Genomic DNA, 134,499 nt, shown 5'->3' with positions numbered 1-134,499 from the left:
CACACACACACACACACACACACACACACACACACACACACACACACCGAGTGGTTACAGTAGAATCAACCTTGGTTTGAGTAGTACCGTTGGACACATGCTTTTTGTGAATCTCACGTTCTTCCTTACACTCCAAGTCAAGGATGAGACCCGGTCTTGATGGTTCATGTAACTGGATGTCCTTGAACAGAAGCCACAGGACAAAGCGAGCTGAGGGCTCCAATCTGGTTTTTTTTCCTTCTCTGCTTGATAATTCTAGAACACCGGATTCCTCCTTGAAGTGTTTTCTCCTTTAGCATTCCCCTCAAAACCTGGGTTTCAGTGGCTCTGATGGGGACACTGTCTAATCCCTGAAGTGGGCCTTAGGGTCGAAGGATCACCGTGAAACTGATTACCTGGACCAGGTCTCAAGCTTTATCCCTGAGCTGGAGCTTGAAGAAACATTAGCACATTTTCGAAAGTGTGTATGGGGGGGTAGTTTTTCTGGGCTTGTATTAGTTAGTTTTCTCATCTCTGGGACAAAAAAGCTGATAAGTGACAGAAAAGAACAAGGTCAGGCATGGCAGGACAGAAAAACATTTACTCCCAAGGGCACACCCCCAGCAAGCTACTTCTTCCAGCGAGGCCCTGCCTCAACTTCCCAAATAGTACCACCAGCTGAGGATCGAGCCCCAAGCCCAAGAGCCCTCGGGGTACAATTCCAGCTGTAACAGGGTAAGTTTGGATGCATTACAGGTGCATTTGGCAGATGATTACTACCTAAGCCCTCAGTTTCTGCTTCTGTGAAATGGGTCTCCATAATGGTTTAGTTCTCTCTGGAGCTATGACAAAATGCTACAGTCTGAGTTACTCAAATAACAGTTGTCAGTTTCCTTACGGTTCTGGGGGTTGGAAGTCTGGGATCAGGCTCTAGATATGGAGAACTCTCTTCCTCGCTTGCAAGCCTTTGAATCCCCACATGGCCTGCATAAACAGTCTTCTCTACCGGTTTCTCCTCTGTGGGACAGTAACCTACCACAAGGGCCCCACCGTCACGACCTCATCTAATGCTAGTATCTCCCGGAGACCCGTGGCATCCAAGAAAAAAAGGACTACCACGTTTGAATTTTACAGGGACGCAATTCCCTCTGTAGCAGATGGCGCCTACCTCACTCAGTCAGTGTGAGCGCCGAGAGGTAATGCTGTGTGTGGAGTCTCCGCAGCCTTTGTCCCACGGTGAGCGCCAGCTAGCTAACAGTAGCATAGCAACTGCAGGCTCTACTCTTTGCTGTTCTCCTTCATCGATCGAATGGCGATGCAGTTGCCTGTTTCTCTGAAGAATGTGATGGCTGTGAGTGTGTAATTGGTGTGTTCTACATTCCACTCAAGATACACAGCATCTTCTTGCCCTGGGGTCCTCAGGCATGTCTGTAGCGGAGCCCCTCTCCAGCCCCGGCGGCCCCTTATTCTTTCCCTGCGGTTTTGCCTTCTGTAGAGGGCCTCACAGGCGGAATCCTCTTCCATCTTGTGCTTGAGTTCCTGCATCTTCATAATGTCTCTACAGCTTGCCTGCTGGTCCTTTACTTTGCTGCACGAGTGGGTCTGATTTGGTGCTTCTGGGGGCAGCCACAGGCATCGCCCTGCAGATCTAGGAGCCAAATACAGGGCCTTGTGCAAGGACTTGGCTATTGCCCTACATTCCTAGCCTTTGCTTTTTAAAGCCAGGGTCTCATCCTATGGCCCAGGCTGATCTTCAGTGTGTGATCTTTATCTCCCGGCCTCCCAAGTGCTGGGATTTCAGACATTTGCCAGAATGACTGGCACGGACTCTACTTGTTGTGTTATTGTTGTCCTGTGTGTTGACACAGAATCTCACTACCCCCAGCTCACCTGTGTAGTCCAGACTGACTTTGACTTTGCCATGCCCCTCTCATCCCAGCCTCTTGTGTGCTAGAGGGCAGGCACAGGCAGCCATGCCCAGCTTAGGCTTCCAGCTTTCCTCAATATCTTCTGTTCCTGGTTTACCTTGTGGTTTTAATCAAGTGTTCGAGGAGCCACCTACACACACACACACAACTAAGAACCACTGAGAGTGTGACTCCACTTACCCAAAATGGCCAGAGGAGCAGGCTAACCCACACAGGCAGAGCCCAGCTCGGGTGGCTCAGCTGGCAGTGGGGAGGGAAAGGAGAGTGGTGCTGTGAGTGGGATTCTGTCCAGGTACCAGAGCATCCAACATCCATGATGACTGGTGAGGGCCCCAGGGCTCCGAGAGTCCACTAAAAACCACTGCGTCGCGGGCTTTGAATGGGTGGGTTTTTATTCAAGAAATGATACGTGAATTATATTTTAATAAAGCTTTAAAATTATTTATTGCAATAATTAATGATAACATAACTGGGTGATCCTATGAGTGAGCCCACATTCCTGTTTAATCATACTGATAACCCTTGGTACTTATTTGTAGCTCAATTTAATTCAACACGTTTGTTGGCTACCTATTTAGTTCTGTGTACTGTGCTCAGGACATAGACAAAAGACAAGACATCCGCCCTCTCAGGAATCATTCTTCCAGGAAGGAAGCAGGCTAACACATGTGTCATACTTGCTAGCCACGGTAAGAATCATCTCCCTTTTAGTCACAAATGTGCATCTGTGTATACACATGTACTGATTTCAATGAGACTGTCCCTCTGGTCTCTGCTTTTGAACACTTGGCCCACGGTTAGGAGCCCTGTTTGGGGAGATACAGGAGGAAGTGTGTCACTTAGGGAGGGCTTTGAGATGAAAAGCCTCTCCTACTTCCAGTTCAAGCCGGGAGTTCTCAGCATCGTGGCCCTGCTGCCATGCCTGCAGCCTGCTGCCATGCTCTCGACACCAACCCTCTGGAACTATTAGCCAGAATAAACTCCTCTAAACACCACCTCAGTTGTGGTGTTTGTGACAGCAATGGAAAAGTAACTAATACCACGAACGCACAAAATACAAAAGGTATTTTGACTTAATCTTCACACCAACCCTTAAGGGAAACACTGACATGATTTTTATTCTTTAGATAGGAACCCTAATGCATAGAGAGGGTCAGTAACTCACCTGAGGTCACAAAGTGAGTAAGTAAATGGTTTTCTGGGACTTGGGGCTCAAAAAGTCTAGTTCCAGGGCCTGCAGCTTTGTGCTCTACTGATACCACATGTTCCAGTGGCTTGGGGTCCCAGTTACCATCAGGGGCAGGGGGATTGAAGGCTGTCCCCACTACAGTTCGAGCCCTCAGCTTCCATTTCCTCCCCTTCTCTCTCACCTCTCGTCATCTGACCAGCCTCTGGCTTTGGCCACATTTCAGATGCCCCAGGAGAGGACTGCAGCCTTGTCTTAAAAGCCAAGCAGAAATGCCATCACTCATCACGGACTCTAAACACATGCTCCAAAGCCCTCTCTGACTGTGCCCAGATTGAGAGCCAGGTCCTACGCAGGTGTGATTATGAAGTCGTGAGCATGGGGGCTTGATTGCATAGCAAACGTCCTTTTTGAAATGCAAGAGACACGGTGCCGGGGGGGGGGGGGGGACTTGTGCACTGAGAGGCCACCACATGAGGATGCAGTATCAAGAGCCACTGCTGGGGACACAGCCAAGGAAAGAGCGCTTGCCCAGCAGTGAAGCCTCAGTGCTCTAAGAGATAGCTCAGCGGTAAGGGCGCTTGCTGCATAGGCGTGAGGGCCCGAGTTCGGATCCAGCACCATGTAAAATGGCACATGTGGCCTTGTGTGTGTCTGTCCCTCCAGTGCCTGGGGTAGGAGACGGGAGGGTCCGAAGCCCAGCTCCAGAGAGACCTTGTCTCAAAGGAAGAAGGTGGAGAGTGACAGAGCAGGACCCCTGACCATCCTCTTCTGGCTGCTGCGTGTGTGCACACACATTCACAGAGAAGTATTTCTAAAGAAGAAAGAAGGAAGGGAGGGAAGGAAAGAGGGAAGTGGACAGTGTCAGGATAGACCACCCCAACTGAGAGATACATTTCTGTTATGTAAGCGAAAGCTGCTGGAACTGTGGGTCATGACCCCATGTGAGGCTATGCAACTAAATATGGGGATGGGGAAAACATGGCGGCAGTAAATGTTCCTGAAAGCTCAATGCAAAGAGCCCCGGATTGAGCACACAGTAACTCTGAGTTGTCCGGGCAGTGAGCACCCACACTGCATCGATTGACCTTTCAGCAGCTGTGGTTCTGGACCCACACCCCGAACTGTGCTGCACACTGTCACGTGCCATCTTGCCAGGTAAGGCCAAAGCTGCCTAGAAACACCTGAGCTTTGATCCTCAACCACTGAAGGCTCTGAGCTGCAGGGCTCTCGCTGCTCATAGCTGTCTGCTGTTTTAGAGAGGTAACAGGTTATTACGATGACAACTTCCTACCACCGTTCTTTGACATTCGAATACCAACTGGTACAGCTTTGGATTACAGTTAGACAAACAACCTGTCCCTTTGGCATGCAAATCTGCTTTCTCTTTATTAAATGATGCAATTCTATGCACACTCAAGAACTGTTGCAAAATACATTTCTTCATGATTTATGATCAATGCTTGCGTTGGATATCTCTTTCGTAGACCAGTGTACTCCAGTTTGTGTAAAGGTCTCTCGGGCCCAAGGGGAAGCCAAGCAGTTTGTAGCAGGCACTATGCTGGCAGCTACAACGGGGCTGGGGACTGAGCAGTTAGGAGCAATTATAGCTCCTACAGAGGACATGAGTTCACTGCAACTGCCTCTAACTCCAGTTCCAGGGGATCCAATGCCCTCTTCTGGACTCCATGGGCAACTGCATGAAATGTACACACACACACACACACCCCACACACACACACAAGCAAACACACATACATGTACATACACACACAATGAAATCATATCAATACACATCTTTTTAAAAGTTTTTGAGACGCATTCTCTTGCTGAAACCCACCTCAGTGGGCACCAGGCAGCATGAAGGTCCTCTCCAGGCTGCTGCTGTGCCTGGTACACACCTTCCTGAAGCTGCATGTCAGGAAGTCAGGAAGCTGGTTATGAAATATGGCTGTTGGCATAAACAAATCAGAAGCATTCCCTAAGCACAGCGCACCTGTCTCCCAAGTGTTCCTCTACATCTGCCCATCTTTTGAGGTTCACCGCACCCGCAGAGAATGGTTCACAACTGCCATCTCTCCCCAAATCCTACTCACTGACTTGACGCGGGCAGCCTTCTGCAGGTCATGTAGGGGTGTCTACACCACAGAGATCAGCACACACCACAACTGGAGCTTGATCAGGCTTTAACTGTCCAGTCTTAAGAAAAAAAAAGAGAAAATGCTACTATCGAGCTTACTGTGTTAGCACTCTGTTACTGTAACAGAACCTGAGACAAACCAACCTGCAGAGAGAAAGGCTTATTTGAGAAAGGTTATTTCTAGAGGCTTCCCTCTGTGGTTCGTTGGCTCTGTTGGTTTTGGACCCGTGGTGAACAGTACACATCAGGATGTCTGTGATAGAGTAAAACCACTCCGTGGCTTGAACTCAAAACACAGAAAGAGGAAGCAGCACACTCCACCAGCTAAAAACCTTCTGGTAGGCCCTGCACTTTAAAGGCGCTACCTCCAGCTCCCAGTTGCAGAAATCTGGGGACTCAGCCTTTAACAAACCTGGGGTGTGTGTGTGTGTGTGTGTGTGTGTGTGTGTGTGTGTGTGTGTATGCGTGCACGGGAGGGAGCAACCTTATCCAAACTGCAGCATGTCACTGTCATTGTCACAATGGAAAACTAGGGAACAATTAGAGGGCTCCTCTCTGTCACCCTAACCCCGTTTTTCCCACTCTCCAATTAGCATGTGCCATTTCTACACTTCTCCAAACTGACGATTTTTAAATTGATTGTCACGAACTTATAGGCACAAATGTTGGCTCCCCATCCGCTCTTTAAAGTGCTTTAAAGAGCGTCCCTGACACTTGACACAGTTGATGGGCCATCCTCCCCCCAACTCCACACACAGAGGCAGAGCCATTCCACTTTTATCAGAGCTGGGCCTCCTGGGGAGACCCGGGAGAAAAAGCAAGCTTTCTAAAACATTTTAATTGTAAGTGGAGTTCATTAGTTTAGATACCATTACAATAAATTGCTGGTCCGTAGCCACACATCTTAGCAAAATGGACAGCGTGGTGATTGGAGTCCCCACATTTAGAGGTGGACCCTATAATAAAGGCACACTGGATAACAGGGGCAGATTGGTCCTCCACCAAACTAGTTATTTTCCCCAAGAGGTAGAGCCTCAGTCTGGAGGTAAAAATAGGAGCCCGGGTCTCTCGGAAGAATATTAACACTGACGTCCATGGGCAAATTCAATTATGGCAGCTGCCTGCTGAAACCCCTCTGCACTTTTTCATCACATTTAGGAGAGAGCTCTGTCAGCTAACACCGAGAAGAGGAAAAATGACTCCTAAACTAATAGAGGATAAACATGTGTCAAGCGTTTATTTAACTGGCTAATGAGAGAAGCAGCCATGTGCTGGAGACGGTTCACGGAGCCTCTCATGATGGGCGTCTACGCCCCTCAGCAAGAGTTACCGAGGGACTTATGATTTATTTGTTGGTTTTTAAAATTAAAAACAAAAGGGGTTGTAGGATGGCTCAGTTGGCAAGGTGCTTGCCTTGTAAACAAAAAGCTCTGAGTTTGCTCCCCAGACCCCCATAAGAAAAGCTGGTTTGGGGGCAGTGAGATGGCCCCTCAGGTTAAGTGCTTGCTGTATGCGCCTGGAGACCCAAGTTTGACCCCCGGAGCCCAAATAAAGGTTGAAGAAGAGAACCAACTGTCCAGAGTCGTCCTCTGACCTCCACAAGTATGTTATGGTGCACGGACCAACAACCACACTCATTCACATAAAATGTTTTTTCTCTCTTTTTTAAAACTTTTTATTGCTTCTTTGTGAGTCTCACATCCTGTACCCCAATTCCACTCACCTTTGCATCCCTTCCTATCTACCTGCTACCCTTGCAATCTCCCCCCCCAAAAAAAGAAAATAGAAAACAAAATAAATGAATAAAAGAAACAAGACGTAGAAAACATCCCATCGTGGAAGCTGTAGTGTGTCACAGTGTGTCCTTCTGTCCACACATCTTCACTTGCAATGAGTCATTGGTCTGTTTCGAGGCCTCTGCAACACCACCAACACGGGACTCTCACCAGGACTCCTCCTCTTGGTTATTCTGTATTGCCCTCTGTTTGGCCCTTTCACACACTCCAGCAGTTCATAAATGAGATCTGGGAGTGGGCCAAGTCAAAGCCCTGGACGTAGGCCTGAGTGGCAGCTGAACTGGTCAGTCTGCTAGCTCTCCTGCGCCTGCCCCTGAGCCACCAGGGCAAACTCTCCAGCACTGCCCCGGCTAGCTCACCCAAAGCTGCGGCTGGTGAGAAGCAGGGACAGCCCTCCAACTCTCACACCATTAAGGCTGATTTACCTGTGCCTTTGTCATCAGGGCCAGCTCTATCAAGTGCTGCAGCTAGTAAGGGGCAGAAACAGCTCTTCTGCTCTCCTGATTCCAGGTCCGCTCTCCCAATTGCCATGGGTGGAGAGGGGTGAGGTGGCGGAGGGCATCACCCTGGTGCCTATGCCAGACCCAGACACGGCCCTTAGTGGCAGCATGGGCTGAGACATCACTGTGGCCTCAGGTGGTGGGTCAGCCTACTCACAGCAAGCTCTTGTCTCTGCCCTTCCAGTTCCACCTTTCTTCCTTACGCTCAAACTGTTCCACTTCTCTTCCTCTCCCATTGTCCACCACAAGCTCGCATGTTGTGATGTCACCCACTGCTGCTGGCAGGCATCTCAGCAAGTAGGCCTCTGGTTGTCCTCTGCCCTCCCTTGCTGTATGGCATGACTGTGGGTGGGCCTCTGTGTGTCTGCAGGGGCTCACCAGCGCTGTGTGGTGGTGGCCTGGCCTCTCGGTGTCCTGTGCTTACCCATGCTACTGAGCAGCATAAAGGCAGGTGGGTCTCTGGATGTCTTCCTCCTCCTTCACTGTATTGTGTAGCAGCAGGCAGGCCTTTTTTTTTTTTAAGGGGAGTAGTAAAATAGCCCTTGATCCCAGGACTGGGGAGGTGGAGTTAGGTGAATTCCTGGGGCTCAATGAAATAAGAGATGTAAAGTGAGGGCCTGACCTGAGAGGCAACACCTGAATCTGCCACTACAGTTACATGTGCATGTGTGTTTACACACACACACACACACACACACACACAGAGAGAGAGAGAGAGAGAGAGACAGAAGAGACAGATGGACAGAGAGAAATAGAGGCATCTATGTTTGCATGCCCAAAATATACATGTGTGCCCACAAAATGAAAAATAAAAGTGACTGGTGTCCTTGAGTAATAAAGCCGTGAGCTCTGAACATCTCCCCTGATGTCCAAGACCCTGCTGCCTCCCCCAGGACGGTGGCCTTGTAGCTTCCATCACACTCAGTAATGGACAGGTCCAACTAGTAAACAGTGACACCAGACAGGGTGTGATTCCACACAGAATGAAGGAATCTGGGGTGCCTGGAAACTGCTGCAACTCAGAGCTAACGAGCCTGGAGCCTGCTCCCAGACTATTTCTAGATTTCAAGAAGTCTTTCTGAACAGTATGGAATTTTTTGATATGGCTGACAAGCCCAGCCAGGGGCCTTCCCCTGCTCCCAGTGTCATCTTGGTAACTCTGGCAACATTGCAACTAGTGAAAATGTGGCAAATTCCCTCCCAACTCTGGGCCACAGCAGCTTCTCTCTTTTTGGAATCACAGCCTTCACCAGGCCTGATACCTTAAGTTCTCAGCTGAGGTCATTTTTCAAGTCCCCTGGGCCAGGTATATCCTTAGTGGAAACTCCCAGCTGGCAGTGGGAGTTTCCTCAATGTGCCTAGCTGTTCCAGCCTGCCTGGTATAGAATCTCCCTGGGGAAAATGGCTCGTGTCCCAGGCCAGACACAAAGCATGAAAAACAAAGCCTGGAAGCCAGAAGGAAGGCGATGGTGTTCTTGGCTTTAGAGCTCAATGGCTCTGTGAGACAAGGTCGTGGCACCGTGGGCTCTCTCTGCGCCAAAAGCCAACCTAGCACCTGGTTGAGCCCCTCTGAGTTGTTCAGGAGGCTGTGATGCCAAGCCAGGAGCCACTCACCCAGGGTAGGAAAGGACTATGCTCTCTCTTCTGTGAGTTTTGAGAAAGATTGTGAATAGTCTTAAATTAATGGTCACCACTCAAGGTTTTGTTTGGTTAGTCCTTTGTTTTGAGACCAGGGCACACTATGTAGTACAGTTCTGACTCATAGTGATCCACATACCTCTGCTCTCCCCACCCCCGCCCCCAAATGTGGGGCTCAGAGGCCTGTACCACCATGCCTGGCAAGCCCTCAGGGTTTACCACCCCAAGACACCAGTTTCTCATGGATATCCTTTAGGCCAAGAGGCAACACTCAAGGGGTGCTGTTCTGAGGGAGGCCCTGCTCTCTAGATTTGCGTCCTGTCCTTCCCCCCACCCCTGGCGCTCATCACCTTTCTCCTGCAGGTGAGATCAGAAGGAACCAAAGTGGGGCCTGGCTTTGGTTCCCCTGACAGTTGCCATCTCACAGGATAGTTTCTACCTTGGGAAACCTCAGTTCTCCAGAAATCTAAATAACATCGTTGCAGGATGGATTATCCATGGCATCTCCCAGTTTCCACTCCACAGAGGAGCTCTCCAGAATGTCCTCTTAGCTGTGATCTGTCTCATCTTGCTCTGTTAGCCAATGGCAGCTCTGACAGCCATGTTTCTTTTTGTGTTGTCTACTGGGAAACTGAGCTAAATGCCGAACTCTCATTTCTTCTTTCCTCCCATCCTTTCCTCCCTCCCCTTGAGACTTTTCCATGTGGGTTCAAGCACCTGTGTGTGCGAAGGCCAGAAGAGGACACCGTGTCCCACTCTGTCACTCTCACTCCTCTGAGAGAGGCTCTCTTTAGGAACCTGGGGTGAGGCTGGCAGCCAGCAACCCCCAGTGACCTTCCTGTCTGACCCCTGCCTGGTAGGACTGTTTACAGATATGCCATGCCTAACTTTTCACACGTGTGTTGGGATTCAAACTCAGATCCTTACACGAGAACAGGAAGTACTGTTACTCACTAAACCATCCCCTTACACCACCCTTCCCTTCTTATTTTACTGAGACAGAATTTCATTATGTTGCCTAAGCTGACTGGGAACTTGCCATCCTTCTTCCTCAGCTTCATAATTGATGGATCACAGGTGAGCACCACAAGCATAGGTACATTCTTTAGTCCCTGGTTTCCTGGTGACAGGACTCCCACCTCATTGCCTTTATCTCATTGAGAGTTACACCTTCCTTACCCGATAGCAATTGGATGTCTGGTGTGACCCTGCCCCACTCTATATGTAGCTAATTCATCCCAGAATGAGCTCCTGGCTCAAGGCTCCTTAGAGGGATTCATGGAAGACTCAACACCTTAAGATGCTGGACCACAGAAAATGTGAATCTCAGGTGTGGCTGCCATGCTCCTCGAGGCCCAGGATGCAGAGAGCATAGAAATCCTGGCTTCAATCATGGCCCTAAATGAAGCCTCCCAGACACACACACTACTGTCTTCTGGCAACATCCTTCCTTCAACCCTTGTGTCAGTTTCAGGTTATTCAGTTTCTAATGAAGAGCGGCCATGCTATTTGCCTTCTCAGATTCTCGGGCTCCAGGGCTTCTTCCTGCTCTCCCCTCCCCCCATTTGGTTACATCTACAGTATCATCTCACCTCTCTTCCAAATCTCCAAGTCCCCATGTGCCCCAGGGTCTTTGCTCTCACTGCTCCCTCTGCAGCAATTCCTCTTTCCTTTTCTGATCACCCTACAGGAAATCCCCCCCCTTTCCTCCCTTTCCTGTTGGTTCTCTTCCCCACATTTGTGGCTCTGGAGTTACTTGTGAATATACTCAAATGCAAGTGGTACTAGGTATATTCCTATAAGCACAGGATTGTGCACAGCCTGGTATACATCGATAATTGTTGAATGACTAAATGTTCCCTGCAACTCAGAAAGCCCTAACCTTACCTTCAGGCAGAAGCCCTTTATTTTCTTTACCCCCTCTTGAGTTCCTCCTTTATTGGCCTTTGGCTGTCCTTGCTGGCAGACACATACCCCAAGGCCTTTCTAGAGTGAGCAGAAAGCAAACACTATGCCTTGTGTCTGTGACTGGGAAGAGAGAGAGTGAGTGTGTGTGTGTCTGTCTATCTCAGTCTCAGAATTATGACAGCACAGACACCCTAGCAAAATGGAGGATGCAGTTGAGTGCTGGGGACCAGGACAGATCATGTGAGACTCTGGGAGACACAGGGTTTGGCATTCATCAGCAAATGGGAGTGTGTCTGCAGTGTGTCCATGTCTTATTGCATCCCCCATGTGAGCTGCAGCTCCAGGGTTCTGCTGTGCCCTCCTTACAGAGATGCTTGTGTTACAGACAGAAAAATGGGAGAGGGAGAGAAAGAGCATTTAATCAGAAGTACCCCAGGAGCAGTAGCAGGGACAGCTTCCAGGAAGAAGAAGCTCCAAAAGGAATAACTCAACTTTGTAGGTTATGACTGGAGCCAACACTACCCTCATGTTCCAGTGCAGACTTTGGATCTCAGTGAGGAAATTGGTTTCTATCCACAGCAGTGAAGGCAGAGACACAGGTGTTTCTAGGAGGGCAGCAGATGAGGGTTCCATTTTGAGGTTTGCAAGCTGATCCAGAGTTGGCAATTAGGCTTCGTTAGGGCAGAAGCGGAGGGTGGATTTCAGTTCTGGTAGTTTCTACTGGCTAGCCCCCACCCCTGCCATGCTCCTCCCCCTTCCCCCCCCTTTAGTAAGTGACAAGAAAAGCCTTCAAAACAAGGCTTGTGGCCTGGAGCTCTAGAGCCTGTCCCTCTCAGCTCAGCCACCTCTGCTCTGTCCAACAATGAAGGAAATGGCCCTGAGAGGCCTCTAAGATAAAAACAGGAAGGTAGGGAGCAAGGAAACAGGCTTTCTTTATGGGCTTCCCAAGTTGAAGGAGAGGTGGGGAAAAAGGCAGAAGATAGGCCAGGCCAAAGACTGTGGTCACAGGGAAGGGTGTGTGGGTCACCCTTCCCACAGGGAGACCTGCTGCCCCCGGAAACAGCAGTGGGAGGATGTGATCTCTGGAAGTGATCTAGGGCCAGGCATGGGTGGAGGCATTGTCAGCCAGGTGCTCAGCTCTTTTCCCCTCAGCCAGGGCTTAGAAAGGACCACACTGGACTGCCTTGAGTTCATGAGGAGCAGGACAGTGCTGTCATGGTGTCAGGTGGCTCCAAGGACCTCTGCTGAGAGCCCCTGGCATATGCCTTTGAGCCAGGCAGCCCATGGGACAGATATGATCCCATAGGAGGGTATTTTTGTGGCTCCAGGAGCCTGGGAGGCAGCTGTCACCTATGGCTGAAGGGGTGATTAGGGAACTATTCCCACTGTTCCCTAGAGGCATTGCCAAGGCGTTGTAAGGGAGCCTGACATCGTCCCTGAGTTTCTCTGGTTTCCTATCCTTCCTGAGAGCTCTTACTCTTGGACCTGCTCCTAGATGCAATCGGAGGGCCTTCAGCAACGCCAAGCAGATTAGCACTGTGCACTCTGAACTTCAAATGTGTCATCACTTCTGGCAAAGTACTCGGCCTCAGATATGGCAGCAGAAAACAGACAGCACACAGTCCTATTGGTGGTAGGCCACCTTTCCCTTGTCTGACAGAAGCTAACACTAGGCCACCAGCTGGCTTGTGACACAAGGCTGGACTTAAACCTCCACTCCCACACTTCTTCTGCATAGCATCTATGTCCTAGACAGAGGTCCTGGACAGTCAGACACACACTCACTTCTCCCTTAAGTGGAAGGAAGAGAGACTCTAGAATGAGGAAGGAGTCTATTTTTGAGGCTTGGCAGAAGATGACAGTGACATCCTCTAGAGTCTGACCCTTCCTCGGTGTGGAAGAGCACAGGGCAGGGATTGGGGTGTACCTGCTGAGTTAAGAACCCCTGCCTGGTTCTTCATGGACTCTGGGCAGATGGCTTTAGTTTTCTGGAATGTTGTCAGCTGGGAAGGGGACATGGTGGCTGAAGAGAAGACACAGTGCAGGTGCCTGCTGGGGTCACGGCAGGGTCAGGGCCTCCTGAGGCTGACTCCTTGACGCTGGCAACAGGCACACTGCTGCTGGCTGCTCACTACTGCTGAGAGCCAGTATATAAAATGATAATGCAAAAGGAAGCCAGCCAGCCACTGTGACAAAGCTCACATCCCATCTGTTCCTCCCTCCCTCTGCTTCAGGCTGGGCACCAGAACCACTCCCTGGCTACTTCTGGCTGAGTAAACTGATGCCTGAGTGCACAAACACACCCCCAGAGGCTGCAACGCTGCAGGAAGTAGCCATCCCGGTCTGTTTGCATTGAATTCCAGAGGGGAAGCTGTCCTGCTTGGCACTGACTGGAGCTGACCACGTTGGGCTCTCAGCCACATTACATTCTCCTCACCTAAGGAGCTGGTTTACACATGAGTCACAGGCCTCCTACACACAATCCCTGCCAGGCTCGTGACTTCAACCAGGGGAAAAGTATGACAGAGAGAAATGTGTCTCTCCGTGCTCTAAGCCACTGTTGTGCTGGCTCCAGGCTTCCACTGCCCAGCCTGGGAAAGGTGTTTATCTCTCAGCAGCGTGCGCGCGCGCGCACACACAAACACACACACACACACACACACACACAGCTAAACACACACAGACCTAAACACACAAATACATACATACCATAAACACACACACATATGTACACACACTCAGTAACATTTTCTAGGCTCACTAATGCACTACAGCTCAAGAGAGACATAAAATGCTAAAAGGATACTAAGATAACCGAAACGAATACTTCACTAGATGTCCACAGGACATGCCATCATTTTGTTCATTGTTATTATGGCAGGCTTGAGGGAACACACCTGGCACCCCAGCACTCTGGATGCTGAGGCAGGAGGATCTAGAGTTCCAGGCCAGCCTGGGCTAGCTGCATAAATCTATCCAGGCAAACCTCGGCAACATAGTGAGACTCTACCCCCAAGAAGTTACAGCTAAAAATAATCTGTGGGTCGGCTGCTTTGTTTGGCAGGAAGTCCTGGATGTGAGTGGAAACTGCTGAGAAAGTGGTGCCCGCCCACCACTTGCGGAGACACATACGTTCAAAAGCAAATTCTTAAAAGTTCTTTAGGAATGCATGTGCACTCACACATATGATGAGGCAGTGTGATGCCCAATACAGATGCCAGATGAGGCTTCCAGAAGCGGAGGAGAAGGTCCCCCTGCTGCACGCCAATGGTCACAATTGCTCTTGGTGCCAGGGAGCTTCATATCGAGGCGCTCGCCTCCATCAGTCCTGATCCTTTCCTCATCGTATAGGCAGTTGCCAATACAAAGTATCAGTCAACGGAGGAGAATGGCCACTCTGCTCCTTAGAAAGAGACACCCTGTCCTGTCCTGCATCAAAGTCTCCTCTAGCCTCTTGTCCTACAGATATGCTGACATAGCAGTATCGTCAGGATTTCAGAAGGCTGGCTTCATGGGCTACCTTTTTCTTTTCCTTTTGCATGCATGAACATGTATGTAGGTGTGTGTGTGCACGTGTGGAGGACACAAGTCAACTGTGGGTATCCATCAGGTACTATCCACCATTTTTTTTTTTAATAACTGAGTAGCCTGGACTGATTGGCCAGCATGTCCAAGGGACCCAGCTGTCCCTACCTCCCAGTTCTGGGGTTACAAGTGTGAGCTCCTATACTTGGTTTGCTTCACATGGGTTCAGTGGATTGAGCACGGAGCCTCATGCTTGCAAGATGAGCCATCTCCCCCGCTCCCTAACCTCCTTTTCAAGCCTCTGGCTTCTTTACAGGAGGACGGAAGCTCAGGGGCCCTCCCCAAATAGCCACCATGTGTGCGTCAGCACAGTGCATTTGTGTCATCACACCCGACCCCGGCTTCCAACCTGCTTCTCAAGCACCACAGGCCATTTGAAGGCTCTCCCCAAAGCCACTTCCTGCCTACAGTCCAGCTTGCAGCTTCTTCAGAGTGAGGGGTGGAAGGAGGCCATTCGACCTGCTTAACACACTTCAAGGAGCAAACTGATTCCAATCGTGGTGTTCCAACTCACCATGACCTCTCCAGTTGAGATGAGTGGCTGGAGGCAGCCATGTCTTCACATTGAAGAAGCTAGGCCAGGGCTGAAGGCACCCGGGGCAGCTTCAATGGCTGTGAAGAAGCCAAACAATACCAAAGAGTGGCCGATGGGTTTTGGGGTTGCTAATGGGTGATCCATACCTTAGGCAGCCTTGTGGATCTTTTCTAGATGTGCCACTGTGGGAACTGGGGTGACAGGAGGGAGATAAGGGTGGGCGTCACAGGACGCACACCTGCCATCCCTAGCTAGTCCTTAGTTGCTGTCCCTCACTGGGCCATGATCACCAAGGCAAGCTACATGGTTTGGATCCTGACCTGATGGTGGTAGAGATGAGGGTAGCTGTCTGACCTCTTCTTTGCAAAGATTGGTTTATGGGATCCTTTTTTTTTTGTTTGTTTGTTTTTTTCAGACAGGGTTTCCTTTGTATAGCCCTTGGCTATCCTGGACTGGCTTTGTAGACAGTTTGAGGCTGGCCTCAAACTCACAGATATCCGCCTGCCTCTGTCTCCTCGAGTGCTGGGATTACAGGCATGCACCACTGTGCCTGGCTCCTGGGATCGTTCTTTTTCTCTTTGGAAGCCAGTAGAAGTCACATCTCACAGAGTCAACAACTCACAGAAACCCAGGACTCAGGTCTAGGAAGACTGAGTGTCTGTGATGTGCCTGGTGGTTCTGGTTCAGGGGAAAACAGCATAAAGCAAATAACTAGACACCTGGTGTGCCAGAGCACATGTTCTGTTGGACTGCGTCCCTAGAAACAAACACAATATGGACAAATGGCAAAGCTCTGGCTTCCAGCACAGGCCAGACTGTGGTGAGACTGCTATATTTTGATTCAGTCCTGTCCCATCCACCTGGAGAGGTGAGACTATTGTCCTATGGTAGATATCTTTAAACTGAAAGCTCAGAGAAGTTTACTAAGTCCAGGGCTGGCAAGATGGCTCTGAACAAGCATTGAGGACCAGAGTTTGGCTCTTCAGAACTCCAGTTCAAGCCATCTGGGCAGAGAGTGGCCTGCTGTGATCTCAGCTGGAGGGTGAAGACAGATTCCCTGGAGCAAGCAAACTAGTTAGAAAGGCATTAGCCAGGTTTTAGTGAGAGATTCCGCCTCAACAACTAAGGTGAAGAGTGATCAAAGAAGACACACACCCATGCACTCACACACATGCAAACATGTACCCATACATATGAGCAAAAAGATCAGAAAAAAAGTCTGTGGTCCAAGGTCCAAGGACACAGAGCCAGCAGGCAGAAAATTCCAGTCCATTTTCAAGGTGTGTCCTTCATGAAGCCTTCCCATTTCCCCCACATCATTACTTTCTTTCAAAACAGAAACAACTGGACCACCTGTGAAGGCTCTGTGGGTAAGGCGCTTGCTACCAAGCCCGAGGACCTGGGTTTGATCCTTCTGTCCAACATACGGCAAAACGAGAACAGACAATTGTAAGTTATTCTTTTACTTTCACATGTGTGTATGTGCACGCTTAAATTCGTATGTGTGACTCTAAGTAAATGCAAATATGGCTGGAGAGATGGCTCAGCAGTTAAGGGCACAGTTTGCTCTTCAGGGGGTCTGGGGTTTGTTCCCAGCACCCAAATGGCAGCTCACAGTCATCTGTAACTCTAGTCTTAGGAGATCCAATGCTATATTAATGTATTAAACACCCATACATATGTAAGTTTTTTAAATTAACATAGAGACAACCTCATCTGCCCACGCAAACATCTAATACCGTGATGAACTTAGGCAAAGGATTCGGTTTTCTTATGTGCAGAAAGGGATCAAGACATCCCACCTCCTCATTTGAAGCGGCGACTGGAGGTCTCTGAACCCTTAGCACTGGTGTTGTTCACAATGTGATTTGTCGTCAGTGTCAGTGCCTTTAACATTTAACAGATCAACTCCATATAAGGAGAAAACAGTCAGTCACATCTAGTAAATGTTAAGGCTCCGAGATGCCAAGAGTAAGAAACAAAGGAAGGCTTTTTAACAATTACATTTTAAATATTTATAATTACTTCTCTGTGTGCATGTATGCCCCCTCTTCACACAAGCACAGGCCAGCATACACACAGAGAGAGAGAGAGAGAGAGAGAGAGAGAGAGAGAGAAAGAGAGAGAGAGAGAGATCAGAAAGCAACCTGCGGGAGTCAGTTCTCTACTTCCACCACGTGGGTCCCAGGTTGGGGCTGGAGAGTTGTGACTCAGGCCATGAGGCTTGGTGGCAAGCTGATGTTTCCCCCCAGACAGCAAGATTTGAAAATGCTCGCTGGGCCTTAATAATGAAGTATATCTTAAGCCACAATACATGTCCACGTTACTTTTCCATTTCCGTAGATCCTGAATTGATGGAGCTTCTCTTTCTCTCCCTGTAAGGCGATAATGTCTGGCTCCAAACGAGTGTGACTTTCTATGGGCTGTCCCCAACCCATTAGCTTTGCTTGCACCCCATTCCACTTTGAGCAATCTGGTTCTCTCTTCGTCATCCACTAGCCCAAAAGCCGCCAGCTCCCTCCACGCTTGCCATGCCTTTCCACTTCCGTTCACCTTCTCTTTGGGAGACCATCCACAGCTCCCACTGTGAGCCACATAGTGCTCACACCGACTCTGATCATCGGCCACTCCCATTGTACATGTGCCCACCCCAGCAGGGCCAAGCTTGCGCATCAGAACTAGAGGGCTTGCCCAGCATCCAGGAGGCCCTGAGCTCCAGACCCAGTATACTGGTTATCAGTATATTGTAAAGGGCCAGGGTGTAGGAGCTGCAACTGACATTTGACTCCAAGGCGAGCCTATTTTTGATAGTCTGGCTGGATTCCTGTCCGGGGTGGCTGTAATGGAAATAACGTTCCGGAATAGAAGGTGTTGTCAGTAGACCTAGAATCAATCTAGCCCAAAGGACGCTTTAATCTGCCTAAGGATGAGGTGCGCGGGCCCCGTGATTAGGGAAAGACTTCTTCCTAGTTTCCTAGCAGTCTCCTGCCCGCTGCGTACGCCAGCTCGGCTCGGAGCTTCGAGTTGCTCCACCCGTCACTCAGGAGTGAAACAGCCCCTGCGGTCGACTGTAATTAAGCATCCACTCAGCCGGGGCGAGCTTGGCACCTGCACCTGCCGCCCAGCTTCCCGCTCCCGAGGCACCTGCGCTCCCCACGGCCGGCCCGCCCGCGCACCTTGCGCGCACGCGCACTCCCCCGCCCCCGCCAGCGGTGCCTCGGTAACAGATGGAGCAATCATTCTCGTCTTTCCGCCAGAAGGCCCCCGCTGCTCCGGGGACCGCGCGGTGGTTGTAAGACACATAATTAGATACGTCAGCGGACAATGCGGTGGATTAGCCGGGGAGGACTGGCGACCCCGGCCTTCCCCGCTAACGCGCGCGCGCCGGTCACCAGCAAGGGCTCCCCCTTCCCCCCCCCCCCCCCCCCGGGGCTCCGATGATTGACAAACAGAGCCCTTCGCGGCGACAGGTCCCCCGCGGAGGTTCCGCGTTCAGTACAGAACCAAAGGCTATGGTCTTAGCCTTGAGACCCCTAGTCCCACATGGAAGTGACTCAGGACACCCACCGGAACGGGGTCTACCCTGATCTGTATGAGTGACTTCGGTCACCTCCCCTGGTGCTGCAGAACCCACGCTGTGGGGAGCTGCACATCCTGGCGGAAAGTGCAGAGTGATTTCGGGCCAGGCCCTAGACTTGCCGGCCCCTCTTCTGTGACAAGGATGCTTTCTGCGTGCGTCACAGAGGCGAGAGAGGCCAGCGCTGCAGCCAGCCTAGTCCGAAAAGCCCGCAGCCTCGATTCCGGGTATCTGGGAACCCCGAGCCATTTAGTTTGTCCCTGTGCGGAGCAGGGACCAAGGCAGATTAGAGGTGAGAGGAGAAGCTTGAGCGCCAGGGTGCAGCTACAAAGGCAGGAGCTAGAAAGGTAGGGGACTCAGATCCGGTCAGGGATAGCCATGCGCTGCTGTGCTGTCTGGGAAGAGCCTGGAGGGTGGGGTTGGCACGACGGGGCATCCAGAGCCCTCCTGCCTGGCAGAGGCGACACCCGGCTCTAGCGCCGCCCAGTGGCCGCCTCAGAACGCTCAGGAGGAAAGCCATGGAGGGACTGCAGGATTCTCTCTTTGCTCCCACCCTCCCCCCATTTCTGGGATGGAAACCTGGGGATTCGAACGTGCCAGAAATGGGCTCTACCACTAAAGGCCACAGGACTATCTCCAACAGCGGTTCTCAACTTGTGCGTCGAGACCCCTTTGGGGTCAAATGACTTTTTCATAGGGGTTGCATATCAGATATCCTGCATTTCAAAATATTTACATTCCGATTCAAAACGGAAGTAAAATTAGAGTTATGAAGTAGCAACGAAAATAATTTTATGGCGGGCTCGGTGGTGCATGCCTGGCATACCAGCGGAGGCAGAGGTAGGCCTCTGTGAGTTTGAGGCCGACCTGGTCTACAATGCAAGTCCCAGACAGCCAAGGGTACACAGAGAAATCCTGTCTTGAAAAACCAAAATAAGAAGTTGGGGTCATCACACATGGGGAACTGTATTAAAGAATCACAGCAATAGGAAGGTTGAGAGTCACTGCTCTACGTGGTGGAACTGAAAGGGATAGGTTTGATATTTGTAAGTTACCCTCCCATACTGTCCCCCGTACGAAGTTCCTGACTCTGCCCCAATGGCATCTCAACGGCCAGCCATGAAGGAACCTGTTCACCTGAGCTGGTTCAGTCGATGTCAGCTGAGGAGTTTGTTGGGCACTGGACAAATCAGCTCTTCTGCCAATCAGGGAAGAGGGAGCTTCCGGGGGGGGTGTGTGTGTGTGTGTGTGTGCTGGTGGCCGTGTTGGCCAAGGCATCTAAATGGAGTTGTAACTACACTGAGGATGTTGGAGTGGAGAGCATAGAACCCAGGAGCTTTGTCGCATGAGAGTAGCTTGGGCAAGCTGCTCCTGGGACCCATTCTACTGCTGAGCTTCTCAGACTGTACGCTGGTCATCTCTTGAAGTCGCCGTGTTAAGAGTTTCTGTCACAGCATTCTCTTCCCCGAGACTCATGCCTGAAACCACACACAGGCCCGAATCTGTAAATGTTTTCCCTACCCACACATACCTATGATTAAATTATTTTATAAATCAAGCACAAGAGGAACAACAGTAACAGAGACCAGCAATAGGCTCTACCACTAAAGGCCACAGGACTATCTCCTGTGTACTCTATTGTACTCTGTGTACTCTATTGCAGGTTCTGTGTTTCTTCTGCTCTCTTGTCCTGACATGCCACAGGTCTCAGAAACTTCATCACTGTTTGCTTTCTTCTGAGTTCTCTTTCTGTAAGGGAAGCGTACTGCAGCTTCTCAGTGGTACATCTGCAAGGCCAGCATCATTACTCTCATGTTTTGGGGCCATTATTAAATAAAATAAGGGTCACTTGAGACTCATCAAGGCAAGACAACAGCAGATGTGATAGCTACGGGGCTGCAGAGTGATGGACAGTGGGTAGCATATACAGCAGGACAAAGCAGACCCAGGGTTAGATTCTATCACAGACACAAGATTCTATCACAGACGCAGCAGCTTGCAACTTAGAACTCAGGGATTCTCTGTTTAATGTCGTCAGACCCTGGTTGGCTACAGGGAAACAAATCCTGGGGCAACTCAGGATAAAGGACTATTTTACTTACGAGAAAGGCCTTTGATTAGATCACAGATGAAGGAGGCAGACGTCGTGTGAACGCCCAACAGGCTCTGGGTTCACGGTGAAGGAGACACATACTGCTCTTCCTGATTAGAGTGTTGGCAGCAACATACACTAAACACAGAACCAAGGCTTCTGGAACGGACATGAACAGATGGCTCTGGCATGTGCAGAAATAACAGCCAGCCAGGGTTTGAGGCTAGAGCTCACAGAAGTCACCCAGGCTTCTAGATTTTTGGTTTCTCTTTCAACAAGTGTCATGAAAATATCCTATGGACAGGCACTGCGGAATTGCAGTGAGGGACCCAGAGTTGGAGAGACCGGAATTTTCTGTGTTACGGAATGAGCTGCATACAGCTCTCTGCTTTGAGACCCAGCCAAGAGCGCAAGTACAACAGAAACTGTTGTTCAGGGTCAAGGAGGGAAATTACTTCTAGCCTAGAGAAACAAGTAGCTAAGATTCTGTGGGAAGCGGTGTCTGAAGAAGTCTTGAAGCTGGGGTGAAATGGCAGTATGCACTCGGGGAGACGAGGTGAGACACAGAGCAGAAACAGAGCAACTGTTTAAGCATGATAAGCCAGTCTCCTAGGAGGCACCGGGCAGCAGGGGACTTGTTTTCAGAGGCCTTCTAAGGCTAGGAGCATCAGTACTTCAGGTCCCTGCCCAGGAGGCACTGGGCAGCAGGGGACTTGTTTTCAGAGGCCTTCTAAGGCTAGGAGCATCAGTACTTCAGGTCCCTGCCCTGGTTGGGAGGACCATAAGGATTATCATTTAGTGGTTCCCGTGGATACTGCCCCCATCCCCCACCTCTCCTCTCCGAAGGAGCACACCAAGAGCAGTGGGGAGTGTTCCCCAGGACCTGGCTTCAAAGACACAGTGTGACACAGATCCTTTCACAGTGTTTCCGGAGACAGCAATTTCCAGCGCCTGGCACAGCATGATTTTCCTAGGGAGGCGAACCCTTTCCCTTTCTTCTGCAGTTTTTGAAGGAAGTTTATGGGCATCTAATTCCACAGCCTCCTTTCCCTGGCTTATCTTTTTATGACTGGAGAGCAGTCTTCCTTATCTCAGAAACAAATGGTTTCCCCAGGAGCTGAAAGCAGCAATCATTTATCTGTCTGACACGTGTTTCCCTGTTTGTTTTCCAGCCTTGAGACAGGAGTTGTGTCAACGGTAGATGGCTGTGCCCCAGTCACTTGAGAGACATGAATCAATTTCCCAGCTGCATTTATCACTCACTGCTTTAAATCAAGTCTAATCAATGCTTCCTTCACTTGCCATGGGCTGAAGAACTATGGCGCATGCTCAGAAGACAGGCGGGACCGGATAGGATCGCATGCTTTCACCTGGGAGTGAGTTGTTAAATCCTGACCAAACACTCAGAGATGTGTTTGTGAGAAACTCAACGTTCAGAAACTATACCTGATAGGCAATGACATTACATGACAGGACATGTTATTTAGACAGAGTTCTACATCATAAAGTCTTTTGCAATTAACATTTCTGAAAATATGATGTATTTTTAGTTTTACTCCTATTTCTTTTAGTAGTGTCTGTTCTCATCATTATATAAGTTGATTTCCAGTTACTTCTTATAAAACTTAACAATATAAAAGGGTCCATGTTTTAAAACAATTTAGTAAATGTTTATAACTAGTAACTCCCTCAGGTATGCAGAAACAGAATCTGTTTCCCACAAAGAAAGTGTATTTTCCACTGGCAGGTGTGAAAACCGCCCAGCAGCTGCCAACCAATTCAGCATGTGGTAGGGAGCAGCCCTGTCTTGCTGGTAAATTAATCTTGTGGTAGTGAAAGATGATACTATCCTGGTTCCAGCAGCAGCACCCATCATGCCCACAGGAAGACTATGCATTACTCTTCAAGGATAATGGGACAGGCAGAACATGAGAAAGCCAGTCAGTGATGATGCAAAGCCAGAGGACGAGGTGTCACTGTGACTCAGCGATATAATTAATATTCTATGTTACCTGCTGAACTTGCAGACTTTGATCACCAGCCTGTTTCTGAATAATGATCAGAGCTGGGTCATTTCACAGTGCTGACTCCCCTAGCAACCTGTTGTTAGGTATTGAAATACAGCCTTGTTTGGCTTGGGGAAGTCAAGCAACAAGGACGAACCCTCATGCTGGTTAAACACTTCAACTTTATCATGTGTTTTGAACATAAAGTCTCACTATATAAAGATAAGCAATACAAATACAGACAAATTCTGCATGTTTTGTCAAAAACACCGTCTTGGGGTTTCCATTGCCGTGAAGAGACCTCATGACCAGAGCAACTCTTATAAAACATTTAACTGGGGTTGGCTTACAGTTTCAGAGGTTTAGTGCACTATCATCATGATGGGAAACATGGCGGCCTGCAGGCAGACAAGGGGCTGGTGAAGGAACTGAAAGTTCTACATCTTGATCCACAGACAGCAGAAGGAGAGACTGTGTTCCACACTGGACAAGGCTTGAACATAGAAAACCTCAAAGCCCCTCCACGGTGACATACTCCTTCCAACAAGACCACACCTCCTAATAGTGCCACTTTCTACGGATCAAGCACTCAAACACATGAGTCTGTGGAGGCCACACCTATTCAAACTACCACACACACATTGCATATGTGAAGGTGGCGGCCTAAGATTCTATCACCAGGCTGGGCCTGGTGGCACAAGCCTGGAATTCCTGCACTTGGGAGGCTGGCACAGGGAGATGCTAAGTTCCGGGCTAGCCTAGGCTTTACATTGACAGTAAGTCGTTGTTGCAAAACCCAAAAACCAAACCCGAAAGAATCTACTTGATTTCATCATAGTCACCATAGTTTCGGTAAGAAGACTCCATGATGTCCACACACTGAGTGACACAATAATTCAACACTGTACTTCTCAAAACACATTCCCCTTGATCCCTATAATTTCAGTCCTATTTCGAAGATGAAAGGAAAAGTTTGGAGTTATGACATCTCTCCCCTAGAGCAGGTCACCCCTGAGCCAAGGCTCTGGAACTCAAGTCCATGTCTTGTCAACTTCAACGAGTCAAGTCTCACTGTAACTAAGCCACCACTGTGGTCTCCTCTCTGTTCTTTCCCTAACGTGCCTTTTCTCCCATCATCAAGCATTCTTGGGAAACTCTTGTGGTTCTAGGAGACCCCTAAAGTTGTCTGGTGAGATGTTCAGCATAAAATCCCCGAAGGCAGCCCTTTGAGGGGTGTTCTGGGTCACAGGTGTGATGGAATAGTGTTCTTAGCCCTCTCAAACAAAGGCCAGGTGTCATGATTCATGAGCCTTAAACCCCATGGACAAATGGAGGGTAAAGGGAATGGCACAGACTGAATTCCGAGTCTGAAGCTTCGGCACTCACGCGTGTCATCTCTAATACTCATGAGGGAGCTCACAGGGCCCCATGGCTTTAACACTGGCAGAAGGATCATGTTTGCATATCTTTAGGGAAGGCAGTTTCTCCAAGACAATTCTCATGGAAGTAAATCCTGTCCAGACTCCTACGGACAGGAATTGATGAAAGGAAAAAACTGTCCACGGCTTTAAACATTTAGACAAGGGAGGATTTGCGTACTTGCAGTTAAACGGATCCAAAGCCTTTTCAAAGTGGCCTCAGGTAATGTGCTACTGAGGAGAACTGGATTCGAAATGGTCACAGAAATTCTGAAGCTTTCCAGGGAGCCTGAGAAAAGGCTCCAACACATCCAGACCAAGCTGTTAGAATGTTTAGGCATTAACACGCATGCCAAATGGCACAGTCACCCCAACTAACATGTTAATACAACTGGAATTTATATTAGCAATACAAATTCTTGCAGTCTTTCTAATCCAAAGAAAAGGGGACCATACAGTCTTAGAATAAAAAGTGCTGAGACAAACACGTATCAGGTTTCGTTTCATTTCCACCCAAAGCAAATCGATTTATTTTACTTGTTCATTCACTCGCCATGTGTCTCTGGAGCACTGAGAATATAGCAGTGGAGTTCATGAGTAACAAGACCTGATCCAGACCCACTGCCCCAGCAACTGACCTGCAAGCTGGGAAATGCACATAATACACTAACTCTGATACCATTTCCATTCAAGATGGAGGCATAGGGAGCAGCATTAGCAAAGAGAAAAATGGGAACATGTATGAAGCCATAATTTTTCAAGATAATGAACATCAGGTGATGGAAGACAGGAAGCAGAGCAGGTGAGCTCTACGAGTGTCCCACTGTGCAAGACAGAAAACTCAGGGTGAGCCCAGTAAAGTGTGGAGCTCAGGAGACAGGCCAAGGGCTTTCTGACCAAAGCAGCTGCTGTCTCCTATGGTGAGAAAGCCAAAGAGCAGGAAAGCATGGTGATTTGAATCAAAGGTTTCTAGTCTTATGCTCTGAACATTTCCTTCCCAGTTTGTGGCAGTGTTTTGACATCTGTGGAGCCTTTGCAGTGGGTCTGGCTGGAGAAAGCATGTCCCTAGGGACAGGTCTTTGCTTTTGGTGCTGATCTGTTTTCTCTGCTTGCCACCACATGAACAAGCTACCCTTGAAATTTCCAACCTTCACAGATGGAACCATTCCCACCCCATGCCTCTCCCACCAGAAAGGACTGAAATCTCTTTGAAATTATGAGTCAAAAATGAATGGCTCAGCAGTTAAGAGCACTAGGTGCTCTTCTAGGGAACCTGGGTTCAATTCCAAGCACCCACATGGCAGTTCACAACTGTCTGTAACTTCAGTTAAAGGGGATCCAACACCCTTACACAGACATACACGCAGTCAAAACACCAATACACATAAAATAAAATAAAAAGTTTTTAAAAAATGCATCTTTCTTTCCTAAGTTGTTTCTGCCAGTTGCAAAGCTGATTACAGCTATGCAAAAAGTAAGGGAGTGGGGTAGAAAGGCAGGGAGACACACATGGACAAGCATATGCAGACGGAGAAGCTACATCAGGAATACAAACACTGGGCAATAATGGATCCGAGAATGAACTGCCCTAGATGAACAAACACAGAAGACAGATCCAAACCAGCACAAGCCACTTAGTTGAATCCCCAAAGAAAGATAAAAAATATTTGTAGAAACGCAAACCCAACACCAAGCAAGATAAAATGCAGAGTGTGGCAGATGATCAAAGGGGATAAGGCATGAAACAAAGCAGGAGAACGTGACGAATAATGAGAACTCGTATCCAGACCTTATAAAGAACTCTCAAGCCAAAAACAAGAAAAATAAAGTACCTTTTAAAAATGCCAAAAGATTTGGGCACTTCAGAAAAATGGGAGTAATAAGCATGTGAAAAGAAGCTCAGCAGAGTAAATCTTAAGTCAGTGAACATGAATGAGAATCAGGCTTCAACTTCAACTCCATACCTGTTGGGATGATAAACACTAAGAGGGGTGACAAGATGGCCCAGGCGGTAAGAGTGCTTGACAGCGTGTCTGATAATCCAGTTCAGTCTCTGGAATCTACACTCCCTGGAAGGCAAGGACTGACCCCTGAAAGTTGTCCTCTGACCCCCCCCCCCATGTGTGCACATACAGTAACTAAATAAGCAAATGTAAAAAAGATGAAAATACCAAATAGCATTGAGCAATGAAGAGAATGGGAACACTGACACAGTGCTAGTGTAAACTGGTCCTTCCAACCTATGAGGGAAAACAATTGCACAACCTGGTAAAATGTTAAACATCTCCCCAACACACACTCAAGACATGTCACACTAACACCTAGAAAAGAGGAAAGCATGCGTGCACACAGAGACTTGTACTCAAAGGCTTACAATAATTTTATTAACAGTCAAAACAATGGCAGCAACTTCAAATGTCCATCACTGGGTGAATGCACAAAGCTACTCCAAGAAATGGTCTCCATACTCTGAAAACAACACAAAAGACTCGGCACACATTAGTGTACCCATCGATCTCACAATAGTTATGTGCAGTGGAATGAGCCTGACCAAAAGGGCATACTTCCTGCTTTAGTTTATGTGCAATGCAAGCCGCTGGCTTAAGACACAGAAGATTAGTGGTTGCTTAGGGGACACAGGTGGGTGGCATCTGGCTCAGAGAAAGGGGTGTCAAATGGTCCAAGGACAGCTGGAAATGATAGGGAAATTCATTACCCTGACTGCAGTGAGCATTTCACCTGGTATCTTCACTTGCTAGCATTTCTCAGTGTACACTCCAAATGTACTACCTGTCAGCTGCCCACAGCAGTGGTTTTCAACCTGTGGGTCATGGCCCCTTTGGGGTTGCACATCAGAGATCTTGCATATCAGATATTTATGATTCATAACAGTAACAAAATTACAGTTGTAACATAGCAACAAAATAATTTTACGGTTGGGGGAGTTACCACAAGGAACTGTATTAAAGGGTGACAGGATTAGGAAGGTTGAGAACCACTGCTCCAGAGCTCTACACAATACCTAATAGAATTATGGTCTTCAGTTTTAAATATTACTTACACCTTGGAAAGAATACTTCAGGACTTTATTTTTTCAAGTTGCAAAATAAAAAATTCAAAAATGTTAGCTCACTGAAAAGCAATATCCTATATCCACACAGAAAAAGTACACAATGAAAAGCAGAAATTCTACTTCTATATGAAAGTCTTGCTGACCTAGTTCCTCATAATGAGTCAGCCAATTGAGTCAATCACACGGCACCTGTCTCCTCTCCTCTCCACCCTGCATACTGCTGTGGCTTCCAGCACTTACACCATGGGGTGTGGAAACCCAAAGCACGGTCTTCAGCTTGTCTCCAACATTGTCTATCAGAGGGGCCTGGGAAGTAGCCATATTTGTGCGGAGTCCACCATCTCCAATCTCCTCTATCAGAGAGGCCCGGGAAGAGGCCAGTGGCTGCTCTTGACTGTCTTCACACCCCTGGGTGGTCATGTTTCTGCAGAGGCCACCATCTCCAATCTCCTCCAGCAGAGGAGCCTGAGAAGAGGCCATGTTTGTGCAGAGCCCACCATCTCCAATCTCCTCCAGCAGAGGAGCCTGGGAAGAGGCCATGTTTGTGCAGAGTCCACCATCTCCAATCTCCTCCAGCAGAGGAGCCCGGGAAATGGCCATGTTTCTGCAGAGCCCATCATCTCCAATCTCCTCTATCAGAGGAGCCCGGGAAGAGGCCAGTGGCCGCCCTTGACTGACTTCACATCCCTGGGTGGCCATGTTTGTGCAAAGCCCACTATTCCTGATGATCAGGGCACTGTCCTCTTCCAAAAGGGGGGCTTGCAGAGAAGTGAGCGTTGAGGGCTGAATCCCAACAAGCTCCTCTTCCTCTGAAGCTGAGTCTTCTGTGCCAGATGATGAGGTGCTGTCTGAGTCACTGGGCTCAGGACTGGGACCTGAAGCCTGCTGTGTGAGGCTACACTGGGGCGCTTTTCCGGCAGTTTCTTCCTCCTGCACCAGAAGTGCGGCGGCTTCCAGTTCCAGTAGCTCTAACCCCAGCTGGTCCTTACTGAGAGAGACTCCTTTCAAGGCTTCTGCGAGGGCAGCCAACTTTTTGGACCTTGAAAATTATATAAAGAAGAAAAATTAGGTCTGCTCATTAATCAGAGTGGTGACAAAAGGGTATAAAACATCACAAACCTGGCACCCTCACATGGTACCGGGGCAAGCCCAAGCAGGTCACAGATGTAAGTGTGAGAACATGAGAAGGCATGCAGCAGTGGAGGAAGTGTGGGCTCTCTCTATGACTTTAGAATGCGGAAAGCCTTTTTATCACTCACAGGATAGGAGCTAAGGGAGGAAAGTTTGATATTCAACTAAGGGAAACCCCACAACCCTCAAAACCAGATCAAAGCGCTAATGCTAAGTTGAGATTCTTCATCTTACTTCACAGACCAGAGCCTAATCCAGAAGAAATTTTGGAAACCAGAATTCTAAGACAGGAGAGTCCAACCGAAAAATGGGCAAATGACAGGGCAGATGGTGGAGCCTTAGTGTTGCTTACTGTTTTAATTTTTAAATCTACTAGGAATGCAATGTCTGCTCCTTAGAAGTGTTCAAATTTTGGGACTGGTGAGATGGCTCAGTGGATAAAGGCACCTGTTACCGAGAATTGCATCATCTAGACACACATGGCAGAGAACTGACTCCGGCAAGATGCCCTCTGACCTCTATGTGTGCTCACAATAAGCAAACTTTGTATAAAGCTTTGTTTTAATGGAGCTAGTGTGAACAAGATGGCACTTCCCATCGAGGAACCTGCCTATGTCTCAGGCCCTTCCTCACAACAGTCAGTATTCCTATGAGTTTTTACACTGACATGGTGGAACAATGTCCAAAGATGAGCAGAGTGAGAAGGGGACAAGGACAGTGGCATCACTGGCTAAAGAAAAGCCCCAGGCTTCAGTGGCACCTCCAGAGAGCTAGCTAAAGGAAAATGTCTGCCAAAGTAAAGATGACTCCAGACAGACCAGGGGAGTGAGCTAAGGACTCAGCAAGGGACAGCCTGCAGTTGGACTTTCACCACTATGAGGCTTCCCACAAAGAGCAGTTGTACATGAGCCATGCAATCCAAATGGCATCTGTGCCTACAACCACCCATGGGAATCTTTATTTTTCCAGAAAAAAAGATTTACTTAAAAAATCATGTTGATTTACTTTTGCCCTGTCACTAGGTGGCTTTTTTTTTTTTTTTTTTTTTTTTTTTTTTTTTTTTTTTTTTTTTTTTAAGGGAGAGAGGGAGAATTTCCTGGAAATTAAACCCATGGCCTTATGCATGCTAGATAAACACTTCACCAATGAGCTACAACTGCTGCCTTTGTTTTTTTGAGACTTGACAAGTGGATCATTAAGTCACACCCCAAACTAGATTTTCTTAGAAGTTGCTACAAATGTAACCCTACCATGTAACTGTACAGTCTTTGTACAGTTATAAGATGGTAACATCCCATCTGGAGGATTTTTAACAAAATTACAGATTGCTGACAAATTCTAGTAAATTTAACTACAGTGAAAGCGTAAAAGTAACAGCTATAAGTACACACCCCTGACATAGCTAAACTGGTATCATTCCTCCAACTACTTCACATTTGATGACTGAGTTTTGGGTTAGGAAGTGTTAAAAAGAACCTACAGCCCATGAAATAGTCAAAGTGCAAAAAGAGCCTCAAATGTATTAGGGGGTGGGACTCAGGCATAAATGAAAACATACATCCTGATTCTTGCTGTAGAACTGTGTCTTAAGTGATCAATCAACTTTTCACCACTTCCTGCCATGGCAGGTCTACTGTAAATCTCATAGTAAACCACTAGCTTTCATTTCCTCTGCACAAACCCAGGCCTGATGGGCAGGAAGCTGCTCTGAGACTGGAGCCAGCACCTGTGAATGCAGGCCAGGATTCCAGTGAGGCAATCTGAGCCAGTTCATACTGGATGACAGAGTCTACTGGCTAACTGTGCCAGGACACCTCACCTTCTATAGGATTCTGCCCCTCAGCCCCACTCAAAGTCTCAGGCTTAGTCTGGAGCCAAGCAACACTTTTACAGGACACTAATGACTGTGCACATCAGAATTCCTTTCTAATAAAAATTTAGAAACCTTCCTAAACTTCTGGGCCAGCTGTGCCCCACCCCTTACACACATACACACATTTTATTTTTAAAAATTAGATTTGCTTACTTAGTGTATGTGGTGGAGGTGTCTTGATGTGGGTACGGAGTTTAGAGGACAATTCAAGCTGGCTCTATCATTTCAGAGACAGAAAACAGGTGTCAGTACTGGGGCTAAGTGCCTATGCCTGCTGAGCCATCTCACTGGCCCCTGCCCCAAACCTATTTCTATAGCCTAATCTAAAAGGTAGTAGCAGGCTTTAGGTAGAAGTTACCAGAAAAAGTAGAAATGCCATAAAAGACAAATACCCATTGAGCTATGAACACAGACTTGACAGCCTTCAGAGTGGAAGCCATTTGTAGCCCCACCACAAATGCTGATGTCTACCCTGTGAATAAAAAGCTGCTTCTTTAACCCAGAGGGGAAACTAAGTACGAGCCGTTTAAGCCATGTCACCTTGAGCAAAGAAGTGACTTCCAGTTCAGTTTCCAACTTGATTTTAAGGCACTCTGACATGACTGTAATTCAAGGGGCTCTCAGGCTCTGCTCCCTGCATCTCATAACTAACGCGCCAGGTGGAGGAACATGTACCCAACTCTCCCTGGTATCCCCCACTTTACAAGTCTGCCAGCTACTTTACTGTGTTCCTCTGTCGGGCCTGATGCTGTCAGGCCATTTTGTAAGCTGTTTTTTTAAGGTGTCCCAAAAAGAACTGTAGGGGCTAATGTTGAGAGTCAGAATACTCTCAAAATAATGCTGACTAATGGAAGTCACTCACAAATGGCAGTTTCATTATTAATTACCTCAGTTACAGAAAGTGCAAAACCAGGCAAATTCTAGTGAGAAGCAACAATGGAGGTACAAGGTAGAGAGTGCTGGGTATTTCTGAGTCATTTCTTAGGACTGGGATAGTGGCTATATGTTTTACCCTATTAAAAAGCTTTTTCTGTTTACCAAGAGCCTGCACAGACTTCAATAAAAACTAACTTAAGATGCCCCCATGAACATCTTCCTATTGTAAGTCCTGAAAAGGAAGCCTCGGCTCTGGAATAAAGGGATAGAGCCAGAGTCCTAGACACAGCCCACAAGCACGGGCAAATAGCAAACAACAGACCTCTATGAACATGTTCCTTATCCCAAGCTTCTTTTTAAAAGACAAGGCATGTGCTCACAAACCCAACATGAACCTTCATACTCTGCCACCTGTGCAGAGTAGCAGACGGCTCCTTTCTCTGTACAAGTACACGGCTTGTGCATACCCAGCGTATCCCGAGTGTCAGTTACAGCACTGTCATAGTCCACTGTCCTTGTGTCTGAAGGCATCTGCCTCACAACTTCTGACCTATAAAGCCACATTAGTATTTTCTGAACTAAAACGTTTTTTAAACTTTAATACTATTTCAAATTCTCAAACTATTCTCTTAGCCAACAAAAATCAACTCTGGGTCATTAGAAATCATTCTTTCACATGTACAAATATTTAACAAAAGTGAACAGTATCATTAAATTTGTACACGAGAGAAAGAAAGCTTATTTTCCTAACACAGTGGCTTGTGGCTGCTTATACACACGTGTGTTCATATTTATGTACAGAGATCAGAAAACCCTGGTTGGCATTCCTCAGCTGTATGCATCTTGTTTTACTTAAAATAAACTTTTAAAGACTGATTTTATGTGCATGAGTGTTTTGTCTGTGCACCACATGAACATCGGTGTTCAGAAGTCAGATGAGTGTCAGATCCTCTGGTACTGGAGTTTGAATGGTTGTGTGCTACCATGTGGGTGCTGGGAACTGAATCCAGGTTTTCTACAAAAGCAACAGTCTCTTAGCTGCTGAGCCAGATTTCCAGCTCCTTGTGTTTTCTTTTTTGAGACAGAAGCTCTCATTGGCCTGGAACTTACCAAGTAGTCTAAGCTGGTTAGCTAACAAGCCCCAAGACTCCAGCCGTCTCTGCTGCCTCAGCATGGAATTACAAGCACATGCCATGGCACCCAGCTTTGATTATAAGGGTACCAGGGATCCAACTCAGGTCCTCATGCTTGCAAGGCAAGCATTTTACCTACAGGGCTATCTCCCCCGTTCAGACGGCCCCCCCAAGGATATAAACGTAAGTTATTTCAAAAAGCCCCCCCCCCCCAAAAAAAGACTACTCTATCAAATCCCCATGTCTTTGTGCCGCTGCTGTAAGGAGCAGGAGAAGACAAAAATCTATCTGGTCAACCTCAGCTCTGGGCTGCTCTTTTCCATTCAGCACATCTATGATGTTGCCCAGACAAGGGCCTGGTGTACTACACATGTCTTTGAGAAACAATAATTGCTATAGCCATTCAAGTTAGATTTATTTCCTTTTCAAATAAATTCTGAAATTCAAGGGATTACTTTGTCTAATACTATCTACAAGGGTACCTGCTGATGTACTCCTATCTAGATATACAGACTCAAACATATTTTTTCAGTATTTATAAAGAAGCACTTAATCAGACTGTTTGCTTTTTTTTTTTTTAAATGTTTGATTTTAATTTTATGCTTGTAAGTCTCTTGCCACTTGCAGGCCTGATGCCCACAGAGGCCAGAAGCGCTAACCCCTGAGCCTCCTCGTCAGCCCCTCTCCTCTGCATTCTTCCACTCTTGGCAGTCTGTCTGGAGCTACACCAGAGTGTATCCTGATTCTGCTCACACCAGCCAGACACTAGAATCAATGAGGCCTGTACCTTCCGAAACATCACCTCCTCAAGATAAAAATCTAACAGTAAGTCCCTAAATTTGACTACAAGTTGTCTACACATTATGTGAAAGCAGACATTGTGAGTTTCCAGATTCCAAGACTAGATAAAACTATTTTAGGGCACTGGAATGTATCATTCCACAACTAACTTATCTAAGAAATAAATATCTGAGCATAAAAAACAGCAAAGGAAGTCTTTATTCTCAGTCACCAAGATCCCTGGAGTCAAGAGTTCAGCATGTGCACAAGCAAAGCACTGGCAGAGCTCTGTGAGGGCCTCCAAAGCCAACTCCTTAAAAACTGATGCTACTGTTAAATGTGCACACACCCAGACCCTGTCAACAGAACATGCAAATTATCTAGAAGAGTTCTGAGATTTGGAGGAATCTCATGCTTTCTTATAGTGATCATGTGACCATCTAAGATTAAGACTGCACTAGTTGGCTGGACACTTCCTCAGAACCCCATGTTCACTTACTCTTCAAGACTTACAAAGGACTCTTCTATAATTTGAACTGGAGAGTTGTCAACATGTTCTTGTCAGACTCAAATTGGTATTTACAAAAATCACTGGCTGCTAAAATAAGAATGAGAGAGTGGCTACTCTTTCACTAAGCCAGGAATGCACAGTACAACACAGTACAGCAGTGAGATGCTTATAGCCAAACCCAATGGTGGCTTAGTAGTGTATGTTTCTACATACGCTAAAGCTGGTTATGGTTTGACTCAAATGACCGTGTCAAAATTCTTGCGGCTCAGAAGGAGGAGGGGTCCGAGTGTTGCTACCTTTTTATATCTTGTCTTAGAGTCCAGGTAGGTTTTCTCTTGGTGCCATCTCACTCCACAGAGAAAGCTAGGTCCACACAGAGCAGTTTACAAAAGAGCAGGGAATGTGGTCGGTTGGCAGGGAGTGCAGAGCTCGGCTTTGATCACAGCTGCAGGCCCCACCTGCTTCAAAAGGCAGCAACCACATAGCTCTTCCATTCCCTTGCTCAAAACCACAAGAAATCAGCTGTGATAAGCTGACAGGGAAAACATTATACAAACTGCTGACCCTGCTGCAGGCAGAGAAGAGCTGCCTCTACTTGGCTTTGATTTTCCTAAGCCTGAGCCTGAGGGAGAGGCAGTAGGACTTTCTTCTTGCCTAGTGCTCCCAATGGCAAGGTACATTCAGACAGTGCCTGGAGGAATACCAAGTGCAGAAGAAAGGGAAATAAATAAATAAACAAAATAAGAACATAGGCTAAATGCAGAGGCAAGCTGTCATCAGCAGCCAGGAAGAAATCATAGCACTACTCAAAGGCAACTAGGTTTAATGGGCTTTTGCTAAAACACACAGGGCTGGGAGTCCCGACAGTGATCTTTGTCATGTTGTTGTCCTGCTGTGTGAGGCAACTATGTATTATAAGCCTTGCTTGTGCCTTGTTGTTATTGTTGTTCTATTGTTTAGTGTGCATTCAGAGAATCAAACAGCAACAGAGCCTCTCCATGTTTGGCCTGGAAGCCGGGCACTGAGCAATGACAAACAGCAGTTGTTTTCTATACACACACACACATACACACACACATTCAGGTTGTTCCCTGAGCTGTATGCAGCCCAGCTGAGACTAATGGGCAGCCACACTGCACCTTTACAGCACAGCACAAAATGAACCACCAGCCTGGATGGTGTAACCTTGGTTTGGTTCCCCTAAGCCCACTGTGGCTTCCAGACCCATTCCACTCTAATGTGGTCACTGCTGCCAACCAGGTGCCACATGACTAAGTGTCCGGAATGTGCTAGGCCCTGACAAACCAGAAGTGCCAGAGGCTTGCCCAATCACAGGAAGCTGTGTCCAGTATCAGAGCTCTGACCCACCAAGCCAAGGCCACAAACCATGGCTCACAGAAACCAGACAGATGGAGTCTCGTGGGCAGGTGGGGTCTGGACAGCATGGAAAGCACTTGTACCACATAATAAAGACAGCTGGCTCCAGATCCAGCCAACTGCTACCATGTGAAGATGGGCCAGCAGCTGCCAGAACTCCTGACACAAGAGTTATAAATCCAGACTTTTACATAAAATCTTCCAATTTTTAAGTGTTAAAATCAATTTAAAGTTTCTAATAGCATAGGAAGAGCCACCAAATGTGACCCAAGGCAATTAGCTCACAACGTGTACATTTACTTAGCTTCATCTTTTCAATTCCCTGCTGTTTTCTGTGTGCCATGGCAGGAAAGGCACTTCAAAAAGGTTTTCACACCTTATACGACTGTCCTAACTTTCACAACATGCTGCAAGTGCTGGCCCTGCACAGCCCATCTTCCCTTTCCTTGCGGGGCTAGTTCACACCCCATCTATCTTCAGTTCTCTCTTCAAGGCCTTCTTCCACTAAGCCTGGTGGACTAGGCTGAGTGCTTGTGTTCACTATTTCCTATAATGGGCAATGAGCCCAGGTCACCCACAAGCTTTCTAGTTCTGCCCTCTGTATATCTTGTCTCTCCAACTAGAACGCATGCTCTGTAGCAGACACTGCTTTATATACTCCACCAACAGAATGCAGAATGCACAGCTAGGTAGATAAGACCTCAGGCCCTAACATCAAACAAGCCTGGGTTGCTTGATCTCTCTGAGCCTCAATTTCTATACTTGCAACCTAGGGCTATAATAAAATGGGACATAACCCAAATGCCTATGCATCCCATGAGAGGAAGCGAGAGAATGTATATAAAGCACTGAGCCCAATACTTGGCATGCAGTAAGTACCTGATATATTCCGGTTGTTATCATTATGGACTGATCCCACTGTTAAGCCAGCATGGCATCAGTACAGCACGGTTGTTAGCATGCATTTATTGACCACTTACACTGTATGCCTAACTCCCCTATTTTAGGGATGGCTGAAGAGCAGAGTGTAAGTGGTTTGTCTATGGAAACCACAGAGGTCTGAGGACTGACAAGCTGACTCAGAGCTCATCCTCTCATCCATGATGCTCATGGCTTTGCTATCAGTATCCACTGAGGCAGGGGTAACTCTGTGACCTCAGTCTTCCAAAACTGAAAGCAGGACTGGCTGTGTGGACCACGGCTTACATCAAAGGCTGCCGCAGGTTTGACTGTAGCTCAGAAGTCTCAGGAGGGAGAAGTCTGACTTGGGTTCTTGGTTTCATACCCAGAACAATAAGATTACAGTTATACGGGGGCAAAAGCTGTGATATGCATTAATTGACAACAGAGATGTCTTGCAGATTACATGAAACAACTGGAAAGGAATCTGAATGATATGCATCCCCAGTATCCACAAAAAAGACAGCAAAGAGCTGTGCCTTGTTTGGCTTTCAGAGAGGCAAAGAAAAGATGAGACAAGCAACAGTGATCCCCAGGAGCTGCTGAAAGTCACAGAGGAAAGGGCACCTGTTGGGCTAGGGCTAGCCTAAATCCAGGAACTCTGCATAGGACAATCTCCTACGGCCTCTTGATGGGCAAGACTGGAACATGGGTGTGTAATCATGAAGTTGACTAGACTCACATTTAACCTGGAGAGATTGAATTTAGTTTGGCAGAAGATAGCCCAGTTCCGATCTCAGCGTTCCTCATTCAACATTCCTTTCACATCTTAGGTAAAACAGAATGTTCATTCTAACTCCTTCAAACAAGAAACTCTTAATTCTTCAGTCTTCCACTGCCTGACCTTACATTTGACATTCTTTAGTGCTCTACACATGATTACTGGTAGATTTCTAGAGTTACATTTACAACAGGACCCACTTGGACAACAGAGTCCATTTCCAAAAAGACTAAATGGGTAGATATGCCAACCCAGATCCAACAAGGGAAACTTAACAGGGATGGAGGCAAAGCTCTCCAACAGCCAGGACAGCAGAAGTATTGTGTTTAAGAGCAGTATCTCACTTAGAGGGATATCAGAAGTTTCACGAACAGCAAAGAAAGGACAAACAGAATGTTAGGGTTCCCAATATAAACAGATGGACTCCTGAACTACACTAATACAGTGATGCTCACCATAATATTAGAGCAACTGCCTCTCTCTTCTCAGAGAAAGCTAAGACAAAGTGCAACCTTTCTGGAAGAGGAAATAGAAGATGCAAAGGCAATGAACAGCAGAAGCTGTGGCCAGTCTGAGGAATGCTGACTACATTTCCATAGCAGGAAAGAGGGTGCCCAGCAGAACCAAGAGTCTAAGCTTTGATATTGCAACATGATGCTATCATCTACAAAGTTCATAAAGTCAAGTTATATCAACAAACAATTTTTTAAAAAAGTAGCTTCATGAGTTTTTTGTTGTGCCATGTTCATAGATATCCTTGACCTCATACTGCTATAGGCAGTGGGATCAACACATGTAGCTGAGACCATGGGGTGGTAGACGTGGAAAAGTAACTCACTTAAATTTTTACCCTATGAACAAGAGAAATTGCAGATACCTAAAAAGCAAGACAGCTATGGTAAAAATGTCATTTCAAATGACCAGGTTGGCATTTCTATGTGAAAGACACAGGGAAGAAACTATGGAAGGAAGAAAAAGAGAAAGGACACTATGGCAGAAATGCAGGCCTGGATTAAAGGAGAGGCACTGAGACTTAAAGGAGGGGTTTACATGAAAGAGAGGATAGGAAGAATGGTAAGGGCCTAGTGATTGATTTAATATGGAGTTGGGAATCAAAGACAGGCACACATGACTGAGAGGAGCCAAACGCCACAACCTATGTACAAGGACCAAAGCCCAGAACACAAAAATATCCCAAGTTATTAATGGATTTCAGCTTTATGTCATATGTTCAAAGCATAATTTTCACATATAGAAAACGTAAGATTTTATAATGATATTTGAATTTACTACAAATCAGTTGTCTAAAGTTTACTGAAACAATGTTTATAAAAAGAAAAAGAAAAAAAGATCAAACAGTCATTAAAAGAACTGCAATGGGACATGATGCACATGCCTGGAATCCCAGCACCAGAGAGGCTAAGGCAGGAGTATCACAAGTTCAAAGCCAGCTTGGACTACATAGCAAGATTCAGCCTCAAAAATAAGAAGGAAAAAAATGATTGGAGTCAGCCACACTCCTAGCAGACAAAACAAATAGTAAGACAAAAGCTGCTAGTGATAGAAAGCTCACCCACCACGTGGATGAACTTATGTTCATCAGAGAGATGCAACAATTATAAACTATTATCACCAATAACATGTCTCTCCATAAAGTAAAGTTTGATGAGTAGAATGAAAACACCGACAAGACTGCCAACACAGTAGGGGGTTTCACATACCTTTTCCAGTTCCAACCTGACAGATAAAACAGCCAAATTGGTGAAGATAAAAGAAATCAAATCCTGCAACTGACAAGCTAGCTCATCTGTGTGGTAGACACACAGAGTATGGCAGCTAACAAGCAGAAAATAAACACTGCTTTGAATAAAGCTGAAAACTCACAAACACTGCCTATATGCTAGATATAACATTAATCTCAATTTCCAAAGAATAGCCTAATTCTTTGACAGGAACAGAACCATTCAAAGTCAACAGCAAACACACTATTCTAAAAATCAGTATGTTTGGAAAGGGGAAATCCCACACACTGTGAGTAAAACCAGAAAATATTTAGAATTGAATAATAATGAACATTTAGTGATTTCAAAACCTATGAGGTAACTAGAAAGCAGAGTTGGAAGGTAATATACAGCCTTAAATAAAGCAAGGCTCCCTGGGAAATGGTTAATAAGTGTTAATATTAGAAGCTAAGGAGAAAAAGAGAGCAAATGCTCAGAATGACATAGATAAAAGCACTCATAAGCAAGACAAACAACGCCCATCCCTTCTTCTCAAAGCTTATCTTACAAACAAGCAGAACAAAATGTGAGCAAGTACAGGCACCCTGAATGTAAAACCGGATAATTTCAGATATAGGGAAAAGACATATAATGGGTAGAATAATCTTATGCCAGAAAACTTGAAAATCAGGGGAAACAAATTTCTAGAGAAACAGAATCCATCAAGACTGAATGTAAAAAAAAAAAAAAAAAAAAAAGACTAAATGCATGATTATAAAGGGACTTCTGGTAAGATGGAAGGGCAAAGGCTGCCTCTGTGAGGGCAAGTGGAGAAGTCACAAATGGGAAGAAACTAACCCTATCCCAAAGAGAGAAAGAACAAAAGCTCAGAGCACCAAGGAGAGTCAGGCAAAGAACTAGGACGATGCTTCCAGAGGTCAGACATGAAACCCAGGCAGTGTGGCCTCAGGACAAGGCCACAGCTCCCCTGAGTGTCCTAGTTAGGGTTTCTATTGCTATGATGAAATACCATGACCAAAATCAAGTTGGGAGAAAAGAGTTAATTTGGTTTATATTTCTACATCATAGTCCATCATTGAAGGAAGTCAGGACAGAAATGCAAAGAGGGCAGGAACCTGAAGGCAGAAGCTGAAGCAGAGGCCATGGAGGAGTGCTGCTTACTGCCTTGCCCCTCATGGTTTGCTCAGTCTGACCTTTTTATAAAAGCCAGAACCACCCAGAGATGGCACCACCTACAACCCTCCTTCATCGATCACTAAGAAAATGCCCTATATCTGGATCTTACGGAGGCTTTTTTTCAATCGAGGTTCCCTCTTTTCAGATAATTCCAGCTTGTGTCAAGCTGACATAAAACTAGCCAGCACGTAAGTTTTGATGATAGCAATTCTTCAGTGGAACAGCAGGGAGAATCCCATTCTCTCATGCCTCTGAGGGCAGCAGCCAGGAACCACCATGAAAAAGAATGTGTTGTTAAAACTTGATCAGAGAACATTCACAGTTTCAGTCTGTCCCAGGAAAGCAGCTGTGAAGAACAAGCCAGCCAGACTCTTCCAGCTGAAAGATGCAGGCAGCATATTCAAGCTGAGGAATCAAAAAGAATGGTAATTCTGCCCCTGGTGGCTGGGAACAGATCTCATCAACTGAAAATTATACTGGAGCCTGGTGGCTCTGAGCCTGAGGCCAGTGGGAGATCACATTTAGGATACTGCACTTCACTGAAATGTGCAAGAACTCTAAAGTTCAAAACCTGATACCCATAGTGTCATTTCGCCGCTGCTGTACTGACCTCTGCCTTTAGTGATCTCAGTGCCATAGTTGCTTCTCGTGTTTTCAATGCACTTGTTTTGGGAGACACTCCTTAGCTGAAATATTAGGATATATGACCTGGGGAGTCTTGGAGGATGAGAGAATCTTCCCAGCCCACATAAAGCAAAGCTAAGACCAGCAGAGGCCCCAAAACACAAACAAGGTATATTAGTTACTTTTCTATTGCTGTTTCTATTATTGGTTTTTACACTGTGATCAAGCCAACTTACAAAAGTTTATTTTTGGCTTTTGATTCCAGAGGGGTGGGACCAGCATGGCAAGAGACAGGACAGGTGAAGTTGGAAGTTGGGAGCTGAGGCCTCACATCTCCAAATATAAGCAGAAAGCAGAAGGATTGAACTAGGAATGGAACATGGCTTTAATATCCCAAAGCCCATGCCCAGTGACATACTTCTTCCAGGCTACACCTCCTGTATCTACCTAAACAGCACCACCAAATGGGGATGGAGTGTTCAAAATCCTGAGCACATAAGGGCCATTCTTATTCAAACTAGCACATTAGGGAAATTTCAAGTGTGAAGACAACTGTGGTAGACAGAAGACACTGGTCCCACACAAACTCGGCAACAGCTAAACCAAAGGAAAGATGAGACCCCCCTGGGTTCAGCTGACCCCACCTACTTTGTGCACACATCCAGTAGGATCCAATTTTTTTTAACACTTTTAAAAAATACATTATCATTTATTACAATTTATTCAATCTGTATCCTGGCTGTTGCCCCCTTCTCCATCCCCTCCCAATCCCACCCTCCCTCCCTCTTCTCCCCCATGCCCCTCCCCCATCCACTGACAGTAGAGGTCCCCCTCCCCTCCCATCTAACCCTAGCCTATCAGGTCTCATCAGGGCTGGCTGCATTGTCTTCCTCCATGGCCTGGCAAGGCTGCACTCTGCAGGGGGAGGTGATCATGTGAAAGAGAGCCCCAGATCCCCTTACTAGGGACCCCACTTGGAGACTGAGTCCATGGGCTACATCCTACCACAGAAGGTCTCTGAAAGACTCTACTAATCAAGGTATTGAAGTAGAGGCTGAGACTCATAGCCAAACTTTGGGCAGAATGCATGGAATTTTATGAAAGAAGGGGGAGACAGAAAGACCTGGAGGGGATAGGAGCTCTAAAAGGACCAACAGAGCCAAAAAAACTGAGCCCTGGGGTCCTGAGAGAATGATGCCTCAACCAAGGACAATGCACAGAGAGGACCTAGAACCCTGGCTCAGATGTAGACTCCAAGTTTTGAGGGGACAGAAAGAAGCTGTACCACAGCACTTCCACTCTGATTTCTTTAATTTCTAATGTTCAGCAGGGTTTTTGCTATACTGTATTCTAAAAGATCCTGTGTGTTATTCCTCTTCATACACTCATCTAATCTTTTTTCCATTTAAGCAAATACTTTTCCTTTCTGCAGGTTTCTTTCCTACCCTCTTCTCTTTCTCTTTATATTTAGTAATATCTTCATCTTATCAGCTTTACAAAATTACTTTCTTGAAAAGTCTTTTTATCCCCGTTCTTATATTTACCTAATTTTGTTTCTGAAATTTTTCACTGTAAAATCTTTTTTTTTTTGTTACTACCCCACCCCCATCTTTTCCTCTCTATATCATCCCTCTTCATTCCCCTCTTTTCTTCTTTGACCTCTTTAACTTTAAATCTCCTTTTTCTCTTCCCTTTCCTAGTCTTCCTTCCCAAAGACATGGTCTCATTATATAGCCCTGGTGGGCTTGGAACTTGCTATGTAGACCAGGCAGGCATCAAGTTCATAAGAGATCCTCTTGTGTCTATTTCCCCAGTGCTGGAATTAAAGGTGTGTGCCACCACACTTAGCCTTCCTGGTCTACTTTCTCTATCTCATTCCATACTTAAGTAGTCCTTTATTTCACAGCACACACTATAACAGGTTTTGCCATTTTCAGTTTTATGGTCATTGGTGATGTATTTCAGGATTATAATTTATTTGAGCACATTTATCTTAGGTGGTTTGATGTTGCTGCTGCTACAGCAGCTTTTTTTCCTGTGCTGAGTGGTACTAGAGATTGAGCTTTCAAGGGCAGGCTGCTCAATAAGAATATCCTCTCCAAAAGTCTAGAAGAGAGACTGAAACCAAGAGATGTGCCAGTCACACACAATGCAGCAATGCAAGAAACAGAAAAGCAAGGCAATGTGATTCCTCTCAAAGACAGCTACACTCCCACCCCCAACTACCAACATCAAAGACATCAAACAGACAAAAGACTAGATGAAGATTTCAGAAGCTAAAGAGGATACAAACAACAGATGAATTGATCCAGGCCCCAGAGAGAAAAGCCAGTAACACAGAGGAAAAGTCAGCATAAAAGATTAGAAAACCAGCAATTCAGATAAAAATGTCAGCAATGGGGTAGGAAGCAGACTTAAAAAAAAAAAAAGTGTTAGGGATGAATTAAATAAAATGAACCAAAAACATACAGTATCTGAAAAGATCACCAACAGACTGGACCAAAAACGGGAAAAATAATGTTGGGGGTGGAAGACACAGGTGAGGAAATACTGCATTTCAACACTGATAAGAAGTAAGAAACAAGCATAACAATATCCAGGGACTCAGGGATGCAATCAAAGTTGAAACTTAAGACTCTACAGAATAGAAGGAGCTGAGCTAAAGACTATAGTCAATAGTTATAGTAGAAAAATTCCACAAATCTAGAAATAAACATTTGAACAGGAGGCAGTAAGAACCACATATGTGTGGCCAGAGAAGACCTCTTCCACAATATAGCCAGTTTGCCAAGAAATAAAAAGCACAAAACAATATTCAAAGCGCTAAGAGGAAAACGCCAACTCACCAACAAAGACAGGAACAGCAGATATCTGGTCAGCAACTCTTGAAGCCAGGACAGCAAGGAATGATATATTTTAAGAACTGAAAGTAAATAACCGTTGGCCAAGAGTACTATATCCAGAAAAGCTATTTTTTTTTAATTAAAGAAAAAATAAGGGCATTTCAAGGCAAGCACAACCTAAGGCAGTTCATGACTACCAAATCAGCATTGACAAAAAACAAAAAAACAAAAAACCTTACAGGAATACTATACACAGAAGAGGAAGAAAAATGGTCTCATTCATAAGATCAAAGGGAATAATAAATTTCAGGAAAGAAATGGCTGAACAAAGGAAAGGTAGGAAGGAATCTATTATATCCAGCATATCTGGCCAACAAACACCTGGTATTAATACGGGTGAAAGCACAGAGGAAACAATAATGTAACAAGAAAACCAAGAAATAAAGTTATAGGAATCATTAACATCTTTTAATAATAACCTTAAATGTAGATGACCTCAACTCACCAATAGAAAGAGACTTTCTAAATAGGTAAAAAAAAAACTGGGCACACCCTTCTATTGCCTTCTAGAAACAATCTCACAGGTATAGACATATACAAAGTAAGTGTCAAAGAACAAAAATCAACCTGTCAGGTGAGTGGAAATAATGTAGGAAGTTGGCATGGCTATTCTGGTATCAGGCAGAATAGACTTTAGACCAAAATTATTCAGAAGTCCTAACGAAGGCCTCTATACATTAACAAGGGGAACTATTCATAGAGAAAATATTGTGATATTAATGCTTATGCACTGAATGTTGGGGCTCCCAATTTCATAGAACAAACAGTAATGGACACAAAAGGTCAGATAGGTCCTAACAGAATAATAGCGGGTGATTCAATACCCAACTCTAATCTCTGAATAGGTCATCCAATTGAAAAAATCAATAAAGAAGCCTCAGAGTTCAACTGCAGCATAGGTCAAAGGAGCTTAACAGATATCTACAAAACATTTCAGCCACAGGAAGCAGAAAACCCATTCTTCTCAGAAGCCCAAGAGCTTTCTAACAACAGACCACATTCTAGGCAACAAATCAAGTCTTAAGAAATACAAAAGAATCAGGACAACTTCTTCTATCTTATCAGATCACAGTGCAGTAAAACAACAAACCAAATAGCAAGAAAATTCTCAGAAACTACACAAATACAAGGAGCCTGAACAATACAGTCCTGAATGACCAGTGGGTCACTGAAGAAATCAGGAAGGACATCAAAAAGTTCTAGAATCTCCTTCCTTCCTTCCTTCCTTCCTTCCTTCCTTCCTTCCTTCCTTCCTTCCTTCCTTCCTTCCTTCCTTCCTTTCTTCCTTCCTCTCTTAAATTTCTTTCCTCTCTATCTCTCTTTAGTTTTTAGAGACAGGGTTTCGCTGTGAAGACCTAGTGATAGACCTTATTGAAGCAGTGAATAGAAGCTAATGCAAGAAAGTTAAAGTATATTCATGCAGGCTTATTGGGAGCAGCTCTTGGCTGCCATGCAAAGGGAGAGAGAGGGAGGGAAAAGGAGGAGAGGGGGAGAAACACAGAAAGAAGGAAGCTAGAACGAGGGAGAGAGGAGACAGCTGAAGGGGAATCAAAGTGCCTGGATTATATGGTGAAGGGGAGAGGAAGCCCCAGCCCCTGGGCTGGAAAGTTCAGAGTAGAAGATAGATATGCCCTGCAGCAGGTAGGGATACTGGGAAAACCTGGAGGTCAGGTCCACCTGGGTTGGAAAGCACCCTAGCTGCTCATCAGGCTATGAAGCCTGTTGTCTGGCTGTCCTGGAACTCACTCTGCAGACCAAGAACTCAAAAATTGGCCTGCCTCGACCTTCCAAGTGCTGGGATTAAAGGTGTGCCCCACCAGACCTGCCCAGGCAGGACATTTTTAAAAAGAAAGTTTCTAGCTATGAAAGCTTATGTTCAAAAAAACAAAAACAACAAACCCAGAACGACCTCAAGTAGTTAATGATTCACCTCACCTCAAGGTCACAGAAAACAAGCTCAATTTAAATCCCAAAGCAGTAAATAGCAAGAAACAACAGAAATGAACAAAATGAAAGGTAAATAGATATATAGAATCAAACAAAGAATTGGTTCTTTGGGAAAAAACATAAATAAAACAAGTAAGCTTGATAACTCTCTAGCCAAATAATTGCCAAAAAAGAAAAGATTTGATAAAACTAGAAATGAAAAGAGGTGGTTACTACAGAGTCTAGTAAATCATAGAAAAGAGGTGGTTACTACAGAGTCTAGTAAATCATAGAAAATCATTAGAAAGTATTTTGAAAACATACGGCCCAAAAACTGGGAAGTTTAGAAAAAATGGGTGATTGCCTAGATATATGACCTACTAAAATGAAAAAGATACAAATGAACACATCCATAACACTCAACAAAACTGAAGCAGTAATAAAAAGAAGCTAAGTCCAGGACAGGGGATTCACTGGTAATGTTCATTCCGAACCTTTAAAAAAGAGCAACATCAAGTTCTCTAAACTGTTCCCTAAAATGGAAAAGGAAAGAATATTATTAAAAACCAATCTACAAAGCCAGGATTAGCACCAAAACTAGATGAGGACAAAAATAGAAAACAATAGACCAACTTACCTGATGAAAACAGATGCAAACATTCTCAGTAAAATCTATGCAAATTGAATTCAAGAACACATTAAAAAGATCACACCCCATGACCAGTTAGTTTCATTCCTGGGATGCAAAGTTGACTCAATATACACAGTTCAACACATAAAGAGATTTAAGAAAACAAACAAACAAACCTATATAATCATCTCAGGCAATGTACAAAAGACCTTCAACAAAATTCAACATCCCTTCATGATATAAAATCCCTGAACAAACTAGAAATAGATGGAACATAGTATAACAAAATAAAGGCTACATACAGCACACCTACAGCCAATGTTATGCTAAGTGAGAAAAAAAACACCAGAGCATTTTCTCCTAAATCTGGAACGAAATAGGGTGCCTACACTTACAACTCATACTCAATAGAGTGTTTGGAGTCTTAGCTACCACAGTGAGGTAAGAGAAAGAAAAAAAGGGGGGGCATACAACTAAGGAAGGATGGAGTTTATCTCTGAAGATACATGAGCATATAATTAAAAGAATCTATAGATTTCATAAAAAAAAAACTCTTACACCTTATAAACACTTTTATCAAAGTAGTAAGATACAAAATTGATAAAGAAATCAGTAGCTTTTCTTTATAGTGACATTGAACTTACCAAGAAATAAATTGGGGAGGGGGGTAAAATCTCATTCACAATAGTTTGAAAAACAAAACAAAACAAAACCCAAAACATTAAAGGCCTGTAAAAAAGCCACATGGAAATCTACAACTATAGAAGCTTCTTAAAATATGTAATTACACATATGTAAAATGAGTTTAGTGAAATTACCCTAAAACTGGGGAGTGGAGGGGCACAATACCCCTTTTAGATATCATAGGCTACAAAAACAAAAAACAAAAAACAAAAACAAAAACCAGGAATGATATGCTTGTTGGTTTTTGCCAACTTGAAACAAAACTACACATATTTGGAGGGACTCTCAATTGAGAAAAATGCATCCATTCAAATCACCTGTAGGCAACAGGTCTGTAGGGTATTTTTTTTTTTTTGATTAATAATTGATGTAGAAGGGTCCATACCATGGGGAGAAGGTGGGGTGCTACCCATGGACAGGTGGTCCTGACTTACATAAGAAATCAGGCTGAGCACCACCCAACATCATTACCTCCCAACATCATTACCACCTCCCAACATTACAGGCTACAATGTTGTCATAACTCTTGGTTACTGTACACAACTTGATGGTAAGATCCTATTGCTGAACACACCACATATCTGAGTCATAGAACATGAAGAAATCAAGTTGGAACCAACCTGGAAGTTTCATCCCTACTGGCTAGCTTCCATAGTGCTGGAAGGTACTTTGTATATTAGCAGGAGAGAGAAACAGCCATCAGCCTTACCAAGCTGTAATCCCATCACAGTGTTTTTCATGGAACTCTGACAGGTTGAGTCTAAGATACAAAGCTACAGTAATTAAGAAAGTATGTAATCAGCACATGATAGACATGTAAATCCATGGATTTGAACAGACAACCCAGAAGCAGATCCATACATATATGTAAACTTGACTTATGACAGAGGACAACAAAAGGCTAGACTATTTAACAAAGGAAGCTAGGTTAAGGTAATCCATATGGGAAAACAATGAAATGGGATCCCAATTTCACAACATATAAAAATCAACTCCAGATGGACTAAGAACCTACAATGCTAATCACAAAAGAATAAAAAGTTAGATGAGTGTCTTTATGACATTCAAATCATAAAGACTTTGTTAAATAAGAAACAAAAATAAGAGCCAAAATGGAGCATACCAGCAAACTCTACACTAAAATAAAAATCTGTTTATAAACACTCAACAACAAGACTGAAAGATACTACAAGCTGGGAGAAACACACAGCATATTTAACTAATAAAGGCAAAGCAACCAGCAGACCGGAGGAATCCGGCAAGTCAAAATGAAAGATGACCTTCTTGGGAAAATGAGGAATTATGAGACATGGGCATTCCACAGGACAAACAACACTAATGATTAGCTAAAGAATATACAGAAAGGTGCTTCATTTTTATTGATAACTGAGAAAATATAAACAAAAATAACAGAAGAAATAACATCACACTCCTTCAGACTGTCAAATCTTATTTATAGCCAGACCATCTTGAAAGTGCCTGATCTCATTTGTCAGATTCTAAGACCTTAAGTTTAATATAAGTATTAGCATGACATTAGAACCAGGGGAATTCTACACTGTTAGAATGGGATCTAAGTTTCCACAACCAGTTTGCCTAACAATTTGATTTACCCAGGGAAGTCTTTGCAACAATTACTCCTCAGATTCCAGCAATACCACTCCTAAGGAGAGGGCTTCCCCAGACATGGTGTGCTGAGGATACAGATCAGCAGTGGAGGGCTTACCTAAGTGGGCTGTATACTCAGCACCACTAAACAAAGCACAGGTTCACCAGAAACATGCAGTGATAATTAAGGCAGCTTTTCCAACAGCTCTCACAGCCCTGGAAATAGTGAGAACTTACAGCACTCAGACATGCAGGAAAACAAAGACGTGACCATAGCTCTGTGGGCATCATCTAATACCACTATTTAGGGGAGAAGTGGGGTAAGAGAAGGATGCATACAAGATGATTCTATGCATGCAAGATTTAAAACAAGTACATCTACACAGCAAATTGGGGACTAAAACCATTTATATGGTAAAAGCACAAAGAAAAGAAAAGTAATGATCAACAAGAGCGCATAGACCCTATAATTAGACGAGGGCTGGCCTCAATAGACAGCTTCTGAGAAACTGATAACATTCTGTCTCTTAGGGCTGGTGATAGCCACCTATGCTGAGTGATACCGTTCTTTAGCTACATGCATACACTATATAATTGTATTTTCTTATTTTAGTTCCTAAGAAAACAACCATACACTACAAATATACCCACAAAAAGGTACACAAATGCCAAATCCTAAATAAATGGTTCTGTATAAGGTCATTTAACTTATTTTTTAAGATACCATTTATTTATTTGGGTAGGGGTGCTGGCATGAGGTCAGAAGACAACTTTTGAGAGTCGGTTCTTTCTTTCTGGCCATGTAGGTTCAGGGGATGGAACTCAAGTCCTCAGGTTTGGCAGGAAGCACCTTTACCCCTTAAGCCATTGTGCCAGCCTTAATAGTTGTTTTAAATAAGGAAGGAAACAATAACAGAGGCAAAGGAGAAAAGTAGTTACTCCCTAGGACTAGGAATTCTAAGGAGGCTAAGTCCATAATCAGCACAATTTCCCTAATAAAAGCCAATATCCCAAGCGTAGAAATGTCATCACTGGTCCAGCTGCATAAACCACAAACCCGGGCACCATCTTCTGATCTTCCCAGAATTCATTTTAGTTCCTAAATCTTCCCTTCCTATAAAGGGACACTCATCCCTGAGGATACTGCCAGTTGCCCTCCCACCTGCCTAAAAAGCACACAAAGTCCTTCATGTACCATCAAATCCTTCACCCTGGAAGGTGCTGCAGTCTGACTCAGCCTGGCTCTCAGCTTCATCATGACCCTTTGCTCACATGCTCCTTTCCTCTACTACCCCTACCTCATGAAGTTTTTCATGTACTTGAGTATTTAAATGACACATTTTCTCTGAGTGCTCTCCTAATACATTTCCTCTTCTTCCAATGCCCTTCACTAGAGTAAGACTCTGTGTGTGTGTACTTTCCAAAGTTTTCACTTGCTCTGCACAAAGTTTTTACTTTGTGTGACTCCTGATGACTACCTCTCTTGTGATGACACTGTAAGCTCCAGGAGCACAGAGGCCATGATGCATTTTGTTTCCTACCACAGGCTCAGGACCTTAGCAGAGAACCTTGCCCATGGTAGCAACTCTTAGCTCTTGGTTGAATGAATAGGTGGATGAATGCATACTCACACCAAATACAATAGCAATTTCAAAAGCACGACTACCACTACTTAACATAATAGGACTTCAAAAGATATGAAACTAAGGATTCAGGAGAACTTACTAGCCATGCTCAAGAGCACTGGCAGAACTCTTGTGGAAACATGTTACACTAACATGAACACACAACGGGATGCTCTGGGTGGCTTTTCTTAAAAGACTAGAGCAATGCTCTTCTTGAACCACCCGGAGCAAGGCTGACCTTCCTGACAGAAAAATGAGATGAGTCTAGGCCTTACCAACAGAGTTGACAGAGGCTACGTGGGAAATCTGACTGAAGTGAAGCATCTACAACGCGAGGGCACACAGGTGGTACGCTCAGAAGGCTGCCCTGAAACCTGTGCTATGGAACGCTGGGTTCCAGGAGTCCAGTGGAGAGGCCCTGCCAGCAGTTTGCTTCACATTACTTTAGCTTACACAGCATAATCGAAGTCCTTTTAAACTGCCGTGGCTATCAAGACAAGTAGCAGGACATATGCTGACAACTAGAATTTTACACATCATGTTGAGAGGGAAGTCAATTTCTTCCAGTAAGAACTAAATGCCATTTATCTGAAGCACTGGGATATACTAAGGACAAAAATAAAATCTAAATTGGTTGGCACGCTTCCTTGAGTGGCACACAGGTACAAAAAAACTACATTTGAGAAGCTGCTGCATTCCTCACTCAGAGGTATGTCTTTGGGTGCTAAAAGAAAGAAAAAGAAATGGTATGTGCCCCGGACTCACAGTACAAGATGGAGTTAGAAGGATGAAGACTAGAAGGGGCATCACTTTTCCCATGCCTCTGTGTCAGGTAAAGCACACTATATACAGAGTATATAATGTATGTGTGTATGTGTGTAGCCTGTGACAGAGATACCTCATCCATCCAGTTTGTACTCAAGGTAGGCAACACAACAGACATCACAGGGGACATTCTCTCACCTGGTAACATTGGCACAAAATTCACAACTGAACATGTCAGATGGTGTGACCTCCTTCTCTACTATTTAATTTTGTTTAAATCATAAAACTGGTGCATCAAAACAATGAGAGAAACTTCGTGCACTGCCAAAGGACCAGCGGCTTCAGCATTTCCTTTGTAGCTAGGAAAACCCAGACAAGCCCTGAGGAACTATCTCATTGCTGTATCTAGTGTACTTCCTTTGGGGGATAAGAGCATTCTCTTTTCATTCTTTTGTTCATTTTGGGCTTATGTACACAGCACCACACTTTCTACCTTTACTTCTGTGCTACTCTGCAGTGTTGTACCACCCATTTAAGTTCTTAAAATGCTTATTTAAGAAAATATAAAGGCACAGCAAGGGAGGATATATATAAAACATACCAAAATCTATGCATGAAATAGTAAATTGTCCCACGAGTATACAAACTAGAGACACTTTTTATTGTTACCAACATGCATCTTTGTAGGATCCTGGTCTATGAATGTTCTCTACTATGGCTCAGTGAGCTCAGAATGTCCAGTTTTATGTATGCTGCTTTCTCCGTATATTTTCCAGTCATGACTTTCATGACAGTATAATTTCATTGCTTCCTAAACACCAACTTCCCTCTACGTGTCCTGGACAGTGCGTGTTGTGATGCAGAAACCATGACTTTCATACTCTATCCAGCATGAAGTGTGACTGCAGTAGCAGGTGCTCAGTACCTTTTGGGTTCAATTATAACCCAATTCATTTCAACAAATGAGGCCTAAGAACAGAAACATTCACAGGTTAAATATTTCAGACAAAGTGGGTGAGTTTGATTTAGGAAACTGTTGCTCACAGGACAAAAACAATAGTAACACATAATGCCTTTCAGTTACGTGCAAATCACTGTCTTCTGTTGAGGCACATCGTTTGGAGAGGATAAAGAAGTGGAGAACATTCTAGAATTGAAGCAGGGAGCACCCCTTTCCTCTGCAAATGTCTTCTATTCTGTCTTTGACAAGGTAAGAACACATGGCTCCAGGCCCTGAGGTGACAAATTACTGCGTTTGATTCCTTTGGGAAGCTGCTTGGCCAGCCTCAATGTAACACGCAGAGCTGCTACTGCTGGAAAGAGCAGGAAACATGACCCACACAACCCTAGCCATTTTCACTTTCACACACCCAGGCAGTGCTTCAAATTACTGCCGGGGGGGGGGGGGGGGGAGGGTGCAATTACCTAAACAAATAACAGCTATTATCTATCTATCTATCTATCTATCTATCTATCTATCTATCTATCTACCCACCCACCCATCCCTAAATTTCTCCACAGGCTAAAGTAAACCATTTCCTGCTTGTCCTAGGCTGATAGTTAGATCCTGATTCACTGTTAACTTGTTTGTAAATCGTTAAGAAAAAGAAAAAGGGGGAGAAAGTAAGCAAAAACCATTCACGTACACATGTCAAGGAAAAAAGTAGATGAAGAGATTTAACTTCAATGAATTCTCACAAGATTACACATGACGAAGATGTCGATTTTGCTAACGTCTCCTCTGCAGAAACTACAGCAAGTTTAGCCTGCTGGTTCCATAGTATCAGCCCATACTCACACATAGACAAACAATCAGACATATAGACCTATACATATTCATGCATACATTCAATGGATGGTATAAAAAGAACTCTTTACATACAGACAGACAATTGACATTCATTCATGTAACATATCAACAGAAAAACAGACAGATGTACATATTTTCATGTAAACACATATCTGTATACACATTTACAACTCATGGATGAAGCAAATTCTAGCCAGCTTTCATACAATGAGCTTCCACCACCAGGCTTCTGCCAAATTTTGTGTGTGTGTGTTGCCACAGTTTACTGGATAGCCTTTATACCTCTGGGAGAAAGCTCCCAGAAAAGGAATTACCTCATAGTCAAAAACGCAATTAATCACAAAACAGATGAATTCTAAAATACAACAAGTTACATGTTTTAAAACTAAACATTTCTTATCTATGTATCTACTGCATAAATTCACAGTGAATTCAGAGTGACAAAGCTTGACAGGGTCTAAAGGTTAACAGGGTCTAAAAGTTACAAGAATATATGTCTTTTCAATCAGGACTGACTTGGCTACACATTTTTCAGCTATCTTTGGGGTAATAATCTTATCTGTCTTTCATTCTAAGAAACAAAGTAAATTTAAAATGACAGTACATAATGCCATAAGGTGACAAGATATAAGGATTTACAACAGAACAGTTTGTACATAATGACATTAAGGTTTGTACTTAATTAGACATTGCTTGGTAGTCCCATTATAGTTTGGGTTCATGGAAAGTTTAAACCAACTTGCTTATATTTATGGTTTATACCAGGGTTAACAATGAAGGCTTATCTTGAAGACACAAATCTGTCTCAAGCCTGTCTCCTAGTGAGGCATCGGGAGGCCCACAAAGGTATTTATACAGCCATAAACTTTCTAACATTGTTTTAGAAGTTCTAAAAGAATTTAACTTTTAAAATTGTTTGAATCAAATCAGGAATTCATAATTGGGAATTAATTCATCTGAACAGCAGTACATCTTCATTAAGATCCCATAGGAAGTTTGTTTATTCAGAGTGTGTAAATACCCAGAAATATACCAGAGTATAGAAAGACACAGTAGTGTACAAAGAATGAGTGTCAGACACTAGAAGTAATTCTGGGGTATATCATGGTACATACGTTGCAAAATACTGGATCCCTTTCCAGAAGGGCCAGCTGCCTAATGAGAGCTCCTTTAACAGAATGGCTCCTGACATGACTGTCCTGGATTTGCTTTGGAGACCAGGCTGGCCTCGAACTCACAGAGATCCCGTGCCTCTGCCTCCCAAGTACTGGGAATACAGGCAAGTGCCACCATACCCAGCTGTTTTTTAATACAGCATCTCTCAATGAACCTGGAGTTTGCCTGTCTTAGTTACTTTTCTTTTGCTGTGATAAAATACTTTCTTTTTTCAAAATTTTATTTTTTTTATTATTAATTACACTTTATTCACTTTGTATCCCCTATAAGCTCCTCCCTCCTCCCCTCCCAGTCCCACCCTCCCTCCTCCTTCTTCATGCATGCCCTCCCCAAGTCTACTGATAGGAGAGGTCCTCCTCTCCTTCCTTCTGATCTTAGTCTATCAGATCTCATCAGGAATGGCTGCACTGTCATCTTCTGTGGCCTGATAAGGCTGCTCCCCCCTCAGGGGGAGGTGATCAAAGAGCAGGCCAATCAGATTATGTCAGAGGCAGTCCCTCTTCCCATTACTATGGAACCCACTTGGACACTAAACTGCCCTGGGCTACATCTGTGCAGGGGTTCTAGGTCATCTCCATGCATGGTACTTGGTTGGAGTATGAGTCTTTGGGAAGATCCCTGTGTTCAAATTTTCTGGTTCTGTTGCTCTCCTTGTGGAGTTCCTGTCCTCTCCAGATCTTACTATTTCCTAACTCATGTTTACATAAGATTCCATGCACTCTGCCCAACAGTTGGCCATAAGTCTCAGCATCTACTTTGATAGTCTGCAGGGCAGAGCCTTTCAGAGACCCTCTGTGGCGATAAAATACTTTCTATAAGCAACTTATAGAAAGAAGGGTTTTAGGAGGGCTTACACTTCCAGAGATGTAGAAGCCCCTTACCATCATGACCAGGAGCATGGCATCAGGCAGGTAGGCATAGAGCTGGAGCAGCCACTAAGAGTTCACATCCGCACTTATAAACAGAAATCAAAGAGCACCCTGGGAAGGGAGGAGGAGGCTTTTGAAACCATAAAGCCTTCCTCCACCCCCACCAGAGATATACCTCCAACAAGGCCACATCTCCTAATCCTTCCCTAATAGCTACCAACTGGGGACCAAGTATTCAAATACCAGAGACTTATAGGGACCATTTTATTCAAACTGCTACTTTGCTATTTGGGCGGACTGGCTGGCCAGGGAGTCTCAGGGTTACAGACATACAGCACCATGCATGGCTTTTTTTACACGGGTTCTGGTGCCAAACTCAGTATTCTTGAAATAAAAATTATCTCTGCAAAAAGTCTTAAAATGAAAACAGTAAAAGAACAATCAATGAGAGAATAATCTAAAATAAACATCACATAAACTTAAAATCTGGACACAGACTTAAAAATCTAGAAGCCGGCCTCAAAACGGTCCTTTCCCAATACCCATGGCCAGCGACATGCTTGGGAGCTCTTGTTCTCATTTTCTCAGCTTCTATTTATTCAAGAAGTAGTAAGAGCAGGAAATGGGACAAGTCAAACGACCACAATCAATCTCATCACCTTCACAACATGCTGTGAATGTAATTAATCCTCTATTTATTTAGGGGACTTCACACCCCTTACAATAAGGCAGCAACTCCCTGCTGGCTTCAGTTAAGATAATTATGTTATAACAAGGATTGGGTTTCAATCATAATAGGCAGAAGAAAAGGAAATTGTACTTGAGGTTGTCAGTTTTTTACAAAGCTTTTTTGTGACTTCATTCAGAGACTGCTCTTGACAAAGCTCTCCTTAAACAGCACTTTCTGAGCATGATAACTGCACACATGCCACATTAATCAATGTAAGCTTCTTTCCCTGAGTAAGCTATCAAGACAGTCAGGCACAGGGGAAACTCTCCACAAGGTACAGTATGTGGTATACAAAACTCATTTGATCCATCACCACTCTCACTCACCTGACCTAGAGTTTTCAGAAAATATAAAACAACAAGAGGTGAAATGAAGCACCATGTGTTCCCCCTGCAAATCACAGCTTCAGGAGTCTGAGGAGGGCAGAGCCACCCACAAGTGAGGAGCACAAGAAGAATCAGGGGCAAATGGAGCCCAGCTGAAGCTACAAGATGGGCTGGGAGCACACACTCCTTAGATTCAGGCCAGGCACCTGCATGCCCGCGCTGCTGAGAGCTGTTGTCGTTCTCCAAGGTTCCTATCCACACCTTCTCCGCTAACCTCCAGCATCTGAAGAAAACTGGAGGGCACACAGTCTTACCTAAGTCACTGTCACAGTGCTTTATTTTATCACTGCATCTACACACTGATGCCCACACTCTATGTGTACACGCAGGTGATATGAGAGTTACACTTTGAAGTCTCTGAAAATCCTCAACCACTCCTCTACAAAGCTCGGACCTGTGGTGATTCAGGCCACAGGTAAGTGGTATCGCCACAGTATTTCAATACCTTTCAAAGGCATAAGTCCCTGGATAATCAAATGCCCAAGGAATTGACTTGGGCTCTACTTCAGACTAAACAACAACAACAAAAAAGGTAGACATTAAATTGAAACTGAAAACAAACAACAACAAAAAAACACTTCAATCAATAATAATGTGTCAATGCTGTCTCGTTAACTGACACCACACCACTTAATTCGTGATTAAAGAGAAGTAACGGAGGTATCTGAGAATCTGTCCTATCTTTGCAAGTCTTCCATAAGTCTAATCTATATTAAAATAGAGCATCCACCTGGGAGCCGAGACAGCCCAGGTGGTAAAGCGCCTGCTGCACAAACATGCAGACCTGAGTTCAGATGGCCAACACCCACTTGAAAGGTCAGGCCCAGCAGGCCCGCATTTGGGACCTGGTGGTAATATATGGAGACAGTCAGGTCCCCAGCTTGCTCAACTGATGAGCAGCTAATTCCAGCCAGGTTTTCCAACTTACGATGATTTTGAGACAAGTCACCGCCATGTCACCGCCATCTCCCCCGACCCTCACCCCACATCATCTGCCTACATCGCCAAGGACTTCTGGCTAAATTAAGGCCTGCAGAGGGACAGGCAGGTCCTCTGGGTGGTTAACTTGATGTGGGAAGTTACTTCCCTGATAAACGGTGAAATGTTGAGTGTTACACTGTCTTCTAATAACAAACGTGTAGAAAGTTAAAAAAAAAAAACAAAACTGTGTATTAATTCAAGCATGTTAAACCTTGAACTGAAATCATTTCTGGTAAGATGCTTATTCTGGAATGCCAGGTTGCACTCTAGTTTTACTGTTTATTTTTAATTAAATCCACAAACTCATCCTGGATGGAAGTGGGATTTATCTCCACAAGAAAAGATTACTACACTGCCAATATCCACTCCCTTGTGTCCATCCAGCGCGAGTCACAGAGAAGGGATCTACTCAATAGGCCTTTCCTTTATCACCAGTAGTTCAGCAGTGAGCACTGGGAACTGCTGCTCTTCCTTAGATCTCTCTTACAAGCAAAGTGCCAATAAATCATAAGATTATAGATGCTCCTATGATCCAGGACTACTGCAACCCTTTGCAAAGAGACCAGTGCCCCTGGAACTGTGTACTCAGAAAAATTATGCACCAGAATGTTAAGGGTTCAGGAGAGGGCTTCAGTTCTCTCATACAATACTTCTCAGCTGCAGCCCTCCACCCCGTTCAGAACAGAGCACGCCTCCCAGGAGAAAGTTTTTTGTTGTTCTTTTTTCATTTGTACTTTTATCCTATTTCAAATAATCCTGTTTGTGCATGTATGTGTGCATTCGTGTTTACCTGCAGGTTTTTTTTTTTTTTTTTTTTTTTTTTTTTTTTTTTTTGCATGTGGGTATATATGCATACGAAGTCCTGAGGTCAGGTCTGGTATATTTGCCAACTTATTTCATTTTATTTATTCTGACATGAGGTCTCTCTGTGTAACCCTGGCTGTCTGGAACCTGCTATGTAGCCTAAGCTAGCCTCAAACTCAAAGAAACCTGCTTGCTTCTGCCTCCAAAGTACAGGCCTTAATTTAGCCAGAAGCCCTAGGCACTGTAGGCTCACCATAAACATCAGTGGCACGGAGACCCCGTCTCTCCCCACGTACTGCTCTGTCCTCATGAAGCGGTACATGTCTTTGGTACACTCTGGGCCATGGTAGTATATAAATCATTCCATGAGTACCTTTTCTTTATTTTATTAATAATTTATTTATTTGTATTTTACATACATTGGTGTTTTGCATGTATGTCTGTGGGAGGTTATCAGATTCCCTGGACCAGGCATTACAGACAGTTGTGAGCTGCTATTTGGGTATCGGGAGTTGAACTCAGGTCCCCTGAAAAGGCAGTCAGCATGCTTAACCACTGAGCCATCTCTCCAGCCCCTTTATTTTTTTAATTTTTAAAAATATATTTATTTTTAAATTAATTACAGTTTACTCACTTTGTATCCCAGCTGTAGCCCCTTCCCTCATCCCTTCCCAATCCCACCCTCCCTCCCTCATCTCCACCCATGCCCCTCCCCCAGTCCACTGATAGGAGAGGTCTTCCTTCCCTTCCTTCTGATCCTAGTCTATCAGGTCTCATCAGGACTGGCTGCATTGTCTTCTTCTGTGGCCTGGTAAGACTGCTCCCCCTCAGAAATTGGTGATCAAAGAGCCAGCCACTGAGTTCATGTCAGAGACAGCCCCTGTTCCCCTTACTAGGGTACCCATTTGGACACTGAGCTGCCATGGGCTACATGTGCAGGGGTTCTAGGTTCTCTCCATAAATGGTCCTTGGTTGGAGTATCAGTCTCAGAAAAGACCCCCTGGGCCCAGATTTTTTTGTTCTGTTGCTCTCCTTGTGTAGCTCCTGGACCCCATAATCAACCTGCCATGATCAAGGTTTCTAGACAGAAAAGAGCCACTGGGGCCAATCCCATTCTTCATCTCCTGGAATTACAAACCAATGGCTCTCCACTATTTCTGCTAAAGGAGAGGGCATGTGAAGTCAGGGTTGTGGAGTTTCTGGTTACTCTGCTTCTGGAACAGCCAGTGTAAATATGAAAAGCAGCAGCCTCAGGGGGCATGCCTACAGCATGCCACTGCCTGACTTCTGCACAGCTTGAGTCCCCCAGGCCCTACTACTTTTCAGCACATGGGATCAAGAGGGCAATCCACCATCTACTAAGAAACTGGTTTTCACTGCCAAAGTCCAAGTGAGTTTTTCCTCTACAATCTGACTCAAGCCAAGAGAACTAGCAACTTCAGGACACACCAGAGGGCTGAGAGTTTCTCATATGATCCCATAACTAAAACCAAGGCTGGTGGCTCAAAGACTCTCATACTGCACTAAAGGTGCAGTACAGGATAAACTGACCCAAAGCGTCAGTCCATTCTTGCTCTTCCACTAGCCACAGCTACAAACAGGCTACGTGCGCACCACAAGGCTCTCATGTTTTCCTTGTCTCCCTGCATGGTTATTTTTTTCAGCCAGCAACGACTGTTATTACATTCACATGAGTACCAGAGTCCCAGGCAAGCAGACAACAGTTTTACATTGCTGTTTAATTCATAACTCTTTTCCTTCCAAGTTCTTCTCTAGACATCTTGCCCAGCTGTGGTCCAAATGTTCTTGGCATGTTTTTCTGCATGTTCCTTAGAGGCTGAGGCAGCATCTCCAAGGCTGCCCTCTTTCTCTCTCCCAACCTAATCTCTCCAATATTATTCAGTCTTGTCCAAGACACCTTCAGTGGTTAGGTTCACTGGCCAAGTCACTACCTGGCTCTCAGCTTCACTCCTCCCCCTCTCGCTGAGCCTGTCCAAGTAGTTACTGCACTTGCCTCAGCACCTCTTGACTGAGCATGGGCCTGCCTCCCTTCTCACTGCAACCATTCAAGCTCCAGTCAGCGTTAGTTAGCCTTGATCAAGCTAGCCTTTCAGCTTTGAACAACCCCCTCCCTCAGTACGTTCCTACAATGTGATCTGATGGCGTCACTCATACTGGTACCACTTAGCTTCAGGCTCCTTGGCTGTGCCCCACTTCCAGGATGAAGTGGTCACAGCTTCCATGGGGCCTCCAGCCTCATCTCTCTCCTACCTATGCCCACACTGTGATCTATCCGTAAGTTTGGGAGACCTTAGGTATAGCGGGTACTTTTTCCTGTGTCTGATACTTTGCTTTCTTCCTCACCCCGATCTGTTTTTCTGACACAGGGTCTCACCACATAGCACCACATAGGCTGGCCTCATGCTCTCCACCCTTCTGCCTTGGCCCCCCAAGTGCTAGTATCATAGGCCAATCCACTATTTCTAACTGTGTGTGTGTGTGTGTGTGTGTGTGTGTGTGTGTGTGTGTGTGTTGCTATAAATTGAACACACAGGACACGGGAGCTCTACCACTGCATTACATCCCCAGTCCTTTGATTAACTGTCATCAATCCTTAACTAAATTTCTTTGTGTCTTAATCCATTTTCTGTTGCTTAATATAGCATACCCCAGACTGAGTAAGTTGAGGTTTATTTTGGCTCCCAGTTCAAGAAGTCTAAAAGCACAGCACTACAACTGCTTATCTTTTAGAGAGAACCACACATTGGCCTGTGAATGATGGAACACCAGAAGAAAATGGGCCTGGGTAGAGGAGTGGGAAGGCACCATAACTTCTCAGTACTGCCACACAACATGTTTTATTTGTTCACCAGCACATTTTCAACAGCTCTCTTAGCATCTGTCCTATCAATCCTAAAAATGTTGAAGGCTACACTATTCTTAAAGATATTCTGTACCAATGCTGCACCTCCAGGAGTCAACCTCACACCCTCTTGCTGCAGACATGCCAGGATTAAGAGTGGCAAAACAAAAGAAGCCTCAGCCTCCACAGCAGCAGGGACACACCTCACCCTGCTAAGCACATAGGCCAGGAAGCAGCAGAGCAGGTATCTTTGGGGGAAAAGTATGCTAAAATGAAGTGGGAATTTAAATGTACCAAGAGTATTATCAGCTCAAGGTAAATTGGTCCAGCATCTTAAGCACACATTTTAAAATCTTTTTCTGCACAACTATCTACCTTGAAAATAAAATGTTACACTAGGTGAACTAGAGAGTTAGCTGACAGGTAGAAGGCTTGCTTCACACATGATGGACAAAGGTTTGATTCCCTAGAACCCCCCCCCAAAAAAAAACAACAAAATCCCACCATATGAGAGAGAGAACACAACTCAATCAGTTACATGCTCAGATATTTATACTGAAGACAGTTATACTGAAGATAGTCAGGACTTTATTTAGATTTTAAAATACCAAAAATTTTATATGCTGAAGAACAACAACAATACCTTATCTGTTACCTTGTCATTTTAGAATGAACTATGAACTAAAGCCGAATAGTTTTAAGCCAGGTGTGTGGAGTATGCCTTCAATCTCTGTTCTAGGGAAGCTGAAGAAAAGGATCCTAGGGTTATATGAGATCCAGTTTCAAACCAGCAAAACCCAAACAAAGCAAACCCCATTCAGTTTACTGTCAATTCTCTACCTTGGGCACACATACCTCCTTTTACAGTGAGAAGTTTCATATACTTAATAGAACTACATTGTAAAAAAGAAAAGACTTACTGAATACTATTGTGTAAAACAGGTTACAAATGGGTATGTACAATGTATTTCCACTGGTTTAAGAATGAATAGAGAGGGCTGGAGAGATGGCTCAGAGGTCAAGAGCACTTCCAGAGTTCCTGAGTTCACTTCCTAGCAACCACATGGTGGCTCACAACCATCTATAATGAAATCTGTTGCCCTCTTCTGGTGTACAGGTGTACTTGCAAAACACAACATTGTATACATAATAAATAAATAAATCTTAAAAAAAAAAAGAATGAATAGAGAGACTTAGGAAGCAGAGGCAGGTGGATCTCTAAGTTACAGCCCAGGCTGGTTTAGACTGAGGTATAGGACAGCCAGGGGAAAGCTTAAGATGTGTGTAGTGATCTCTCAACCCAGTGTATGCGAGCATTTACCAACAAAACAAATGGTTCATTAAATCCCTTTCATCCAGGAAAAGTTCCCAAAGGGAGCGGCACTTTTTCTTTGAGTTCCCTTCTATAGCCCATGAGGGAAGACAACTAGTTGTGGCACGTGACCTATCTGGGGAAGTATCTCAACCCACAGGGCAGGAAACTGTGACAGAGCTGTCGATAATCATCATCACTGCAAGAAAAACCTCAGCAATCCTCACACCGACACTCAGGGAATGCTTGTTGAAGTAGGCACCATACTGGAAATTCCAGTGCCATGTACACTGAAGGAAACAAGGGATGCTTTTTTTGTTTTCCCCAGATAAATTAATTTGCAGACTTGTAACTCATAAGAATCCAAGGCTCCATGTTCTACAGGAAGCTGGATAGCACAGAAAAGCAAAGCACTCTCATGAGGCAAATCTTACATTGTTGCCACAGCTTCATTGATTCAATATAAGAATGACAACATTTCAATAAATTTTTGCCAAAGTAAATGTCTGACTAGAAAAATGGAATGCTGTTTTTTAGCAGGGCAGAATTTCATACTTGTCTAGTACTTCCAATAAAATGTTATACAGCTTCTATTATTACAATAAAAATATCAAGCATAGACTAAAGAAAATATAAACTATTGTGAAGCATTAAACTGTGGTAGTTTAACTATATAAAATAAGACAGCAAAAGATGAAGACAATAGTTAAGAGGCTGCCATATAGTTAATGTAGAAGTGAAAAGGTTCATAGGTAAAACACCAGAAAGCTCATCTAAGCTGTACTTACAAAACCAAGAATAAAATTAGAAAGTTTAATGGAAAATCAGATGCATAAAGAAGTGTGTTATTTCATAGGAGGAGAAAAAAAAGTAGCTAGGCTGTCAATAAGTTTATCATAGAAAGATAACATAGGCTATTTAGAGAAAGAAAAGTTATGCTCAAATTGGTGAAGTTGAAGAAGCAAAATAGTTTTCAAAACAGTTGAATCTTTTCAAGTCCACTCTTCTTTCCTACTCTGATAGTTTCAATTTAATTTGACTACGAAAACAAAAGTAACAACAGGAAATGGCAGCAGGGTGTCTGATAAGCTCAATTAACAGAAGGATCCAATAAAGGGATGACCTGCCATTATGATCTTAGGGTTACGGATTCAGTTTTCCTCCTGGCAAAATGTAGATTTCCAACACAGATGCAGATTCCACATGCTGCAAAGTCAGGTGTTATCTAGCAATCCCTAACACCCTGCAGACAACAGGTAGTCCGGAGGCCTTCACACTGCACTCCAATGTAATTGCTTCCTTGTGAACAAAAATGAGAAATAAACTCCGTGTCATGGCTCATTCAGAGAGGTATTAAAAGGCAATCACAGCAGTAACAGAAGCCTCGTGCTTCTTTCCCTTCTAGATCAGCACTGACACGACACTGTGCCACATCATCCTAAAGCACCAAGGAGTCGTTCCAATCAAGAGCTCTGTAAGTCCCAACAAACGACCCCTTGCTACTGAAGTGGATCACTAGCTGTGCCTGCTGAGAAGCAGATCTACTCAAGTCTTTCCTGACATATAAATGCACTGCCTTTTTAAGTTAACAGTCAACCAACTACACTTCCTTGACTGAGGCAACGGGAAACGCTTTTACAAATCAAGGAAATTTCACTCAGAAAGTGCTGAAGCCTACTTGTGAGTGTTCAGACTTCTCTACCTATGCTGCAAGACTGTAAAGTTTGCATTTTCTTCTACTTTGAAACATGAACTTAGTAAGTCAGGGGTCAGTCAATAAAGGCATAGCTCTTATTTGCATTAGATTTAAATCTTGTGACTTTTACACATACAAATATCAGTGCGCATGCATGCACACACAGCCCCACCATAGGTACAAGCCTAGCTCTTGAGGTTTCCTATCAGACAATTAGGAGGTTAGCAATTCTGGTTTAGATCCAGAAGGCTCCACAGCCTCATCTGTGAGCCCTTGTCATGATTAAGAGACTACTTGGGAACTGTGGAGCCTTTGCAAATGAGCTTTTAGACACACACCACTAAGAGCAGTCCTTTGAGGAGTACAGCCTGGCCCCACTTTCTCATGTGATAAGACACGAAAAGGGCACACTGCAGGTTCACACCACACTGGCTCCAGCCACCATGCCTTCCCTGCCACTTACCTTCTAAACCAGTGGCTCTGAACCTTCCTAATGCTGTGACCATTTAGTACAAGTGATCCCAACAGTAAAATTTTAATTGCTACTTCGTAACAGTAATTTTGCTACTGTTATAAACCGTAATGTAAATATCTGTGTTTTCTGATGGTCTTTGGCAAGCCCTATGAAAGCAAAGAGGTTATGACTCACAGGTTGAGAACCGCTGCTCTCAACTGTGACAGAATGAATCACTTCTCCCTTTAGTTGTTTCTGTCAGATATTCTGCTATAGCAACATACACACAAAATCATATTTTATATATATATATCAATTTCTTCTAATCAAAATTTGTCACCCACACCTATCTCCCCAAGCAATTCATCAAGCTGCCTGTCTTAATGAAATTTGCCTTCCCCTCTCTCCCTCTCCCCATGTGTATGTGTTCCCCATTCCCTCCCCTTCTTGCCCCCCACCCCAGAGAGTCTTTCTATGAGGATCAGATGAGTACCAAATAATAATGGCCCCTGCTTAGAATCTCACCATCTCTAAAGGGTTTAGTAGCTAAGGGTTTCTCTTACAGTAAGACTTACTCTCCAGGCATTTCATTTTCTTCCTACCAGGTGAGTGGTATTCACAAACGCAAGCATGTAGAAATTACTTTGGGACATAAAACTTACTTGGCCTTCTGAATCCATACACAGTAGTCTGAGATGTAGAGATCATTCAAAATGTATGCTGGGTCATTTTCCCGAAAGATTTTGTGAACATCCAGGAGACACTTTAAGACTGCACTCTTACCTAAAGAAAAATTTGAAAACATTCAGTTTGATTTCTTAGCTAAGAAATTAAGATCTTGAGAGGTAATGCATTTAAAACAGCTCAGAGTTTTAATGGTTTCTTAAGAACATTTTTAATTAATAAACCATCTCTCTAGACCCTTACTTTTTATTTTTGAAACAGTCTTCCTAAGTTACCCAGGCTGTCCTTCCACTTACGATCCACTGCTCCCTGCTGAGCCGCTGGGACCTGCACAATGATCACTCAGCTTCTTTCCTTGCAACCCCCTACTCCTCCACCCCAGCCAAATCTCCATTCTTTTCCCTTGGTAATGCCTCTAATTCCTGCCCTCTCTCCATGGCTGACAGGAGTCCACATCCTCTCACACACCCGTAATTTCATGTACAGAGTCAAGAATTCTTTCCCATCTCTGGTTCTAGACTCTCCAATTGATGGTGTGTTGTCTGCCTTCCTCCCTGTACAAGACTCTTTATAGAGTTCTCTCCAGGCCTTTACTCCACAGGTTCCTTTTCTCTTTTTCACTTGATACAGCCTGTTGTCAAAGTCTAACAAGTCTCACATCTTTTTACTAAACTCTGCAAAGTAAATAGGAAAAACAACAACAACAAAAGGCCAGGTGATCCTCCTATAACTTCCCTTGCTCAATTCACAGGAGAACCCCAGGCTCCAGGATGTAAGATACTGGGCAAGAGAGTAGAGGAACTAGGACCTAAGTTCCAACCTCAATGATGCCACAGACCAACCATTGTGCCACTCTTAGGTCATTTAGTCATATCACATTTTATTAATCAAGAGCTAAGTCCCTGAAAACACAGGTCAGGCCTTTTCAAAAAGTGTTCACTATGCAGCTTCCTCATATGCAGACAGAAAGAACAGGAATGAAAGCTCCATTGCAAGCCTACTAAGTGAGAGAAATGTATAACACTTGGCAAGCTGAGAACTACAAGGTGTAAGTTCATCTAATTAAGTCAAGGGCAGGACTTCGAGTGTATGCAAGTGGCCAGGTTAATTGTCAGGTGATTGGGATGAACAACTCCACTACCTGCCTACTGTAAATTAACAATAGGTAATATGGAAGGCAGAGTTTCAAGAAAAGTGTCACCCCAAAAGATCAAAGGTGAACTGAATCTGGAAGAACTGTTGGAACAGTTCCAACTGCCAAAAGGACAAAGTGTCATACTAGGCACAACTGACTCCTTCTCAATTTCTCTTATTGGAGAAGAGGATGCAGCAGGAAGGCGTTAAGATTTTTGATACTGATTGTGCTAGCTTTTTTTTTAATTGCTGTGATAAAGACCATGAGGGGCAGGGAGTGGGGAGGGTTTCTTTGGCTTACACTTCTACAATATAGACCATCATCAAAGTAAGCCAGGGCAGGGGCTCTAGGCAGGAACCTGGAGGCAGGAACTGAAGCAGAGGCATTTAAGGAACTCTGCTGATTTACTGGCTTGCCAGTCTGCTTTCTTATATTTCTTATATAACCCAGGACTAACTGCCCAGTGATGGCAGCACCCACAGTGGGCTGTGACTTCCCATTCATCATCAATCAAGAATATATTCCCACAGACTTACCTATAGGCCAATCTAAAAGAGACAATTCCTCAACTGCCCTTCCCTTTTCCCAGATTACTCTAGCATGTGTCAAATTGATTTTTTTAAAAAAGCCCTAATCAGCACCCTGGCTGACTAACAGACTGAGTGACTACAAAGAGCTTCAAATAGTAATCACAGGTCTTTGTCAGAAAAAGTATTCACTTGTAACTTAACTCTACTTTTCTACAGTGTGACAGCCCCAGAACATGCCCTCTCAAGGTCTTGTACCTTCCTAGTTTAACCAAATAAACAGAAAATGCAGGACTTAGGGTGGGAGGGAGAGTACTGGCCCATTCACTGAATCAGTAGAGCGAGCCCATTGTGTGCCTAGGACTGGTCTACATGGAGCACAGTTATTCATTCTTTACACCTGTTTTTCAAACTGTCCCCCAGAACATGTAATCTGTTTAGCAAAAGCCTAGACACATTCTATTACAGAGCCCTTAAATGCTGACAGAAGAATGTTAAAAATTTTGATTCATATGTATTTGAGCAATTAAGAAGTGATATTCAAAAAAAAAAAAAAAAAAAGAAGTGATATTCAGATGAGATTTTTAAATAAGCATGCCTTTCACATGTAAGGCAGAAAAGGGTATTATAAGCTCTCTTCAAAAGCTGTGTTTCCACAAGCCTTACCAAAACTATTTTCACGGAACTCTATGTCATAGCATGGTAGAAGATAACCAGATAATATAAAAGCACAGTAAAATCACCCTCCCTCCAACCCTCTATTGTCTTCTGATGCCATGTTTGGTCTCTCACGCTAGCAGCCAGCTTCCCCATGGTGAGCAGAGCATCAAAGCTAGGGCATTTACATGCAGGTGGATAGTTTTTGTTGTTGTTGTTGTTGTTTCAATTTCTCTTTTGTACCAAATGTCCTTCTGTCCTGTCCTAGGCTACTTATTTAGCAGCTACCCACAAACGAAAAGACTAGACCTCTTCTAGCCTGTCACATGACCAGAGACCAGAAGCTTACAGGGACTCCAGTCCCTGCCTCCTGTGGGGCTTTGCCCAGTTGTGGTCTTGTCATACATCCTATGAACATAAAAAAGCTGTTCAGGCCTAAAGCTAAGACAATTATTTTGCCTCAAAGGCACTGCAGGAAAGTGACCATTTTTCAAGCAGTTCAGTGCCCGCTCTGGAGTATAAAAAACAAAGGTACTTTGCACAGTAACCACGGTAACTATTTGCGCTGCAGGAAGGAGCTAGCAGCTGTCCCCAGGACGCCAAATTGCCCCAACTTCAGAAATTCTCTAGGTCTGACTAGCTAGATAAGCTACCCCTATCCACGAAATAATGTTCTCCCTGAATCTAGGATCTCCTACTCACCCATGAAGGCCCTCGAAACTAGTGTCCTGGGATTGTAAACGGCAAGAGCCATGAATGTTTTCCTTCACAGGAATGATTGTCTAATGACAGCAAGCAGAAACAGAATGACAACTTAAAAAAAAATAATTAGCATGTGGCCAGTAAACATGATTTAACATATTCTCTGGCTTTCTTTCCTATTTGCAGGCCAGGTTGGATAATAATCTCTCACTGACAGACCAATTTGTTGCTGAAGGCACTTAAGAAATTGTCCCCAACTCTAGAAAGATCAGAGTGGGAGAAGCTTTTGCTGGCTAAATGCCAGAATAGGAAAAATGATGTAAGCTGCTACCTATACCCAAGAAAATCTCAATGTCTTTACAGCAGTAGCTCTCTGAATACCTAGCTCTCATCTCTGCACATGCAGGGAGAGGTCAACCTCAGTTACTGTTCTCTGGAAGCCATCTTCCTTAGTCTTTGAAACAGTATCTCTCTCTGGACTAGAATGCAATGAGTAGCTAAGGCTGGCCAGGAGTGGAGGGCCAGGAGAGAACTGCTCTGACACTTTCTGTTATTCTCTTGAGACAGGCTCTGTCACTGAACCTGGCAGCTAAACCCCTGCTTTTTACATGTGTGCTGAACATTTAAACACAGGACCTCATATTTGGCTCAGCAAGGGCCTTTCCAACTAAGCCACCTTTTTAATGTTTTAAGTTACATAAGACAAGAAGCCAAAAAAAAAAAAAAAAGGAAAAAAGACTTAAAAGTCTTGATGGAAAGGGTGCTTTGTTGTTATTTATAAATTATCAGAATAAAAGTCAACAGTACTTATTATCTTTAATCATAAGTTAGCAGATACCAAGGTAAATTTCTTAGTGTTTTTGATAAGGCAATATTATCAAACGGGATATCTTAGCAACTTTTTAGCATTAATTTTCATAGCTCATTTGAGACTAAAAACAGAGATGACAGAAACACTGTGTCAAGTCAATCATAACTAAGAGAACCAAAATAGGGTGATTTGCTTTATTATCAAGCCTGTTTAAGATGCAGAATAAAGTCAAATCCCTAACAAAATGCTTTTTAGTCTGGGTAAGTCTTTCACATCCTTAAATTCCACTTAAGGTATTCGTTAAAAAACAAAACAAAACAAAAGGTATCCCAGCAGAGGCTCTTTTACACAGAGAAACCTTGCCTCAAAAATGCCAAAACAGGGGCTAGAGAGATGGCTCAGTGGTTTAAGAGCACTGTCTGCTCTTCCAAAGGTCATGAGTTCAATTCCCAGCAACCACATAGTGGCTCACAACCATCTATAATGTGAACTGACTCCCTCTTCTGGCAGGTGTAAATGCAGATAGAACACTCATATATATAAAATAAATAAATCTAAAAAAATACCGAAACAAACAATAAACAAAACAAAAACCTCAAAACTATCCTTTACTAATACAGTTATACACTGTGTCTATACATTCACAAACAGAATTAACAAGAGGCAAGAGTACACTTTATAAATGTTACTGCCTGATAATCAGCATCTAATTTACCATCCACATATCAATTCAGGCATTCCTTTTTCTGGGAACAGAGTCTTATCTCTCCCCCAGGCCCCTTTCGGGTACCCTCATAATGCCTGGGAAACTCTCTATTATGCAAATTAGAGCCAGCACCCATATCACATCACTAACCCTGAAAGTTACACACTTCCTTTTTTGTTTCACAAGTAGGAAATGAATGATTTAGGGGCTAGAGATATGGCACAGTGGTTAAGAGCACTGGCTGCTCTTCCAGAGGTCCTAAGTTCAATTCCCAGCAGCCATATAGTGGCTCACAACTATCTATAATGGGATCTGATGCCCTCTTCCACCATGTAGGCATACATGCAAATAGAGTGCCATATACATAAATAAATATAATTTAAAAATAAATTATTTGACCTGGGCTCAGCTAGGATTTGAAAATAAGTACATCTGACTCTTAGCCACTAAATATAACATCTGAATTCATCACCTTGAGTGGTCAACTTCTAGACAGCAGAGGATGAGTTTTCATCTTTCATTCTCTGGACAGGGGCAATGGCTAGAAAATTCTATGTTCCTGTTCAATAAAGGCTACACTGTGGAGTAGACAGAAGCTAACATTCACGTCCTTGCAGACTACTTGGTTAACATGTTCTAGTGGTAACACCTCTGCTCCTGTGGACTTAATGCAAGCCTACAGGCATGGTCCTCACAGCTGTAATTCTACCACACGAGCCTTACCGCCAGTGTAAGTTGAGCCTGTGTAACAGTGAGCCAATCTAGGATACAGAAAGAAATCTTGTCTCAAAACAACAAAAACAAACAAACAAACAAACAGCAAACATCTGGTCATAACAATCATGGAACATCCCCTCTAGGAGGGAAGGAGAAGGCCTGTAGGACTCAGAAAGCTCCTGAGTTACAACATTTACAAGTCTTCTAAAGGTTGTAAAAGGCAATAAGCAATTGCTAGGGAGAGAGACTTAAGGACCAGTCGAGCAGCCTGCAAGCTGTTTGGGAAGCTGTAGGATGCAGCTTTGTGAGTCATTACAAGCTTCTTGGAGGTGGAGCTGCCTTTTGAGGGATGGTATTCCTGTGAGTAAACCCTTACCTGTACTCCTGTAAATAACTCCCATAAACTCACTGGTTTACTAAGCTAGAAATGGAGGAAACTATTCCTCTGTTCTGTCGTCAGTGCCCTATCTAGGGTGAATAGAAGTTGTTCATGTCTTCCTAGGAAGAATCATAAAATTGCAACTGACAGGCAAACAGGACCAACAGAACTGAAGATGAGTGTGGGAGAAGGGGCTGCTGACTCCCTGAAACAGGTACGGAGATATGCAACTGAGGCTGATCTGTGTGGAGGCAGGGTGCTTCTCTATCAGCAATCCTGACAGAACCACTTTTCCCCATTGCTACGGGATGATGTGCCTCCTTGCTTTCTGGTGCCTACACACTACAGAAGACAGATGACAGGACGTGCAACCAGGGTCAAGCCATCAAAAAGAAGCATGCCTGGGGATAAGATCCAGGTGGTCTTCTTCTACTTGAAATCAGCAGCATGCTTCCTTTATGAATGGGATCTATCCTGTGAAATGGTAATGTCCCAAAACAGATGATAAAAGAACTTGGGAGGAATTCCAACAAGAAAAAGGCATGGAGATGCTACCCACTGAATGAGCCTCTGATTTGGCAGAAAAGTAGAAAAAGGAAAAGGTGAGATGGAGGTGCTGGCTTGCCATTTCTCACAGCTGGAAAGATGTAATGGAAAGAGCATACTTTAGATCTGTGCTGAAAAGCCCTCTCTTGGTTCCAAAAACTTAGAACTCTTGGGAAGAGTCAGTAAGGTAGGATAGATCAAGGTAGAAATGCTAGAAAATACTTTTCAAGGCCCACCTTTAATACAAAGGAAGGGAAAATCCATGATTCAGCATGCAGATGAGGACCTAAACAATGGTTCTCAGTGCAGGAGCCTGCATTTGAACTGATTAAATTGGGGAAAACTTTTAATTGAAGAATGAAGACCTGACTGATAGCCTGGCTTTGTGAAGCTGTGAACAAAGAGGGCAAGTGGGACCAGTCTGAGTACCATGGAGACAGAGAAACTAAGAGTGGTGGTTTGAATGAAAATGGCTCCCATAGGCCATTTGACTATTTGGTCCTCAGTTGACAGAACTTTTGCAGTGGGTGATAATATGTAGAGCCTTATAACTGGTGACTCTGCCAAGAATAAGTGACTGTTACTATCACATAGTGACCCAGATCTCACATATTAAAAAAAAAAAAAAAAAAGAAGAAGAAAATAAGTAGACCATCTATGCTACCTCCTCCAGAGAACATAAAGCAAGAAGAAGAAGAAAAAAAGTAAAAGCTGAAGGAAAATGTGGAAGATGCATAGCTAATTCCTCTAAAGTTTTCATCGCAACTTGGAAGGAAGATGGAGGCCCACAAGACCTTTCCTTAGGGTTATAAATAACTGATAAAGAGAAGGGACTCTAGGACCAGCCAAGCTGCTGGAAAGTTATGCAGGGGGCTCCAATAGCTTATGCTGGGTTGATTCTTGATGAGTGCACTGTCTTTATTCACCCATGCTCCAGTAAGTAGCCCCTCCCCAGGGATCCTCTAAGCACCTCCAGTAAGTTCATTGTGACACAACTAAAACTGTTTCTTTGGTCTGTTGTCTCCCTGGGAAAAGTCATCCAACAACATACAACTTGTTTTCAGCTTCTTCTCTTATTACATCTACTCTCTGGAACTCAGCTGTTCTTTCCTCTCTGCACTATTACAAAACTAAGGCTGCCTTTAGCCTTTTCAGTCTTGCAACTCTTAATCAGAGTCTGTCAATGTGTTTCAACCTCTAGGTAAACAGTCAGACGCCATCAAAATTACTTGTTGGTTGTATAGCTGATTCTCATTCACTCAGTTAAGAGTGAGACATTCAAATCCCAGGTAGAACTCTTTTTTTTTAATCCCACTTACATAGAAAGTAAAATATAGATAAGTTAAGAAGCTGAAGACACACAGCTTCTTGAAATAACTGCTATCTAAACCCACACGTAAAACGATATACTAAAAACTCAAATATATTTTAACATAATTTTGATTCAACAATTTCTAAGAATATGCCACACATTTCCAGGTCCAGCTAAAATTTAGCTGTTTGAATTATATTATTAGGCTTCACCTTTCCATCAGATACTGCTTAATAGCTAAAGTTCTGATACCTCTTTAGGAACTGTTTTAGTTTCAAATTGGGAAAGCAACTATATGAAGCCAGAGAGAAGAAATAGAGTGCACAGGAGAAAAAAGCTACTTCAAGTAGCCCTAAAACGAAAACAACTGAGCTCCAATACCTATGCATCTTTTGACGTAAAATATTGTGCCAAGGTGGTTTCCTTAAACGTCAACAGTTGGTATTATTACTTTCTGCTTCTTTTAGAGTCCTGCAGAGCAGCAAGTTTACATACAACACAGTGACAGCAGGCAACAAATGAGCCATGTGTCTGCCCAGTTCACCTAGGCCTCATCACTGTTCTCATACACCCTGCCTTATTTGTTTATTGCTTGTGCAACTGGGCATTCCAGTTTGCTTTTGTTAGCATGTGGGCTCTTACACTACTGTGAATCAAATATGTCAGTTCCATCTTGTTCTACAGGGAGGGAGAGCATGTTGCTGTTGGGGATGGGAGGCAGCCCGAGACCTCAGCTCACAGGAGAGGACTGTGTCCAACCCTTCATGATAAACTTGAGGCAAGGGTGGTAAATCTATTTTGTGAAGAGCTAGAAACTTGATATATTAGCTTTGTAGGCTGTATAATCTCCGCTGCAACTATTCGACCATGCTGTTAAATTATAAAAGCAGCCATAGAAAATACATAAGTGACTAGGCATGACAGTATTCTGATAAAACTTTATTTACAGGCACTAAAATATGAAGTGAATATAATTTCCATGTCACACTATTTTGTCTTTCTTTTGCAACAGTCTTCACATGGGCAGGAACTTGCAGTCTTCTGCACGGTCTCCTGTGTGCCAAGATTAAGGGTATGTGCCACCATGCTTGAATCAAAGTACTACTTTTTTTTTTTTCCACATTTTAGCATTTAAAAGTGTAAAAAGAGAGCCAGCCATAGTGTCATATGACTAAAATCCGGGTACTACAGTCCAAGACCGGTCACATCCACATGAAGAGCTTAAGATCAGCCTGGGTTACAGGACATAAGACCCTTTCTTAATAGCCCTCCCATATAAATAAATGAGATTAAAAAATTTTTATTGATTACACTTTATTCACTTTGTATCCCCCCATAAGCCCCTCACTCCTCCCCTCCCGATCCCACCATCCCTTCCCCTTCTTCACGCATGCGCCTCCCTAAGTCCACTGATAGGAGAGGTCCTCCTCTCCTTCTTTCTGATCCTAGTCTATCAGGTCTCATCAGGAGTGGCTGCATTGTCATCTTCTGTGGCCTGGTAAGGCTGCTCCCCCTTCAGGGGGAGGTGATCAAAGAGCAGGCCAATCAGATTATGTCAGAGGCAGTCCCTCTTCCCATTACTATGTAACCCACTTGGGCACTGAACTGCCATGTGCTACTTCTGTGCAGGGGTTCTAGGTTATCTCCATGAATAGTCCTTGGTTGGAATATGAGTCTCTGGGAAGTTCCCTGTGTTCAAGTTTTCTGATTCTGTTGTTCTCCTTGTGGGGTTCCCATCCTCTCCAGCTCTTACTATTTCCCACATCTTACATAAGATTCCATGCACTTTGCCCAACAGTTGGCCATAAGTCTCAGCATCTGCTTTGATAGTCTGCAGGGCAGAGCCTTTCAGAGGCCCTCTATGGCAGGTTCCTAGGTTGTTTCCTGTTTTCTTCTTCTTCTGATGTCCATCCTCTTTGCCTTTCAGGATGGAGATTGAGCGTTTTAGTCAGGGTCCTCTCTCTTGATTAGTTTCTTTAGATGTACAGATTTTTAGTAGGTTTATCCTATGTTATATGTCTATATGAGTGAGTATATACCGTCCAGGTAATCTCCACGAATAGTCCTTGGTTGGAGTATGATTTTCTGGGAAGTTCCCTGTGTTCAAATTATCTTGTTCTGTTGCTCTCCTTGTGGAGTTCCCGTCCCCTCCAGCTCTTACTATTTCCCACTTCTTACATAGAATTCCATTCACTCTGCCCATCAGTTGGCCATCAGGCTCAGCATCTGCTTTGACAGTCTATACTGCAGAGGCTTTCAGAGGCCCTCTGTGGCAGGTTTCAAGGTTGTTTCCTGTTTTCTTCTGGCTTTCAGAGGCCCTCTGTAGCAGGTTCCGAGGTTGTTTCCTATTTTCTTTTTCTTCTGATGTCCATCCTCTTTGCCTTTCAGGATGGGGATTGAACATTTTAGTTAGGGTCCTCTCTTTTGCTTAGTTTGTTTAGATGTACAGATTTTAGTGGGTTTACTCTATGTTGTATGTTTATATGAGTGAGTATATATCGTGTGTGTCTTTTTGCTTCTGGGACAACTCACTCAGGATGATCCTTTCCAGGTCCCACCATTTACCTGCAAATTTCATGTTTTCCTTATTTTTCATTGCTGAGTAATACTCCACTGTATAGATGTACCACAGTTTCTGCATCCATTCTTCAGTTGAGGGGCATCTGGGTTGTTTCCAGCTTCTGGCTATTACAAATAAAGCTGCTACAAACATGGTTGAGCAAATGTCCTTTTTGTGTATTTGCGCCTCTTTTGGGTATATGCCTAGGAGTGGTATGGCTGGATCTTGAGGAAGTGCTATTCCTAGTTGTCTGAGAAAGCGCCAGATTGATTTCCAGAGTGGTTGTACCAGGAAGAAAAACTTTCTTAAAATTGTAATAACAAATTACCATGAGAATAATCTACACATTTTTAACAGCTAACAATGATTAGTGAGGACTAGAAATATTGGAGAGGCTGAGATTCTGTGAAACATGGTTTTCTTACCTTTGAAGGTCATTTGTACATTAACATCCTTTTAGATTGGAATATGTAGAAACCTACAAATGCTGAGGCTAATGTGCATGGGAAAATAGAACCACTGAACAGATAGGAACATAAACTGGCACTCTAAAAAACAGATAAGAATTCAAGTTTCTATGCTTCAGTGGACAGAAATTAGAGAGTAGTTCAGGCTGGCTCAATCACAGTCCCTACACTTTCCAACATTCTTGGTTTCTACTCCAAAGCTTGCTCCTATAAGACTTTAATTAGTGCTTAAGTGAACTGTATCTAAAACTAGATGATGGAAAGTCAGTATACCATAACCTTGTAGCCCCCATGAGGACTTGTCTGGCTTCAAGTGAATCATCCCTTTTCCCTTTGTTGAACTCAATGTTTCTTTTAAAGAAGGTACCTGCTTAAGTGCTGTGTACCTGCTAGTACTGAGTCCTTACTTCAGTACTTAGTGGCATAAACACTAAGGCCTGTGTTCCCTCTTACTTTAGTTTTATTCATAATCATAAATTTAACTCTGCAATCCAGCTAGTCCCAAAGAGGAATAAGGAAAATACATAACCCAAATGTCTTAGTTATGGTTTCTATTGTATAAATCACCATGACCAAAGGCAATTTGGGGTGGGGGGGTAAAGGGTTCACTTCTAACTTTTACAGCTTATAATCTACCATGCAGGGAAATCAGGGTAGAAACTCAAGGCCAGAGCCTGGAGGCAAGAACTGAAGCAAAGACCAAGAAGAAAAGCTGCTTACTGGCTTGCTCTCCTTGGCTCACTTAATTTACATTCTTCTTGCTCATTTGTTTTTGAGATAAGGCTTCTCTGTGTAGCCCTGGCTGTCCTGAAACTCACTCTGTAGACCAGGTTGTCCTAGAACTCAGAGACCGGCATGCCTCTGACTCTCAGGTGCTGGGATTAAAGGCCAATGCTGCCACTACTCTTATGCACCTGTGCAGGAAAGACAGGCCCCCATAGTGGGCTACATTGTTCTACATCAATCGTCAATCAAGACAATACCCTATAGACTTGCCAACAGGAAATTTGACAGAGATGGTTTCTCAACTGAATTTACTCTTCCCCAAAAACTCTTTAAACACAGCAAACTGACAAAAACAAACAAAACAAACAACAAAAATCCAAAGAAACAAATAAACAAACACAAGCAGGACACCAATGAACCACAGGGAGAGCACTAAGATTCTAGGATATGCAGATGAGTGGGATGCGTTGGTCTATTGGTTAATATGTACACACATCAAAAGCATTATAACTGCCCTCAGTTGGCAATCTCTCCCCTGCTTCCATGATGCACATGCCTTCTTTTACCTTTGTGAAGACCACATAATAGCCACCTATCCACTCAGTGCACATGGAAACCTGGGAAGCATTTGTGCTTGGACCGACATTTGCCATGAATATATCAACAGGACCATACGCTTTGGGATGAAATTCTCACCTTAAAATTTCTTCCCACAGGTGAACTTGCCACCAGTGCCATTATGAAGTGTAAAGTTACCACCCCAGCACATGACTCCTGGAACAACCCTGTAAAAGGAGAAACCCTTCTAACCACGCCCCCTTTCCCCTAAAGCCCAGAATATGAAACTTTTCTGCTGTCTCTTGAACTTGTTGTACAAACAAGTGAAAGAGATACAGCCCATGGACTCACCATCATCAATCACTATGTCAAAGAACACTTATGGTGCTGACCATGGCTAAAAGCAAGCGACTACAGGGGCCAGCAATGTCTGCAAAGCTTCTAATTCCTATTTCTATTGCTTTAAAATTTTACTGGGTCCTTTGCACAGACGAGCTTTGAGTAGGTACTCATTTAAAATGTCTGTTGAATACATCAATTAATAAATAAACTCGTCAACCAATTAACAGATACTTGATAGTAGTGGGAGCTGAGACATGAAAGTCAGGGACTTCAATACACTCAGTACGGCAGGGACTCCCCTCTGCAGGAGGTAACATGCCTTAAGTGACTTAAGTCAGTTTCCCTGGTTTTACATTTCACCCCCTACATTTATCTTCTGAGCTTCTCATTATACACACAATTCAAATAATAAACCAAAAACCAAACCAAACAAAAACAAAAAACAAAAAAAAAACAACCCTTGGGAGTAGCACAGCATAATTTCCTAGCTCTAGGTTCAATCCTCAGCAATGGAAAATAAAATTTCTAAACATCTTTTGGAATACGTAATGTTGTAATCCCCTAACCAAACTACTGCATTTTCAGGAGCCTGACATAGCAGGCACTCAACAAACACTTGCTGAACTGATTGTAGAATAGTTGCTCAGAATTTATTTAAACAACAAAAATTGAAAGGTCTACGGAGACATGTTAATATTCATCAATCTAAATTAATTCATGTAGTATTATTCTAATTTGGGGGTGTACTGTATACACCGAACTTTTGAAAGCATTTTCTAGAGCTGGGAACACGGCTCAATGGATAAAGCACTCTTTGCACACATGTGAGGACTGGAGCTTTGATCTCCATGTAAAAAAGCCAGGGGTCCTGGAGGCCACCTGTAATCCCAACAACCTGAAGGCAAAGACAAAGTATCCTAGAGAAAGCTGGCTACCTAGACTAGCCAGAGTCAGTGAGCCGTGGGTTCAAGTGAGAGCTGTGGGTTCAACTGACTTAATAAAATTAAGTGTGTCCAAAAAGACAACCTAAATCAACTTCAGGCCTCCATATACACACATATATGCACATGCATGTGTCCAACACACGAAAGCATGCATCTGCATGCATGACACAAATAAACACACATACATATACTCTCGAATAAATAGAATTTAAGTATTAAAAAATTCACTTGTAAAGTTTCATCAGAATTCAGAGTTCATGTGCCTCAATATGTAATCATCTACTTTTCTTAAAAATGAAAATAATGTCAGCCCTAAGGCCTATGCGTGGTGCCCCGGCAACTGTTTTTTCTCCACAGATCATGTTATTGTACAAAAGAGGATTGTAAAGCAGCAATTTCTGAAAAGCCTGTTATTATTGAGGTCAGTTAGTAACTGGTATATATATAAGGGCTGCAACTCATCTCAAGTATAACTGGCCGTTAGCCTATGGAGAAGGTTTCTTGGGCTGCATACTGCCTGATATTCATGTGTTTACAGGATAGGTTTCTATTGGCCTTAAAAAAACAGACAGAACAAGCCATGTGTGGTGGCACAGGACTTTAATCCCAGCACTCAGGAAGGCAGAGGCCAGTCTGCTCTTCAAAGCGAGTCCAGGACAGCCAAGGGTACACAGAGAAACCCTGAATTGAAAACCAAACCCAAACCCAAAAAAAAGAAGAAAAAAGAAAAGAAAGAAAAAAGAGAATAAATTTCCCTTACCTCTTTTCTGGGTACACTATACAAATAATAGCCCCCCTACTGAGTTACACCCCAGCTCTTCTAAACCCTAGCTTTATATGTACCAACAGCCAAAAAACTCCTTTCATACAATTGCCCAAACAAAATGGTGATGGAATTTAAATGGAAAACATAGTATATCTTTTAAAAATCCAGACTTAACACACAAAGGAGGGCCACATCATGAACCCCACACATTCACTGCCCAATCAGCAATTACCAGCTCACTGCCAATGTGTTTCAGTAGCACCCCAATCCATAGCCTCTTACTGAAACAACACTGGGTTTCTCAGAATCAATGCAGGTTATTTTGAAACCAATGCCAGATCCCATTTATAACAATTTCAATAGGCACAAGGGCCCAGAGTTTGAACTGGACAGACCTACAGTCAAGTTAGGGCTGTGCTGTCTACACTGACTGTTCACTTAACTTTTTAAAGACTACCTTTCCTCTATAAACATGGGGGCAGTGTTTCCTGCTTTTCTAGATGGCACTAGAAGCCAACTGAAATAAGAATGCATCAAAAGAAAAGAGCCTGGAGTGCGACATTAGAATGTAGCAGTGACTACATGAATGCACGATGGCTAACGTGTGATTACCATTTCCACTGAAGCTAACATAGAATAAAATGGGCCAAAGCCTACTTCAGAGCTGGCCCCAGAGAGTTCAACAGCCTGTTTCTGAGAACTGTAACTGGTATCTGAATCCATCAGAAAGCAGGAAAGAGCAACTTGTGTTGGTTGAGCAGCAAGGGCTCTTCTGGAGGCAACTGGCACTTTCTATGACAGCAAAGTCAGGTAACTTAGTCATTAGAGATGTGATCTGCAAATTAAACTAATAAAGTGGCTCCTTCCTACAACAGCCATCGCACTCACTGTTGGCTCCATAACATGGGGCAGGTACAAGCCAGACAAGCCAAGGCTTCCTCTTTACAAGTGCAGAGTAAAAATTTTAAGTACTCTTGAAATTTGACCCCTCTTGCAGCTAGGACTAGGAAGAAAGCATGTATAGACTATAAAGTATCAGAAAAACCTATAGGGTATATATTATAGGAAGCATGTGTGCTTCTACCCAAGGCAGTGGAGATACAGAATAAGCTCAATAGTGAAACTGAGTTGCTGCCCTCCGAGTCAGTCATGCTCAGCCTTCTCACAGAGGTAGAGTGAGAAAAACCTTATAATGTTTATAAGCTATAGATACAATGTATTATCAATGTATAATCAAGTGTTGGGTGATTTGTCTTATAGTTTCCAGTAGAATAAAACTAAGGTGCACTGGAAACTGTGCTCTTTCAACTTCTCTCATTACCATCTGACTGAAAACAGCTAAAGGATGGCTCCAGGAAGACTTCTAGTCACTCTTTAAAGAAAAAAAAAAAAAAATCTAAAGAGCAAGAAGCAGTAACAGTTGCTCAGGAGTCAGTAAAAGAGAATACAAGGGGGAGTATTCTCCCCCAAAAAGGACTGAAGAGGGGAGAACAACCCTATGGGCAAGGTCCTTTGTTAAACACTGAAACAGTACTTACTAGGGTGAGGCGAGGCTTCCCACCCCAAGGAAGTTTGGATTTAATATATAACAAAAAGAGATAAATAAGCACAGCCTTCTACAAGATTAAAGGAGGGAAGGATGCAAGAAACTTAAAGATGCTCAAGGCCCAGAAAAGCATCCTTGTAAAGGCTGCTGTGAAATCAGATAAAGCAAATTCATGGCTCTTTGAACACTCCCATCTTAGTCAAATAGTGATCATGAAATACTCTCTGTAGTTTCTGAAGCATTCCCATGGTTCTGGAAACTTGCCAGGAGCCATTCTGTTAAAGGAGCTCATCTGGCAGGTGGGCTTTCTGGAAGGGATCCAGTATTTTGCAAGGTCTATACCATGATACACCCCAGAACTGCTTCCAGTCTCTGACACTCATTTTTTGTGCACTGCCGTATCTCTCTATAATCTGATATGGTGTGAATTATCACTTTCTGGGTATTTACACACTCTGATTAAACAAACTTCCTATGGGACCTTATTGAAGATGTACTGCTGTTCAGATGAATTAATTCCTGATTATGGATTTGATTGATTTGATTTGATTTGATTCAAGCAATTTTAAAGTTAAATTGTTTTAGAACTTCTTAAACATCTTTAGAAAGTTTATGGCTGTATAAATACCTTTGTGGGCCTCCAGATGCCTCACAAGGAGACAGGCTTGAGACAGATTTGTAGCTTTCACTTACAAATCCTGGTATACACTATAAATATAGGCAAGTTGGTTTGAACTTCCCATGAACCCAAATTATAATGGGACTACCAAGCAATGTCTAATTAAGTACAAACCTTGATGTCATTATATACAAACTATTCTGTTGTAATTCCTTATACCTTGTCACCTTATGGCATTATATACTGTCATTTTAAATTTACTTTGTTTCTTAAAATGAAAGACAGATAAGATTATTGCCCGAAAGATAGCTGAAAAATGTGTAACCAAGTCAGTCCTGATTGAAAAGACATATATTCTTGTAACTTTTAGACCCTGTTAACCTTTAGACCCTGTCAAGCTTTGTCACTCTGAGCTCACTGTGAACTTATGTAATGGATACACAGATAAAAAATGTTTAGTTTTAAAACATGTAACCTGTTGTATTTTAGAATTCATCTGTTTTGTGATTAATTGCGTTTTTGACTATGAGGTAATTCCTTTTCTGGGAGTTTTCTCCCAGAGGTATAAAGGCTATACAGTAAACTGTGGCAACACACACATACCATTGGCAGAAACCCAGTGGTGGAAACTCATTGAATGAAAGCTGGCTAGAATTTGCTTCATCCATGAGTTGTAAATGTGTATACAGATATGTGTTTACATGAAAATATGTACATCTGTCTGGTTTTTGTTCATATGTTACATGAGTGTATATCAATTGTCTGTATGTATGTAAGGAGCCCCTTTTTATACCATCCATTGAATGTATGCATGAATATGTATAGGTCTATATGTCTGATTGTTTGTCTATGTGTGAGTATGGAACCAGCAGGCTAAACTTGCTGTAGTTTCTGCAGAGGAGATGCTAGCAAAATCAACATCATTGTCATATATAAGCTTGTGAGAATTCGTTGAAGTTAAAGTTTTCAACATCATCCGCCTTTTTCTTGAGCATGTGTGTGTGAATGGCCTTTGCTTACTTTTCCCCTTTTCTTTTTCTTACCAATTTACAAACAAGTTAACAGTGATTCAGGATCTATCAGCCTAGGACAAGCAGAAAAAAGTTAATTTTTAGCCTGTGGAGGCCTCCGCAGCCTGCCCCTGCACAGGAGCTAATTTCCTATCAGAGGGCCCCTTTTTACAACCCCTTGGAATTTTGGCTAAAAGCCATTTTATAGTCCTGGCTACAGCAAAAAAGCGATAACCAGTTAAAGTTTTTCTTCTTAGTAGCAGTGCAGCCAGTCCCTAGACCTATAGAAGGAATTCTGGGCTCCCTACCCTATTTCTTTCTCTTTCAATCATCTTTTGTGATCAGTTGTTGATCGGTTGCCTGAGCCATCAGCTCAGTAACCCAAGAGATAAAGTGAACAGGGGAACAGCGCATCCTGTTCCTGATTCTACCCTGGACCCTGGAATCTTGCCAAAGCAGAGAGAGACTTTGGCAATCTGACCCTAGAAGACCTTAACAGAAAGTCATCCATTTCAGATCAGGATTTCTTTGGTGGAAAGAGTCATTCATTACTTTCTACTATGAAAGCACTATCTGACCTTTACAACAGAAATGTGACTGCTGGGGCTGTGTTCTGAATTTTAAGTAGATACAAATTCATTGTTGGGAAACACCAAATGCCAAGCTGGTACCATTCCCACTTAACTTATGGAATGTCCAAACAAATGAGATTCCTTAGTGATAATAATGGCATTCCTGTGCCATCCACCTGTGCAGACACAGGTCACAACCTTCATTCACAGCTTGTCACCCTCACATCCAATGGCTCAAGTTCAGGACAGTCCAGCACTGTGCTTCCACACTGAGCACACCCTATGCCATTTACAGAATCCAGCGCTGTGGCTTGGCCATCTCACATTCATTTTCAATGGAGGCTCTAGTGTGTTATTTCAAGTTTCCTGCTGTTAACAAAATACAGCTGATAAGACTATTTCTTGTAAGTGATAATGATGAAAAGTTAAGTCTCAATTTCAGCTCTAACCTACTAAAACTGTTTGACTAATTGATCAGATTTTACATCAAGGCAATCAAATTTATTTTGGGTTATGCAATCACAGAACTGATTACTTTTCAAATAAAAATACAGAGCACCAGATTAGTCCCCAAAATAAAAAGTAACAAGTAATAGTTCATATGAATGAAAGCCAGAATGGATATATGTGGAAACATGCATAGAAGAGCTTGCTACAGTTTTGCTGGCTTCCCCCTGGAAGCCACAACATAAGAGTCCCAAGCTTAAATCTATGAACAACACTCACAGAATCCTGCAAAACTACAAAAAGCAGGTAATTGTGATATGCAGCTCCAGCTCGGAATCATTCATTTAGAGGAGATTGATTTTTCAAGGTAATTTTAGAGCTTCAAGAAGTAACACGGATGGAAAGCAAGGAAGGAAAAAAAAAAAAGGCAGTTTGTTTCCCACAGTTAAAGGAGATAGATTTCTCAATGATATTCACTCATTTATCCTAAACAATTCTTCAAAGTAAAATACTGCTAGTCTAAACCTATCAGGTGAATGAAAAGGCATCTTTCAGTTAACTATGATTCATTTTCACAATTACAATCTACTTCAAGCATGCCTACCCAAAGCAAGAATAATACAAGTCACACTGAAGACAAAAAGCCAGATGCCCCTTGGGAAAAAACATTAGAAATGTGATTTTACCTAACAATCCAATCAAGTCACCTGGACATGAGGGATGAATTTCCCTTTGTGTGCATGTGCTTGTGTGTGGATGAGCTTTCCTTCCTATGAATATAGACAATAAGCTTCTCTTCTTATGCTGAAGCCTACTGTTCTATTCTAATTGTTCTAATGATGTTTTTATGAGTACTTTGGAATTTGTTTTGAAGCCTGGAATTTTCCATAGCCAGAAAGTACTTGGCCTTTCATGCTAAACTTAGCAGGAGTCAAGAATCTTCAGAATAGTGATGAAAGTCCTTCCTGTTTTCCCAAGTCTAACTGACAAGTTCCCTCCTAAACAGTCAGTACACCCCTCGGGCTGAGTACCTGTGCTTTGTATTGGAACTGCTGGTTTATTTATCATGTCTCTCTGACAAAGCTGTAAACTTCATTAGAGGACAGGATTTTCTATCCTCATTACTGGGCCCACAGCCTGACCCTAGTGCCTAGAAAGTTACAGCAATCTGGGATGTCGGTGCACCCCTTTACTCTCCCTTTCTCAGAAAAGGTAAGCATGACTGAGCATCTCTGCCGAGGAACCATTACTGTTATATCCTGGAATGTGAGGGGTGGAGCTGAGCAAAAAAATCATGATTACATCTTCACATACTAAAAATGTACAATTTCTCATGCACAGATTTGCAAGCCTACCTTACCTAGTTGCAGTATCTTTATAGTATCTCTGTAGGCTTTCATCACCAGCTTGAAATGACGATAAAGTGGATAGCACAAGACTCTCCTTCCAAAAGACACCAGGATTTCATGAACGTCTGTCCAAGTCTATAAAGAGTCATCTCAGTAAGAAATTTCCATAAACGACATTACACAACAAAAGCACACAATGAAACAACCCCAATTAAACCCTGTAAACCTGGCTCACTGACACAAGCAAGATTCTTCTTGTACACCTTACTTTATCACAGACTTTTAATTCTTCATGCCACATCAACAAACCATAAATGTGGGTTAAGAACCACATACAAAGAAGGAACATTTTAGAGTCTTAATGAAGACAGGCATTCAGACCAAAGGCTCAGGTTTGAATTTTATGGCAGAGGGAGAATGGGAACAGGCTTCCTGACTTTATAAGCAGCTCCCAGCTGAGGTGGCTGACAAGGCTGCTGGCCCATCTTAATCTTGGAAGAGTACGAGTCTCCCATTGTACCTGTCTCAGTGCTGATCTGAATCTTACCTCCTCACAGAAGGAAGTAATGCATGAAACAATCTCCACTTTACAATTCAAAGTATGCTTTATCTGAACTGACGGTACAATTTTGGTGTTGAACAATTTATTCTGAACTCAGAAGCTTCAAAGATACTATTCTTTAATAAATTTTATGAGAACTGCATAAAAAGGCTTAGATACAAAATCAATTGTCACTACACTAGAGATAGTCGGCAGGACCAGTGGCATGGCTCTATGGGTAAATGTGCTGGACCTAATGATGTAAACCTGAGTTTAATCACGGGAACCTACATAAAGGTGAAAGGCAAGAACTGATTCCACAAAACTGTGTTCTGACCTTCACATGTATACTATAAGTACCATGCAAAATAAGTATGACAAATAAAATTTAATTTAAAAAAAAAGAGGTTGACAACTCTAACCATTAAATGATAGGATGAAGGAAATTTTAGTTACGTGGTCTGACCTAAGTTTCTTCAACTGTGAATTCAGCAACACTCACCTTATTGAGTGACTTACTGAGGAACAAGATAAATAAAAGATATAAGATACCCCACATGACTCTGATGGTTCACTATCATCTAGCTTTATTTTCTATTTTTGAACTCTGAACCCCAATTTATTAACATACCTGCAGCTTCACCTACATTTTCCCAAACATACCAGAGTCCTTAGTGTTCCTACATACAGTATTTCCCTCCACAATTTTTAAGATGCTTACCTGGCTTGACTATCCCACAAAGTTTATTTTTAAAAAAGTATAATAAAGCCAACAATTTAAAGACATTAAAAAGTTTTTAAACAACAACAAAAAACTACCAAAATTATGAACAACAGAAAAACAACTTTCTGATCAACATAAGCCTAAACAAAAAAAGTAGAAATCGTACCTCAAACCAGCAGAGTGTTGGGCTGAGCTTTCTGATAGTCCATGCAGACTCAACCTTTGTTTGGGAGAAAGGAGTGTCACCTTCAGAAGTCATTTGAAAATGAAACAATATATCCAATGAAACTAGTACGTGAAAATGATGTGTTTATGAATGTCAAAAATTCATCATACTGATGGAGAGATTAATAGAATGATACCTTTTTTGTTTGCTTTATTTAGAATTTTACTAAAGTAAACACTTCACTGATGAGAGTATCAGAATTAACACATAAATAAGTAGGGGCATTCAAACAAAACCGAAGCAAAATGTTTGCTGTTTCTTTCCCTACTAAGGCACTAGCTGTTGAACTGCAGTCCTAACACCTGAACACCCTTTCAGAGAATGCATGCGAGATCAGCAGGAGTCCAGAGACTTTTGAAGTTGCAAGGCTTCATGATCTTAAACATGCAAAGGGAAGGCAAATTGGTAAATCTGATCAAGTATAACCCATTCACTCATCAAGATTTAGTATGTGAGAATAAAGAGATGGCTCAGTGGTCAAGAATAATACTAGTTGCTCTTGTCCAGTGCGTAGCTCTCATAGCCATACATAACTCCAGTTTCTGGAGACCTGATGCTTTCTCCTGACCTCTCCAGGTACAAACATGGTGCACATACATACACGCAGGCAAAACCTCATATACATGAAATTTAAAATCTTTTTTTTTAATTTAAAAGACCTAATAGTGGGCTGATGACATGGCTCAGCGGTTAAGAACACTGTCTGCTCTTCCAGAGGTCCTGAGTTCAATTCCTGATAACCACATGTGGCTCACAACAATCTGTAGTGTGATCTAATGACCTTCTCTAGCATGCAGGTGTACATGCAGATAGAGCATTCATATACATAAAAATAAATATTTTTTAAAAAAAGGAAAAAAAAAGACCTAATAGTATGAAATGAAGAGCTGGTGTTTTTCTGTCCAAGTAAACATTCTATCCATTTAGAGTGTCTTTAAAAAATGACTTGAGGGACTTGAGAGATGGCTCAGTGGTTAAGAGAACTGTCTGCTCTTCCAAAGGACCTGAGTTCGAGTCCCAGCACCCACAAGGCAGCTCACAACTGTCTGTAACCCCAATTCCAAGGGCTGTGACACTAATGCACATAAAATAAAATTGAAAGAAAGACTTGAAAACAAAGTATTTTCAGATATATTACATTCTTGATAACCCAAGATTATTCACTTAGATCATATGCAGACTGCAACAGTCACTTCAAAGATATTCACAATCGTGACAACCAAGAATTGGCATCTTAAACTCTACTATTGAACTAGTACTATGATGTTACATGAGATAAGTGGATTAAATCATAGTGCTTAATGCTGTAACCCAGAAAATATATACATACACGTACACACTCATGCACATGTGCACACACACTCACAGTGAAAACAAAAACACACAGAGACAAAATTCCGGTGTTATAAATCATTTTGTATAACCAGAAAGAAAAACAAAAGCATGGACAAGGCTGACTCTAAGCACAGGCAATTACCAACAGCAGGCCCTGATCCAGCGGTCTCCACCCCACGCCTGCACTCCCAGTACTCGAGGAAGCAGAGGCAGGCGAATTTCTGTGAGTTTGAGGCCAACCTGGTCTACAAAGCCAGTCCAGGACAGCCAAGGTTATACAGAGAAACCTTCCCCCAAAAAACAAACAAACAAACAAACAAAAAGTTAAAGGAAAAACTGGAAGGATTGAGGCCTTGATGATGGCACCCAGTCTTTAAAAACACATGACCCAACACATTTGTATGGCTTCTATAGCATACAAATGAACAAAAAGATGAAAGTAGGGTCTCCATTTACAGCACGGGCTGGCTTTCATCTCTCAATCCTATCTCAATCTGGAATGATTCTTTTGAGTAGCAAAAAGAAATATAATTCAAGTTTTGAAAAAATTGGGACTTCTATACAGGCTGTATAAGTATACATTCTGTATGTTTACATTCTTTTCTTCAAACGGCTTTACTTTGCATGTGATAATGAAAGCTCAGATAAAAAAAACACGAGGAGGTGTGGTAGCAGGCTCCTTGGCCACTCCCTACTGTCCACCCTTCCATCTCCTTGCTCTGCTACCTATTTCATAGACCCAATGCTAAGAGAGAAGAGACAAGGCAACCTATTAGCACTATGCTTCAGGATGCTCCCCACTACCAACCCCACCACAGGCACTTCAGGCTCTGCGCTGACAAGCGAGCGAGGGCGGAGCTCCCGTTAGCTAACAGTGATCTTCACTGGCAAACAAGGACTTACGTTGTACTCTCCTTCAGTGACGCGGACTTCATAGCAATAGGCCAGAAGAATGTCAACTAAACTGTAGTATACTTGACGGTGAGCTGTCCTGTCCAGCAGGTAAGACTTATTCACAAATTTCCGAAGCTGATATTTTTCCTCTTCTGAAAAAGACACTAGAAGAAAACACAGTTCTGAAAATTAAAATGCCAATTCAGGTTCCTAAAACTACCAGTGCAGAAGATTTGCTAAAATTGGAATTCTGAATATAGAAGGCAAAATCAAAGTTATTTATCCCTAGCTCTGCATATAAGGCAATTTCTTAAAGGAGGCTTCTCAACCTTTATTAAGAATCTGTTCAAACCTTCCAGACCTTTCCCTCCTATCATAGCAGTATGCTATACTTGGAACATTTCAACAGGAGTTTCTGATTTCACCAATCTTTTTCCTAAGGCTTATTCTATTTTAAATTATGCATACATATATATGTTTGTATGTGTGTGCATGTGTGTATGTAAGTGCAAGAAGCCAGAGGTGTCTTGACCCTAAGAACAGACATTAAAGATAGCTATGAGCTTCTGACACAGATGCTGACCAATCTGGTGGGGCCTTTTTGTCAAATGATGTTCCCTCTTCCAAAATGACTCTAGCTTGTGTCAAGCTGACATTAAATTACTGGTGTACCTTCATACACATACTTCCTATCCCGCCTGGAATAAACTTAACAGTGCTTTTCCCATTCCTTTTCAGTTTAATGGATTTAAGTGACCGTGGTGAGAAGAATTCTGAGATGACTTTCCAAACAGTGGCATCACTTCCTTTGTAGGATAGATCCTGTCACTCCATTCTGTCCAACAGAATATAACAAAGACACAGGACAGTTACAGTCATGCTTACGTTCTGTTACTGTTAGAGCAAAGCCAGGGTGCCCTAACTGGTATTGTCCTGTGGTGGGGTAGCCCATGAAAAGGCCATGTAGCGGGAACTCCCGGGACCTCTACAGTCTGAAGATTGACCCATGTAAGAGCAGCCAAAAAAAAAAAAAAAAAAAAAAAATGGGGCACCATCTTGTAGCTCGAGGGAAAAGAATTCTGTCAACAGGCGATATAAGCTTGCGGAAAAGAACGTAGCAACCAACACCCACTTTTTAAAAGAGGTGGGCATATTTGGCTAGTAAGCATGTCCAAACTCTTAGCATTCCAAATTGATGCTGTCATGTCATTATCACCACACCCAAGGAACAAAACAATCTAGCTACAAAAAGATCATAAAAAGGCCTCATGATGTTTTATGTAAATTTAGGATGTTGTGTTTGGCTATATTTATAGCTCTCATCCCACAGGCCACAGGCTGATCACATCTGAGCTACTACGGTCTTCCAAGGCTCTGAGCCCATCAGAGCCTGACCTGACCTGTAATGCATGGGGACTGTGAGAACACAAGCCTGGGGATAAGCTGTTGTACAGCAAGAAACTCTTAAAACTGTGTGAGACTCACCACTGGGGTCTTCAGTCAGTGCCACTCTGCGTAACAGAGGTCATTATTTCCTAGCTGTGTTGGCAAACTGGGTTTGCTCTTTCAACTGCCCATTGGATTGTGTTCTGTCCAATTTTTCCTATTAAGCAATTTGGCTTGTCAAATTTTTTGAACCTTTTGTATATTATAAATATAAATCCTTGGGCCAGCACCCAGCTTAGCAGGTGAAAACATTTGTCAATCATGGCCAAGGACAACTAAGTTTGATCCTAAGAACTCAATAAAGGGGAAGGAGAAAACCAACTCCACAAAGTTATTCTCTGACCCCGACCCAAGCATGGAATACATACAACCACACATATTACACACACAAGTAATAAGCTAAATATAAATCCCAAGCAAATTCTGAATCTGCTGACTTAGTTTTAAATACCTTTTGCCACAAACACTATTTTCAATTTAATTCCAAACAACCCTTTTTAAAAAACAAAACAAAAGCAACAAACAAGCAGACAAACAGATTCTGGATTTGCAGCCTTTTGGTTAATGTCTCCCCAACTCCTAAGTCTTAGAGGAAGTCTCTTTAAGATTGTTTCACTTGGGGCTGGAAAGATGGCTCAGTGGCTAAAAGCACTAGCTGCTGTTCCACAGGACTGGTTTGAGTTCCAGCATGTACATGATAGTTCAAAATCATCTGTAACTCCTGTTGTAGGGGATCTGACCCTCTCTTCTGACCTCTGCCTGCTAGCATCAGGCACAAAGGTGGTACAGATATGTGTGTAGGCAAAACACAAATACACATTTAAAAAAAAAATAGTAACAGTAAAAACAAGCAATGGACCAACCAAACAAACAAACAAACAAAAAACCCCAACTATCTGGAAGCCAGCTTTTAACCACCTGAGACTCCACTATATTCCAGATGAACAGTGAATCCTCAATATACTGAACTACTGCTTTGTCAGACAGATTTGCTACTTCTGTTACTAAAATTACTTCAAAGTATTTTTGCTTTTTTTCAACTGTTGCAAATACAGTATTTCCCCACTTCCATCATTACATACTTCATGATAAAAGAGAAAAATATTTCTTTTCATATATCAGCCACTCTACCAAATATTGAATACATATTCCAAAACAACACACTGAAATGCTTAAATGTTAATGATACAACAAAATGCTTTGTTTACAAGAAGACAAGCAGTAGGAGACTTCAGTTTCAAGTTTCCTTTAATGCCTACAATTTAGGCAATCAGCCATGCATCTCTCCTTTTTTTCTTTTTTAACTTTTTATTGATTCTTTGTGAGTTTCATATCATGTACCCGAATCTCACTCATCTCCCCATCCCTTCATAGCCTCCCTCCATCCTTGCAACTTACCTGGCAAAAGAAAATAAGATAGAATAAACATGTATACACACACACACACAAAACAAAAACAAACATGTCATGGGAGTTGTAGTGTGTAACAGTATATTCTTTACTTGCAAATGTTCATTCACTGCAATGAGTCACTGGTCTGGTTTGAGGTGTCTGGCTTCTGCTACACTATCAATACTGGATCCTCATGTAGACTCCTTTAGGATATCCTATCGCTGTCCTGTGTCATGAGAGCCTACAGCTTTGGATCTTCAGGACCAGCCTTTTCATTCGCTCCAGCAGATCATAGATGTGGTAGATGTTGGGCTGGGCCAACTCAAAGCCCTGGATCTAGGCCTGAGAGGTAGCTGAGTTGATTAGCCTGCCAGCTTTCTCACACACACATGCACCACCAGGGCGAGTTCTCTGGCACTGCTTCAGCTCACCCAATGCTGTAGTCGGCAAGGGGCAGGGGCAGCTCTCCTGCTCTCATACCATGCACCTCTTAATACTGTCTTTAAAAAAAAAAAGAAAAACAACTGTCTTCATGTTTTTATTTTATGATGTATAAATACATGTTTTATGTGTGGGTGTATTTGTGTGTGTGTGTGTGTGTGCATGTGGAGGCCTGCAGTTGGCATCAGCTATTTTTCTCCATGCTTTCCACCTATTAGTGAGCCTGGAGCTCACCAATTCAGCTAGTCTAGCTAGCCAGCTTGCTCTAGGATGTTCTGTCTCTTGTTTCTAGGATTGCAGGTGGGTTATCACATTCAGCCAGCACTGTATTTTGTGTGTGTGTGTGTGTGTGTGTGTGTGTGTGTGTGTGTGTGTGTGTGGTGGGAGATCCAAATTCAGTGCCTTCCACTTATATGGCAAGCACTTTACCTACTGAGCTAGCTCTCCAGGCCCACCATGAAATCATTTTGTAGTTACAGAAAGATCATGTAACATGCTTTTCAATTCAGTCTCATACTAACATTATTAGTTCTCAACACCATACAAAGTAAAAGACTTTATCTACAGAACAATCAGAAGGGGTAATTTAAAAACACAAACCGTTCAGTTTCTAGCTATTATATGCAAAACATGACTGGATTAGTTACTTTTCTGTTGCTATCATACAACACCATGACCAAAAGTAACTTAGAGAAGGAAGAGTCTATTTGGCTCACGGTTCTAAAAGGTAAGAGTCGATCATGGCAGGGAGCTGGGATGTATGGCAGCAAGCAGGGGCAAGCATGGCAACAGAACAAAAAGCTGAGCACTCACATTTCAACTACAAGCAGCAAGCAAAGAAAGACAACTAGAAGTGGGTGAGATTATAAAACTCTAAAAGCCTACCTCTAGGTTCTCCTAAATCTCCCCAGTTAACTCCACCAACTCGGAAACAAGTGTCCACACACCCCAGCCTACACAGGATATTTCTCATTCAAATCATCAGCACATACTCATGGCCATAAAAAATACATTTAGCCCAACTTCAAAAGCCCTCAAAGTCTTTCACAACATTGTTCAAAGATCCAAAGTTCAAGGGCTCTTCTGAGACAAGGCAATCTCTTAACTGTAACCCCTGTAAAATAAAAAAGCAAATGACATACTTCCAACATAAAATGGCAGAGATCATGCATTACTATCCCAAAAGGGAGGAATGTGGCCATGAGGAAATACCAAACCAAAGTAAGGCTGGAACCCAGCAGGATAACCTTCAAATCCTGTAGCTCCATGTCTAGTGTCAAAGCTCTGTTCCTCCAGCCTGGGGTGTGTCTTAGTTACTTTTCTATTGCTATGATAAAACACCATGACCAAGACAACTTATGAAAGAAAGCATTTAATTGGGCTTACTGTTTCAGAGGGTTAGAATCAAAGATGGCAAAGGCATGGCAGCAGGAACAGCTGGGCACTCACAACTTGATCACTAAGCAGGAAGCAGAGAGGGCTAACTGGGAATGAAATGAGTCTTTCAAAACCCCAAAGCCCATTCCTAATGACACACATCCTCTACCAAGGCCACATCTCCTAACCCTTTCCAAATGACTGTACCAACTGGGAACCAAGTATTCAAACATATGAGCCTACAAGGGTCATTCCCATTCAAACCAACACAGACTGGTTACAAGGGTCATTCCCATTCAAACCAACACAGACTGGTTTCACTCCCAGTATGCAGCTCTTCATAGCAGATATCCCAGGTTGGCACTCTTAACATCTTGAGGTCTCTAACACAACCCAGGCTTCAGTTTCACAACTTTACACAATGTCCTCTCACAGCCTTGCAGGGACTCCCCAGCCACATGTTGCCTGGCCTCAATGGCTCTCTAAAACCACAGGAGAAGAATCCATGATCCCCTTACCCTTCCATCCTTCATGCTGCCAAAACCAGCATGACGTGGGTGACACTGCCAATTTGGCTATCTCTAAAGTACACCTGATCTCTCCTCTTACAAACTAGTAATTTTTTCTATCTCTTATCAGTCACTTTTAAATTAACTTAAAAAGTTTTTCATTCTACTAGAAGAGTAGCCCTGCTTCCAATTCTGATGCTTCATATAAAAATAATGTCAGAATGACTTGCAATGCACAAGTAAAGACAGGATAAGCTGTTACAATGAAAAGCCCCTGAGAGCAGAAGAATAAGAGCTTAGGAAAAATCCAAGTTCCCCTCACTCTACTACCCTGGAAAAAGGATGGGGCCTAGTGGACACTGGCTCCCTGCATAGAATGTCTTTCTACACATATCCAAGATAGCTGCTCTAGGTTTATATCATCTTCTAAAGCAGAAAGTAGGAGGAGGATGGCAAGCACCTTTCTAAAAAAGGGATCCAGAAAGTCTACTTATCATTATGTCTCATCAGCCAGCACTCAAGCACACAGTTACACCCAGCTGCAAGGAAAGAAAGGAATCCCAGTCACTAGCAGATGTGATTTGCTCAGCTGTAAGTCAAGGAGGCTTCTTACTAAAAGAAGAGTCATAAAAAGATATATGGCTCTATGCTGCCTTATCCAGAGACTAAAAATTATCAGGCTGCCTTTTAATATTCCCAAACCATTCTCCTGACAGACATACAGCTGCCCAGTCTCTTTGTGTCTTAGCTCAACAAGACTGTCCTCCTATTCATCACATTGACAAAATTCAGAAGACTATAATCATATAAAATGATATCAGCTCTTGCATTAATTTGGGTAAGTGTTCCCCATAAGCCCATGATGTAAATAAAGGCTCTGTTATCCAGTCTATGGTTGGACTGTGATATAGTGGAATCTTTAGGGTGAAGCCAAATGGGAGGACACAGATCACTGGGGGTGACCTTGAAGAGTATAGTAAGAACCCAGACCTTTCTAATCTCTTTCACATCCTGGCTATAGATGAATGGCTTCCGTGAGCTTCTGCTATGATCTTTCTGACTCACCACAGGCCCAGAAATATAGGAATCATGGAATAAAGTCATGAACCAAAGCAAACCTTTCCTTCTTTGTGGTTGACTTTCTCAGATATTCTGTTACAGTAATAGAAGGCTGACTGCCATAGCCCTTTTTATACGTAAATTTCCAAACTCACTTCTGCCCTCTTGTATGAACTCAAGTTTAACATGACTGTTCCACTTGTTTAAAATTTTTCCAGCCTATCCTCTGGGGGTGGGGGACAAAACCTTAAACACACTGAAATTAGCAGAACAAGCACTCCTTTTACTCATGAAAATGCACTCATTGCCAAAAAAAAAAAAAGTTCTGAAATATATTTAGATAATTTTTCAACCATGTTAACCAATCTATACAAAAAGGGAAGAAATGCATGACTTCCACAAATGACAAATAATTTTGATAACTCATTTAATTTGTTGACCATGATGGTTAAGGAATATGTATTTTTAAAAATAAAACATAGGTATGTATCACATAAAGCATTCTTTAGAAAACAATATTTAAAAATAAAATAAGACAGATAACTGAGCATTGTTTGCCTCATTAGATGACTTCTCTAAAGATGCCTTTATTTAAATAAAATAGTGAATGATTCAACTTAAAGAAGCAGCTACATGAAGAAACAAACTCAATACATGAAGAAAATACACCTGACAAAGTATTTAAGACCTTGCATTTAGCAAGAAGATTTGAGCCAGGATTCCCTAAAGCGCAGTTTTCCAGACAGTCATTAATTTAGCTAATAGGAAAGTACCAGGTGTTCACAGTGATATTATCACTAGAGAAAAGCCTTTATACCCTGGTTGACTAATAAAGACCTCCGTGTCCACATAACTCTTGAATCAGAGTAAGCATGCCCAGAACTGTTTTTAAACACATCGGCTCTTATACAGTCATGTCTCTCTTCTTAAGTAATGATACCCATTTCACATACTGAAAAAAGTTACCCTCAGTATTGTAAGCTCCAAAGTTACAATCCACACATGGAAGAATATCTTCACATTATAGACCGCTTTTAGTGGTACAGCAGAGGAAAGCCTACCTGACTTTCCTCTTGAATTTACAGATGCTAGTCACCACTGGTCTTTTCTTAAAATACCATTGTTTTTCCTGAGAATTTCTAGGTTCCATCTTTGGCTTTTGTAGCATAAATACATTTTATATTTGATCAAGTCAAAAGAATCAGAGGATACACAACAAATGTCTAGAGGACATCACTAGAGAAAGCAAAAGTCTCAGCTCCCTAAAGCCCAATTAATCTAGGCTGTGAATCCCATCCTGAAGGGGAACTTGGGGGAATCTGCACACAATTAGGTTTAACCCAGCAGCAACACAGGAAATACCTATAGATGCAGTGCTAGCAACACCTGCGTGACTTAGCTCAGAGCTCACGACATTTTAGACAATTACACTCCTAAAAATAATCTTTAGTGAAACAAAAGCCAGCTCAAAAGGGTGGAAGGAGACACTAGTGCCCAAACATTAAAACAAATGGCCAAGGGCCATTAGCACCTCACAGCTATGTTTGAGATCTGTAAACGAGTCCCAGGAAGATGGAAAAATGTTGGTGCAATGCTTGCTTCCTTCTGATTTTGTTACTTTTAAACCTTCTTTTCCTCTTTAAATCCCCCTCCCAAACATCCCTGTCTTGTCCAGATCAGTGATTCAGTCATCCATAATCTGGCTCCCTGAGTAACACATCTCTGTCTATTACATCGTGCGTGCACTGGAAACAGATCAAGAAGCTGTGTTGCATTCAAGCCTTTAGCTAAGTGGGCAGCAGCCCTGCCATGCTACCACTTTTAAAGCTGACACTACCAGTTATCTCCTCAAACACTCAAGGGCTCACTGGAGCCAAACAGGATGGCCCTGCAAGGAAGTTCATAGACTGTAAATGTTATGTAGTGTCATAACAAGCAATTATGTGCCAAGACTCTTGGGCTGATTTTAACCACGGAAAGACAACTTGGGAAATATGGTGAGTCCATCCTCGTGAAACCGGAGCTCTGAGGGAGCACAGCATTTAGCACTGCCATTCATAAGTCTTTGGGGAGGAAAATCTGGATCTTCATAAAGCTGAAGATGTTAACAACAGTTTCCCTGCTATAATTCTGGGTTCCAATAAATAGGACCAAAGTCACTACCCAAGGAAACACAGCAGAAAAGTTTACCTCCTATAGCATATCTAGCACTCAAAACAAACAAAGCAGGCTACCATAGAATGATGAAGGATGACTCCAAGACGCACCCCTTCCAACTGCATTATCCTATCTAAATGGCAACATCTCACTGTGTAACACAAAGCAGGAAGGCCAGGCAGCAGAGAAGGGCAGAGATGCTTCTGGAGGACGCAAGAAACATGGCAGCAGCATGTTTACCAAGGTAAACAGAACTGTAAAGCCAGTTCTTGCTTTATTTCTTTTCTCCCTATTTTATCGTAGTTCAACACACTTCAGTTCCTTCCTCCAGTTCTGAGTGTCTCACATATTTAAATCAGAATAAAATAAAAGAAAAAGCTCATTAACAAGGAACTTTCCACTAAAGATTTGTAAAATACACCAAAATGGCAATTTGACAGAGAAGTCATTCCATTCCTGGCTCTCCCGCCATTCAGTTCAGTCACTAACAATAATCTCTAACACTCACAATGTAAGCTTTCCCCAATACCGCTCATTCAATCCTGATGGCAGCTCTGAGGGAAGCAGAGGATTTCCACAGCAACCCAAGGCTGCGCACTCGACTGGCAGAGAACAGAGAAGTTAAATGCAAGCCTCACGGTCAGCCATGTCCCGCCTGTACTTAACCTTACACCTGACATAATAGAAGAGGTCCTTTCTGCTAACACAGCTCAAGTTCTTCCACCTCACATCACATACCCTTCATGTTTTAAAAGGTGACTTTTAGAATGAATCACCATAATGGCTAAGCAGACTGACTGCCTGAACCACCAGCTTGGCTACAAGCCACGGGTCAGATAAAGGGTAAGAAGGCAGTGGTTAGAAGGACAGAGCACTGGCTCAATCTGCTAAATTACAGAAGACCTAACTCAAAGGACTGCTGACATGGAGAACTGGTCTCAGAACAGACTGCCATTTATTAAAGGAGAGCAAGCTACAACTGAGATCAAAGGGAAGGCCTTCTTCTGATTTTTTGGGCAACTAGCTCACTCTGGTGGCGAGAAAACTCAACTACGGAGCCAACAGCTTACCTTGCTAAAACACTGCTGAAATGGGAAAGCAGCTGACCTTTGTGAGCTGACCTTTGTGACCTTGAGGCCTACTTAACATATTATCGTTGACTGCCCAAATGGAGTCAGCAATGCTACATCTGAAAGTCTATTAGCTGGGGAAGGTGTCTAAAGGCTTCTTAAGCACATATCAAATACGACCACAGAATGCACTGAAAACAATGACACATGTATCCATGCTCATAACCAATAGTCTAGATTCGAGTTACAATGGCAATTTTCACTCTGGTAAAAATTAACTAAACTCTACAAAGCTTAACCATAAAAACACTAAATATTACTTAATAGCTATTATATAATAATCACTATAGCCCATGCTAAAAAGAGTGGACAGCAGGTAACTGGACCACTTGAAGACGATTTTTAGGAGTTGATGCAGAAGAGACAGTAGCTACTTCAGTCAGACTGAGTGTAAAAAAGGCTGCTGTACTACCAGTGAGAGCAGTAAACCAAACCCCAAATGACTTCCATTAGTAGAGCCCAAATGTTCTCCAATCATGAAGAAACACTGCCAAGGACAGTAGCCAGTGATTTCCATACACAAGAAAAGTTGAGTGATCTGTGAATGCTCACATGGAAGATTTCCAACTTACACTATAATCCAAAGCAAAAGATGGCAAGAACACAGACACAACACCTTTTCTGTACAGCATCTTAAAAAAAAAATATTTAGATGTGGTGTCTGTACTTTAAACAGATCCAGGCTAGAAATACAGCTCATGGGTAAAGTGGGGTTTGATGGTCAACACAAAAATAAATTAATTTGAAATTAATTTATATTTAATTTCATAATTAAGGAAGGAAAATGTATGTTCCATTTAATATTCTTCAGAATGTATCTTCTTACCTACATATTTCTTTCATTAAATGCTGAAATTTAATTTTAGTATGTAAGGAAAAGCCAAATCACCCTATCCGATAACGTGGAACTCCTGCTCTGATCTAACTGAAACCATCATGACTCTACTATACAGACTTAGAACAACCAGCTTGGGTTAGAGCCAATGATGAGAGCATATGCACCCAAGAAAGGACTCTGGGTAATGCTTTTGTTCACAGTCATCTCTTATGGCTTGAAAGATCCTCACCTCAGTGTTCTCTAGTACAAACTGTTTTACCATGCTCTGGAAGCTACAATGGGAAGACAGCCATGCTGGCTTCCCCATAGCACAACCTGTGAATAAACTGAGGCGGCCACATCCAACGTGCAGTAGAGTGACAGAATGAGCCTGGGTCTCCCTTCCTCAGACCCGTGTGTCCTCAGCAGAGAGGCTCACTTATACCTCTCAAGCAACTATAGATGTTGAATGTGTCAATATCCTAGATTTACTAAAAATAAATAATTAAGAACTTAAGAGGTTTTCACTAGTATAAGGTAAGAATTACTTCGTAAGAATTTCCCATACAAGCTAAATAACTTAGTGTGGAATTCTATGGTGCCTTACAGTTCAAATTTCCCAGCAGAGAAGAGTAAACATGAGGCAGAAGTGGGTCCAAAAATCCCATTTTCACAACGAAAGACAATGAAAATCATATGCCACACAACATGAAAGGCAGTGGTCTGGCACAATGACAAGAATTTTAACATCATAAATGATGTAATTCTGAGTTTCTTACCTAATGCAGCATCAGCTCCTTGCTCTTGGCTCTTTCCCAAAGAGGCCATCATTTCTGCGTGTACATCATTCCACCATGGATTGTACTTCAAAATCTGCTCGACCGCCTCATCTTCAAAGAAGTCAGCTCTGCTCAAAAACAAATGGGCTTGTTACATCAGATTACACTGGTTCTTATTCTTTCTTTCTCTTTCTTTCTTATAATCTTCATTTATCACATTTGCACAGAAATAGATTACATCAATTTAATATAATCTGAGAGAAGACTCAGTATTGTGCTGACTCTCTTTACGGTTACTAATCCCATAAGGCAAAAGGAACCATATCACTAAAGGAACATTAGTCATTTCTGATCTTTTACACAGACGGGTTCTCCAACACTGAGGTCTCATCCTACCTCAGTGGAGATGAAGTGAATCCGAACACTGACTGCACTAACTGATGCTGGGTTTGTGAGTAGCACAGATTTGAGTAATGTTATGGTAAAGGAAAGATCTTTCAGACCCAGTAGCAAAAAAGCAAACAGATGAGCAGGTACTTCAGAACACTACATTTCCATGCAGGACACAAAAAGGCTGAGAACGCACACATACATTCATACTTATACACTCTCACACTGAAACACACAGTTCAGTATGAATTCTTTCTACTAAAATGCTAGTTAGTTTATTTGACTATGCTAACCTTAACGGTTTCTTGATTTAAAATTATTGTAAAAGATGAAAACAACCTTTGTAGAAACCAGAAAACTCCATTCTTTGGGGGTTTTCTGTACTTTCTCAGTTTTAACAAGAAGGATAAAAGGTACATTCAAAATACACCTCTAACTCTTTCTAGTGGACACATTCAGAAATAACGTGATCTTGGCTTCGAATTTGAAGATTAGTATTCTTGGGGACAGTACACCAAAAGTCTAACTTCTTCTGAGGTTTCCATGTGTTTTTCAGTTGAGAGAAACTCAAGGACTCAGTTGCTTTGATAAACACTAATGGTTTAATGACCTCCCACACTTTATTTTTCATCTAAGAAACTGTGATCTTTTTAAAACCAGAAAGACTGCAGATGCCCGCAGAGCTGCTAGTATGCTGCAGGAACCACATCAAGGATTCTGCATTCATGATTCCCTCCACTCCTCCCCACATCACCACCTAAGAAAGATCCTACTAAAACTCTCACTTAACATGGGTGGAAGCTAAGGCCCAGAAGTGATATATCTTGGCCAACATTTAAAAAAACAAAACAGTAAGAAGGCTGGTCAGATGGCTCAGCAGATATATATGTCTGGCCCCAAACCTAAGTATCTGGGTTTAATTGCAGTACTCATATGGCAGAAGAAAAGAACTGACTCCCACAAGTTGTCCTGACTTCCAGATGCATGCTGTGACATGTACAAACCCTACACACCTACATACAGACAAAAAAAATAAGTAAATAAAATTTAATTTAAAAATCGCAAAGCCAGTCATAGCAGTGCATACCATCCAAGCACTTGGGAGCCAGAGGCAGATGAGTTCAAGGCTGGCCTGGTCTACACAGTGAGTTACTGGACAGCAAAATCTATGTAGAGAGACCCTGTTTAAAAAAAACTAATAAAAGTAAACATTTAAGAAACAAACAAAGAAAAGCAGTAAAGTCAGCTAGATGTGAAACATTACAAGTCCTACTCCAGAATCAAATTCCTTACTGAGCACAAGCATTTGAGCTGCAGAATTGGCTCAGTGGTTAAAACACACTCACTGCTTTTGCAGAGAATCAACGTCTGATTGCCAGCCCAATGGTGGCTCGCAAGCATGTATAAATCTATGAGATCCAACACCTTCTGACCTCTGTATACACCAGAAATGTATGCAGTATACATACATGAATACATGTGGTCGAAATAGTCATAAGGATAAAGTTAAATAAAACTTTAAAATTAAAAGTGAAACACAGTTTTTATATACTAGGAAATAAAATACATATTGGACAAAACTGAGTAGCTATATTCTTGAAGCAAAAATTGTCAGTATCCATTTCTGTCAGGTGCACAGGCATACAGGGCTAGGACAAAGCAGCAGCTCACTGAATTAGCCCTGCAGACCTGTTTTCTTATGAAGTGCCCTCTCCTCCTTAGGGAACAGAGACACTTGTTCTGAACAAAGGCTCTGCTATGGATTCACCCACCTATCAGAATGAGCTTATCCTAAGAAATGAGTCTCAAAAAAGTAAGCTGTAAGAGTAAATGTGTTATCCCCTTAAATAACTGACGCGTTAGAAAAAGTTATGGGGTTCACAAGCCCTCCTTGCCGGGTAGGTATAGCCCTTGCCTCCCCTCAAAGAAGCCTTTCTTTGTAGCAGATGGAGAGCATCACAGAAAATCACACCTGGCCAAGATACAGAGAACAATCAATGGTGGGGTGCCTATCCCCAAGGACACAATTATACCTAATAGTCAGGAACATGCTAAAGAGAAAGTAGAATGATTAAGAGTCTGTTGCGATTTGTGTCTCATAGAAATGGCAGGAAGCTACATTCATGACAATATAACAATATGGCTGCCTAAACAAGACCTAGACAATGACAACACTAAGAAACACACTAAAGTGAAAAAGGCAAATCTCAAGGGGTCCCACCCCTAGACAAGGAACTACAGGCAATTAATGACTCCTGGGAAAGGGAAAATTAGTCTTCCCCAGGGATGAGTTCCCTAATTGGCGATCCAATATAAAATGATCAGCCCTAAAATCACATACATAAAAGCAACACTAGACAAACTCAACAGGCTGTGAGCGTGTGTGTGCGCACGCGCATGTGTTTATGTACATAACAATAATAATCGAAGAAAAAAGAAAAAGAGGTCATAAATTGAGAGAGTAAGAGTAGGGGTATAGATGTTAAGAGAGAAAAGGCAAGGGAAGGGGTAGAGGAAGAAAAGGAAAGGAGGTAATGATATAATTATATTTTAGTTAAATTTTTTAAAATTACCAAGAAAAAATGTAATGACTTTGTGTCATAGTCTAACTTCCATGTTAGGCACTAGGTTTCCTCTGGTCACTGGACACAGACTACCCCTGGCCCTCGTGTAATATACAGTTCCACCAGAGACTCAAGTATGGCCGAAGGCTGTGACACAGCACCATAAAATCCTAAGGCAACACAAAACTGACGTGACATTCGAGGACCTTGAAAGAAATACTATTCAACCAGCAGCTGAAAGACAATTAAGAATTCACATGAAGAGGGTTGAGAGTTGCTGGGAAGATGGCTCCACGGTTAACAACAGGCACTGCCTGTACAAAGGACCTGACTTTGGTTCTCAGGCTCCACACTACACTGTTCACAACCAGCTAGATGGAACTCCAGCTCTCAGGATCCGGCTCCCTCCTCTGGCCTCCGCAGGTACTGCATTCCTCTGCATATTCCACACATCACATAGATGCATAATTTAAGCTGGAAAATAAAATCTTAAAAATAAGAGGCTTAGGAGAGAGTAGCCTCAGTTCAAAGAATAGCAAAACTAAAAAACAAGACCCACATTGAAGAAACAATTGCGAAGATAAATTAAAAATAAGATACTGGTAACAGCAGCCTGCTAGGCACATCTGACCCACGGCCTACAGGCTGCTTACACCCCAGACTAGCAATCAATCCAACCAAAAACAATGTAATGTAAATATACTTTATATACATATACATATAAATACACACACATGTGCATGCACACACACATACACACACGCCCCTCAATTGCCTGATTCTTGACTATGAACTTTGTAGATGACAAGATCAAGATAAAAGATTGGACACACCTGAAAGCCATACTAGAATTACCCTGAGGTCACTGAACAAAAGGCCACGCATCTTAGAGGATCGCTCCTAAACTGTGTCAGAATAGGATGGTGGCAGAGAAGAGGGAGCAAAGTAGGTTGATCTGACCTATAGTTAGAAGACAGCATCCTCAAGAAGTAGCAGCTCAGGAACTGTGAGCATTAATGGCCAGGACTATGGCTCAACAACAGGGTCATCGGTGCCCTCCACAGAGACAATGCTATAGGAGATGGAAAGACATGAGGAGAGGGAGAATAGTTTCTGCGTAAGACAGGTTAAGTTTGGTGTATCCAGTGACACAGCTATCCAAAGAGCAACTGGACACACAAATCTGATACTCAAGAGGCAAAGTCATAAGCGACCAAGGAAGAGGGGAAAATCATGCAGGAAGAACTGGTCCTGTGAGAGACTAGCACAGGAAAGCACTGAGGACAGACGCACAGGGCAAGAAACAACATGGAGAGGGGACTCATAACAGAAAAAGCAAAATAGCTTGGTAGAATGGCACCCCAACCATTTCCACTCCATCCTTCTGCTCAAAATAAAACTCTCCAAAATGATGAACTAATTTTTTAATATGAATTCTCAGATAACATTCCAATAATCTAACCTGTGATTGGGTTATTCTCTGTCTTCCATTTTTGTAGTGTACTGGAGATTGAATCTCATGTTTCACACATGTTGGGCAAGTGTTCTATCACTAAGCTACATCCCTAGCCTGCTTTTTATTTTTCTTTCTGAGACAATCTCACTAAGTTGCCTAGGCTGGCTTTGAACTCATGCAATAGCTTAGGCTGGCCTTGAACTTGTGATCTTCTCTAAACCTTAAACTTGCATCTTCATTGCCCTCACTAGCCTCCAGCATACCTAGGACTGTAAGCCTGCACCATCAGGCCCAGTTAATGGCTCATTCTTTACACTGTCTATGAATTAAAAGTTACAGGAACATGATTTGTGACTAGCCACCTGCTTTCCACAACCAATTATTTTCATGTTTTTAAAAGCTACTGCATTCACTGAATGTTCTCCACACACATAGCAACAGGACCAACAACCTGCCATGAGGGCTCCACAATTTAACCAGAACCATGGACACACTACAGAGGTTTAGAACACCACATAGTAAAGGGAGAGAGAGAAATGCTACAAAGTGAAGCACTAAGGAGGGCATCCCTACCCAGCCAAAGGTGGAAGGTCTGTGGAAGTGATGTCTGAGCACAGCCTCAAAGGTCAGCTATTCTTGAAATGAGACAGAGAAGAAAAAGCTAGAAAGCGCCAGCACGTGTGACAGAGCACATGAGAAGCAGAGGAAATGCAAGTGTCCGCTGCTGCCGCAGAATAGGGCATGAGCAAGGAGGGGCAAAAGTGAACTGCCAGAGGCAGCACAGAGAACACGTGTTGTCTCCAAGCACGGGTGGAGGCAGCTTTCACTTGAGAGCATCAGCCAGCATGCTGCTGGCCTCACAGCTGATGGGCCTGATGAAGTCCACACTGAAGGCTGTGAGGCCGCTTACATGGCTACAAGAAGTGTAAGAAGTGGGCCAGAGATACCTGAAATCACAGAGGTAAGTGGCACAGCTTTAGGACTGACTGACTGTGGGACAAAGAAGCCAAAGACAAACCGTAGCTTGCTTGCTTTCTCTCTCTTCTTTCTCTTTCTTTCTTTCCTTTCCTTCTTTCTTTCTCCTTCCTTCCTTCCTTCCTTCCTTCCTTCCTTCCTTCCTTCCTTCCTTCCTTCCTTCCTTCCTTCCTTCCTTCCTTCCTTCCTTCCTTCTTTTTTTAATTTTTTTTTCAAGACAGGGTCAGAACTACAGAACTACAGCCATGTAGCTCTGGCTGTCCTGGAACTCACTAGATAGACCAGGCTGGCCTTAAACTCAAAGAGATTCACCTGCCTCTGCCTCCCAAGTGCTAGCATTCAAGACATGTGCCAACCCATTCTAACCCAAGTGACAGTAGAGAAAATGAGGGCACTGGGCCATCTGAACATGTTGAAGCAGAGAAGTCACTAGGAGGCCCAGCCACTCTGTAAACCCTGAAATTGCTTCTTCATAGTCCTCCACCAGATATGCCACCTGCTTCCCCTGCTGGAATGAAAGTGACATGAGTGTGGATCTGTCACATTCACACGCTGGTCTTAAAATCTTCAGGATGGCAAAGAGGAAACTCAAACAAAAGAACAAGACTGATGTTTTATCAAATACTTCTTCCTATGCTTGGAGTTTTAAACAGAAAGCCATCCCTTCCAACCTCCCAAATCCTAGCTACAATCTAATTACAAAAAAAAAAAGAGAAAGAGATCCATGTATCAACCTCTTTAACAAACTCCTAATAATGAAAATCTACCACAACTTAAAATAGAATTCCAAAAAAGGCTTGATCATTTTTGTTTTTTTACTATCTCACAGATGTTTAAAATGTTGATTAAATCCTCCTGTTCTCACCAAAGAAATTTTATAAATTGGTTGTGATATATATTTTCCCCCAAGAATAAAAAACAAATGTAGGAAGAAAGAAAAGCGATTATCCTTAGGAAAAGAAATAAAACAACTTAGACATACATAAAGGTGAAAGATTACTATGGAATATTTCAAGATGCTGTCTACAGATTTTAGTGTAAAAATAACATACAAACCAGCAAATGACTCACAGGTAAAAGCACTAGGAGAGAGGACCATAACCTGAAAAAGTCATCTTATTTCCACACATGATGACATGGTACACAGCTTCACTCACACACACAAGTGATAATATAGAAACAATATTTTAGATTTCTAAAATGATATCCAAAAGAAACGAATGGACCAATAATAAGGACCAATGAGATTTACAGATCAGCATGTACAGTACTTCCTCAGGCTGTAAGACATACTAAAAGAATCAAACCACATCAGATCCCAAATTTACAACAGATTTCAAAACGGTCATAAACCCAAAGCAGCTAGATTTTACTTTGAAATGCATCAATTCCCCTTTATAGGCAGTTGGTTTTGCTCTGTCCTTTTAGGATAAAATCACGTTTGTTTTCTTCAAGTCCTTTCAAAAGGACATCACCACCCCTCTGAGAACCATTCCTCAAGAAATGGCATGAACATTCCATGCAGACTCTTAAAGGGCAGTGGGCAGAGGCACTTGCCAAGCCTGACAACTTCAGTCCAATCCCTGGAGCCCACAGGGAGGGAGATTCAAGCCCTGGAAGTCGCTCTCTGATCTTCACATGAGTTATGACACCTGTACACGCTCTCTCCCTCCCTCCCTCTCCACCTCTCAACTAATTAACGACTTTAGTTTAAAATGTTTTAAATAAAATAAGAAGTACACAGAGATGGAGGGAAACAGGGGCTGCTTAGACTATCTTGCTGCCAACTACAAATTTCAATATCCTCATCCTCTCAGGTCTGTGAGGCCAGAAAGCTGTGCAACCCGGGACACAGTCCCGAACAAGAGCAAAGTCGAGATGCGTGCAAACCCTGAAAATCCCAACCTGAGACCAACAGGAATAGGACTGCCTCCTCCACGTTTTGGGCCTTCACATCCTGGTGCAAGGTGGAGCAAGTAAGCCTTTATGAGCCCCGCCTCTGCTACCCTTGAGGTAGTCACGTTGCCTGGTGGCCAGGTTTCAGGTTAAACTTCCTCTCTCCGTATAGGAACAAATCCAGCTAGTAGCTGGAATTCTTCTTCACGAAAATGAAGCATCTCCAGCACCTTGGCCTCAGCCAATAATGTACATTCAGTCCTAAAAACCCACTCCCCAAGGTTTATACAGGCCTTATTCACGCCCAATAAGAGAGCTGTTTCACTGAAAACTGTCTACAGAGAAGGTTTTCTCCTACACTCATGCCTACTGAGATCATGACTAACCCATCCGCCCCAGCTCCACTCCCTACAGTCCAGTGTCCGGTGTCTGGAAACCCCAAGAGGAAAAGCAGACCCAGGCGACACAGGTCATAAACGTTCTGGACAGTTCTTCTAATTAAGCTCCCTCCCACTTGAAATTTCAGCCTTGGAAAGCTCATTCTGTTTTCATACTGGCTGAGAAATTTGCTGACAATGAAATTTCTACTTTAAATATTCAGCATGATTCTAAATGGGTTTCTTCAAATTACTCTTCAGTGGACCTTTAAAACCACCATTGAAGAGATAAAAGTAATTAGAAATGGCAGTCTAAATGGAGCTGAATCTCTCAGATGTCCTCCACAGTGCAACACAGCCCACTCTTCCCTGGCTTCCCTTAGGATGTTCAACAGTTCAGCCATTCATCCCCACACATCACTCATTCCATTTGCACATCACAAGACTCACTTCTGCTATTCCAATTAGTGTCCCACTGGGTCACAGGAGAGAGAGTGTTAATCACAAGAGCAATGGCAGTTAAAATGGAATAGTGTACATAAAAAGGAAATGCAGAGTGGAAAGTGGAGCTTCTTTTCAAGTCCTACCCAACCCATTTAACAGTGGTACAACCTTGAACAAGTCCCTTCACCTCTTTCCCTCCTTAGAAATGTGCCTAAGGGTGGGGGAGGGGGGACCTGATAAGCTGAAAACACTGTATACGGAAAGTGTGATTATGGCTATATTGGTAACACCTTGAAATCACTGGCCCAAAGCCTGGGAAAAAAATAATAAATGAGGGCTACATCAACATATGAATTATACCCATTCTCCACATACCCTCAAAGAGCCAGGTATTCAGAGGCCCAGTGAAAATGCAAAAAAAAAGTGCTGCTGTCTTGGCCAGTAAGAGACAGCACATCTCTGCTTTATTAAGTTGCTTACCCAAATATAGTTCTGATTACAGCAAAGGATACAACCGATGCAGGTGGGGAATACATAACAATTGTGAGTAGGTTCTACTGATCCTCTACCACAAAGGATAACTATCTACTCACTGCAACTGGTGGCAGACAAAAGTTCTAGGAAGGTCCTGGACTAGCAAGAAATACAGCATGTGTAGATCTGGATTCTTATGGAAATCAAGATATATTCACTTATATACACATATAACCACAACAGAAGTTCTACTTGAAAGAAGTACAAACAAATACTCTTCTGAGATTTTAAGCCTAGTGAGGAAGACACTAAAGCAGTGGTTCTCAACCTTCCTAATGCTGAGAGCATTTAATACAGTTCCTCCTGTTGTGGTATCCCTCAACCATAACATTATTTTCATTGCTACTTTATAACTGTAATTTTGTTACTGTTATGGATTGTAATATAAGTAATCTGATATGTAGCATACCTGATATGCAACCCCCAAAGGGATTGTGACTCACAGGATTTATTAAGAGTTCCCCATTGCTGAGCTGGGCGTGGTATCGAATGCCTATAATCCCAACACTCAGGGAGGCAGAGGCAGGTGGTCCGATGCCAGCCTGGTCAGCAAAGGGAGTCCAGGACAGCCAAGGCTACACAGAGAAACCCTGTCTCGAAAAAACAAAACAAAGAGTTCTCCATTGCTAGTATAAACTAAGTCGTGCATTTACAAAGGCCACATAAGTAAATCCATTACAGGCTAGGTGAAATGTCAATTAGGGTTAGTGCCTTCACTAATTCCAAGATCTAAAACATATGTCTAGTACATTGAGGGGCCTGGGAGATGGCTCACTCAGTAGAATGCCTGCCATGCAAACACGAGGACTTGAGTTCAGATCCCCAGCAACTACCCAGAAAGCCAGGCATGGCAGTTATGTCTGTAGCCCAGTACAGGGAAAATGGAGATAGGCAAAGTCTTCAGGCTCACTGGCAGCCTGGGCATCTGGCAGCTGGGCAGCCAGCCTAGCCGAGTGGGTGAGCTCTGGATTTAGTGAAAGACCCTTTCCAGGGAAATAAAGCAAGGAGTGATTGCAGAAGTCACCCACTGTGGAGGACTGGCCTCCACATGTACATGCAAACTTAACTATACAAACAAATACACATATACATATATCTATACTCAAAGATTCTGAAAAAAATTTACTATAAAGTAACTTATTTAATTAATAACTTATTGATTATTTAATTATTTAACTGTCACAAAAGTTCATACTCACAGATAATGATCTGGATCAAATTTAGCCAGCTCAGCAGCAAGGCGTTTCTGCCTTCGTTCAGTTGCAGGAGTGAAATCTGGATCCTTAATATCAATAACCTCATTCAGCTCATCCTGAAAACACCAGAACAAGAATGAACACTAGCTCCAAGTTTTAACATTTAAAAAACAGAAGGAAAGGAGGCGGACCAGCAGAGAGGGAAGAATATACCTGATCACTAACATGTGAGACCACTTGTAATGTATAAACTCAGATCTAACAAACATTTAAGATAGGTGAGGTGGAGCATGCCTTTGCTCCTAGTACTTGGGAAGCAGAGGTTGGTAGATCTCTCTGAGTTCAAGGCCTATCTGTTCTACACAGCAAGTTCTAAGGCAGCCTACACAGTGAGACCTTGTCTCAAAATAAAGCAAACAAACAAAAAACACAATCAAGCAAACAAATAAAAAAACCACAAATGTTTCAATCTACTCTTCAGTGGACTCTGCTCGAAATTTTCACATAAATCATTTCATTTAACCCATAAAATAAACTGACTGGTATATATTAAGGCTATTAACGATTAACCCAAAAGGTCATGGGTGCTTGCCACCAAGACTGGCTGTGTTCAATCTCTGGAACCTATACAGTAAAGGTAGAAACAACTCCCAGAAGTCATCATGATTCCACATACATGCTGTTTCAGGAACAGGTACACAGGTACACACACATACATATACATTTATCTTAAAAAAAGTTTTTTTGGGGGGATGCAACCTTGCCAGGCCACAGAGGAAGACAACCCAGCTAGTCCTGATGAGAACTGATAAGCTAGGGTCAGAGAGAAGGGGAAGAGGCCCTCCCCTATCAGTGGACTAGGGGAAGGAGCATAGGGGAGAAGAGGGAGGAAGGGTGGGATTGAGAGGGGCTGAGGGAGGGGGTTACAGCTGGAATACAAAGTGAATAAATTGTAATAAATGATAATAAAAAGAAAAAAACTTTTGACACACACACAAAAAAGAATTGAATAAACCTGAAAAGCATGAAGGAACATTTAATTTTCCATTCATTTCCCTGTTTAGCCCTAGAGATCTGAAAGTTCCTGAAGATGGGAGGGTCTGGGGCTGGAGAGACAGCTTAGAGGTTAAGAGCACTGTCTGCTCTTCCAGAGGTCCTGAGTTCAATTCCCAGCAACGACATGGTGGCTCATAACCACCTATAATGAGATCTGGTATCCTCTTCTGGCCTGAAGGCAAAACATTGCATACATAATAAATAAATCTTAAAAAGAAAGAAAATATAGGAGGATGTGAGTATCAGACATCTACAGAGAGACTTGCCTTTCTTCCTACTGTCTAGCTCAGCTGGTCTCAAAGAAAAATCACAACAGACTATGCAAATGAAGCTCTCTACTTTGTAAATGTGCTTGTCATGCAGGCTTAATGACCTGAGTTTAATTCCTGGAAGCCACATAAATAGATGAAGAAAACAATTCCACGAAGCTGTTTCACACAGGCACACATTAATTAAAAAAAAAAAATTAAAGAGTAATTCTGATGGCTATGACTTTCCATTTGATATTTTAAAAATCTTATCCTAAGAATCACCCTTACTGTTACTGTCTTAACCAAGATGTGCACACATAAACATGAAGCATGTTTCCCAAGCAGAATTCTACAGAACGAACATTCACAGAAATCATGAAGTGATGGAACCTCATACAGTCCAAAATATTCCCAAAACTGTGGCTTTCTTTTCTGTCTACTCCACATCTACTATCCACTCCAGGTCTGAGTCCAGAACTGGATTAAACACAAAGATCTAAGCGGGAAGAAACTAAGCAGTAACTTGGGGAGTGTTGTGCATTCACACTGTGAAGAAGGATTTGTAAATGGAATGGACAGCAGTAAACTGAAACAAACACGTGAAAAAAACAAGAGTAGCAAAGAAGAGTTGTTTTTGAAGTTAGTAGTCATAGGACCTTCAGCGAGCCCCTCCACTTCTTTCCTTGTGTCACAGAAAGAAAGAAGGAAAATTCATATGGGAGCACTTTAAGGCTGACAGATGCAAGACTATGAAAACTACAGTAAGTATGGGAGTCATAAGGGAACAGCCTCCCTACGTAACCAAAATTTCCAAATTTGAAAAAAAAAAAAAAAAAAAAAAGGTCTTGGCCCAGAGAAATGGCTCAGTGGGTAAACTGAGTTCAAGCCCCACAACCCACATAGTGGAGGGAGAGAACTGACACCCAATAGCTGACCTCTGACCTTTACCGGTACACGAAGGCATGCATGCACACAGGCACACGCTCACACAAAATAAACGAATATATGCAATTTTAAATTGAAATAAATTCTTTCTTTCTTACCACAAAGCATGTACGTCTTAACCTTAGTACATTTAAATATAACAAAGGGATCCACTGACCTTTTTGGAAGCCACTAGATCAACTAAAATATTAATATTTTCAAACACAAACATCTGAGGCAACAGCCAGACTAACGGCTGTCCACAAACATAAAATTTACATTCCAAAGTTCCTTTGCAATTTATTTTTTGGAGACTTGGAATGCATTTTCCTACAGAAATCCCATTATAAATAGTAGTTAAGAGTCTCAGGGCAGCCCTCAAGTTTATGCAACTCATAACAAATTGGAACAGAACATTCACGATGCAAAAAGCTTAACAAGCATGCAGCAATGTTTCCATGGGAAACGCTTGCTGTCTCTGGTATTGAATCCACCAGAACGTCTCCTCTCGAGCAGTGAGGCATCAGTGCTCCTGCTCTCTGTCTCCTCACTGACATTAACTCCAGCCACAGGCTAGGGCACAGGTGGGCAATGGCCTCAGGAGGGGACTCAGTCCAATGAATTCCAGGGCTTGCCTTGGTGGAATACTACCATAGAGCCACTTCCTTTCCTTGGACTGCAAATCCACAGAATGATGCCATCCCTCCCTCAGCTCCTCTCACCACATGGCCTTTTCTCCTCCCTGTGTGATTAGAGTGGGCCCACGTACAAAACCCGTATCGATACCATCTTTAATCACAGTTGCCAAGTACTTCTCCATGTGTGATGTAAAATCTTCACAGAACAGGCAGCCACATAGATGCCTTTATGTTTTCCTTTGGGAAAGGGGAAGCACTGGTGCCACAAGCTATTATAAGAATTAAGTGATACAATACAGGGCTAAATATACTTACTTCTTTTCCCCTCTGTCTCTGTTTCATGGCTGTTCCCTGTTATTGACTTCCTACTGAGAAGACAAATCCTCCTTCCACTCAGCTTCCCTATATGCTAACAGCAATTAAAGTATGAGTGTGTACTGGGGGTAAAGGGTGAGGGGTAAGCCGGACAATTAATTATTGCATGAGCACAGACTTAAGGTCATGAATGGGCTATACTCAGTGAGGACTGACAGAAAACTCTGGATTTCAGAGGGTAAGTGGACTCTGCATCGTGAAGCCAGGCTTGCCTTTCAAACTGATGTCAGCCTTTCCCTGTGACCCAAGTCCACTAGAGCCACATACTAGATTCCTTTCCATTTATGGAACATACCCCTCAGTTTCCGTCTCAGCATAACCCGATGTGTGTCACATCCTATAAGAGGCCACCTCTGGACACCCTAGTCTGAACAGTCCCCAGTCTCATATACCACCATCTTCTTCTAGCTGTTACTATCGCCATTAGCTTATTCATCTGCGGTCTACTTGATGACTGTCTGTCTGCCCACAGAATGTTTCATGAGGTGGGGGTCTGGACTGCCTTCTTTTTCACTGCACTCTCAGCATGTGTGCTGGTTAATTCCGTCAGAGGAGGGAACCTCAATAGAGAAAATGCCTCCACAAAACTGGGCTGTAGGCAAGCCTAGAGGGCATTTTCATAATTAGTGACTGAATGGAAGAGGACCTGGCCCTTTGTGGGCGGTGCTATCCCTGGGCTGTGGTCCTGAGTTCTCTTAAAAAAGGAGGCTGAGAAGCCATGAGGAACAAGCCAGTAACACATCTCCATGGCCTCGGCTCCTGACTCCAAGTCCCTACCTTGTTTGAGTTCCTGTCCTGACTTCCTTCAATGATGGACTAAGATGTGGAAGTATAAGACAAATAAACCATTTCCTCCCCAGCTTGCTTTTGGTCACGGTGTTTCATCACAGTAATAGTAACCCTAACTAGGGCAGAGAGCCTGGCAGTCAGAAGGAAATCATTACCGAGTGCGTAGTGCACAGAGGCCGGGGACTGGTCTGGTTGCTGGAATAGAGACCCAGTATTGAGCACACAGACAGTTCCCAATCTCATGGGATGAAATGGAAAAGAAGACAGCAACTCTTTTCAGCCCCGTTGACACTCCCCTCTAGTCTCCTGAATCAAGGCCACCACAGCAATGCAGCAGATAGGGCACACCACAGGACTATTCCCAGTTGGGCAAACTTCTTTTTCTGTACACATGCATACACTGCTAAAACTGGACCCTAGTTAAAAAAAAAAAAAAAAAAAAAAAGCCACAGCAACCTAAAAAGCAAAGGGCCTTCATGAGCTTTGCACATTTACTTGTTCCCCATCCAGCACCATGCTCTGGGGAGGTTCCAACCTTTAGGTGAGGCTTTGCTGCAGAAGTAGGTCACTGGGCCAGGTCTTCTGGGCTTCCTCTCCCTGTCTACTTCCTGTCTTACACAGCCTCCTGGCCCTCTGCGATGTGAGCAGCCTCTGCCACAGGTGCTCATCGCCATGAATGAGTTGCTGTGGCATGCCTTCCCTATCACGATGGACAGAAGACATGAAGCAAAGTCTTTCCTCATGGAAATTACTTCTGTAAGGTTCTGTAATAGGAGCAATGGAAAGCTAATGCACAAAGTTAGACGGGACTCTAATGTAAGACATGGATGGAGGCACTGCTCAGTGGTAGAATACTTTCTTAGCATGCACTTGGTCCTACATTCGCTCCTCAGCACCACAAAAGAAGAAAAAGTCCGAAGCATCAATCAACCAAAGGAAAGGAGGAAAAGAAAGTTCGGCAGGAAGAAAAGTATTCCTTTCTGTTTTAGAATAGCTGTGGTCACTAGTCCCCTCAGCAATCTGAAGATGAACACTGACAGGAAAAGGTCATGGAGGATTTAAGCCAAGCTTGGGTACATTTACATCACAGATCAAACAGGACCCAATCTGGAAAGAGAATGAACTGTATTCACATCTGGACAATGTGTCTCCCAGAGACAAAGGCCTCTGGTCCCTGAAGCAGCCAAAGGAAAGCAAGGGCCAGAAGGCTTGGCATCCTGTAACTGAGGCTGTCCCAGGAGCTGGCGGGGGTGGCGCCCAGAGACTCCAGGATTGTGGCTGCTGGCAGCCACTAGTGCCAACAGCTTGTTGTGCAGCCCTGACTCTGAGCTGCCAGGGCAGTTTTCCAAAGGCACCCTGGTGGCTGGCAGAGATTTCAAAAAAAAAGGAGAGAAAGCGGGTGTGTATGTGTCCATGGAAAGTGGGGAGGAGGGGAGGGGGAGGGGAGTGGTGGGTAGAGGAATCAGGGTTAATGAAAGAGAATTTGCTTCAGCAAAATATTTTCATTATCAGATAAAATACAGAAGTTTGCAAACAAATCTGTTTAAAGGGGAACAGGATTATGTTTTTATAGAGAGTTAAATTATTCATTGAAGACATTATCTGGGTGTGGGGAACACTATTTTTTATTTACTTTTTTTATGAGTACACTGCTTTTATCCTCAGAGAAAATAATACTATTTTTATTTAAAAAGAGTGGAGAAATACCGGCAAAATACTAGGGAATAAATGTTTTGGATGAGTCTTGATACAAAGGCAGAAACTTGAGAAACTAAAATTGTGAGAAAGCATAATACTAGAAAAGCCATTTTAAAAAAATTTATATGAGACAACTGTTCTGAATCCTCCTACTTGTAATAATAACCTCTTCTAGGAGCGTCTATAGCTTCTTCACTAGAAGAAAAAGGGTAACACTGCTAATATTACATGTCACTTTTTAGCCACTTGATGTGACTGTCGCAAACAGAAAAGCTGTCAACACAGAACACTGCAAGTATTAAATTCTGAGACAACATACCGCCCTTACTATCTTCTAAAAGTCTGACTAAGCCTAAATGTTACGGAGAACACCATAACCCTCAAGTCTAATTCATGTAAGAATACTCCGTTTCTTTAAAGCTTTTTATGGGTTTGTCTCCTGGTAAAAAGTGCTCACCCGATAGTAAAGAAGTCACGAGGAAGCAGTATTGTCAGGCTGACTCACACAGTGCTCACAACAGCTCCATGTTAATTCCCTGACTTGGGGGCTTCAGGCTTTGGACTGAAGGTATTCGAGAACACACACTGTTGTATTCACACTGTGTGTTAGAAGGCTGGGGCTGCACACTAGCCAAGCACAGTACTACTTCTACAGTAATAATTCAGACATACACACTAGGTATGTACTTTAAAACAGCTTGAAAAACGTGCTGGGGGCTGTGGAGATGGCTCAGTTGTTAAAGCGCTTGCCATGTGTGGTAGTTTGAATGGCAAATGTCCCCCCAGGCTTACATATGAACTCTTGGTCAACAACTGGTAGCGCTGTCTGGTTAGGTTCTGCACCTTAGGATGTGGAGGTAACTTTGAGAGTGTCCAGCTTCTTCCCACTCCTAGTTCCCTCTCTCTGCTTCCTGTTTGTGAATAAAAATGTAACCACGCAGCCTCCTGTTCCTGCCACCAGGCCATGCCTTCCCCATCATCAAAGACCCTCACTCTAGAACCATGAGTCCAAATAAACGCATTCTTTCCTAAGTTGCCTTTGGTCGTGGTATTTTTTCACAGCAACAGAAGCCATGATAGGCTGAAAACCTGAGTTTGATCCCTGAAACCCATGGTATAAGGAGAAAAATCAATCCAGAAAGTTATCTCCTGTCCTCTGCATACATGCTGTAGCACAAACACACTTACAGCTCACATGCATGGTCATACACATGTACACAAGCACAATGATAATACATTTTAAAATTAAATAATTTAAAACATATTGGGAGAGCCAGCCAATGATGACTCATTCCTGCCATCTAATCACTAAGAATACTGAGACAGGAGGATCACCAAAAGTTCAAGCCAGCCTGATTTACATACTGAGTTCCAGGCCAGCCTGGGCTATAAATAAGAACCTGTTTCCAAAAAATGAAAGAAAAACCAGAACAAAGACCTATGTTGTTTCAGATAAAGTTCTGGTGCCAAATTAAACGCAGTTGTAAACTGGGTGTGCACAGAGCATCTGGGACACCAGTGCTCTGTGCACAGGGTAGCAAGCCTCGACTGCTCACAGGACACAACTGAAACTATAAAACCCTTGGAATCCACTCACTTATGTGGTCTCTTCTTTCTAAATTGAGGGAATGGGGGCTCATTTTTTTTTTTTTTTTTTTTTTAGAAAAGCAATATTCATTCTATTAAAGTTTGAAAAAGGGTTTAGCAAGTTTAGATAACTGGGCTAAATAAACTAAGCATTTCTGACTGAGAAGGAGAAGATGTAATCATAAAGGGATAGACAGGGCATCCTAACTACGGTGGCATCTTATTTTCTAAGCTGAGTGCTTGGTATTTAGGTACCTGATGCCTTAGCCACACTATTCAGAAAGACACAGAGTGCTACCTACATGCATGCTCTGAAATAACCTGTTATTGCAAGAGTCTACATAACTTTTATGTTTCAAAGTACCACTTTTTACAATAAAAGTTAGGTGTAGCGTTATATATCTGTGCTTCTGAGACTTGAGAAGAGGAGGCAAGGGAATGAGGAGTTCAAGGCCAGCTGAAGCTACATAGTGAGTTCCAGTGCAGCCAGGATAAATTAAGATACTGTATCAAAAACCAAAAAGAGTATTCCATGACAATGTTGTTCTAAAAAGCAACATAAATTACTTATATAAGATTTTTCAATAAATACAAAACTTCTGAACGTAAAAGGACCTAGCCTTACCTGAACTATAGACTTCCAGCATCCTCTAAACAAGAAGCCCTTCAAAGTGGCCACACTTAGCACGTGTGGGAAGTGGAGGCAAGAAGATACTGAGTTCAAGGCCAACTACGTGGTAAGACTCTGTCTCCAGACTCCAAAGCAAGGAAGCAAGGCCTCAAAGGAACCTTCCCTAACAGCAATCTGGACAGGATGTTGTGGACATCTGGACACTTTTAACCTGAATGGAGATTCTGGACTTAGCCACTTTGACATTAATTACCCTTCATTCATAGCTCTGGATAGGCCAGCCCTAAATAAAGTGACCACTAACTAGTTCTTGGCCAAATAACAGAGACCCAGTAGCTGCAGTGTCTGCCACAGCTGCCACTGTTCTAAGCACCCCAGAGATGACCAGGAAAACAAGGGACAGGAGCAGAAGGAACACAGGCAGACCATGCTCTGTAGAAAAGTGCCTGAGCTTTTACATGGACATGTTCTACCACGTTATTTGCTGCTAAGTAAACGCCAATTTTGTACTTTTGCAGAAATCTTGAGAGTAATTTCAGTGTTTCATAGGCAGGAATCTTTATAGTGTCCTACACTTTTCAGAATTTTCTCTTAGGTTTGTAGTATCTCATGAAATTTTTCATGATAAATTTACAAAGTAGGTAAGCAAAAATCATTCCCACTTTACCAAGAGAGAGCTAGTTACATGTGGCCAGTGGTCACCACAGCATCACAAACATAAGCAGAGGCACAAGTATGCACAGAATGTCAACACTTGACTTTTTCTTGAGAAACTCAAGGTACATCTTACTATCTAAGCATTGCTCAAGGAAAATCTAAGATCCAAAACACTACAAAATCGGAAGCACTCAAATCAGATTAATTTGGCCTCCACCAAGAATAAGCAGAATACAGTATCTAATATGCACTAAGGACTGAATAATTTTATCAAAACACAGTTTAGGGGAGGCACATACCTACAATCCCAGGAGAGGCTGAAGCAGGGGAATCACAAATTCAAAGACAGCCTGAGATGGGCGTGTGTGTGTGTGTGTGTGTGTGTGTGTGTGTGTGTGTGTGTGTGCGTGCGCGCATGCCCCCAAGTCTAAAATAAGAACAAGCAAAACTAAACAAAAAGCTCATAGGCTCATCCTCATCAGAAAATTCTGCCATGTCCAAGTGAAACAGAAGCTGTACCCCACCCTAGTACTAAATCTTCATTCCTCTGGAGCGTCATACTTCCTTAAGGATGTCCAGAAGCAACAGGAGAGGGGTTCTGTTTGTATTCAGCTAGTGCCATCCCAGATGGGTCTTTCCCTAAGAACAGCATCAGCCTGGACATGGAAGGGACAGACAGCTGTGTGACCCTTATGTACAAGCAGCTCTGTCACCTTCTATAATCATCATTTAAAATGCCCCAGGTAAGCAGAAATGAAGTTGGAACATGCCGTGTGCCAGTCTTCCAAGACAGCATACCTGTAACCGCTGAACCACACCTGCTCGCAGGTTTCCAAATCCATAGTGACACTGTGATTGCAGGGTACTTTCTGAGACCTCTTCATAGGGAGTCTGCTCAATTTCCCAGTCAAAGTCTTCATCCTCATCTTCAGCTCCTTCCTCAGAAACCCCAGAAGCACCTAAATGAGTTAAAGAGTAATTTTTGCTTAAAGTCCTGAGGTGTCTAGGTACAATGAGAGGAACAGGTTGCTACAGAAAAAATGCCTACATTTGTGCACCAAAGGCCCAGACAAGAATATTCAGCTTCATTGCTTGTGATGGCCAAAAAGTGGAACCAGCCAAATTATTCACCAACAGCAGGAGGTATATATAAGCTCACGAAATCATCTACCATACAGTGAGGAAAGTATACGGACTTCTGTTTTAACACAGATACACCTCATAAGAACACTGCGTATAAGAAGCCAGATGGAAAGGAATAATTGTGGGTGCCACTGGTGATCTAGGAAAGAACAGGGTTCACCTGAGAAGGGCATGGGCAGAGTTCCCAGGGCACTGGAAATAAGTAAACAATACAGTTCATGACCTAGCAAAAAATGTTCATATTATGTAACTTTTCAACTATGCATTTGGACAAGACAATGTTTTAACTGTTAAAGAAAAAATGTGACCGGTCTACTGGTCCACTATTGGTTATGCCTTTTAGCTATGACACCAGATAAGCTATTTTCACAGGACACTTGAACTTTTCCTTTTTATTTTCTTTACTTGAACGTTTTTCCTCTGATTTTCTATCCCATATCTCTTCTCCTAGAAACATAAAATAATACATTCCTATTTATCTTCATTTCCTCCCAACTACAGCAAACATACCTATTTCTTCCACAAGCGGTTTGGCCGACCTGGATTTTCTTGGGGCCAGAAGAGCAGTTAACATGTTCAGCCCCTCAAAATATTGGCCAGGAGTTTCCTTGAGCAATCGAATGGTAAAAATTCCTTTAAAAGAGATGGTTTTATACTTAGATTAAAATATTCAAAGACTTCATAATTACATAGAGAAATGCAAGTACAGGAAATATATAATTCTATGAAGAGACGCCCTTGTTCACTATGTAAGTATTGCCGTTCTAAGGGGAAAGACTTCCCAATGCAAGTGTTACGGCTCTTCAGAGAAAGGTATGTTGGCAGTTGGGAGCCAAAGAACACCATAAAGTCACAGGTACAACAAAGCTCAGATAGGAGATTTATTGGGAGGAAGAAAACCCAGGAGGGTGGCAACAGAGAACTGAGCAGAAGACAGGATTTATATAGCGTTTCTTAGAGGCTGGGAACAGAGCTTTCCAGGATGGCCTGAGATTGGAGGGACTGTGATCGTGGGGCAAACTCAGGAATTAGTTAGTGGTATTTTTTGTTTGTTTGTTTGTTTGTTTTTGGGGGGGGGGGCTTTTTCCCCTGTAGGGCAAAGCCTAGCCACTCTACCTCATCACCAGGGGCTGAGAGAGCCACTAACAGCCATTAGGGCAGTCTGAGAGGGTAGGGAGAAACTGACCTTGGGGTTCCTCAGGCAGGGGGCTTGGTTGCTCCTCTACCCTAAGGGGTCAGACCCAGCAGCCAGGGCAGTCAAATAGGTTTCCAGAAGTGGGGCTTCTACTACCCACATCAGGGAACGCCGTCCTGCAGCTTGAATTGGCGTGAACAGCCAACAAACTATACATCTGAAGAGAATGGATACCCAGAGCATGGAAAGAACTCAAAACACAAAACGCTCAGGCTGGGCTGGGACAAGGCTCAGTTGGTGGTGTTTCTCACACAACCATATGGATCTAAGCTTGAATTTCTCTATTCTACATATACAATAAGCTGAATACAATGTCAAATATCTATAATCCCAGCGCTGAAGAAGCGGAACAGGAGAACCCCTGGGGTTTGCTGGCCAAGCGGAAGCAGCAAGCTCCAGGTTCAGTCAAAGACCTTGACTTAAAACTTAGGTAGACTATAATAGAGGAAGACACCCAAAAAGTCAACCCTCTGGTCTACATCCACATGCATGTACACACGCAAATACATACTAGGTACAAACCACATGTACATATACATACACACAAAAGACAACCAACCCAACCAAATGGCAAACCCATGAAAAAAATGTTCAGCGTCCTTAGCCAAAAAGGAAATGCAAAATAAAACTACACTGAGATTCCACCTCAGCTCAGTCAGAGGGTCTCTTACAAAGAAAACACAACAGCAAATGCTGGTAAGGATGCAGAAAAAAGTGAGCCCTTATAACACTGCTAGTGGGAATATAAACTCATCTTATCACCTTAGAAGTCAGTAAGGACACGCCCCGGAATACTAAAAGCACAAATGCCATATGATCTAGCTACCACTCCTAAGTGCGTATCTAAGGAGTCCAACTTGTCATACCACAGAGACACCTGCACATCTCTATTTCCTGCAGCACAGTCACAACAGCCAAGTTTATGGACTCAGTCTAGGTGTCTACCAACCGATAAGGAAAGCACGCACCTACACGATGGACTTTTACTCAGTCATAAAAACAATGATGTCATTTGCAAGAAAATGGATGTAACTGGAGATCATATTAAGCAACATAAGCCAGACTCAGAAGGACAAATACGCTTTGTCTCATTTGTGAAACGGAGTCTTTTTATAGGTGCATAGACAAAGAGATAGATAGATACACAGATAGATAGATGATAGTCACACATATCTCTGTGTGTATGTGTGTGTGTATGAATATGCCCTTGTGTATTAGACATGGAAGCATAGGAAAACTAGGAAAAAAGGGAGAAAAGAAAGAGTTCAGAGTAGTGAATATATGATAAAAAATTTTCATGAAACCTAACACCATCTGCAATGAATACACACCAACAAAACATTTTTAACTATTAAAAAAAAACATAATTCCTCATGGGGTTCCAAGATTTTGCCCTTACAATAGATTTAGTGACAGTAAATCAAGGCAGAAAAAGTTTTAAAAGGGGCTTTTCCCAAGTTGTCACTTCTATCAGAAAGTAATGTGTCCAAACCACAGAATGCTTTAAGTATTACCTAATACCATCTTACCTAGTCAAAATATCAAAACTCAGACAATTTTTAAAATCCAGCAGCCTGAGGAGGCATCAGCACTGACCAACAGTTATTTACAAATATATTTCTGGACCATGGAAGAAATCAGCTTAGCTACCAAAGAATAGATTTGAAACTACACTAAAGCAATTACAGTTTAATAATTTCCTTAAGAACTCAAGAGAGTTTTCTTTCTTTCTTTTTCTTTCTTTCTTTCTTTCTTTCTTTCTTTCTTTCTTTCTTTCTTTGTTTCTTTCTCTCTCTTTCTCTCTCTCTCTCTTCTTTTTTGAGACAGCTTTGCTATGTAGCCCTGGCTGGCCTCAAACTCACATGAAATCAAGTCACTGTCTTAAGCTCCACCAGGAATACTAGGATGTCCTCCCATTTCCAGCCCATTTAAACATTTTACCTCTTTCATCACACTGACATGCAACCCCATATATCAAAAACAACTCAACCCAGACATCCCCACATATACATCTCCTCAACTCTAAGTACTTTACAGTTTTATTTTTTTAAGGTTTATTTTTTGCCAGGTGATGGTGGCACACGCCTTTATCCCAGCACTCAAGAGGCAGAGGCACACATCTCTGAGTTTGAGGCCAGCCTGGTCTACAGAGTGAGTTCCAGGATAGCCAGGGCTACACAGAGAAACTTTGTCTTGAAAACAAACAAACAAATAAAAAAAGGTTTATTTTTTTAAATTATGTGCACATGAGTACAAGTGCCTGTGGAAGCCACAAGAGGGTGTCAGATTCCCTAGAACCTCTGTGTACTGCAAACAAAAACTTTGGTCCTCTGAAAAAGCAATACATGCTACAGGCTCTTAACAGCTGAGCTATCTCTCCAGCCATAAAGTGATTGAGAACTTAATGATGTTTCTTTAGTCTCATTCTTCCTCCTTTACCCTACTTCACTGGTCAATAGTTACTGAATAAATTACATAAGAGAACACAAGCTACTCTTTTTCTATTAAAAAAATTACTACTATGCAAGCATGGGGTGAGAGTGTGCTAAGGCTCATGCATGGCATTCAGAACATAGCTCTGTGGAGTCAGTTTTCTCCTTTACCTTCAAATGGGTTCTGGAAACCAAACTCAGGTTGCCAGGTTTGCTAGACAAGCACCTTTGCCCACTGAGCTACCTTGCTGACCCCCACAGCTACTCTTATTCCAAACGAACAGAGAAAAGACAGTAGCTTATAGAAGAGTGAAATACATGGGTTTTGTGGCTAGCTAAAATCGGAGCTTGTCAATCATGAAAAGAAAAATCCAGTTACTCTTTAAATTTTTCCCATGGATAACTTCTCATCTACCTGTTATTGAAATTCAAGTTTAAAAACTGTATAAGAAAAATCAATTCAAAAGCTTATAAATCATCCTACATTTTAAAAATCAATTATTTCATGTTGATGTTTACTTTTAAACATGTGCTAAAGGTAGAAACAATTCCAGAAATTGGAACTAGAACATTTGATTCAAATTTACTTTAAAGATTATTGCAAAATACTTTAAAAGACTAAGAAAACTGCTCCCTGCCAAAAACCCATAGATAACTGGCACTAAACATTAAAGAAAGAGTTATACACCATATGGCAATTGCTAGACATCTGAAAGTCCCTATGGTATCTTTATAGACTGCTACTACGTGGGTACCATAACATAAGGAATCCATAAAACCCCATCCAAGACTAGGCCTATGGCTCAGCCAGTAAAGCTTTTGTCTCACAGGCAGGAGGGCCTGAGTTTGACTCCCAGAACCCAGATAAAAACATAAAGTGTAATGGTGCATTTTTGTAATCCAAGAGCTGGGGAGGCAGAGACAAGAGTATTGTTAGGGCTCACTGCCCAGCCAGTCTAGCCACAAATGAAACACCCTGTCTCAAAAGCATTCCTCAAGATTGTCCTCTGGCCTCCATTTGCACAGGCACACACACATGAACCCCCCCCCACACACACACACACATACCACTCAACACAACTACATATGCAGTTGTACAATACTGTCCTTGGAATCAAGCTACCACCATCTTCAGCTCTACAGGGCCTGCTCACAAAAGGTCATCACAGAAAGAGCAGGTCTTGGGACCCTCACCTTATTATCCATCCACCACCACCCCCAATGACTGTGTAACACAATTCTGCCCCATGTGGTCTTGGAGGTAAAGGATGGCTACATACCGGCTAGGCTGAAGGGAGAGTTCAATCTATGCAGCCCTGGGGAAGCTACTTTAAGATCTCCTTTGCTCCTGCCCAGAATCCTTACGCACTACTCTGTGAACTAAATAAACTGTGGGAGAATCACATCTAGTTTGTCAGTGGGACCTAGAAGAGGTAGAATGTCCCTCCTAGGGAAAGAATTTTAGCAGCATCTGCATGCATACACACACACACACATAAACACACACACACACACACACACACACACACACACACACATTCAAAATCCCAAACTATACCTTTATCTGCATCGTAGGATCCCTGCTCAGTTCCAGTTTCTACAATCCTTCCAGGAAGTGTTAGTCTGCAGATTTAATAGAAGATAAGTTGCTCAGCAATCACAGTGTATTTTTAGCCATCAAAATGATCAACCATTGGAAATGCAATTTTTCAGTACTTCTTTCACATTTTACAAGCTAAATAACTTAGATCCCTCTTCTACTAAGAAAGTAAAAATCAATGATGACTCATCTTTCCATTTGAATGCTTTATCTACCAATAAAATAGACTGGAAAAGCAAAACTCACAATAAACCTTAGTTATCAAATGCCATTATGTTTGTTCTGTTTTATTTTTTAACTTTACAAATTAAATTTCATCTTAGGTTTATAGGTATAGGAAAAATAGTGTACAGAGAGTACATTACTATACATGATGAGATAGTTATCAGATGAGATATCAGAGATCCACTGAGGAATCTTGGAAATAGCTCCCATAAGTAGGGGTGACCTACTAGATTTTCGACTTGGCATGCTAATTAAGATCTTATGTGGTTCCCCCAGGAGCAATAAAGAAACCAGATTGACTGCAGGGAAAGGATCAGTTGAAAATGGGAGAGCAACTGGTAAGCAAATTTGGAAAAGGGCTCTCAGCGTCCAGCGCACAAGGGGCTAATAGTTCTGCCTAACTCCAAGTATGGCTATCAAAATTAAGATGACGCCCATGTGGTAGCAGCTTGCCTACCACACTGAAGGTGGCCAGTGTCAGCTGCCACTAGTGTTTTGGTTCAACACGGAGAAAAATCTAGACGGGTAAGTGCTCGCAGCCAGGCAGAACTGGCGACCTGAGAACCACAGGAAGCAGAGGGCATGCAGGCGAGAATCACAGAACCGAGCCACGCAGGGAAGTCGCCGCGTAAGGATGGCAGGTGCGAGCATGCTGCGAAAGAACAGCACAAGTCAGGAGGGATCAAGAGCGAGGGTGACAGACACCGGGTGGGTGGCCCCGCGCTCGGTGACGGGATCCACGGGCGCGGCAGGAGGCGATTCCGCCCAGGCAGCAGCGAGAGAGCGGTGTGCCCGCGAGGCGCGGATGAAATCGCGAGCGCGCAGGCAGCGGGAACTCGCCTCAGAAAGTACGGCTTGGCATAGAACTTGAAGTCCACCCCTTCGAAGTAAACGTCAAACTCGGAGATGCGCGCGTGGGGCACGCGGATGGCAATCGTGAGGGACTCGGGGTCCTGGCTCAGCTCGAACGCCGGAGTCAGCATCGTTCCTGCGCGCACCTGAGGCCACCACAGGCCCGCTACGTACACGCCAGGTCCCAACGCGCCAGACCCACGCTGTCGGCTTCAGCGCTTCCGGGACTAGGCGGAAATGGGTGCGGTGGGACCGGAAGTCCCGCCCCGCACCAGTCTCCTTGGAGACAGGACGCTTTGGCTGGCTAGATGAAGTTTTCAAACTTACGGGGGGGTGGGGGGGGGGGGAATGCCATGGAGCCAGGCTTGTTAGGAAATTTCAACTGAGGAAAATTTTTCGAAGAACTGGAACTCTAACCTGGAAATTTTCGGACTAACCGGAACACCAATTCACTTTAGACTCCTTAAGCATCTACGGAGAGGCTTAGAAATTATTTTAATTGCCTTATTTTCTTTTAAAAGTCAACAAAGTGTGTTTGAGTCTCGGTGCGAGTATTTTCCATACAAAGCTCCTCTATACTTTAGACGTCTCTACTGTTATAGGAGGGTAATATTAGTCCTGCTTTCTCAGATGCTATGATGATAGCATGGTATTATCCATTAGGACTGCTGTTCCCTTCAAGTTGTCAGCTCTCAGCAAATAGAAGCAGGTTCTGAAGTAGCCACAGCAAAGTCCCTCCAAGGTTTCCTTCAGTTCTCACCTGTAATGCCAAAACAAACGAACAACAAACACACAAACTGCCCCTAGTCTCCTCTCCTTCCCCCTCCCTCAGCTTCCTCTCCCCTTCTTAATTCCTTCTTTGAATAGTTTTGCCACTAGCAGAGCACAGATTCTCTAATCTAACCCACACCACGAATTCCAAGGAAAAGTGGGCTGAGAGAGGTTAAACAGGATCAGAATCCAGATACCTTGTCAGCGACCACTCTGAAAAATTGTGCTTCCTTTTTATCTCGTTTCATTTTTCCCTTTCTAATTTCTTGCTTTTATCTCCTTTTTCTTTACTTATCTTTTTATCCTTTTTAGTTCCTCTGCGATCCTCACTCTCCCAATGCCTTTCCCCCTAGTCTTCCTCTTTCCCTGCATATTCATTTAAACTCCCCCCCCCCCCCATTTCTTTTTACTTCCAGGAACTAGCACAGTCCAAGTCTAGTATTTTGGCTAGTTTTATGTTAACTTGATGTAGGCTAAAGTCATTTGAGAGGAGGAAAGCTCATTAAGAAAATGTCTCCATAAGACTGGGCTCTAGGCAGGCCTGTGGGCCTTTTCTTAATTAGTGGTTGATAGGTGAGAACTTAGCCCTTTGTGGGTAGCACCATCTCTGGCCCGGTGGTCCTGGGTTCTAGTAAAAAGCAGGCTGAGCAAGCCATGAGGAGCAAGCCAGTGAACAGCACTCCTCCACGGCCTCTGCATCAGCGCCTGCCTTCAGGTTCCTCCCTATTTGAGTTTCTGTCCTGATTTTCTTCGACGAAGAACAGTGATGTGAAAGTGTAAGCCAAATAAACCCTCTCCTTCACAAATTCCTTTAGTCATAGTGTGTCATCATAGCAGTAGTAACCCTAACTAAGACAAGTATGAGTTCCCTGTCAGTGCACTAGCTGGGCTCAAAGGCTTACACCTGTCATCTCAGCACACACAAGAGACAGAGGCAGGAGGATTGTGCACATTTTAGACTGGCCTCATCTATGCAATGAGTTCCAGGCCAGTCTAGATGTGGTAGTTTGCTTTCTATTGTAATAAAGACCATGGCCAGAAGTTACATGGGAAGGAAAGGGCTTATTTAGCTTACACTTCCAGGTCACAGTGCATCATCCAAGGCAGCCAAGGTAGAAGCTTGAGGTGGGAAATGAAGCAGGGACAGTGGAGAAACGCTGCTTTCTTGCTTGCTCACCTTGCTCTTTCATACAAGCCAGGAGCAATGCCCAGGAGTAGCACTACCCAAGTATGCTGGACCTTCCCTCCTGAATCAGTAATCAAGAAAAAGCCCCCCAAACAGGCCAATCTGATAGACATTTTCTTAATTGAGGTCCCCTCTTCCCATATGACCCCCAACTTGTACCAAGTTAGTAAAAGAAACAACCAGCACTCTGGGCTACATAGTGAATCCCTGTCTCAAGAGAACACTAATGAGAACGAAAACAAACAGTAAATATTAGTAGAAAGAGCTTAAAGCCATTTCCTATGACAGTAAAGATCCCCAGACAGCTACAAATGCCTTCTTGACATCCATGGTTCTAAGGAAACAATCTTGACATTTAATTGGGACTCAGAAAAAAAAAAAAAAAAAAGGTTAGCAATTCCTTCCCCCAACACACACACATTAGTCGGTTTCCAGACTATGTAGCAGAACTGCAGTGACCTTGTTCTGATTCTGCCTTTTCCTTCCTGGCAGCTCTATGAAGAAGCCATTTATATTCTGTTTACTTGCACAGGGTCATGCAATTTGTCAGTGGCTCAGTGGGAATTGGAACCAAGGTTATTCTCATTTCTAGGTCCAGGCTCCAAACCACTGAAGAGCTACAGCCTCGAATATTACCTGCTACATCTTAGTTTCACAGCCAAAGGCCTGCCTGCTTTACACCAAACGAATCCTTAAAGGTAATAGATAGTCAATTCTGACAATGAATTGATGCCAATCTGGAATTAGTAAAGCCCTTAAAAGATTCCCCTGAGATGGCCTCTGGCCAATTACTCCAAACTCACTTCCCTAGAAAGAATCTTTATATCTACCATGGGACCTCATTCCTGTAGGTCACAAGCATTAATATTTTTAATTATTAATGCCAGGGAATTAAATGAAACAAGCTATGCTATCCACAATGAAATTCTAACTTTAAACACCTGGCAGTTTGAGTTGTACTTTTCCTAGGTACTTGATTATATATACTTGGCAAATAGACACACACACACACACACACACACACACACACACACACCTCAGAGAGAGAGAGAGAGAGAACTGGAATACACACAGAAAAACAGGCTGTATGGTTCATTGCTGCTGTTCCTCAATAGGGATTTGCACTATATCTGCTGTCTCTCAAAAATGCTTATAGTTACAATTATATAATGGAGTTTGTCATGTGGGAAAGAAGAGGAGTTAGATTTTTTCCCTTTCTAAATAGTTGGCTTTATTTTTAATTTTAATTTTATTTTATGTATCTAGAATATGCTTTACCCGAATATCTCTCTGCACCACCTGCACGCCTGCTGCCTGTGGAAGCCAAAGGAGGGCACCAGGATCCTCTGGAGCTGGATTTACAGACAGTTGTAAGTCACCATGTGGGTGCTGGGAATTGAACCCAGTTCCTCTGGAAGAGCAGCGGGTGCTCTTAACTGCTGAGCTGTCTTTCCAGTTTCCAGTTCACTTTATTTTTGCATTTATTATTAGTGCTAAGTTACACAAATTATACATCTATTTCCCTTTTAAAGTGTAAAGTTCTGTTTTAGCTGACATACAGCTTTTACTCTCTCTCCTTCTCCAAAGGCGGTTCTTCTACCTACCTTTGCAGGCTCTTCCATATCTCTTCAGACTTTTCCTTGCATGCCATGAACTTGTGTTTAGATCTATTTCATAAGTTTCCCTTACTGAGGACAAGTTTCCCTATACTGGGGTATACAGCCTGTCCTCTTTGATTACATGAAATTTTTCCCTCTTGTAGTAAACAAAAAAAAAAAAAAAAAAGATTGGGACTCATGAGTTTCAAAATTAAACATTAAATTTAAAAGACAATTTTTTCTCCCAAATATGTTATTTATTTATCTCATTAATAGATAGTTTTCTCACATAATATGTCCTGATTACAGTTGTTTTCCCTTCCCACTCCTCCCAGTTCCTCCCCTTCTTTCCTCCTACCTGAATTCACATTCACTCCCTTTCTGTCTCTCATTAGAAAAGAACAGGCTTCTAAGAGACAGGAATAAAATATAGCAAAATAAAATAGAACAAGGTAGGGCAAAAACTGTTACACTGGAGTTGGACAAGACAAGCCAACAGAAGGGAAAGAGCCCAGGAGGAGAAACAATAATCTGAGACCCTCTGGTTTGCACACTCAGGAATCCCATTAAAACACTAAACTGGAAGCCATAGTGTATTTGAAGAGGGCTTGGCACAGATCGCACATCTTCCATGTATGCTGCTTCAGTCTCTGAGTTCATATGAGCTTTGCTCCTCTTGATTTAGAGAGCCTGGGTTTTTTTGGTGTCCTCCTTCCCCTCTGGCTCTTACAGTCTTTCTGCCTCCTCTTTCACGGGTTTCCTGAGCTTTGAGGGGAGGTATTTTATGGAGACCTCCCATTTAGGGCTGAGTATTCCAAAAAGACAAGTTTTTAAATACGCAACTCTGGCTGTGCGGTCTCTTAATGGTGAAGTACCGCTTGTCTCCAGAAGGTGGCGATCACCTAGGCTATTAAAACAACGCTAACTAAGAGCATGTTGCAACCTTTGAGTGAAAAGCAGACGAGGCTCGGGTCCTGTTCCCTGTCTTCTCCTGCTTCTGATCTTTGAAAGACTCTACTGATCGAGGTATTCAAGCAGAGCCAAACTTTGAGCAGAGTGCAGGGAATGTTATGTAAGAAGGGGGAGATAGAAAGACCTGGAGGGGACAGGAGCTCCAAAATGAGATCAACAGAGCCAAAAACAAAACAAAACAAAACAAAACAAAACACAAAAACCTGGGCCCTGGGGGCTCTGAAGAGAATGATACCGCAACCAAGTACAATGCATGGAGAGGACCTAAAACCCCAGCTCAGATGTAGCCCATAGACTCAGTCTCCAAGTGGGATCCCTAATAAGGGGAGCAGGGGCTTTATCTAGAGTAAACTCAGTGGCAGGCTCTCTGATCACTGCCCCTGCCCCCCGGGGTGTGGGGAACCTTGCCAGGCAACAAAGAAAGACAATGCAACGAGCCCTGATGAGACCTGATAGGCTAGGGTCAGGTAGAAGGGGAGAAGGTTCTCCCCTATCAGTGGACTGGGGGAGGGGTAAGAAGAGGGAGGGAGGGAGGGTAGGATTAGGAGGGGACGAGGATAAAAATTGAATAAATTGTAATAAATGATGATAATAAGAAGAAAAAAGAAAAGCAGATAAGGCTGCTATATACCTCTAGATCATTCTCTGAGTTATTTGGGGGAGGTAGTAGTCTCCTGCAATTTAAAGCTTAGTCACTGTCACTATGTTTCATTTATTTATTATTTAAAAATTGTTATTGCTTTTCCTTAAAGATAACATCTCATGCTATAGGCTAGGCTCCCCTTAAAACTCACTTTAAAGCCCAAGCTGACTTCAAACTCACAGCAATCCTCCTGCTTCACCCTTGAGTTCTGGGATTGCAAGAGTAAGCCACCACACCCAGCAGGCCCTGTTAATTTTTTAATAGAAACCTCTTAAACTTTTACTCTATTAGAGCAGTTTAGAAATAATTTTAAAAAATGGTACCATATTCTATACTTTTCTTTTCCACTTAATAATTATAGTATCTCCATTTTATTATATTTTTGCTAGGAATATATTTGTTTATTTTTTGTTTTTGTTTTTGTTTTGTTTTGTTTTGTTGTTTTTGAGATAGGGTTTCTGTGTGTACCTTTGGCTGTCCTGGAACTCTCTCAGACCACGCTGGCTTTGAACTCACAGCGATCCACCTGCCTCTGCCTCCTAAATGCTGCTATTAAAAGCGCTCACAGCCACAACCAGCTCTAGAAATATTTTAATACCTAACTGTACCCTTCTTAGTTGTTAGCTTTAGTGCTGGTGCTAAAAATGAAAAAAAAAAAAAACTGAATAAGGTAATGATTCATTTTGAAAGAAGGAAAAAAATGAATCTAATTCTAGAATCACAAGCATAGATTATAAAACTAGATTAAGAAGAAAATAGCTAAAATGCCAACTAAGTTATTCTTTTTCCTTGGGGTGCCATTTTTGTTTTTGTTTGAGACCAGGGCTCACTTTCTAGCTCAGGCTCTTCTCAGACTCACAGCATGCCTCTTGCCCTAGCCTCTGAGACAGTGGAACTAAAGGGCATGAACCACAGCACCCAACCTAGATTAAGTAAAGTTTGTGTAAATACACAGGTAACCAACAGATAAATTCAGTCTAGTTAAAGATGCTTAAGAACAGCAACAAAGGTGTTGTGGTTTGAATGAGAATGGCTCCTATTAGGACTGTGCAGCAAAGTTACACGGCGGGTTCCACTGGGAGGTTTATTAAGGGAAGGGGGTAGAGGTCACAGAGACTCTCTCTGGGTAGGGCAAAAGTGGGTGTACAATTCTCTTATAAAGTGACCCAGAGCTTGCTCAGGTGGTTTCAGGTGGTCTGTAGGTGGCCTCACAGGTGCCTGATGTCCCATTTGCCAGGTCCCTCGGAGCTGGCCATAGAGATGCCTGCTTACGGATCCCAACAGCCCCCATAGGCTCATATATTTGAATGTTTCAGTCACCAGTTGGTGGACCTGCTTAGGAAGGGTTAGAGGGTGTGGCCTTGTTAGAAGAGCTGTATCATTGTAAGGTTTCTAAAATCCCAGGTTAGGCCCAGTCTCTCTCTCTCTCCTTCTACCTTTCGCTTGTGGATGAGATGAAAGCTCTCACCTACTGCTCCAGCACTATGCTTGCCTGCCTGTCACCCCACTCCCCACCATAATGGTCATGGATGAACACTCTAAAATTGTGAATAAGACCCCAATTAAATGCTTTTATATATAAGTTGCCTTAGTCATGGTGTCTCTTCACAGCAATAGAATAGTAACTAAGACAAACACAGACAGTCATGCCCTGAGTGTGGCACTGGTCATGTCTGAAAAGGTTTTCAAAGCACCATTTAATCAAGGTATAGCAACGTTGACCCAATCCTTCAGCCCATCACAGTCACAGTTGTGAGCCCTGAGCTTGTTCAGGGGTACCAAGTTACTAGTGGATATTTCAGATGTGATGTACTTCAACTCTAATTTTGTAAAAGGTCAGTGAACCTCCGAGAAAGATCCACAATGGCTACATCTGACAGGAGACTATTTGACCTTAGTTCTTGATACACACACATCAAGAAGCGACCCTGCTCTGTCAGGAGGACAGAATCCTATAGGACTGCTAGAAGGATAACCTCAAGAATGTCTGTTGTCGCTTAGCGCCATGTTTCTAAAAGACATCTGTAGAAGGCGCCAGTGGAAGGCCTTGTCTAGTACTCCTAATGAACCTGGAGCCAGATGTTGTAAGTGATTTGTCCCCAGTCCCTTTTCCAAGAAATTACCCAAGATCTTGGGTTTTTCCACCTCAGTCTTGAGGCACTGTATTAGTTATTTCCCTGCACACAGCAATGAAATACCTGACAGATCCATTAAAGGAAGAAAGGTTTTATTTGGGCCTACAGTTCAAGGCTCCAGTCCATCACAGCAGGAATGTAAGAGCAGCAGTTGGACATAGTGTCTATAGTGAGGAAGCAAAGAGAGAAGAATGGTGATGCCCTGCTCACTTTCTCCTTCGTGTGCAGTCCAATACCCCAGGCCACTGAATAGTGCCATATTTACCGTGGTTTTTCCCACCTTAATTAGCATAGTCTAGAAAATACCTCACAGACATGAATAGAGGTATTGTAGTGATTCTTATTAAGTCAACACTTGAGATTAACCAGCACAGTCCGTGTGTGGTGGCTTCAGTGAGGAATGTCCCCCCTGGGCTCATTTATTGAACACTTGGTCCTCAGTTGCTGGTGCTGTTATGGGAAGTTATGGATCCTTTAGGAGTGCAACCGTTCTTGAGAAAGATGTTATTGGGGCAGGCTTCAGGAGTATGAAGTCTCACCTTACTACCTGTCCCCGGCCTCCTTCCTGAATATGGATGAAAATGTGATCAGCCAGCCTCCTGCCCCTGCCAACAAGCCGTGCTTCCCACACCATTACGAACACTCCCTGTGGAACCACAGACTAAAACAAACTCCTTCTTCCTTTAAGCTGCTTTTGGTCATGGTGATTTATCAGAGAAACAGAAAAGTAACTAATCCAGTTCCTTGGGGGAGGGGAATTGTTCATGTTTGAGAACAAATCCTGGAGATTGATGTGAGCCTCCGGAAGTAACTCCCCGCCCCCGACGACTCACAGCTGCCGTGACTGTGTTGGGTACAGAGAAGCCCTGCAGAGGAGGAGCTTCAGTGGTGTGCTGTTATGTCTAGTTCCTCATGGGATCTCAGGGTGGAGGTGAACTTTCCCTCTGACCACACATTGTGGCCTTTCTTCCCTTTTCCTTACTCTCCTTCACTTTCCCTCTTACGTTTTTTTTTTTTTTTCCCAGAGAAACCTTCCCTTGATAAATTACATCAACTTCCCTACCCCAAGTTCTGCTTCTAGGAAATCTAACCTATGACCAAGTCTCAGAAGGCTGCTTAACATTCACAACATTCATATGAAACTACTAGGAAAAAATATTTCCAGTGTTCAAAGGGACTACCTGATTCAAATGATTCTTAAAGCGATTTATTATTAATTTAATTGATCTTCTTCCTGATTCAGAGTGAACACAACTCCATGCAAAGATTATCTAAATGTGCCACTTCACGAATTATAGAGAAATTGAAAATTAACACAAATGCTTGAAAAAACATTTGGCCAAATCTATTCAATCTATATATTCACCTTAGCACCCTGTAGTTCTCTCTGACACATAATAAAAATCAGTGGTGTAATGGTTAGTGTTAGCTGTTGACTTGACAGAATCTAGAATTGCCTGGGAGGCGAGCCTCAGGGCATCAGGGAGTGGGGGATTATCTTAATGATGTTAATTGAGTTCCACAGAAAGACCCAGGCATTCCTGGTTGGCATTTTCCCCTGGCTGAGACCGTGGGCTGAGGATAAGCGAGCTGAATACAACATCCACCCCTGTTTCCTGATTGTGGCTCAGATGTAACCAGCTACTTCAAGCTCCTACTGCCTTGACTTCCCCCACCATGATGGTCCATACCCTTGAACTCTGAGTTACAGTAAACCTTTTCTCCCTTGGGTTGCTGTGGTCAGTATTTCATCCCAGCAACAGGGGGAGGGGGAGCAAGTGGTAGTTGTTCATCATGTGAAAGGATGCTTACTGAGTCATGAGTCATGATTCAGAATAGCTCAGTTGGAAAACAATTTAAATGAGTATCAAGAATAATATAGGACTAGGAAGATAGCCCTGTTGGTAAAAACACCAGGTTCTTAAGCATAATGACCTGAATTTGGATCCCAGCACCCGTGTGTGGAAAAAACCAAAACAAAAACAGCTAGATGTGGTAGCAGGTGCTTCACCCAGAACCACAGTGGGAAGGAGAGAAGGCAGGGAGGAGAGATAAATGCATCTCCAGAGCGTGCTGCCCAGCCAGTCTAGACAACTGGTGAGATCCAGGTTTAGTGAGAGATAACTAAAAATGTTTTCCCACACTTGGTTATGGAAACAACACTAGTTCTGTGTATAAGTGTAGGTAGGCTTTGTGTCCTGGTATCAAAAACACTATAAGCCATCTAGTCAACATTTCCAGCTATGAGACATAATGGTTTAAGCCAAGTTCTCTAATTATTTTGAAAAGATTATCTGTTTACTTACTTATTTAGAGACAGGGTCTCATTATGAATCCCTGGTTAGCATGAAGTTTGATACATAGACCAAACTGGCCTCAAACACACAGATACCCACCTGCCTCTGCCTCCTGAATGCTGGGATTAACGGTGTATACCACCAAATCTGGCTTAAAGATTTGTTTTTATTTTTATTCATAAGTAGGTGTGTGTGTTATTTGAGGGGGTGGGTCCTTGAAAGCCAGAAGAGGATGCCAAATCCCCTAGAGTTGGATTTGCAGGCTGTTGTGAGGTACCTGACGTGGATGCCAGGAACTGAACTCGGAGCCTCTGAAAGAGCAGCAAGTGCTTTTAATCAGGAAGCTACCTAGAGTCTTGAGACCCCCATCTTAAAAAACAATGGGAAGAGGAATAGCAAAAGACCCCTGACATTTGTCTCTAGCCTTTACACACACACACACACACACACACACACACACACCTTACAGGCTACTCATTAGGCTGAGGACACAGGACATTTAAGTTCAAGGCCTGCCTAGGCTACATAGTGAGACACTGTCTCAAAATTAAAAGAAGAAGAAGAAGAAGAAGAAGAAGAAGAAGAAGAAGAAGAAGAAGAAGAAGAAGAAGAAGA

General features: G+C 43.0%; 1 protein-coding gene across 2 annotated transcripts; it reads right to left on the bottom strand.

The window, feature by feature from the left end:
- Nucleotides 1-26,654: 26,654 nt before the first annotated feature.
- Shq1 (SHQ1, H/ACA ribonucleoprotein assembly factor) lies at nt 26,655-124,739 on the bottom strand. 2 transcript variants are annotated; one of them, XM_055628660.1, is made up of 11 exons: nt 124,700-124,739; nt 123,164-123,228; nt 118,489-118,611; nt 117,634-117,794; nt 108,233-108,345; nt 98,398-98,525; nt 87,300-87,454; nt 85,002-85,055; nt 83,582-83,705; nt 64,151-64,271; nt 26,655-28,400 (listed from the first exon to the last, which is right to left on the bottom strand). In XM_055628660.1, exons 3-11 carry the CDS (start codon nt 118,550-118,552, stop codon nt 27,536-27,538), a joined length of 1,785 nt encoding a protein of 594 aa, XP_055484635.1. In that variant the 5' UTR covers nt 118,553-118,611; nt 123,164-123,228; nt 124,700-124,739; the 3' UTR covers nt 26,655-27,535. The 2 variants fall into 2 exon arrangements, with proteins under 2 accessions (XP_055484635.1, XP_055484634.1); XM_055628659.1 differs by lacking the exon at nt 124,700-124,739 and adding an exon at nt 124,271-124,486.
- Between the last annotated feature and the right edge of the window lie 9,760 nt (nt 124,740-134,499).

This window comes from Psammomys obesus, unplaced genomic scaffold (assembly GCF_907164565.1).
Source record: "Psammomys obesus unplaced genomic scaffold, mPsaObe1.curated_primary_1811, whole genome shotgun sequence".
Classification (NCBI taxonomy): Eukaryota; Metazoa; Chordata; class Mammalia; order Rodentia; family Muridae; genus Psammomys; species Psammomys obesus.
This window is presented reverse-complemented; position numbering and strand designations above follow the sequence as displayed.

What these genes read in the sequence shown, in the direction of transcription:
- Shq1 (XM_055628659.1), bottom strand. Translation starts at nt 124,413, where the DNA reads ATGCTGACTCCGGCGTTCGAGCTGAGCCAGGACCCCGAGTCCCTCACG. An exon ending in AGGAGCTGATGCTGCATTAG is followed by an intron (nt 87,455 to 98,397) that starts GTAAGAAACTCA and finishes GTTTTCTTCTAG; the next exon opens with TGTCTTTTTCAGAAGAGGAA. An exon ending in CAACACTCTGCTGGTTTGAG is followed by an intron (nt 83,706 to 85,001) that starts GTACGATTTCTA and finishes GACTCTTTATAG; the next exon opens with ACTTGGACAGACGTTCATGA.